Consider the following 124200-nt stretch of genomic DNA (forward strand, 5'->3'; position numbering starts at 1 on the left):
GTACCCTCACGTGCAGAGGTGGTCTCTGTCATGGCCATCCCTAAGATCCCTATATTCTTTCTTTTTCCAGAGTTGAGAGGACCAAACTCAGGGTCTTGTGCTTGCTAGGAAAGCTTTTACCCCTAAGCTAAATCCTCAGCTCTTCATCTACTCTTTGTAAATAGCCAGGAGCAAACACGGCCACTCACTGGCTCAAAGGCACACAGGAGATGGGGAGGGCACAGTAGGACCTGGAAGGGACAGGTGACACGGGATCCCAGGGGTCTGGGGAGGTCATGGGGCCCAATTCTGAGCCTATGGGCTCTATTATAGGTATTGCCCTGGGTGAGTCCCAGGGCAAGGTGAAGGGGAACAGTCTGGGTACAGAGGGTGAGGGATCCCCACACATCTGGCAGCAGATGGAACCTGTGAAGGTTGGGAAGAGAGGTTTTCTCCAGACAGGCTGGGGCGAAGCAGCCGTCAAGAAGACAGTGCTGAGCGGGGTGGGGTCTGGGTGGCGGCCCTCCTGTGTGCTGTCACCCTCTTGGAAAGAAGGCATCTTGGAAAGCATTCTTCCCACAAGAACAATCAGGGAAGGGCATCATGAAATCTGATTTTTCACTTACTGTGAATTTAGTGAATTTCTATGGTTTACCGGGCACTTGGGCCAGCCTGTAATTGCCTTAAACAGTAGAAATAGCCCTGGGAAGCTGCTGGAGGGAGGCTCAGGAGACTCTGCTATCCAGTTCTGGAGTACCACCATTCCTACCAGTACAAACCAGAAGATTGACATCAGGCCAGGCCCTCGGTCTTTGTCTTTTCATTTCGGAGACACAGAGGAGATGCAGAAAGTCCACTTAGGTGTTCAGTTCTGGTCCACACTTCCAGACAGAAAAGTCTGTGGAGGTTAAGGTTACATAGGACTAGCCTGTTCCAGAGTTAAGATTGGAATTCAGTGTCTGTGCTGGTCTGGGTCAAGTCTCCTTTCTTGTCACTCCAATCATAGAAGCAAGACATAGAGTGGCTGCCAAGGACCAGGAACCAAAGAGTGGGCAGCATCCCCTGTGCTGAGGGGAGGGGTAGCCTGCCTTTGGCTCCATAATGATATTCCTTTAAGCTGACAGAGAAGCAGATGACCTGGTGTCCCCTTGGTCCCTTGAGGAAGGGACAAGGGCCCTGCTGCACAGTTGAGGGCCCAGCTCCCAGATGACTGGAATGGTGGTTCTCTTCTCATTATTTGGGGAGCTGGGAAATTACTATTCATGACAGTAAACTTAAAAATGAAATAATAAGTCTGTCCTTTTAAGAAGCAAATTGCGATGTCGGAATATTCATGAGCTGTGACTTCACGGGAAAAGGCAGCCGCCGGGCGATTATCATTCGGTTAAGTCAGCAGCAGCAGAACTTAGGGAAATGTGCCTGTCAGTCTGAGGAGATGGTGATTAATACTTCCTGTTTGCGGCCCCTTAACGGGTGCATTTTAATGTAATAATTAATTAACCTTGGGGATCACTCACATTTCACAGCTTCTGATGCCGTGGCTCCAGGGGTGCGGAGGCAACCTCTTTCTGCCTGGTTCCTGTCCACCCAGGGCACTGGATCCTTGGAACTGACCTCCTGAGGAGCTGAAAGGTCACGGTTGAGCCCAAATCTCAGTGAGAGAGGGCCTTGTGTGTTCAGGATGGGGTGGCCATAGGCAGGACTGGGGACAGAAGCCCAATCCTGTGCTAGTAAACGCCCATGGCCTCTCCCTTAGTGCTGCAAGTTGAGGCTCCGCAAACTCATGTCCACTTGGAACCCTAGGATGTGGCTTTTCAGGAAAGGGTCTTTGTACTTACATTGGTTTAGGATCTCAGACGACCTTGCTCTAGAGTTTGGGTGGCACTAAATCCGACAATGGGTGTTCTTATAAGAGGAGAGAACAAAAAGAGTCGAGGGAATGGGCCAGTGATTTGAGCCAAGGTTAAGGACGCCTAGGACTGAGGGAGTCATGGGAAGCTGGGAGGGACCTGGGATGGCCAATCCTGCTGGGAACTTGATTTTGACTGCTGACCTCCAGCAGAGGTGAGAAGGCATTTCTGTTGTTGTAAGCCACAGACTCCCTCATGGAACTGTAGCTACCCCACGGCACTCTAACAATGGCTGGTCATGGTGGCCATTTGTTATTCAAATGCTAAATGGTCTTATTAATAAAAAAAACCCTGTACCAGATATTGGGGTAAAAGCTGAAAGATCAGAGAAGCAGAGCAAGCCACAGCCAACCTCACCTCACCAACTCCTCAGCCGATCCTGTTTCCATGAATTCTCAGACTGAAAGCCTCTGAGTCCTCACCTGAACAGCTCAGCCAAAAAGAGCCTTTAGTTCCTATCTCCTCATGCCTTATATACTTTTCTCTGCCCTGCCATATTACTTCCTGGGATTAAATAAAAGTATGTGTGCCAAACGGACAGTACATCATGAATGTAATAAATCAATGCAATTAATGTAATTAATAAATATCATAAATATAGTTATTGAAAGAATACTGCAAATGTAATCAATGAATACTGCAAATGTAATTAATATCATGAGTATAATTAATGAATATCATGAGTGGAATTAATATCTTGAATGTAATTCATGCCACTGAATTGTGAACTTGAAAATGGTTACAATTACAAATAGTATGTTCATTTAAAAAATAAGGTGGGATGTAATCACCATACATTATGTGTGTATATGAAATTGAAGACAGCGATGTTCTAAAATAGAAAGTGGTGATAGTATCATGAGCCTATGAGGATTGAGGATGCTGGACTAAAGTCTATCAAATTGTGCAAGCAGGCAAATTGTTTACTATGTGAATTGTTTGTCAATAAAGATTTTATAAAACGTAAGAGAAAAAAAAAAAAGGTGTGTGCTTCCCAAGCAAAGGCATGAGATCTCAAGTGCTGGGAATAAAGGAGTGTGCCACCACTGCCTGGCTCTGTTTTCTCTCTTAGACTGAGTCAATCTCATGTAGTCCAGGGTGGTCTTGAACTCACAGAGATCTAGACAGAATAGAAACTCTTTAGGAGTTGGATCAGAGGACCCGGTGCTGGCTTTTGTGGTGAACAGGACAAGTGACCAAAAGCTAGTTAGTTGTTTCCTCTCTCTAGGTATAAGAATCTTCCATTGTAAAGTGTTGGACCAGAGACACACTTCTCAAACTGGATCCCCTCAGCGTACCCTAAGAGAGCATGGAAGCTGAAAAGTTTGTCCTTCTATTTCCTTCATTTGTTGCCTAGGAAACATAGTCATCCTTCATAGCCCAGTCCCAGCACCCTCCTCTGGTGGTGCTGCTCCTCAGTGCTCTGAACATCCTGCTCCTGCAATGGGGTGCTCTTTCCAGACAGCTCCAGCTCTGGGCCCTGCAGAGTATCAGTAGATTAAAAGTGGCCATGCCAAGCATTAGGGTCCTGGGTCATACACACCCCTGCACACTTATGTGCACCACATACACACCTATGATGACCGGTATACAGACACAAACATGAGCACAGGCACCTTACCAAGTAAATTCATTCATACACATATGTGCACAGACATATACAGATGTATATATCCATATACATGCGTGCACAGTATGCACACTCAGGCCACACACCCAGCCAACTCACAAATACCTGCTCTGAGCTGGACAGCAGCTTACTTGCGCCCTCTAATGGCCTGTTCCAGGTACTGCAGTATCCCCCTTTTAGCAAAATCTGTATCCTGGGGACTCTGTCCTATTTATGGCTGGCAGGATCAAAGATTTGATACCTTTTTGCAGGGAGACCCTTCCCAGATTGTCAGCATAGATAATGCCAACATAATATGTAAACTGACACCAAACAGGGCTCAATGGGTTGGGGCAGTTCTCCCCAGGGTGCTTGCCAAGGTAGGGGATGAGGAGGTCATGGGAAGGAGGGCCATGTTCCTGTCAGCCACTATTCAGGGATGCCAACCTCCTCCAGTGAACTCTTGGTGTTTGGGCAGAAGCCAATACCTGGTTGTGGTAGCCATCTCACTACAGGTCTCTGGCCAGGGTTAGCTCTTTCTTATTCACAACCTTCTTTGGTTCCCAGCTGGGCCCTGGGACTTGCCACACTCAGACCAACTGAGGTGTGTGTGTGTGTGTGTGGGGGGTAGCTGGCAGGCTGTGAGAGTACCCATCTGGCTTGTTCTCTCCTTGAAAACTATATGGGTGGAAGGGTGTCCCTAAGGTGTAAGTAGTGTTGCAAGCTACCGGTACTCAGATCCTACTCATCAAGTTCTGGTCCGGGGTAAGGGGTCCAGTGTGAGTGAAGTTAGTGGTGGGTTTGCCCTAGGGAGCCCTGTATAGTGTGACTTCGGGACTTTGTCCTGGTCCTCTTGGCTAATGGAGGTTCTGAGAGAGCCCAGGGACCCCTCTGTAGATTCCTTTCCTCTCTGAAGTGGTTAAAGCTGATTTCAATAGCTTTAATTAAGTGGCTTTAATTCAGGGCCTTGTCTGGCCCACCCTAGGAACACAGGATCTACCAACCAGGGGCTCCACTACCTCCCCTTGTTGCACCACTGGTATAAACAACAGGCACTCAATAAACACTTGCCTTTCTATGGGCTGGCATCGAGGGGGCAGCATGTTCTCTGAAGGAGAGACTGAGATTGGGCAAGGTGCAGAAAGGCACCAGGTCAGGGAGGAGCTGAGTCTCCATGCAAGCCCCATGCATGAGCCAGGCTGGTGAGCAGGGGGAGAACCAAGTGGGTGCTCCCTTGAATACTACATGAGCATCTACATAGCTTAGCCATACCAAGAGGGTTGTGACCGCTAAGCTTCTGTCACAAGGCTGACCTGGGAAGCTGGACAGCTCATCCTTCCTCAGAGGGCTTTGAGTGAGTAGTGTCTCTGTGTCTACATGGAAGCCTGGGTCTGTTGGAGGAGGGGACTTGTCGCCTATTGGGAGGGACAACAAACATACATTGCAAACACCACTATCTCCACAATTTCTCCTGCTTAGCACCCCCTCCTGGGGATCCTGGAGAGCCAGATCTAGCACATGGAAGGGATTCATCCCATGTTCCTCAGGGCACTTCCTTCAGCATCTCCAATGACACAGGGTGCTCAGATTGACTTTTGGCTCTGTGGAAATACTTTGCCAACACTCTCAGTACACAAATACGTTGCCCAGGGGATGCAGCCATGACAGTCTTCCAGGAGAAAAGTGCTCTAAGGCCTGAAGAATGGGCTGAGTTGCTTAGGCTTTGGACAAAGAACAAGGGGTTGGTTGGGGAGAGGCTTGGGGTACTTGACCAGCTAGAGGGGCCTTAGATCCACTGCTCACAACTCCCATTGCTCAGTTCTGGAACCATCTGTGGCATGGCCTTTACCTGCATGGCCTGTGGACAGGATACCCCAGGGTGATGCAACATACCATGTATTGTACTCAGCTAGAAATGGGTCCTATGAACCCTTCTGGGCCCGTCTAAGGTCGGCAGAAATATGCTTATGACAGGATCTCATGTACCCAAAGATAACTATGAACTTGACCTTCTGATCCTTCTCCCCCTACTTCTACATCACCATTCCTGGCTCAATGATAGCTGTTCATTGTTTGTTTCTTAATAGTAAAAGATTTATTTTGTGAGTGTTTTGCTTGCAAATATGTATTAACATTACAGACAAGTCTTTGGAAATCAGAAGGGACATTCGATCTCCATGATAGTTGTGAGCCACCCTGTGGGTTCTGAGAACCAAACCTGGAACCTCTGCAAGAGTAGCAAGTGCTCTTAACCACTAAGCCATCTCTTCAGCTCGTGTGTGTGTGTGTGTGTGTGTGTGTGTGTGTGTGTGTGTGTGTGGTGTTTTGTATGTTGTTGTTGTTGTTTTTTTTTTCCAGAGCTGAGGACCGAACCCAGGGCCTTGTGCTTGCTAGGCAAGTGCTCTACCGCTGAGCTATATCCCCAACCCCTTGTATATATATTTTATGCAGGTGCTCTACCACTGAGCTAAATCCCCAACCCCTTGTATGTATTTTTATGCAGGCTTTCATATATTCCAGGGTGGCCCTGAACTCATTATCCTTTCTGGTCCTTCTGGTTCTGCCTAAATGCTAGGATTGTAAACACATGTTTATACCGTCCTGGGGATCAAACCCAGGACTTCCTGCATGCCAGACAAGTACTTACTATCTGTGACACATTCCTAGTGCCCTGACCGAGACGTTTTATATTTTTTCCTGCCAACTCTGAAGTCGTGTGTGCTTGACTTTGTAGCTAAGGCTGTTGGTGCTGAAGGAAAGAGGCGCATGGAAACCTGACTCCCTTCACACATTCCTTGTAAGAGGCCAGGAGCCCCCATGGGAACTACATCTCCCGGCATGCCTTGGCGCACTTACGTATTTCCGGCACGGCGGCTGCCGCGGAGCTCCTACCAAAAAAAGAAAAAAAAAAAAAACCACAACTCCCGGCATACTCACGGGCGCATATTACGCACTTCCGGCGCGGCTGCGACAGCGCGCCCCCGGCGGCTACTGCGACGGCAGCAGCGGCAGCGAGGGGACGGCTCCAGCCCCTTCAGTGACGGGCGGCTAAGCCGACTGGAGCCGGGGCGGGGCGGTGGCGGCCAGCGAAGGAGCGCGCGGCGGCCCGGCCCCGCCCCTGGTCCTCCTGCCAGCCCCGGTGACCTTCACGGGTTCGGGCAGCGGGCGCAGGCTCGGGCGGCAGCGCGATGTTCGTGCAGGAGGAAAAGATCTTCGCGGGCAAGGTGCTTCGGCTGCACATCTGCGCAGCCGACGGCGCCGAGTGGCTGGAAGAGGCGACCGAGGATACGTCGGTGGAGAAGCTCAAGGAGAGTTGCCTCAAGCACGTAAGGCCGAGCCCCTTACGACCCAGTTCCACCTCTGCCTCCTTCCTGAAAACCAGAAACCTGTCCAGGATTCTGCCCCAGAGTCCCACATAGGCACCAGACTTTCACTTCCACCTGGGACCCGACCCTGGGGTCCGCCGTGCAGTCTGCAGCTCCCAGCCGTCGCTCCTCCGGGTCGGGGTCAGCACCTCCCGCTCCTTTTCCGAGCGAGCTGCAAAACTAGGAGAGAGAGTCTGGCCCGGCTGATGAGCGAGCTTTCTTTAATTTCTGCAACATGCTGAGGTAGGAAAGGCAACGAGTGAAGGGAGACTGGGAGAGAGAAAGCAAGGACTCATGGTTTTCTAGTATTAGGGCTTTTTTGATGTTGGGGATGAGGTTTTTGTTTTACATTAGCTTTCCTCAGAAGCTGAGAAGTAACTAGATACCTTTATTAAGAGGGCTCGCTCCTTGCCTGAGAGCCAGCTGCTAGGAGCCCCTGGCCTGGGCTTGGCTCTTAGCCGTAGTCACTTAAAATAGTCCTACTCTGGGACAAGTCCCTGGGCTTCTGTTTTCTGCTGGGGCAACGGTTGATTGAGTGGGAAGATCCAGGACTAGGTCTCCTCACCAGCAAGTGACATTTGTAAAGTTTACTTACATGCCATGAGCATTGTACTGTAGTTAGCTTTTAGTTTTAGGTAGTTAAGTCTTGGGACTCATTTTTGAAGCCCTTCTGTCTCTAAACTGCTCTCAGTTAAAGGTGAGACAGATGCCTGTTAAATCCTGGTGGCCTATGGAAGCACTGTACCTGACCCAATTAGTGCCAGAATTTATGCTAAAGGTGGCCACAACTTTTTAGTGGAGATTCTGGAAAATTAGGGATCTACAATGGTAGGTTGTATTAAAATGCAGCATTGAGTTGCCTCTAAAGGCAGTCTTCAAATTTTTTAGCAGCTCCTTGGAAAGGATAGTTTAACATCTCTTTTGTGGAGTCAGTCTGTAATATCAGACAGGCAGCAGGAGATTTGGTTCAAGCCCCTTCTACATAGAGTAACCATGGGTCTTGGCTTCTGTGGTTCACCTCAGGGAGGCTCACATAGCCAAGGGCAAAATGTATTTAGACTGCTTTCTTGTTTTTCTTCTGAACAAGTCTCAGTGGTCTTGCTATCTAGAAAACTCACAGGCTTAGCACAAGCTAAAAGGTTGGGGACTCCTTGGGCATCTAGACTGTTACCTTGCATTTATCCTTGTCTGGTACTGTGCTGTGTACTCTACCACCTGGTTGGGTTCCTCAGGGCAAAGCTTGAAGTCACTCCAAAGCCAGTATAAGAATTGACAGAATCGGTGAAAATGTGTTGTCAACTCCAAACCACATCAACATGGATGTCCCCTCCATTGGTGTGGCGTTTTGCTTAACTCACTAATGGTGTGAATTTACCTAATCAGCATGGCAATATTTTATGAAAGGAATGGGAAATGATTCACAAATGCTTACTAATAAATTTCAGGAGTAGTGTGGTAAATTAGGCAGCTGATTTTGATATGATGCTAATTATTAGTGATATTTAATATTCCAGTTGGTATTGCAAGTTGTATCATTTTGGATTGGTTTGTTTGTCATTATCCTTCTTGAAATTGAGATTTTATTCTGCTCTGCATTCTCCAGGTGTAAGGACTGAAGCAGTAGGGGAGACAGCATAATTAAATAACAGGACTAGAGAGCTGAGGGATCAGAACTGACCCACCTCCAGGTCCCATTGTCTAGGAGTCACAGAGTATTCATTAGAAGAGAAGGTTTTCTAGTTGTACCTGACATTCTTCCTGGAAACCTGTTGGTGCACATCATATTGCTGTCTTGACCTGATTTCCTTTCCCCTCATTCTCTTGTGCATACTTGTACTAGGGTTGTTTTTACTGTTCTTTATTCTTCTTTCCTCTCTACCTGAGGGGTATGATACAGTCTTTTAAAAATCTTCTCGTACAGAGCACCTGGGAGTCTACTGTTGTATCAAGGAGGGGTGTGTTATTATAATTCTTAAGGAAATGGATTTGTTTTTTGCCTTTCTTTTTTTGTTTTGTCCAAAGTGACTTCACCATGGTATTCCTCTGTTTCCATTGACCATGTCTGGGAATGGGACACAGTAAACCATCTTTTCTAAAAGGGGTTAGTGGTGGTATGGTATGATGGAGCTGTAGTGTGGAGGGACCTTTTTGGGGTGCAAAGCACCTGGGTGAAGCACAGAACTTCTCCCAAGGCTTCACTGTCCTGTGAAGATTCGGGCCGGGTCATCGTTCTGTGATCTACAGTACCAGACATGAGCAGAAGCCAATGCCAGACACCTCTGGAATATGTATGTGTATGTGAACGTTTGTGGTAGTGTGATGACCTGTGCTTATGTCCTGTTCCTGGGTACTGTTGACATGCTTCAGAATACAGTTAGTTTATTTTTTAAATTGTACTTCAGACTGTATTCTGAACTTGAAAAATCCATTAGGATTAGCTACAGATTTTAGAATTTCAAAGCAGCCCCTTAGTATTTCTAGAAGCAGAATGGATGTTATACTCTTTTAGATGCTATGACCAGGTACCACATAAAAGCTCTTTAGGGGATGAGTTTATTTTGGTTCATGGTCTGAAGGGTTATCGTTCTTTATGGTGGGGAAGATGGCTCTGTGGCGTTGGGAGCTTGAGGTTGCTTGCTCTCATATCTTTGGATCAGGAAGCAGAGAGAGGGCAGTGCTGGCTCTCAGTTGGCTGTCTTCTTCTTCTTTTTTTTTTTTTTTTTTTTTTTTTTTTGGTTTTTTGAGACAGGGTTTCTCTGTGTAGCTTTGCACTTTTCCTGGAACTCACTTTGGAGACCAGGCTGGCCTCGAACTCATAGAGATCCACCTGCCTCTGCCTCCCGAGTGCTGGGATTAAAGGCGTGCGCCACCACCGCCCAGCCAAGCTGTTTTTTTAATTCAGTCTGGGACTTCAACCCATATGATGGTGCCATCACATTCAGGATTGGTTTTCTTCCCCCTCACCTAATTCTCTGTGGAAAAGCCCTCAAAGTCACCCAGAAGTGTACCTTATTAATGTCTTAGGTGTTTTTAACTATCAAACAGCCATTTCTAGATTCAAGGGGAGTTGGTATTCTCTGCTTTATCATAATGGTGAGTATGTAGGTTGCTGTAAGGGAGATTCTATCTTATATGCCCCTTGGTCTTAACAGCTTTGTGTGTGATGGTTCCCTCTTCAAAACTGTTTTCAATCTGAGACTGATGGAAGTGTCTAGTATTCTAAAATTCCAGGATCTAGAAGGAAACACATGCTTCAGTTTTTTTCTTCTTTTCTGCCTCTGCCTCCCGAGTGCTGGGATTAAAGGCGTGCGCCACTACCGCCCGGTGGCAGTATGTTCTTGGTCTTTGTCTATTTGACAGGTAGATGATAGTACGATCCAAAGGCAAGCAGGACTCTGTCGTTGGAAATGATGTGTTTGCATTCTGTGTGGGTGAATGCTGGAGCCTGGCTGAGATTGTGAGCTGTGTTTGCCAGGCCTCTGCTTACAGTCTGTGGAGAAAGATTGGAAGATTTGCACAAGCCTCCACTCAGAGTGTGCAGTCACTTGTCATGAGGTAGCTTCTCTGGTCACTGGCGGGGTCCTTTTGGAGAGGGTGTCCTCCTCAGTGCTTGGGATAGTCTGCCTTCCTACTCTGCCTGACACTCAGCTAGCTGTCTAGGGCCCTGGGACACAGACACAGCTGTGAGCCCTTGACCTCCTGTAAGCTGCATCTGGAGTGTGGTTATTGCTAGGGCCAAGGCAAAGCTGAGGCCAGTTGTGCACTGTGCTCTGCTGAAGACTTTGTGATATTCACTGGGCAGGTGTCACCTCCTTGCTGTCTTCTTTCTGTGCAGTTCCTCTGCCCTTCGTGGGTCTGCAGAAGAAGGAAAAGCGAATGAAGAAAACGAAGGGATCTTTAGATACTCAGGACCACAGACATTTTCACCTAAGTCATTTGCCAGAATCTTCCCAAACTAAAGTGATTTGGGATGCAAGTGCTCATCAGTAAGATCTTGTGTTCCCAAGCTCTTAGCCATCCCAAGAGTTTACTGTGGACTGGTGATAAGCTTGAAGGCCTAGAGGGGTCAACACTTGCTGACCTTTCACTCAGCTTTTTATCATGTGTGCAGATTCTTTAATGTCATTTATGCTTTAACATCTGGACTAGGAAAGAAACATGGGCTGGGTAGATGGTTCAGTAAACTGTCTGCCTTACAAGCATGAGGACTTGGGTTTGGATCCCCAGCACCAATGTAAAGGCCAGTGCCAGCAGCACATGTAATCCGGGCATTGAGGTGGGGCAGGGGTGGGGCAGAGACTAGAGTTTCTCCTGGAACTCATTGGCCAACTAGTCACCATAGATGAATTGATGAGCCAGGTTCAATGAGAGATGCTATCTCAAAAAATAAAGTGGAGAGTAGTCGAGGAAGACTCCCAACTTTAGTCTCTGGCTGTCATGCTTGTGGACACACATACAGACACCCACATGAAAATATATATACACTGCACATATATACTGTACACAGAGAGAAGGAAGGAGGGAGAGATACGGATAGACAGACAGGCAGACACAGACAGAAGAAGCCTCAGTAATTCCAGGTGTGACTTGAGGTGCTAGGCTCTATGTTACTCCTATAACAATTCAATTCCTATTTATAGATCTGTGCCTTGATTCTTCCTCCAGGGTGCTCATGGGAGCTTAGAAGACCCCAAGAATGTAACCCACCATAAGTTAATACATGCTGCTTCAGAGAGGGTGCTGAGTGACACCAAAACTATCTTGGAAGAAAACATCCAGGACCAAGGTAAGGAGGCCTTGAGAGGCAGCATCCACAGAGCATGGAGCCTCATCCCTGTGCCACCCACATGGTGCTTTCTGAATTTAGACAAGAGCAGGAGAGCCAGATTGACTCTGGTTTTGTTTGTTTATTTTTTTAAAACTTTTTTTTTATTAAAAGAAGTGTGGGTCTTAGTGTACTTGTGAAAAATAGCAGAAACCTAAACTGAACAACTAGCAGACATCTCAGAAGCCAAATGAGAGTGTTATGTTTAATCCTGTTTTAAAGCAAAGCCAGATTCTGGAGCTTCTGTGCCTTTCTTTTTGTGATGGAACTGCTCATCACAGTGGCTGTTTCAGGGTCTGAGTGAGACACCTCTGCTCTGCACATCCACTTCTTCATTCATACTTGGCTCTGGGAGAAAATGTGTTTTCTGTATGTCATTCAAATGAGGACTTCAGGCTGTCATCTTTTAGGATGAGCTATGACCAGAGCTCAAAATAGAGTAGGAGGTGATCCCCATCACCCCCCACTCTCACCCCCATGGTAAACTGTGGACTGGCTATGGTTCAGGTTGTTTGGGCTTTAGTTCAAGCTCTCTAGCCTCATAGATTTTTAGGACCAAGCTCTTGAAAATAAGGACATCATGTGAGATGTCCATCCACCAGTGCTCTGTATGGTTGTCACATGCTATGCTCACCTCTGAAGCCACAGGTCATCTATGATGACCCAATGGCCACTTCAAAACTAAGGAGGAAGAGCCGGCTTGGTTTAGGAGGGACCCAGAGGAAACTCCTGCTTTCTGACATCAAGCATCTAGCATTCTTGTGTGTTATGTGTATACATGTATGAATATTCATGTGGAAGTCTGGGGTTGACATCATTTTATTCATTGAGTCAGGTTCTCTTGCTGAACCTAGAGCTTGTCTGTATGGCTATTCTGGCTAGTCAATTTGCTTTGGGATTTTTCGTCTCCTCCTTCCAAGTACTGCAGTTATGGATAGGCTACCATGCCCACCTTTCGTTTATGTGATTCTGGGGATCTGAACTCCAGTCCTCACTCTTGTATAGAAAGCCCTTAAACCACTGAGCCACCCTCCACCCCCCACCTCCGTCCCCAACTGGTACCTTTTATGTCATTTATGGCTATGAAATGGTAACTGACTTCATATAAGTAATTGCTCAACTTTTTTCTAGATGTCTTGTTATTGATAAAAAAGCGTGCTCCTTCTCCACTTCCTAAGATGGCTGATGTCTCAGCAGAAGAAAAGGTAAGTTTCAGAGTTTGGAACTAGGGCACTTCATTGGTAGATGTCTCTTGTGCCTCAGACTTTAAAGTGCTTAATTTATTCCCTGGGCCTGTATAGTCCCTCCACACCATGTGTGCTGTAAGGGGTCTTCCTCATGGCCCAGCCTGGTGTCTAGTGACGGAAGAGCTGCCACTGGTCTGGAGGCAGCGGTGAGTGAGGACACCATCCTTAGTGGTGCTTCCTCCTGGGCTCCTTTGCAGTGTGACTCCTGTGCGCCTGTCTTCCCTTCTCCCAGAGGAGGGAAGTAGAAAACTGTAGCTAGGTATCTGCACACAAAGAGCAGGCGTGCAGAGAGGCGACAGGCAGCTGTGCGCCTGGGTTGGCCTGTGCATTCTTGCAGCTGTGTTGAGTCTGGTGTCCTGGAGTCCATGTTAGAGGACGGTCTGTGCTGCACCTTCCCTTTACCTGGGGCCCGAGGAAATCCACCCACTCTGATGCTTGTGTAGTGGCTGCTGCAGAGCCCATCCTTCAGCAAGGTCCTCTCACACAGTGCAGGATGCATCCTGTGAGTAGCCTGTCTCCACACCAGATCACACACCTGTGCCTGGTGGAGAGAAATGATATTTTGAAGATTTTTTTTTTTTTTTTTCTTTTTTGGTTTTTCCAGACAGGGTTTCTCTGTGTAGCTTTGCACCTTTCCTGGAACTCACTTTGTAGACCAGGCTGGCCTCGAACTCACAGAGATCTGCCTGCCTTTGCCTCCCGAGTGCTGGGATTAAAGGCGTGTGCCACCACCACCCGATTTTGAAGATTTTTAAAATGTTTTTATTTGTGTATTTGTGTTAGTCTGGGTTTCTTTACCTGCAGAGGCCAGAGAGGATGTCTGATCCCCTGGAGCTGGAGTTACAGATGGTTGTGAGCCTCCTGATGTGGGTGCTAGGAACTGAACTTAGGTCCTGTGGAGGAGCAGTGAACGCTCTTAACTCCTGAGCCATCTCTCCAGTCCCAGGATGAGCTCTTTTAATGGACCTTTGTTTAACACCTTTTCCTGTTTCAGGGGTCTGGACTTCCTTACATGTGCTCTGATGTCCAGGGAGAGTGTTAATGTCAGGGAAGGATCAGGCTAACTCTTGGGCTGGATCCATGGCCTGATAGCAGATGAGTTATTTTGGAGCCTCTTCTGAGGCCAAGGATATAGGAGAGTGCCTGGGCTTCACACCCTCCTTATCTTTGGCCACCTGGCCGTGGTGGTGTGGGTGTGGGTGTGGGTACAGTCAGGCAGCAAACAGGCAGGCTTCATCACACAGTTCCTGGGCCACCCCCTGCTTTCCTGAGCTGATGGCAGAACTCAGATTACAGTTGTGAGCATTTAGACTTTACAGTCCCTGTAACTATTAAGAACATAGTTCTGACCACAAACTGTGTGGCCTGCTTGCTTAAGATACTTGCTTAGGGTGAGTACCTAGCCAACAGTTTGCTAGAACTGTGTTGACATAGTACATAACTGCAAAGGGAACATCATGGCATTATTTAAAAGTCTAACAGTGCAGTTATTAAGAGTCAAAGAGTACTACAGATCTAATAAAAAATCATGCTGGACTCATGTCTCCTAAAGGAAGTCACTCATAACTGTAAGTGTTGGAGACAGACCCCACTGCCTTATGCTTGCCACTGAAACCCAACGTAGCCCACCTCTACTTCTTCCAGCTGTTATCCTGGGCAGTTCTCTTCCTGCTTTCTAGATACTCTGCATTCATTGTTCCTTCTGCCATTACCAACATTAGATTGTGGCTTCTTAGTGATAAGGATACAGCTCCCCTCCTAGCCTCCTTCCCTCCAGTGATAGTAGGCTATCACGAGGTTGGCTGAAGACTGTTTCTTATTTACTTACTGTCTTAGTTAGGGGTTTTTATTGCTGTAAAGAGACACCATGACCATAGCAACTCTTAGTCACTGGGGCGGCTTTCTTACAGTTTCAGAGATTCAGTCCATTATCATCATGATGGGGAGCATGGCAGCATGCAGGCAGATGTGCTGCTGAGCTGAGAGTGTTACATCTTGCAGGCAACAGGAAGTCAACTGACAGTCACACTAAGAAGCTTGAGCAAAAGAGACCTCAAAGTCTGCTCCCACAGTGACACACTTCCTCCAACAAGGCCACTCCCACTTCAATAAGCCACATTCTAATAGTGCCACTCTCTTTGGTGGCCATTTTCTTTCAAACCACTATACTTTTTGTATTGGTTTTTTGAGACAGGGTGTCTCTGTGTAGCTTTGCGCCTTTCCTGGAACTGGCTTTGTAGACCAGGCTGGCCTCGAACTCACAGAAATCCACATGCCTCTGCCTTCCGAGTGCTGGGATTAAAGGCGTGCGCCACCACCACCCGGCCCAAACCACTATACTTACTATTGTCATTGAAGTATTCTTTTCTGCCAGAAGCATCAGGTATCAAGATATTTTGGCCTGGTGCTGGTGTACACCTTTAATCTCAGCACTCAGGGAGACAGAGGCTGGCTGATGACTGAGTTTGAAGCCAGCCTAGTCTACAGTCAAGTTCTAGGACAGCCACAGCTAGGGAGAAAAAAAAAGGTTTTTTTTTTTTGTTTGTTTTTTGTTTTTGTCTTAGGGCTAGGGATGTGGCTTAGTGGTTGAGCACTTGTCTTGTGTGTCCAGGCCTTGTGTGTAGTGTGAATTGCTGCCCACTGTGCAGCCAGGTCTCTCCACTTTCTGTGCTATGTATACTGAGTTCCTGTTGCTTCCTCTTGTTGCCACAAACTCCCCTCCTGAACTTAGTACTAAGGCTTGTGAGGACAGAAGGCTCAGCTGACTCTTGTGTGTTTCTTTCTGAGATTGTGGAAGGAAATGCTTCCAGGTGTTTTCATGCAGTTAATAGGATTCTGTCACTGCTGTTAGCTGGGGGCTACTCTCAGTTCCTGGGGACAGTTTGCATGGCCTCCCATCTTCGCCAAAGAAGCAGAAATTTTTAGTGGTTGAACCCCCTTGCTGGAAAGAGTGATGTCCTTTGTAAGGGCTCTAGTAACTAGGCTGGAAAAACCATGTGCTTTTTCTGCATTCACCTATGCCTTGTGATGAAACCCAAGCCCAGGGCTGATCACTCTTGCTTACATCTTCGTATCCTGCAGACTTGGGAACTGTTAGCAGGAAGCATAGAGCTGTCTAGTTCTCTTCTGCAGAATTTTCTTCTTGTCCTCCTTTGGTGTGTCAGACTTGACCTCACTGTGACATAATACTAAGGAAACATGTTAGAGGAGGAAGAGTTTATTTGGGCTTAACTTTTCAGGAGTTTCAGTCAGGGTCAACTGGCTTCATTGCTTTAGGCTGTAACAGTTGCAAAACCATGGAGAAAGAGCATGGCAGACAGAAGCTCTTCACTGCATGGCAGTCAGGAAGCAAAGAGGGATGACAGGTTGGGGTCAGGACAAGATAATACTCTTTAAAAGACACATCTTCAGCTGGGCGGTGGTGGTGCACGCCTTTAATCCCAGCGCTCAGGAGGCAGAAGCAGGCAGATTTCTGAGTTTGAGGCCAGCATGGTCTACAGAGCAAGTTTCAGGACATCCAGGGCTACACAGAGAAACTTGTCCCAAAAAACAAAACAAAAAGATATGCCTTTCAGTACCCCCTTCCTCTAAGCAGGCCTTGCCTTCCACAGTTGTGCCAGCTCCCTATTTACACTTTGAAGCCATCAATGGATTAACTCACTGGTTAGGTCACAGCCCCGAAGAGCTAATTCTCTTTGGAAACATCCTCTCGGGCATACCACACGTGTGCTTTACTAACTTCTATGTGTCTCTCAATCCACAGTTGACAGTGAAGATTAACCATTTCACAGGGCTAGGTGGAACGTGACTGCATCTTGGTTTCCAGGCTTGGCATTCCACATCTGACCTGAACTGACAGTTTTACTCTTGGCCTTCTATGATCACCTCTTTTTCCCTGTTCTGTCTGTCTGTCTGAAGCTTGGCATCTGTGCCCTGAGGAATTGTGGAATTTGATTATGTACTTTGAAGCAGACTTTTCCCAGATTCTGGAGATTCAGGTGTTTGAATTCTAGAAATTTGCTTCTGGATCTTTTTTATATTTTGAGACAGGGCCTTGCTAGCTTGTACTTCTTATTTTTTTTCATAGACAGGGTTTCTTTGTGTAACAACAGTCCTGGCTGTCCTGGATCTCACTCTATAGGCCAGGCTACCTTGAACTCACTGAGATCTGTCTGTCTGTGCCCCCCAAGTAAGTACTGCCTTCTCCACCACCGCCTGGCTCTAGCTTATACTTCTATGTAGACTAGGCTGGCTTTGAACTATTGGAGATCTTCCTACTCCAGCCTCCCAAGTGGTATTACCAATGTGTGCCACCACACCTGTGTTTTCTGATTGTTCTTGGTAAATTATTTCTCTGCAGCTATTGTTGGCTGGCTTGGTGGGCTTGCATCCTGTGGATTTCCTTGACCATATCTTCTAACCATTCTGTAGCCCCTTTACCTGGCTTTTGTGGCTCTTGCTGGTGGCACCCTGGTGTGCACATGCTGGGTTGGTGTGGTTTTGGGTTGCTGGTAGCAAGATGCTCTCTTCTCTTACCTGCTCCTCCTCCTCACTACTTCTTATTCCCCTGACCTTGAGAGCCCTGGAAGCTTGTGGTGCTTTGTGCCTAGATGGTCTATGCCAGCTGCTGAATTCTCTGGGGCAGGACTTCTTGCACCCTTCCTGCTCCAGTCTCTCTTTGTGGTTGGCTTGCTGACTGTGAGAGTCGCTGGGATGAACAAGAAGCAAAGCAGTAGCAGGGTGCAGGAAGGTTCCCCCCTTCCCCTTTTCCCTCCCTCTCTGCAGTGCAGCTTTTCACACTAGGCTCTCAGGTTTCACCAGACTCTTGTTGGCCAAGGCCAGTGAGGTAGAAGTAGTGGTTCTTGGATTCCAGGCCTCCCTTTTTATCCCAATGCCCTTCAGTAGGTTGGTATGGCCTTGATCTTAGTAGGTTGTGTCCTGTGGGCTCTTGGCATTAACTACGGACCCAATCCACCCTTTGTGCGCCTTCCTATATCTTCTGAGCTTGCCGAGCGCTACCCTTCTGCTGGTTTGGTTCCTCTCCTGTCCTCCTTATCTGTGGGCTTCTGCCACCTTCATCCTTTACTTCCACTCATGGAGGCTTGGGAGGCCTCCGGGCTTCACGCGGCCATTGTTTTCTCCAGAGGACTCTGCCCTAGCCCACCAAAGTCCACAGGACCGCCACTCTCAGCACCAGCCTCTTTTTTTTTTTTTTAATATAAGATCTTTATTGACAGATAATTCACATAGTATACAATTTTCCTGTTTGCACAATTTGATAGACTTTAGTCCAGCATCCTCATAGGCCCATGACACCATCACTACTTCCTGTTTTAGGACATCACTGTCTTCAATCCCCCCCCCCTTATTTTTGAATGCTGAATGCCATTTATTGAAGGAGGGAGGAGGTCTTAAATACAGGCTTACAGCACAGTGGGAGAATCCGGGAGAGCAGAAGTTCGCTTCTGATGTTTTACAATCTTGCATCTAAGCTGTTAACGCCCAATATGCTGGATACACAGACAAGGAGCTTCCCTTAAGCATTCAGGTGGAATCTCGAAGGGAATTAGTGTAGGAAGGATATCAAGGTCAAGGTCAGCAAGCAAGACAACAGTTACCCAAACCGGGGGCCAGGGACCTACAGGTCCCCCCCCCTTTTACTAAAAAATGAGCTTCTGACTTAGGGTGCATGGAACGTCAGCAGGTCACCTTACCCATCATGGAGACACCTGTCCAGTCCACACAGGCGTTCTGTCTTAGGTTGGTGAGCATCCCCCAGGCATTACCCATCTCTAAATACTCATTATCATACAGGCTCAATCGTGTGAGAGTTGCAGAGTTAACTGTTGCCAAAGATCTCTAAGTGGCACTGGGCTTGCAATCTGTGTGTTCAACACAAAAGACCAACAGAAGTTTTAACCCACCCATAGCCTGTAGGATAAAGGCAACTGAGCCATTCCCTTCCTTAACGAGCCTTTCTGCAAATTGGAGTCCTTGTAAGATGAAAAGACTTTTTGGTTTTTCGAGACAGGGTTTCTCTGTGTGTAGCTCTGCGCCTTTCCGGGAACTTGCTTTGTAGACCAGGCTGGCCTCGAACTCACAGAGATCTGCCTGCCTCTGCCTCCCGAGTGCTGGGATTAAAGGCTTGCGCCACCACTGCCTGGCATCACCAGCCTCTTTGTCTTCACCTGCATATGGTTCATAGCAGGTGTGATCATACCCTAAGCATCTTGTTAGGCTTCTGCTTCCAATGCTGTGCCTAGAACTTTCCAGAATCTTCTAGCCTAAGGGGATCACAGCTAATACTTAGGTTACTGTTCTCCCTGTGGGCTGTTGGTCCAGGTTCATTGTTATACTCCTCATGTTCCTGGGTTCTTCTTTTCTGACTTGAATCATTTTCTCTGCAGAAGAAGCAAGAGCAAAAGGCTCCAGACAAAGATGCTATCCTCCGGGCAACAGCCAACCTGCCTGCCTGTAGCACGGACCGGACTGCAGTCCAGACCACCATGAGAGATGTGAGCACCTGCCTAGTGGGCTGGTGGTGTGTCCTCTGGGGCAACAAGAAGCTTAGGGTTGGTGTCCTGACTGGCATATGCCTATGGTCCTGGCACTTAGGAGACAGAGGCAGGAGGATGGCCTGAGCTCAGGTTTGAGCCTAGCTTGGATGTTATAGTTACCCCACCCCTCACCCTCCAAAAAAAGAGAAGACTCTGAAATAGAGTATTCAGGAACTCTTTACTACTTTTGAACTGTTCCATAAATTACAATTTTTTTTTTTTCAGCTACAAAGTTGACAAGATAACTGTAGCACTGGACAGACAGACAGCTATAGAGAAATGCAGTGGCTTTGCTCTAAATACAACAAAGCTTTCAGGGAGGAGTGTGAGTTCCCCAATTACTTTGGACAAGAAAACTAAGTTAAAGTCAAAAGCCTGCAGCATGCTTACGTGGGCTAGTTGATGATAAAATAGGCTTGTGTATGCAGGAGTCGGGGAAAGGGGCCAGCATTTAACTTTTACCAGTTCTGGATCCATATTGGCTCTGTTGGGGGCTAAACCTCTCTGGGGTCTTTTTTTGAAGTGTTATATTTGATAAGAGCTTTGTAATTCTTCTGCAGTGACTGCTACATGTGTCCATTCCTGGTTTCTGCGGGTCCAACCCTGGACAGGGTCTCAGGAGGCTTTAAGCTTGTGATATCCCATCTCCAGACCCAGTACCAGGCTGGAGGCATGGCGGAGAGAAGTGGGGGATGTCTCTGATCTCCCAGTCTAGGGTTTTTGTTTGTTATTGAGACAGAGTCTCACTGTGTAGATCAGGCTGACCTTGAATTCACATGTGTCTGTCTGCCTCTGCCTTCCCAGTGAGGGCCAAAGTGCCCTCATAGATTGGAGGGCCATGTCCGGGATAGGGTTGCAGATCTAATCAGGTTTGTTGGACCTTCACAGAAATGATCATTTTTTTCTTTTCTTTTTGAGGCAGGGTTTCACTGTATAGCTTAGGTTGGCCTCAAACTCCCAGCAATCTTCCTGCCTCAGCCTTGCTAGAGCAGGGATTACAGGTGTGCGTCACTTGCCAGGCACGATCTCCTTCTTCATTCTTCCGCAGTTCCAGACCGAACTCCGCAAGATCCTGGTGTCTCTCATTGAGGTTGCACAGAAGCTGTTAGCACTGAATCCCGATGCAGTTGAATTGTTTAAGAAGGCAAATGGTATGAGTGGGTCCTAGCCTGTACCCGCCAGCTGTCTGCCCAAGCCTCAGAATGTGTCCCCAGCCCCCGCACTCAAAACAGGTTCTGCTTTCGGGTGATGGGGGCCAGGGGGGAGAGGGGAGCTCTGGCCTGTTGTGCGGCCGTTCCCTGTGTGTGTGTAAGAGCTGATGTTAGGGCTCGAGTTTTCTGTGGCTTTAGTAATTGCTAGGAGCCTTTGCAGATGAGGCTGTGGGGCTTCAAAGGGCCTAGGAATCCCCTCATGGCAGGTCTTCTCTCTTTTTCTCAGCTATGCTGGATGAAGATGAGGATGAGCGAGTGGATGAGACTGCCTTGCGGCAGCTCACAGAAATGGGCTTTCCTGAGAGCAGAGCCTCAAAGGCCCTTCGGCTGAACCAGTATGCTTTCTTTCTTCCCTTTTTGGAGCTTGGCCTGGGCTTCCCTGTGATCTCTCCTCCCAAACTCTGGTGGAGTCATACTTTTTTTTTTAAAGATTTATTTTAAATTTTTTATGTATCTGTGTATATGCGTGTGTATGTGTGTGCATGCATACACCCTATGCATGCATGCCCATAGAAGCCAGAAGAGGGAGTTGCATCTCCTGGAGCTGGAGTTACAGACTGTTGTGAGCTGCCTGACATGGGTGCTGGGAACCAAACCCAGGTCCTCTGGAAGAGCAGTATGGGCTCTTCATCTTAAACTCCGAGCCGTCTCCAACCTGACTAAGTCATTTCTAATATGTGTGTTTTAAAAGACACACCTTATTGTTGCGCCTCAGAAGTAGTTTCATTCGTGTGTGTGTGTGTGTGTGTGTGTGTGTGTGTGTGTGTGTGTGTGTGTGTGTTTGAGGGTCTCTTGTTACCTATACTGGTCTTGAACTCCTGGACTCATGCAATCCTCCTGCCTCAGACTCTGAGTAGCTGGCACTGAAGGTGTGACCCACCGTTTACCTGGCTGTTGGGAGAGTTAAGCATCAGCCTGTAGATGTGCCCTGCATCCTCAAATTAGGAGAGCTCTAAGCCAGAGCTGCCCCCAGCGGGGGCAGGAGCCCTTTGATAGTCTGGTTTCAGTTACTTACTCAGATCCCATATGAAAACTGTAGACCAGAGCTGGTCAACGGCTGTTCTCTGTGCTGAGGACCTGGGGCCTAGACTCCTTTGTCCCTTCATGTTGGGCACATGTATGTGCGTGCCTTGTTGGGTCTTGGGAGTTTGAGGCAAGGGCTATATGGAGGTTTCCATCCCAAGAGATCATCTGCCGCTGTTGCTGCTGCTGTTCTTGCTGTCTCTGTTGAAACATGTTGGAGCACATGGGACAGGAAAGTCTCCAGTGACTGTTCTGGGGGAGCTGAGGAGAATCTCTTGTCCCCTTTCAGCATGTCAGTGCCTCAGGCCATGGAATGGTTAATTGAACACTCGGAAGATCCAGCAATTGACACACCTCTTCCAGGCCATGCCTCCCAAACAGGGGCGGGTGCTGCAACAACCACCTCCACCTCCCCTGAAGCTGCTGTGGGGACTAGTGCTGGAGATGAGGAGGCCCGAGATGAGCTCACAGAAATCTTCAAGAAGATCCGCAGGAAAAGGGAATTCCGAGCCGATGCTCGGGTATGTGATGGGGCCGCAGCAGCATGTGGTTGGCTTTGTGGTTGTGTTGTGCAAGGAAGCTGGGACACCTGGAGTCTGGGTGGGAGTTCCCATTTAGGTCTGGCAGATCCTCAAATATATATATATGTATCACACACATACACATTCTGTGCTTGGGTCCAGTTGGCTTTTTTCTGCTCAGTGACATCTCCTGAAAAGCTGAGTATGCCAGCTTCCACCTGCTACATGTATGCTGCTGCGCCTGTTGCCGTGATCTTTGGGCTGGGTGGGCAGTGTCCAGAGAGCTGGAGGAGCATTCTTTGGGCTGGCAGGGAGTGGGAATGCGTGATGCTGGTTGGCTACTGGATCAGGACCCAGGATCTAGGACACCTGTCTGCCTCCCATCAGCTGCCACAAATGCACACTTCTGGCCCCACCTCATCACCACAAGTTGACCTTTTTCACCTCTGTGATTTTATCCCTTGTCCTGTTCTTTGCTGCAGTTTTAACCCTCCTTGGCCTTCACTCTCTTCCAGGTTACAAATCTGCCCACTCAGCACATGCTACTTGCTCTCCAGATTTTGGTGTCATCTGTGGCTCATATTTTCCTTAGCAATCCTGTTAGTCAGGTTGAGAGATTTCTAAAGATAAACGGAGCTTTACTTCTGCAGGAATGAGGAAAACTGCCAGCTAGGGCCTGTGTTTAGTCAGTTGTCCTGGTGCAGTCCTGGGCAGTACCAGCTGCACGGCCAGGCTCTGACTTCTATCCTTGGCTGTAAAGAGGAAACATTTCCTGCCCAGTGCCCTTTCCTACCTCATGTGTGCCAAGTGCTATCCACTGCCTGTGACTGACAAACCCGTATTGCACTGTGGTATGCTCCTTGGTGGGCAGTGTCCCCTGGCGAAGTGCTGACCAGCTTGTTCTTCCTTCTTAGGCTGTCGTTTCACTGATGGAGATGGGCTTTGATGAGAAGGAAGTGATTGATGCACTCCGTGTGAACAACAACCAGCAGAATGCCGCTGTGAGTGCCAGCGGATTGCACTCTGCATGCACTGGGAATGTTCCTTGTCAGGATTTCCACACATAGTTGGTGACGACACTTTTTATGTGAAATAGTAGGGAAGATGTTTCAAACAGAAACTCAGAAAATCCTAGACCCACAATGATTTTTGTGTACATATTCTGTGGGTTATTAACTGTTAAGATTGAAGTCCATAGGATGGGTGTGGTGGCTCATGCCTTCAATCTCAGTACTTGGGTAGCAGAGGCAGGCAGATCTCTGAGTTTGAGGCCAGCCATGGCTACACAGAGAAACCTTGTCTTGAAGAAACAAAACAAACAGAAAAGATCAAATACCATGCCTTAAACACATAGCAGCTACTGACAGGCTCTGTCCAGGGAGGACTGTGTCATGGGCCTGTGACCTCCCAACTTGTGTGTGGAGTCGAGGCTCAGACAACTGAGCCACACACAGTTCTGGATCCGGACTTTCGAGGCTCATTGGCTGTGGTGAGATGCTGTCTTACTGGGGTTCTCTCAAGTAAAGTGGTGTGCCCAGGGCCATGTGAGTGATCACATTGAACTGCAGTGCCAGGTCTGCTAAGGAAGCCCATTGATACTTCCTTCTGTCTCTTTGCTGGCTGGATGTGGACCAGGTTTTTTTTTTTTTGTTCATGTTAGGGCCTCTTCCTGGCATCGCAGCCGTGGGAGCTTGTGGAGAACCACGCGAAAGGGACAGGTACCTTGAGAAGGGACTAACAGCTGCTCTGATATTCTTGGGTTTTTAGTGTGAATGGCTGCTAGGGGACCGGAAGCCATCCCCTGAGGAGTTGGACCAGGGCATCGATCCCAATAGCCCTCTCTTTCAGGCCATCTTGGACAACCCAGTGGTGCAGCTGGGTTTGACAAACCCTAAGACATTGCTAGGTATGTGTGTCTACTTAGGCCCGCTTGGGTAGGGGACAGATGGCGGGTGGGTTCCCTGCCCAAGACACAGGTACTAGAGAGATGGTTTGGGCACTAGTGTGCTCTGCAGGTTGGCTTCTACAAGGAAGTCGGGCTCTGTCTTGGTGGGATGGGCCTCTGCAGAGGGGGACTTGAGGAGAGCAGAGCAATGGCCTGCATGGGGAGAGGAGATGAGGAGATGGTGTGTTTCGGCTTTTACTTATTATAAGGCACTTCTTTGATCATTCTTTTTATTTGTGATATATATTTATATATTAAAAATCCACCAGTCTCAAAAAACTAAAAAAAAAAAAAAAGAGAGAGAGAGAGAGAAAATCCACATAATGGGACTAGTAAGATGGCTTAGTGGGTAAGAGCATTTGCTGCCAAGCCTGAGGTTGAGCCCTGGAAATCACACAGTGAAAGGTGAGAACTGACTTCTGCTTGCACAGATCTAAGTTTGTACCTTTAAAAAGTATAGAGCTAAATAGCTATGCATATGCCCTTCATTTGTAGACAGCACAGTTAGCCAGTTGTAGTGGCCATGCCTGTAGTCTTAGCACTTGGAAGGCAGAGGCAGGAGACTCGAGGGGCTAAGGCCTGCCTGGGTGTTAGACCCTGTTGCAACCTCTCCCCACTCAGCAGTCATCCTCAGTGTCCACAGTACGAGTTCCAGGGAGTGTGTGCAGACACTCAGGGCTCACAATGGGGCATAGACACTGATGTGGCTTACACCTGCACTCCCAGAGGAGGACAGTTCCAGAGAGTGTGTGCAGACACTCAGGGCTCACAATGGGGCATAGAAACTGATGTGGCTTACACCTGCACTCCCAGAGGAGGACAGTTCCAGAGAGTGTGTGCAGACACTCAGGGCTCACAATGGGGCATAGACACTGATGTGGCTTACACCTGCACTCCCAGAGGAGGACAGTTCCAGGGCAGCCTGAGCTAAGAGTGAGACTTCGTCTTAAAGAAACAACAGAAAAGGCACAACAGTATTGCTTCTGCTCTCCAGATTCCTTTTGACTTCAACGTGACATGAATGCCAGGAGAGTGGCTGGGATTCTGAATTGTTCGGGGATGACGACAAGATGAAAAGTCCATGTGTGTTTGCATACATGCATTTTTTTTCTTGAAGTTTTGTGTGCGTTTGCTCGTGTTTTAATTGGAGACAGGGTCTGGCTATGTAGCCTCCGGAATCAAGGTGGGCCTTTCCTCAGAGTGTTAGTCCTGTGAGTGCAGAGTTGACCCATCCAGCCCCTGCTTCCTCTGAGCCTTCATGTGCCATTCCCATAGATCTCCCATTTCCTTGATGCAAGAGTGGCCACGGCCCTGGGAACCTGTCCTTCCTTGGCTTTCCTCTAGGATTTAGCCACTCCTAGGCACATGGTCGGTCTCTCACTTGTCCCTGCCTTATAATGGGGCATCACTTTTCGGCCACGTCTGTGGCTTATTGTCATATCTCCTGTGAGGTGCACTACTCCATGGGCCAGAGGTGACTGTGCCCTGCTGTTCAGTGGTGCATGGGTCATTTTCTTACATGCAGAAGCTTGTGGCTGTCTCTCAGTGCACATGGGCTCCTGTGGGCGGGCCTTCCAGCGCTAGGGGCAAGCTCAGAGAAGGCATTGCCGCCTGGGCCCTAAGTGTGCCTGTGCTCTCTGGTCTCAGGTGGAATTCAGCAGCAGTGTGTGACATTACAAGGGCCTCTATGTCTCTCCCTTGTAGGTTCTTCTTTTCCTCTTGTGAACATTCTGAACACAGGCCCTTCCCAGCTTATGGTGTGTGTCTTCCCATTTCTGGTTTCCTATCAAGAGCTTTTGGGAACAGAAGTCCTCTCTGATCCTTGAACTTGAAAGGTGCCTGTTATCTGTTATGTTCAGAAAGACATTTCTCTAGGGTTGTTGGAGAGTTTTGAATTTTCTTTAAGTCCATCATTTAGCGGAGTGTGTGTGTGTGTGTGTGTGTGGCTGTAGCCTGCATGGTGTATGGTACAGAGGTTTCTCTTGTGTATTGAGACTATGTCTTTGGTGTTTTCACTGTCACTGGTTCTTTCACACTGAGAGCATCACTCTCCCAACCCTTGCCGGGTTGTTTGTAGATCTTAAGAAATTAATAGGTGCTGTCTTGGGATCTGACCAGAGGATTCTGTGTGTGTGTGTGGGGAGAGGGGGGTTCAGGGCCTGGCATGCTAAGACTGAGCTTTCTTTTCATGTCACTGTGGCTCTTACTGCATGGAGATTAGTGTTTTTTTTTTTTTTTTTTTTTTTTTTTAAAGGCTTATTTATTATGTATACAGTGAGTGTTCGGCCTACAGGTCAGAAGAGGGCACCAGATCTCACTGTAGATGGTTGTAAGCCACCATGTGGTTGCTGGGAATTGAACTCAGGACCTCTGGAAGAACAGCCAATGCTCTTAACCTCTCAGTCATCTCTCCAGCCCCGAGATTAGTGTGTTTTAAGATACATTTGGTCAGATAAAAGAAGCTGTCCCAGCCGGTTTAATTCCCAGCACTAGGGAGGTAGGCAGATCTGTGAGTTCAAGGCCAGCCTGGTTTACAGAGCGAGTTTCTAGACAGGCTCCAAAGCTGCACAAAGAAACCCTGTCTCGAAAAAGAAGGAGCTCTCCCTCATTTTAGGTACTAGGTGGTTAGTCTTGTCTTTTTAGATGATCACATATATTTAGCTGGTGTCACTCCTTTCTTCCTTTTCTGAAGTAAGCTACCCAGAGTGAGCACCCTTAGTCTGCACCTGGTGGGGTCTCCAGTAGGGCAGGACCCACCTACGTAGACTGCTCCTCACAGCAGCAGCCTGTTCACAGGCCTGAGGTGACTGCAGAGGTGGCACATGGCTCTCAGCCACGTCTGCATTGCACACTGGTGCCATCCATGCAGTACTCCTGTGGAGGTCCACAGCAGCCAGGGTGGCCTGCTTGAGCCATCCCCTGCAGGGATCACACACCTCTCTCAAACTCTAATTAGATATTTATGATAATATTTAATAGTAAAATTAAAACCACCTTGGGCTGGCAAGATGGCTCAGTGACTAAAGATACTTGCCACCAAATCTGACAGCTTGAGGTCAATCCCTGGAACTCAGCATAGGAGAAAACCAGCTTCTTCTTCCCTGCACACTGAGGCATGCCCTCCCAATAGATAAAGAAATTAATTTTATAAGTTAAGGAATCCCCAAACCTCTGACCTTTATGTTTTAGCAGAAATGTGTTAGTTTTAGAAAATCTGTAAGTAGAAGTCACCTTGACCCCTGTGGTGTGTGTCATTCTGGCTTCTGTTTTTCAGGTCTTGCTGGCCTGCTTGCTGTGACGCTTAGGCTGGCCCCAGAACTGTACTGTCCTTAGCCTTCCGTGTGCTAGGTGTGTGCCACTGGGCCTGGCTTCTGAGCATTTGGTGTCTGGCAGTGGGCCAGTGGTGCTGCAGTGGGACTCTTGCTAACACGCCACACTGTTCTTTGTTCTCCTTACCACTTGAGACGGTGTTGGTGAATGCATAGCAGTTGGTTCTCTGGATGCACTGTTATTTTGACAGTATGGTTCCCTGTTTCTGGTCACTTAAATTGCTTTCTGTCTGACTACAGTAGGGCCTGACTTTCTTGTGCAGCAAGCCTTTCTTGTGCCCTATCCTCTGGGTGCAACTCCTATTACCAAGAATGAGCAGCGTCGGATGACTAAGTCAGAGGCTGGGCATCTGGGCTCTTGCTTGTCTTGTCTGCCCACTTTCCCTTCAACATTGCCACCAACTGTGGAAACACCTACATCCTCCTTTGCCGAAGGCCTGATTGCTTAACCGCCTGAGAGCTGTCTTAGCATGGTGGAGGCTTGTGCTGGCTATCTGTATCCCTTCTTTTATGTGTTGCCCTTGAATATCTAGCATCTGTTCTTCAATTGTGACACTCATTTTAGACCAGTGTGTGCATGCAAAGAATTGCTGCCTAGTACAGACTTTCAGATGCCCCTTAATCCTGTAGGGTTACTGTGTGTCTGCATGTGTATATATTTCTGTGTGCACAGATGAACATGTGTCTGTGCCTGTGATGCTGGAGGTCAACCTTAGCTGTCATTCCTCAGCTGCCCATTAGATTTGTTATTTGTGTGTGTGCAGGCATGTGTGGGCATGTGGAGGTCAGAGGGCAGTTTTCAGAGTTGGTTTTTCTCTTCCACCTGTGCGTCCTTGGGATTGAACTCAGGTCATCAGACTTGGTGGCAAATTCCTTACCTGCTAAGCCATTTTGCCAGCTCCCATTTTGTTTTTTGAGACAAGGTCCTTCATTGATGTGGAAATTGCTGAGTAGGTTAGGCTGGCTAGCTAGTAAGCCCCAGGATCCTCCTGTTTCCACCTCCCCAGTACTGGGATTACAAGTGTGTGCTGTCATAGCCTGCTTTTTATATGGGTGCTGGCAATTAATCAGGTCCTCAATTGTACGTGGCAAAAATCCACTGAGCCATCTCCCCAGTCATAATTTTGTGAAACTGTAGACAATCAAAGTTTGTCAGGCAGTGGTGGCACACACTCTGGGAGGCAGAGGCAGGCCTAAACTGGAGGCTGGCCTGGTCTACAGGGTGAGTTCCAAGACACTAGGACTACACAGAAAACCCGTCTCAAAAAACCAGGAAAAAAACAAAAAAGAAAATCAAAGTTTTCATTTCAAAGAAATGCCTTGTTACATTTTTATTTTTATGGTTTAGTGATGGACCTGGGGCCTGTGTATACTGTTGAGCTGTACTCCAGCCTTCCATGACATGTTCACTGTGCTTGAACATGTAAGCTTTTCTAAGCTGATGGTGTTAAGTCTGCAGGAGCATATTAGTACAAAGGGTTATGCACATGGCCATTTCCTGTGGTGTCTGGAAAGGAGGGTTGCAGGCTGACTTTTGAGTCTTACTGGTGACTTTCCAGAGTTAAGGTGCTGTGAGCTCAGGTTGTTGACTTCCCACTGGTGGCCAATGAGCTGGGGCACTTAACACACATGGTCCATGGCTTTGTCAAAGGTGGAGGAAAGGGCAGCCACTGCCCTGCTGATGGGCCGTGGTTGGGAGTGCTGTGATCACATAGACAGTCTACCTCCCTGCCGATGGCTCCTGAGGTCTGTCTTCTATTCTCAGATCTGTTTGGTCAACAGCTCAGGTCCTGTGGTTGGCTGAGGGTGAGTGCCAGGGTCAGCGGTAAGCTCTTTGTGTCCCTGCCCCTTCACTACAGGGCCACTGAGAAAGGCTCAGTGTGCTTGTTGGTGTTTGGGTGCCGCCACTCAGCTCTGTTGTCTTCCCACAGCGTTTGAAGACATGCTGGAGAACCCACTTAACAGCACACAGTGGATGAACGACCCGGAGACGGGCCCTGTCATGCTGCAGATCTCTAGAATCTTCCAGACACTGAATCGCACGTAGGTGCTGCCCACTGTGCTCCTTGGTGTGCAGCCCCAGCAGCCTCCGAGGCAGTGGGCACAGGGCCCAGCTGGAACGTTGCCTGGATCACAGCTGCGGTGACTCGCCTTTCCTGACCTTACTGCTTCTCAGCGTCTGCCACGTGTTTGAAAGCTGCGGTCCTAGCCTCTGACAGGTGTTTACAGGAAGTGGCTGTCCACTGGGAAGGGCACCGACTGCTGCCCACCTTCCAGATGCTCTGCTGGGCTCCTGAAGCGCTACTTGAATTGACCCTTAGCTGTCTGCTTGTGGAGCCCACTGTATTTTAAAGAAGGCATGTTCTGATCCAAAGTGTTATGTCAAGTGTGCTAATTTAACCAGAGTGACTCACAGATGACTTTAATAAATAAACCCTTTTCCTATTTTCAGTTGTGTTACTCCATGGCAGCAAGGACATCACATGTGTCCCCTAGGCCTGTGCATCCGCCTCTGCCCAGAGTGGGTGTCAGTGCCATCCTAGAACTCACTCCGTAGCCCTGGCTGGCCTCGAACTCAGAGATCTTCTGCCTCTGCCTCCCAAGTGCTGGGATTAAAGGTCTGCGCCACCACCGCCTGGCAGCACTTTTTTTCTTAAATGTCTCTGACTCATCTTGGCCTGTGAAGGAGTCCCCTTCCTGTGACCCCTGCTCAGTGTTACTGTGTAAAACATTTAGTTCTCAAGTGTGTTTAAGTGTCTTTATGAAGCAGTCACACCTGCCTGACCTCTACCTCCAAGGTGAGCTGCAGACATAGCCACAGCCTTGGCACTCACCCTGTTGCAGAAACATCTAAGCATGTATTTCTAGGTGCTGGGGAAGTAACTCGGTGGGTTAAGTGCTTGCTGTATAAGTGTGAGGGCCTGAGTTCGAATTCCCAGCACCCTTGAGGGCATGGTGGCTCATGCCTGTAATCCCAGTGTTTGGTAAATGGAGTTTTGATCCTGGAGGCTAACAATGAGCAGGAAAGTGATAGAGGAAGATACACACAATAACACTGCACTGCTACAGTCCCATGCCAGGGCTCTGCCTGTCTGCCTCCTGAGTTGAAGAGGCAGGCATCAGAAGCTCTGAGGGAGGGCAGAGCGATGGCTCAGAGCCTAAGAGCACTTGTTGTTCTAGTTAATTCCCAGCATCCACATTGGGTGGCTCCTAGCCACCTGTCTGACTCCAACCCCAGGTCCAGATCTGGTTCCCTCTTTTTTTTTTTTTTTTTTTTTTGAGCTGAGGATTGACCCCAGGGCCTTGTGCTTGCTAGGCAAGCGCTCTACCACTGAGCTAAATCCCCAACCCTGGTTCCCTCTTCTAGCCCCTGCATACACATCCAAATAAAAATAAAGGGGTCTGGGTGCCATGGGAGTGTCCTATACTTGGGGATAGGTCCTGATGCTCTGGGCCTTTGTCCAGGATCTCTGTGTGTGTGTGTGTGTATGTGTGTGTGTGTGTGTGTGTGTGTGTGTGTGTGTGTGTGTGTGTGTGTGTGTGTTTTCTACAACACAAATGTCCTTGGAATGAACAAGTAGACAAGCAGCTGTGCCCATGTGACAGCTTGAGAAGCTAATACAAACTGGCTCTGAAAAAGGGTCTTCATTTGGAGAGAATGGAGTTCCTGTTACAGGTTTTTTTTTTTTTTTTGTTTTTTTTTTTTTTCTTTTTGGTTTTTCGAGACAGGGTTTCTCTGTGGCTTTGGAGGCTGTCCTGGAACTCGCTTTGTAGACCAGGCTGGCCTCGAACTCACAGAGATCCACCTGCCTCTGCCTCCTGAGTGCTGGGATTACAGGCATGAGCCACCACTGCCCGGCTTGTTTTTTTTCTTGAGACAAGGTTTCTCTGTGTAGCCCTGGATGTTCTGGATCTCACTCTGTAGACCAAGCTGGACTCAAACTCACAGAGATCAGCCTGCCTCTGCCTCCCGAGTACTGTGTGCACCATCTCCAACCCATGTGGATTTCCCCTTCTTGGCTGTTCTTACAGATATGTTTCCCCTGCTAGTGTGTGCCTTCCACGGCCCACTTTTAGCCTGAGGCCTGAGGTTGCAAATGCACTTTCTTTAATCCCATCCTCTGCTAAAAATGGAACAGTGTGTCTATTGGGTTGTAGTTTTTAGACATTAAAAAGAATCCTGAGTCGTTAATGGTGTGTGGGAGAGTGTGAGCCACCGTGCATGCATGAAGAAGGTCAGAGGAACCTTTGCGGGGTCCATTTTCTCCTTCACCTTTATGTGGGTTCCAGGTGTCCAACTCAGGTCATCAAGCTCACCTGCAAGCATTTTACTTGCTGAACCAAACCCCCAGCTCTGGATCCTAGTTTTAATACACTGTGGAGTTCTGGAAAGAACCACAGTGGTGGTAACCAGTGGCCTCAGAAAGTAACTACCCTAGTGCCAAATTTCCACTCCTGCTTTGGCCACTGGGGAGTGCCCAAGGCATCGTGCTGCCTGCTATTTGATACATAGCCTTTTGTGGAGCTATATGTAGACTTGACTTGAAAGCTGGGACCCAGAGAGAAGAAAAACATCTGTGTCTTGAGCTGGCTTTAAGCTTAGCTTATGTCCTAGCTGTTGATGGCTAAGTGACTTCAGCCAGTTGGGGTGGGTTTTGTGGCTCTGAGTTGTAGCTGCTGCTGCTGAGGTATGGACATAGGTCTAGTGACACCGAGGCCTGACACTTGCACAGTTGGCCTAGGCAGGGCAATCTTTCTATTGAAGACAGGGCAATTGTGTCATTTCAATTTCTGCACAGCCATGTCCCTTAGGGAACTTGTAGAATGGGTGTCTGTGCAGATCAGTGGGTGACACTTCTTAAGGGGGCCACAAGGTAACTCCGGTGCAGAAACTGGATATAGGGAAGGAAGGCCTTGTGGTTCAGGGCTTACAACCTTCTTAAGGGCGGGACCTGTGCTGAGACCCCAGGTTCAGACCTGGCAGGCTATGGTGGTGGTTTAAAAAAAAAAAAAAAAAAAACTTAATGGGATGGGTGGGAGGTAGCTTCAAGCATGTGGCCTCTCAGCCAGCTGTAGATCCTGTTCCCAGAATTTACTTGCCAAATTTCCACACTGGACTTGAAGCACTGCTGTGTTCAGATGGCTTAGGATAGGAAACCAGTGTTTTATTGTAAAATACTTGTATTAATGGCATGTTTCTCCTCCTTCCCCGTCCCCTCCCCATACACAGTGTTTCTCTGTGTAACAGCTCTGGCTGTCCTGGAACTCACTCTGTAGACCAGTCTGGCCTTGAACTCAGAGATCTGCCTGAATGGCATGTTTCTAACTATGGCCTTTAAGACTCCCAGGTACAGCTGGGCAATAGTGGTGCATACCTTTAATCCCAGTGCTCCGGAGGCAGAGGCAGGTGGATCTTTGTGAGTTCTAGGTCAGCCTGGTCTACAAAGTGAGTTCCAGGACAGCCAGGGCTACACAAAGAAACCCTGTCTCAGGAAAATAAAGACTACCAGGTATATTTGGGTTTGGACTCTGTACATCTAGACTAGAAACTATAGTCTGAGATGCTAGTCATGGGGCAGAGTAAGGAGTGGACATACTCGAGAGCTGGCCCAACATACAGGTTTCTCTGGGTAGCCGTGTGGATTGTGGACCAGTAATAATCAGTGGGTGGGAAGGTGTCCATGTTGTACTGAGGCAAGAGCATATGACCACTCCTTCGTCATCTATTGGCTTTCCTTCCTTGCTAGACCCTTGCCACCTTTCCGTGGGATGCCTTGTCCTCCATACATACCCTCTGACCCCAACATGGTGACGTTGAGACGGGTCCTTTGGGGTCTTATCCCCTGCTTTGTTGTATAAGGCCTGCAGAACCTATATGTTCCTGTCAGCAGGGTGCCATGGGAGCCCAAATGGGAGGTACCCACCAGCTGCAGAGCTGTGCAGGGAGATGGAGGCAGGGAGTGGGAGGTGGAGAACCTTGCAAGTTGTATAAGGTGAAGATCTTGAGTGGAGGATTGGATGGGGTGGGGGGGTTGCAGAAGAAGGGAATGGGGAGGGAGATGGACAGGAAGGTCATGGGGATAGAGTTCTATGCCAAAGAAAGGGGCTTGAAGGACAATAGCAGATGTAGGTCAGAGACAGGGAAGGGACCTTGAAGGTAGGTGAGGGTACTCTCTTCACTATCAGAAGGCTTGAGCTGCCAAGCATAGGATTGCCCTAGAGAGTGGTGCACCTCCACCCTGGCTGCTGCATGTTTTCCAAGCATAACCCCACCAGCAGCTGTCTATCAAAATACCAAATATAGACTGGTGCATGATCCAGCAATCCCAAGATTCCCTTAAGGAATGAAAGCAGCTCTCCAGCAGAAGCTGCCACATAGCCCAGAGGTGGGACAACCCAGTGTCTGTGGTCAGCAGCATGTGGGTCCATCCATCACGTGGGGCACTACTCAGCTATAACAGGAGAGAAACCCCCTCCTACAATGGGGATTGATCTGGAGGAATCAATTTTTTTGAGCTGAGGATTGAACCCTGGGCCTTGCTCTTGCTAGGCAAGCGCTCTACCACTGAGCTAAATCCCCAATCCTATTTGGGTTTTTTTTTGTTTTTGTTTTTGTTTTTGTTTTTGTTTTTTTGATACAAGAGTTTCTCTGTGTAGCCTGGACTGACCCAGAACTAGCTTTGTAGACCAGGCTGGCCTCGAACTCGCAGAGATCTACCTGCCTCTGCCTCCAGAGTGCTGGTATTAAAGTCATGTACCACCATTGCCCTGCCTCTTCACACCCATTTTAATGTGGGTCCCAAAAAAATGTGGATACATCTCCAGTGTGCAGAGACACAATTGCCGGAGGGCCAGACCAAGTCAAGCCTTGAGCACGTTCTTCAGCATTTACCGTGTCTTCAGAATTCAGAAGGTCCAAAGGTGACAATAGGTAAGCAGTACTTTTGTCCCAGAAGCAGTTGGGCTTGAGACGTATGAAGACCACTCAGGAGTGGTGTGGCCAGAGGCACTTGACTGTGGGCTTGGGATACCCTAGACTTGGACTTGAGGAAACAAGGCGTTTTTCTACTTGCCTCTGTCTAGACCAGTGCTGTCATTCACCACGTAGCTGGAATCCTGGGCAGGCATGGGTGAAAACACAGCCACATCCTTGGTTTGGGCTGTGTGGTCCACAGATACCTGACTAATAAGAGACAACATCCAGGCCACTTAGTCCATTGTGCAGTTGCTGGTAGCACAGTGCCTGCTGGGTGGGGGTGGTATGGGGAGAGATATATGTTCCAGGATGGCAGGCATACCAGGGGTGTTGTTGGTTGTTTTTACTCTTTGGGCTCTTTGGGGGCCTGCCACCCAGCTTCCAAATAAATCACACACTGAGGCTTATTATTTCTTATAAATGCCCAGCCTTAGCGTGGCTTGTTTCTAGCCAACTTTTCTTTTCTTTTTTCCTTTGATTTTTTTCAAGACAGAGTTTCTCTATGTAACAGTCCTAGCTGTCCTGGAACTCGATTTGTAAGACCAGGCAGGCCTTGAACTCACAGAGATCTGCCTGTCTCTGCCTCCCAAGTTCTGGGATTAAAGGCGTGCGCCACTACTGCCCAGCATCTAGCCAACTTTTCTTAATTTAAATTATCCCATCTCCCTTTGCCTCTGGGCTTTTCCTTTTCTTACTTCTGTAATCTTACTTTCACGCTTACTCCGTGGCTGACTGTGTGGCTGTGTGGCTGTGTGGCTGTGTGGCTGTGTGGCTGGGTGGCTGGCCCCTGGAGTCCTCCACCTTCTCTGGCTACTTCTTCCTTTCCCTAGATTTCTCCTTCTATTTATCCTTTCTGCTCGCCACCCCCACCTATCCTTTCTCCTGCCTTGCTGTTGGCCGTTCAGCTCTTTATTAACCCATCAGGTGTTTTAGACAGGCACAGTAACACAGCTTCACAGAGTTAAACAAAAGCAACATACACAAAAGTAACACAGCTTAAAATAATATTCTACATTTCCTTTTGTCTAAAGAAAGGTTTTAACTTTAACATAGTAAAACTGTATATAATAAGATCAATTATCAAGTAAAGATTACATTCACAATGTACTGAGTTTCAATTCATTTGTGTCTGGTACATTTAAAGAAAATACTCTATAATCTAGCCTATCTTAGTAAATCCAAAATTATATACCTACTTTACTTTCTATCATATCTAAGGAAAAATGCAACTATAACTATCTAGTCTTCAACTCCAAAGACCCCAGAAGGATATAATATTATTCAAGTAAACAAAAGGTGCATTGCAAACAACTTCCAAAACCTCTAGAAATGACAGAGACATCTGACTGCCTGGACAGTCACCCGCAGTTTCTCTGCAATGTTGGGGCATCCATCTTCAGTCTACAGGTCTGTAGTATTTGGCACACTTTTTTTTTTTTTAGCTGAGGATCAAACCCAGGGCCTTGCACTTGCTAGGCAAGCACTCTACCACTGAGCTAAGTCCCCAACCCCACACTTTTTGATAAAGCAGGAAATTTGAAAGACTGTACCACCTCTATTGGCAGTCTGTCAGTCATTTTCCTCTGTGGCCTGCAGAATGTCGGGCAGTTTCTTCTGTGAAGTGGGAACCCCAAAGGCCCATCCTGGCTTGATTTGGCAAAGTTCAGTGGTCACTTTCCTATGGGTCCTGCATGTCCAGTTTATACAACATACTGTCAAGCAGTCCAGGCATGAGCAGCTTCTTGCCCAAATGGCTAGCCTTGCCACATTGAAAGAAAACTCCATAAGGAGTTTCTTCAATGCCCATCATCTCTGAAGTAAATTGGTGCTGCCAGGAGCAGATGTGCCTCATTGTCACGAAAAATGCTAAGTTAACAAAACATTAAAAAAAATTTATTTATTTATTATGTACACTGAAGAGGGTGCCAGATCTCATTATAGATGGTCATGAGTCACCATGTGGTTGCTGGGAATTGAACTCAGGACCTCTGGAAGAGCATCAGTGCTCTTAACCTCTGAGCCATCACAAAAGCCATATTCTGTAGATCTTTGAAAGATTTGAAGACCATCTATCTATCTAAAATATATCACTGTGGGCTGGAGAGATGGCTCAGAGCACTTGACTGTTCTTCCAGAGGTCCTGAGTCCAATTCCCAGCACCCATAAGATGGCTCACAACCATCTGTAATGGGATCAGATTCCTTCTGGTGTGCATGAAGAAAGAGCTCTCATAAAGTACATAATAAATAAATCTTTAAAAAATATACATATTGCTGGGCGGTGGTGGCACATGCCTTTAATCCCAGCACTCGGGAGGCAGAGGCAGGCGGATCTCTGTGGGTTCGAGGCCAGCCTAGTCTACAAAGCAAGTTCCAGGACAGGCCCAAAGCTACACAGAGAAACCTTGTCTTGAAAAACCAAAAACAAAAAAAAACAAAAACAAAAACAAAAAAACAACATATGATCTGGAAAGCATACCTAACATATTTACAATTTTGATTGTTATAAATGACCAACCACTAATCTATGTTTCCTGATTATCCTATATAGTTTATAATAACAGCTTTCAAAAACTAGAACTTCACCCTACATTTCCTAATGAACTGCATAGGCACAATACCTCAAACAAAAATAGAAACATACACACAATATGTTGCAACAAAAATAACCTTAAATTTTTTATCAATATACAAAAATCCTTTAAACAAAAGTAGAAATATATATGCAGTGTAACAAAAATAACTTCAAATTTGTACCAGTATACCAAAATCCATGCCAATGCAAAATATCTGAGATTAATAGTTGTTTTTTTTATCCTATATTCCTATATTCCCCTAAATGATAACAAATGTCCATAATGTACCAAATAATTAAAGACCACCCACACCCCCAACTCTCTGGAATGTGGGTGTTGTTTTCTCTAGATTGCTCCCTGTTGTCTGTGGGTAAAGCATCTTTAGGGGTCCCTGTGAAAATTGAGATAATAGCCAAGTTCTGGGAAGACCAGCTATAGCCTTTGTTGATAGATATCACCTGTCAAGTTTCAGGAGGTCTCCCTTGATCAGACCTGATCCATATTAACCTGGACTGATCCACAGACTCTTGTTTCCTGTGGAAGCAGAAGCGCAACTGCCTCTCCAAAGCAATGCATCTTTTAAGTTCCATTTTACAAATATATTTTTTGATTTCCATTTTAAAGTTAAGGCATTCTTAAAATATCTAGGCTGGGGCTGGAGAGATGGCTCAGAGGCTAAGAGCACTGGCTAGTCTTCCAGAGGTCCTGAGTTCAATTCCCAACAACCACGTGGTGGCTCACAACCATCTGTAATGAGATCTGGTGCCCTCTTCTGGCCTGCAGGCATACATGCAGGCTGTATGCATAATAAATAAATACATCTTTAAAAAGAAAATTTAGGCTGGTGTATGTCATCAGTCCCTTTTTGAATCCCATGCCTCTCAGCAGCTGTTGTTTGCTTGTCAGCATTTGAAACATTCAAAATGGACACAATACTGTATGGGATCCAGACTCCCTGTGTATTTCCCATCTCTACATGGCTCTTTTCTTTTATATTACTTTAACTGTCTCTTTAAAGACTTAAAAAAATATTTCAGGGGTTGGGGATTTAGCTCAGTGGTTAGCAAGCGCAAGGCCCTGGGTTTGGTCCTCAGCTCAAAAAAAAAAAAAAAAAAAAAAGTCTTTCTGTGACTGCCTATACCCATTTTCTTTTCTTTCTTAAATCTACACACATTGTAAAACACACTGGAACCTTTTTAGAGGTTTTTCTACCTGGACCTCTTTTACTGTGTATCTTTTAGCCTTTTTTGACTGTGTGAGCAAACCTTTAAACTGCTAGCCTATACTTGGATCCTCTGTGAATGGCTCTCTGCTGGCTCTGCCTGCTTCTCGGGTCGTGAAAACCAGGCCTAAAACTCACAGCTGGGTCAGAGGTTCGTGACTGAGAACTGCGTTCAACCTTCCTAGAGCTCTAGAATGCCAATGCTCGTGCTGTGGCGGGTGTTTTTCCTTAGTTTTTTGTTTCTATTTAACCCAAAAAGGGCTGTTTAACTGCTCTGCTGTCAGCAGAGTTTCTTAAAGGAGCTGTATTATTATTATTATTTTCAAGTTTTCTCAGGCCCTACATAGAAATACAGACCCCACATTGGGCATCAAAATGTTGGTTGTTTTTACTCTTTGGGTTCTTTTGGGGGCCCGCTACCCTGCTCCCAAATAAATCACATATAGAGGCCTATTGTTACTTATAAATGCCCAGCCTTAGCTTGGCTTATTTCTAGCCAGTTTTTCTTAACTTAAATTATCCTGTCTACGTGGTTTTTTTTTCTTCTGTTTTTTCTCTGTGTAGCTTTGCGCCTTTCCTGGATCTCACTCGGTAGACCAGGCTGGCCTTGAACTCACAGAGATCCGCCTGGCTCTGCCTCCCAAGTGCTGGGGCGCGTGCCACTGCCGCCCGGCCTGTCTACGTGTCGCCTCTGTGCTTTTCCCTTTTTTGACTTCTGTAATCTTACTTTCACTCTTCTTTTAAAAAATTATTTATTTATTATTTATTTTGGGAGCTGAGGACCGAACCCAGGGCCTTGCGCTTGCTAGGCAAGCGCTCTACCACTGAGCGAAATCCCCTTATTTCACTCTTACCCCGTGGCTGGCTGTGTGGCTGGGTGGCTGGCCCCTAACGTCCTCTTCACCTTATTCTCTTGCTCCTTGCTCATCCTTTCTCTCCTATTTATTCTCTCTGCCTGCCAGCCCTGCTGTCCTTTCTCCTGCCTTGCTGTGGGCCACTCACCTCTTTATTAGACCAATCAGGTGTTTTAGACAGGCACAGTAACACAGCTTCACAGAGTGAAACAAATGCAACATAAAAGAATACAACACATCTTTGCATCATTAAAACAAATGTTCCACAGCATAAACAAATGTAACATATCTTAAAATAATATTCCACAACACAGGAGCTTCACAGTAGGTGCAGAGTTGGGATAGGGCCTGCTATCTGAGGAGCTCAGGAACTATAAACCCCAACTGCACAAAAGCCTGGGCAGGCTTGCTTGTCTCCAGAGGCCTAATGGCCATACCAGGAGCTTTAGTCAGTAAGTGTATAGCAGACATCTAAGCAGAGGACAAGTGGGCATCCCTGGAGCTTGTGGGATGCATCCTGCAGGATTTAGGAACATATGGCTACTCTTAAGGAAGGTTAGGCTGGGAACAAGCTGGGACTCAAGTTTGGGACTCAAGTTTGGGACTCCTGGGTGGCTCAGAAATTTTAGCTGCTACTGTGGTTTATGACTATTAAGTGCTTAGCCCTACCCAACTAACAGGTACTCCTACTGTTGAGTCTCTGAGAAGGATAACGAATTTAATCAGTTCACTGAGTTTAAATAGCAGTTTCTGTTTGGGGGAGCAGAGAGGCAGCCTTGTGCCTGTGCTCAGTGGGCTCTGCTGGTGCTCTGTGCTGAGTGAGAGGCTGGGGTAGAGATGCTCTGGCCCCTTCCATAAACGCTCCACTGTGAAGTCCCTTTAGTGCCTCAATAAAGCATTCCCTAATCACCCGATGAGACTCCACACATCACGTGAGGCTCTGGGGGATGGTGCTGATTTTCAGGGTTTTGTTTTTACTCATAGCTCTTCTTTTATTTGGATAGCAGTTTCATCACTATGGTCAAGAACATTCAAATATGAACCCAAATAAATCCAGATGTTAAATATTGGTCTTCAAACATAGCCAATGATGCCATGTTTGCCTATCATCTTTCCGACATAACCACAGCCACACTTCAGTGACCACCAAACTATTCAGCATATCTGCCTTAACTGTTAACTGTTGAAGCTACCAGTTTTAGCACTTGGAATTTTTTTTTCAAGCTCTGCATAGCTATAGGGAACTCAGCAGGAGTTGGGGAATCAGGGCAACCTTGGTGTACTACCAAAATGTGGCCAGTCATGGCTTTGAGTTTTACCAGTGCAGGGGCCTTCTCTGAGAGGTTACTGATGAACTGAGCCATGGTCTAAGGTAGAAGGTCCATCACCTTGAACCACCAGCTGAATGCAACCTCTGGAAGCTTGTTTGCTGCTTTGTGTTTAAGTCTGTCATCTTGGCACTGCAGCTTACAGGAGATCAAAGCTAATATGGGATATATGGTGAGGTCCAGTCTCAAAGAGCAAAAAAAACAAAAACAAGCCGGGCGGTGGTGGCACATGCCTTTAATCCCAGCACTCGGAAGGCAGAGCTAGGCGGATCTCTGTGAGTTTGAGGCCAGCCTGGTCTACAGCGCGAGATCCAGGACAGGCACCAAAACAACACAGAGAAACCCTGTCTTGAAAAACCAAAAACCAAAAACCAAAAACAAAAACTTTGAATTTTTAAAATGTTTGTGTTGAGGAATTTATTCCCTTAACTTCTAAGGATATTTAAGATCCAGTTCCTCTTTTTCTTTTTTTGGAAGTACATACAAAAGTGGCCTGTGTTGAGTAAACAGTTGATGGGTTTTGTGTGTGTCTGGGCCCTTTCCTGCTGAGAAATGACATTCTGGTATTTGCCTTAGTTGTCCCCTCAAGCTGGGTCGAGGATACCAGGACTATAAGCAGGACCAACTCCATCTCTTCCCCCAACAGTGAATAAACACAAAGGAATCGACTTAGTGAAAATCACTGAACTCCCATAGGGAATGAAGCACTGGCCTGCTCCCCAGTCTGGTGCTAAGTGAAAGAAGCCAGAGCGGAAAATGTACTTTGAATCAGCAGATCCAGAGTAGCTGAAGCGCTGCAGCCTGATGTGCATGGAGTGGGAATGAGGTTGAGTTAGATAGATGTACGAAACGTGCTAAAAAACCACCACATCACACACTTCAAAAGAGCGAATTGTGTGACACAATATTAATCTCAAGCATGTTTTTTTTTTTAATTTTGTGTATGAGGATGAACATGAACCATAGTGCTCTTAACCACTAAGCCATCTCTCCAGCCCATGTATGTTTTCTAAAAAGAACTTTGAAATAGGGCCAGCAAGACGGCTCAGTGGGTACAGGTGCTTGCACTAAGCCTGATGACCTGAGTTCAATCCCCAGACCTCACAGGGTGGAAGGAGGAAATGACTCCTGCAAGTTGTCTTCCAACCTCCACATGTGCACTGTGGTACATGTACATCCTCATACACAAAATCACCGCATTCCCACTCCATGCACATCAGGCTACTCTGGATCTGCTGATTCAAAGTACACTTTCTGCTCTGGCTTCTTTCACTTAGCACCAGACTGGCCAGTGCTTCATTCCCTATGGGAGTTCAGTGATTTTCACTAAGCCGATTCCTTTGTATTTATCCTTCATCCACTGATGGACACCTGACTGTATTGTTGCTTGGCTGCAGGGAATAATGCTGCTGGTGTGTGGGTGTCCATTTTTGTTTGATGTCCCTTCCACATTTCTACTGGACACAGGTGACCACACCTATTCCTTTCTGTGCTATGTACCTACCCTTTGGGTAATAAATACCCAGAGCTCTTCTGACAGAATGCCCATCCCGTTTTGATACAGGCTCATGCTATATGGCACAGGATGGCCTTAAACTCTCAATCCTCCACCCTCAGTCCGTCCAGTAGTCCTGGAACTACAGGTGTGAGTGACCACATTTAGCAAATTAAAAGTTAGTTCACTGTTTTAAATTTCTTTTTCTCTTCCTTTGCCATGATAGAGATGGAATTCAGGGCCTTACACATGCTAGGCAAGGGTGCTACACTGAGTCATATCCCTAGCCCTGCTTTTCTTTTTCTTATTTATTTAAAATTTTAAAGATTTATTATGTATACAGTGTTCTGCCTGCATGTGTCCCTGCAGGCCAGAAGAGGGCACCAGAGGCTATTACAGGTGGTTGTGAGCCACCATGTGGGTGCTGGGAATTGAACTCAGGATCTCTGGAAGAGTAGTCAGTGGTCTTAACTGCTGAGCCATCTCTCCAGTCCTATTAATTAATTAATCAATCAATTAATTAATTAATTTTTGGTTTTTTTAGAGACAGGGTTTCTCTATGTATTCCTGGCTGTCCTAGAACTTGCTCTGTAGATCAGGCTGGCCTCGAACTCACAGAGATCCATTGGCCTCTGTATCTGGAGTGCTAGGAATAAAGGCGTGCACCACCACCGCCTGGCCAGCCCTGTTTTCTAAGGATTTAGTTTGTGTGTCTGTGTGTCTGTCTATCTGTGTGAGTGTCTGTCTGTGCAGGAGACTGAAGCAGTTGCATCTCCTAGAACTGGAGTTAGAGATGGTTTTGAACTGTTATGTGGGTTCTGGGAACTGACCTGGGATTTCTGCAGGAGCAGTAAGTGCTTTTAACCACTGACCCATCTTTCTAGCCTGTGCCAGCCTCATGTTTAAAACAACAACTGTCAAAATAGGGCCTGGCATGGTGGTGAGGACCTTTAATCTCAGTACTTGGGAGGCAGGGGCAGGTGGATCTCGGTGAGTTTAAGGTCAGTCAGAGCTACATAATAGAGAGACCCTGCCTCAAAACAAAACAAAACAAAATGTCAAAATAGCACATAAAAATGTGCTACTGTCTCATTTTTTGTTAATGTATGTATATAAGCACAAGGCCAGAAGTCAATGTTGGGTGTCTTCCTTAATCATTCACTTTATTTTTTAAAAACTATTTATTAATTTTTCATTTCATATGTGTATGGGTGTTTTTCATGTATGAGTGTGGACATGTATGTGTTCCTGGTGCCTGTGGAAACCAGAAGAGGGCACTGGATCCCCTGGAACTGGAGTTAAAGACAGTTGTGAGCTGCCATGTGGGTGCTGGGAATTGAACCCAGGTCACTTAAGCCATTGCTCTTGTCTTAGGGTTACTGTTGCTGTGACTTGACCAAAAGCAGCTTGGGGAGGAAAGGGTTTACTTGGCTTACGCTTCCACATCACTGTTCATCACTGAAGGAAGTCAGGACAGGAACTCAAGCAGGGCAGGAACCTAGAGGCAGGAGCTGATGCAGAGGCCATGGAGGGGTGCTGCTTACTGGCTTCCTCCCCTGGCTTGCTCAGCCTGCTTTCTTACTCAGGACCACCAGCCCAGGGATGGCACCACCCACATGGGCTGGGCCCTCCCCCACTGATCACTAATTGAGAAAATGCCTTACAGGAGAAAATGGAGGCATTTTCTCAATTGAGGTTCCCTTCTCTCAGATGACTCTAGCTTGGGTCAAGTTGACCTAAAACTAGGCCAGTGTAGCTCTTAACCACTGAGTCATCTCTCTAGCCCTTCCACCTTAGTTTTTGAGACAGGGTCTCTCATTGAACCCAGCTTGCCAGTTTAACCCAGGAAATAAATGGCTGTATAAATTCAGTGATGTTCAAATTCTATCCAGTAAGTACTTGCGAACAGTAAATAGTCCTCAGAACAGGTGACAGGATGCATTTCTGAGTTCTGTGTCCAAGCTGGTGTCTGCCTGATCTTTTGTTTTTTCTTCCCGTGTAGCAGAAGCTAGCCTTGAACTTACCACCCTCCTGCCTCGGTCTAAGTGCTGAGATCACAGGTTTGCACCACCACACCCAGCTTCTGTCTAGTTTTGCACACAGAAGTGTCATGAAGGAACAATGTTTTGGTTGAAGACCTGAAGGGTCTGCACTGGGGTCTGGGGCAGCCTCCCTCAATTCACCTCTCAGCTCTGCCCAGATTTCTCAGGGATGAGCCCAGGAAGGGGTGGGGGGGGAGCTACTCTTAATGGGCCGCACAGCATCTTACTAGCTGGAGCTCCTACTGTGCTCCCAACTGGGTGCTGCTAGAGCTGTGAGTTTCTGAGGAGGACTCCTGAGAACACCTTAGACTCCTAGCTCCTGGGATGAGGACAGACAGCTGTCCTAGGTTACAGGTAAACTGTTACAAAGGTCTCCCTGCTCAGTGCCCTCAGGTGGAAGACCCCCAGGTGGCCTCTTCCCAGCTTCCTGTGGTGCAATCTTAACACTCTTTCAGAGCTTCCTGTTGACCAGGGTGGTATGGTCAGGGGTCTTCCCATTCCACATGCTGGGGGCCAGGATGCTTCAGATTTCTCTGCTGTCTGCACACGAAGTGTAGGAATTCCGATGCAAGGGCCAGGAAGAGAGGAGTAAATACCATGTTTGAGCAGGTCATGCACATCAAGCCTTCTGTGGCTATATTCCCTTTAGGGACATGGGCCATACTCACTATTGCCACAGACAGGATGTGGGCCTCAGAGCCATGCTGCACCACTTTCTCCTGGGCATCTGTGATGAGCCTGTGTCCAGCAGTGATGACTTATGGCATACTGGCTCATACCTGTTGTGTATCTGGGTAGGGGTGGAGGACCAGCTTGAACCTTTGTGAGAAGACAGGTCAGGGGAGTGGGGCCCTGGCTGGCCAGGTAGACTGTTGCCCTCCTCTGGGAGACACTGGAGGATGCAGGACAAAGTTGTTTCCTCTTGCTCTGGTTGCAAGCTGGTGTGTGTGGGGGGGGGGGGGGGGGAAGGGAGGTAAGCTACTGCCAACTGTTTGATTGGCATGTTCATTGTATCCTGACTGAGGATTCAAGGGTGGCCAGAGAGAGAAGCTGTTCCTCCTGCCTCCTCAGAGCCTGCTAGCTTCTCTGATAAGCCACCCCTCTTATCTCCTGGAGTGAGTTGTTCGAGGTACTGGGACAGACCTACCTTCAGGTGGGGCCAAAGCCTCTCATTCCCATGTTAGACATGAGCACTGTGCAGAAGCCTGGGCAAATGGCTTTGAGGGAAGATCCCTCAAAATGAAAACAAGCCCAGTGCCTAGACAAGGGCTGATCTCGCCAGCTGATCTCTCAGAAGTCAGCTTAAACACACAGCTCTAAGCAGTCCAGGGTGGCTTCTGTCCCTCTAGGCTCAAGTCCATTCTTCCTTTGGACAGTCTGCTGCTGGAGCTCAAGGGACCTCAGGCTGTTCCTTGAGCCTAGGGCACTTTGTGTTGCTGGGTCCTCCATCTGCTTGTCAGCCATGTGACCTAGTGTCTCCAATGACGCCAGCGCATGCTTTGATGGCTCTATCCGGATCAAACTCAGTGGCTCTGCATAAGCCTTTACCCACGTTCTAGCCTCCTGTCCACTTGTAGGATGTCTCCCAAGGCAGCGGGGAATGCAGCAGGCATCATGTTCTGTCCCAGGCCTTTTCTTGTCCAATCCATAATACTTCTGCTCTGCCACCAGTACAGAACTAGCTGGTGCCCACTCCAGTCAGCCTTCTGCCCCCACACCTCCTGCTTTCTCTCCTGCTGCTAAAGGAGGAAGAAGGAAGGCCCTTCCTGCTAGGCTTCGGCCCAAATGTATGATGCCAGCACTCTGCCGACCTACCCAGCATTAGACCTTCCTACTACTGCAGTATGCCAGTGGGCATCCCAATGATGTAATCTTGCCAATCTTAAAACAGACTTGGTCTACTGTACCTTCTGCAGCCCCTCAGTCCTAGCTCCCCACCTGAGACTGCACCTATTGTGAGAATTCTTTCCCTGGGGAGACAAAAACCAATCCTTTCCTCATAAAGATAAGGCCTCAAAGACAAACCAAGGTTCACTGTGGGGAACCAGTGAATTTATTGGGCTTACCTACAGAACATGGGTGAGGTGCTACTCATAAAAGTGTGGGACCCAGCTGGGTGTTGTTGTTGTTGGTGGTGGTGGCGCACGCCTTAAATCCCAACACTCGGGAGGCAGAGGCAGGCGGATCTCTGTGAGTTCAATGCTAGCCTGGTCTGCAGAGCGAGTTCCAGGACAGCCAGTCTACACAGTAAAACCCTGTCTCAACCTCCAACCCCCCCAAAGCAGCTGCAGCAGAAAGTATTTTTTCTTTTTCTTTTTTTGTAGTACTGGCTGTCCTGGAATCTGCTATGTAGACCAGGCTTGGGATTAAAGGCATGAGACACCACACCTGACTTTGCACCAGAAAGTCTTTACCCTTCACAGATGGCTTTCTATTAGCTGCAGAGATGGAGGTCTCCAACTTCATTTAACCTTCTCCAGTCCATATACTTTAGGCCACAAGCAATTAGGGTGCTGTGGAATAATCCTTTTGTACACTGTAAAGATTTGTCACTCGAATTGGTTTAATAAAACACTGATTGGCCAGTAGCCAGACAGGAAGTATAGATGGGGTGACCAAACTAAGAATGCTGGGAAGAGGAAGGGCATAGAGGGCAGTTGCCAGCCAGATACAGAGGAAGCAAGACGAGAATGTCATACTGAGAAAAGGTACCAAGCCATGTGTCTAAACATAGGTAAGAATTATGGGTTAATTTAAGTGTAAGAGCTAGTTAGTAATAAGCCTGAGCTATCAGCTGAGCATTTATAAGCAATATTAATTAAGCCTCTGATTCAATTATTTGGGAAGCAGCTGCTGGGTATTTGGGAGTTGCTGGCGGGACAGAAATGTCCACTGCAACCCGGCAGCTGTTCTGCTCAGAGTACAGCATTATATGACAGCAGCCCATGCCCATTTTCTCTTATGGCACTGTATGCTATGACTCCTGGGGCCTGGTCTCTCTGTTATAGTAACTGCATTCTGTGCTTCCTGGGGCCTCTGTTCTCCTATATAGAAACAGCAACCTGTCTTCCCTACTCTTCTGTTCACCTTTACCTCAACATTCCTAACAAGGGTTGATTTTGGTTGTCAACTTGAGGGGATTTAGAATCTAGGAAACAAACTCAACATGCCAATGAGGGCATTTCCAGAGAGGTTTAACTGAGGTGACATGACCTGCCCTGAATGTGTGTGGCACCATCCTATGGGGTGGTGATCCAGACTGAATAAAAATGAGGACACAGCTGAGCCCTGTCATTCATTTCAGCCATCTCCCACCCCTCCTGCCATGTCTTCCCTGCCATGTTGGATTCCACCTTCAAACTGTGAGCCCCTAAGTTGCTACTTGTTAGTATTTGGTCATAGCATTAGAAAAAAGTAATTAATACAGGATGTGAATACTCATTGTGAGAATGTCTGTCCCCTTCAGTCTTTGTGTCACCAAAGTGACTGCCAGGGATAGTAAGACACCACCCAAACTGAAAGTCACTCTCCAGATTGCTGAACGAACTTCCCTCTCCTCCCTTGCTTCTCCCATCTTGGTTGAAGACAATGCTTAGGCCCAAATGGACTTAGAAAAATGGACAAATTCCTAGAAAGACACAAAGCATGGAACCTGACTGAAGAAACAGGTAATCTGAGTAGACCTACAGCAAGGAAGAAAGTCTGTCATGAAAAGCCATCTATTGGCCGGCAGGCTTGCTACACCTGCTGACCTGAGTTCGGTCCCTGGAATCCACTGTGGAAGAGGAGAGCTGATTCTGAAAGTCATCCTTTGACTACCACAAGTGCACTGCGGCACATGCATTAGCGTGACCCTCCTCACCACAAGCCACTCATTAGGACAAGACCAAGGTAGGTCTAAGAGATACTTAGAGAGTTCGTACCAACTCTTCCCAAAGCTATAAGGGGGACCAGGTGTAGTGGCTCACATCCATAATCTTCACACTTTGGGAGGCTGAGCAGGATTACCATGAGTAGGAGTATGGCCTACAAAATGAGTTTCAGACCAGCATGGCCAGTAAGGTCTTGCCTCAATAATTAAACCAAAATGAAACAAGAGCATAAAAGGAACACTTCCAACTTACTTTATTTGGCCAGCAGCAATCTGCTACTAAAACTGCCACAGGCATCACAAGCAAACTGAACACTCTGCCATGAACACTCAAGAGATAGCAGTAAACAAAGGTGTGTACATATAAAAAGGATTATGCTCCATGTCAAGTGGAATCTCTTCCAGAATACAGAGGTGGATCAGTATCTGAAAACCAGTCAACCTTATACACCACAGACAGAACAAAAACCTTCATGTGACCAGGAGGTGCAAAACAAAGCCCTAGACAAAAACCCCAGTTTCTGAACTGAACACCTTTAATCCCAGCACTCAGGAGGCAGAGGCAGGCAGATCTCTGTGAGTTCTAGTCCAGCCTGGTCTACAGAGTGAGAGCGAGTTCCAGGACAGGTACCAACACAACACAGAGAAACCCTGTCTCGAAAAACCAACCAACCAACCAACTAAACAAACAAATAAACAAACCAAACCAACCAAACAAACAACAAAAACCCCAAAACCCAGTTTCGTGAGGAAAAACACTGAGATGACTCGGAACAGATGGATTTCCTGAGCTTGATAAGGAACACCTACCAAAACCCCACACTCATAGTGCAAGCTGCTTCTTCCAGATCAGAATAGGACAAGGAACCTGCTTTTCTCTGCTACGCCACAGGGCGCTGAGGGCTCTCGACCAGACAGAAAGGCAAGAATGAAAAGGCACCCAGGTGGGAAAGGAGGAGTAAGGTTGGATCTCCATCCACAGAGGACATGTCTGTATTTAGGACATCTAGAGAACCCACCAAGAGACCATCTAAACTAGCAATGGGCTCCTCAGAGCTGCAGAATACAGGGCCAGCACACCAGATCACTATCCCTGATCCCTTTCCACCCCTCTCCCATTTGTCAGCTTTGCCCTGCTACCTGCCTGGCATGACCCCACATCCCAGCTGTTCCAACCCCTTTGGTCCTACACTCTTTTGCTCCTGGGGCTCTGGATCAGTGACTTGGCTGTTTCTTACACACTGGGGTTTACATCAGCCTACTATAGCAATCCAGTTTACTGCTTCCTGGGCAGACCCACACCAAGCTTACTTCTTGCCCCTTTCTGCCCAAATGTCCCCATCTCTTTTCTCTCTCTCTGGCTACCCAGTCCTAATAATTCTTTTCTTTTCTTTTATTTTTGAGACAGGGTCCTACTATGTAGTTTTGGCTGACTTGGAACTCGATTAGAACCAGATGGCCCTTAAGTCACAGAGATCCACTTGCCTTGGCCTCCCAAGTGCTAGGATTCAAGGTGTGTGCCACCCCAGGCCTCTATCCATTTTTTATTTTGTTTTTTGAGACAGGGTCTCGTCTCCAGTATGAAGCCGGCCTTGAATTTCATCTAGATCTTCCTGCCTCCACCTGGGATTACAAGCACCAGATACCATGCCCAGCCTCATCCACCTCTTTCTGATTGCATGCACTCTCTCCTCCGCATCTGAGGTACAGCATCCGCTCTACCCACTGCCTTTTGGCGGCGCGGGGGGGGGGGGGGCGTTAGGGAGGCTCTGACAGTGATAGAGGTTAAGCACTCTGAAGCTTACAGATGAGGGCCAGTACGGCCACCCACACCCGAGGCGCTGTGTTCCTGCTGCTCCCCAGGGGCTGGGACATACACTGTCGGCTCTCCAGTGACATCTTCCGCATTGCGCACCCAGGTTTCACAAAAATACTCTTGCTCCTTTCAAGCACTAAGATGCAGGCCACACGCGTGCATTAAGTGTGTCTTAAGCATTGGTCTTAAGCATTCATTCCCCCTAGGCGCCGAACCTGAACGAGAGATCATGCCAATGCCCATCTGGGGTGAGGGGTTCGCGGTTGCTCCGGACTCCGAGCGCTGCTAGGGTTGTTCTCGATCTGGTCAGGTACTCTTCCCGAGCCGTGCGCACTCTGCCTGCCCCAGTGGCGACGTCTCGGAATCTCCGTCGGCAGGCGCAGCGCCGGTGAAGACCTTAAGGGCGCTCAGTTCTCAGAGAGCCGGCCTTGTCAGAGGTAGAAACGCAGGAGTGAAGCTCTGTCAAGCCTCGTTGCCCGATGATGCTCCCCAAATCGCAGGAAAAGAGGAGTCCCCAGGAGAGTATACTGCGCCTGCGCAGGACCCGGGCTGGGGGCGGGTCAGGGGCGTGTCTACTGTGGCAGAAGAAGGGGGCGAGGCTTGGTAGACGGGCGTGGTTACTGCGCTTGAGGATGAAGTAGAGGCGGGGCCGAGGGCGTGTCCACGACGACTGAGGACCGGGACTGGGCTAGGCTAGGGGGGCGTACCCACTGCGGAGGAGGCGGGGCGGGGGCGGGGCCGAGGGTGTGTCTAGAGCGCCTGAAGAAGGGGGACAGGTACGGAGCTTGCGGAAGGAGGGCGGGGCGAGCGGGGATACAGGGCGGTGCCTACTGCGCCTGCGGAGAAAGGTGGGGCTGCGGGAGGCCCTAAGTGCGCCTGCGTGACGCGGCGGCGGCGCGTTAGCTTCTACCCGTTGGCCGCTGCCTCAGCTGCCGCTTCTCCGGGGCCGCGCACGCGCCGCCGTCGCCGCCGCCCCCGGCCCGTCCCCGCATCGCGCCTGCCCCGCGCCTGCCTTGGCCGGCGCTTGCCCGCCGCCGCCTCCCCGGCCCGCTCGGCGCCTTCTCGGCCTCGGCTCGGCGCCCGCAGCATGCAGCAACAGCCTGGGTGGCGGCGGCGGCCGTGAAGCAAGGGCCGTGCGCCCGAGCGGGCGGCGCGGGAGGGCGGCGGCGTCTTTGTTGCGGCCGGGCCGCCGCGGCCTTTGTCTGCAGATGGACGCGGGCGGCCGCTCCGCCGCCGAAGGCTGGAGGAGGATGGAGGCGCCGCCGGAGGGCGCCGACCTGGTGCCGCTGGACCGCTACGACGCGGCGCGGGCCAAGATCGCAGCCAACCTGCAGTGGATCTGTGCGAAGGCCTATGGCCTAGGTGGGCGGGCGCGGCTGGGTCCGGGTCCGGGGGATGGGATTACAGGGGGACGAACGGGGAACGAATAGGGCTCTGGGATGGTACTAGAGGGGAACCGACGGAGCAGGGACTGGTGTCGGACGCGACCGGGAGATGTCGGGCGGATGCGGGAACCGGGGGATGGGACCAGCGGGAGACCGACTGGGGTCGGACTGGGACGGGGGATGGGACCAAAGGGGAATGCGATAGCTGTAGGATGGGATCAGAGGGAGAGAGACGGGGAACGTATTGGACCAGGTTTGACACCAGAGGGGTCAGAAAGGGGACTGACATGCGGGGAGATGAGACCAAAGAGGGTGGGAAGCTGGATGAACCGGGCAGGGAGGTAGGACCAAAGAGGGAGGACCCGACGGATCTGGGGGATGGGACACTGGGTAAGGTCTGGGGACAAGGAATGGGAGACGGAGCCAAGGTTGGGAATGAGGCCGGTGACAGGGCCGGGGCGCGCCTTCGCGTGGTGTCGGTTCAAGACTTTGCTGTCCTGGCGGCGGCCCAGGTGAGCGAGCGCTGAGGTCGCCCGGGGTCTGTCCTGGCACGGGACTGCGCTCGAGTGTCATCCATACTCTGAGTCTCGGGTGGGGTGGAGGGTGCCTGTCTGGTGCAGTGTTATTCTCTAGCGACTGGACTGGCCCTCTGAGTCCAAGAAAGACTCTTGTCTGAATAACCACTGCCTAGGCATCTCCTGCTGCCACAGTGACCCGAAAGGCTTAGTAGTTTGAGTAGGTTTGAGGCTTAGTCCAAAGGGACAAATCCAGAGTCCCGGCTATTCTGGTTTAGGTATTAGGAATTTTGATACTTACCAGGACATGAGCTATTGGAAACTCCAAAGATATATTTTGTGGTACACAGATTGTGCAGAAACCGTCATGATCCCCCTTGGTTAATTCCTATTGTGAAGAACAAGGTAACCTTGTGATGAAACCCCATTTATGAGGCCTAATATGCTTAGTGGATTAAGACGCTCAGGTTTGGTGCTCTGGGCACCTTGCAGTCCAAATAGTGCTGGTAATGAATTGACGGGGGCTCTAGTATCAGTGACGAGGGCTTTGTTTCAGGCTCAAAATGAAGGGTTAAGAACTTGTGAATCCCCCTCATTTGAAGCATAAATTGCCTTTGTTCAGGGAAAACCATTACAGACAGGCTGGGTTGCTGAGATAACCCTTTCAGGAGAGGGTTAGGTGACCACTTTAGAAAACTTGCTAAGCAGGTGTTCTCTGTGACAGTGGACTGTGTCATTGAACCTCCCACTAGTCATAAGGACAAACATGTTTAGTGAGTTTGGGGAGTAAACAAACTGCTTTATTTTAAACTTAATGCTGTGGTGTAAAGCTAGCTGTGAGGAAGTAGTTCTTTCTTTTACAGTTTTCAGTTTTATAATTCTTGGTCACTGTTTCTGTTGGGTTTCAGGTTTTGCTTGGTGGCGGAGAAACACGGCTCTGTGTAACTGGCTTTACCTGACTTTAAAAAGAACAATTGAAGCCGGGCGTTGGTGGCGCACACCTTTAATCCCGGCACTCGGGAGGCAGAGGCAGGTGGATCTCTGTGAGTTCGAGGCCAGCCTGGGCTACAGAGTGAGCTCCAGGACAGGTTCCAAAGCTACACAGAGAAACCTTGTCTCGGAAAACAAAACAAACAAACAAAGTACAATTGAAGAAGCTGGGTGGTGATGGTTCATGCCTTTAATCATAGCACTCTGGAGGCAACACAGAGAAACCCTATCTTGAAACTCGCCCCCCCCCCCCCACAACCCAAAACCAAACCAATCCAAAACACTGAATAACCACTGTAATTGATAAAAAAGGTGTGTGATATTTAACTAGAGCAGATAGTGAGTGTCTAGCCATTGGTCACATCTACCATCGCCAGCTCTGCTCCACAGACCCCTTCTTACCTTGTGGGTGCCCTCCCCCCCCATAAACCTTTGCTGTCTGAGCTATATCATTCAGTTTTTTGAGACAGGGTTTCTTTGTGCAGTCCTGACGGTCTGGAACTTGCTCTGTAGACCAGGCTGGCCTCAAATTCAGAGATCTGCCTGCCTCTGCCTCACCAGGGCTGGGATCAAAGCTTTGGGCCACCACTGCCCAGCATCATTCAGTTTTGCATAATTTTTTTTTTTTTAAACAGTATCTGGCTTGGAATTTCTTATTTAGATCATTCTGACCTTGAACTCAAGAGATCCACCTACCACTGTCTCCTGAGTGCTGGCATTAAAAGTGTGTGCAGACATGCCGGGCTAGTTTTTCGTATTTTCTAACCTTTCTAGTGTTAAATTTTGAGGCTTTCTTTCTTTCTATAGTATGTTCTCAAGTTCAGCTTAGCTCCCAGCATCTTTTGCTGTTTAGTATTTAAGCAAGGCTAGCCTACCACATGCCATGGTCCTACTCACAGGTGCTGGCTCATTTCAGATTTTTGCTTTTAAACATGGTGCATCCTTGTGTACCAGTTTTCACTTCTGTTTCAACCTTTGTGCTGGGCATGGAACTGAAGGCTTTGCTAGGCAAGTACTCTTGCTGAACTGCCTTTTGTGTTTTTAAGATTGGCCATGTGAAAATAGTTTACTTAGACTATTTATTTATAATAAATATAAATTTATTTACTTTCTAGTTTCTTTAACAGGGTGTGTTTAGTTATGTGTAGCCTTAACATTCAGCTTGGGGTTTGTAGTATTGAGATAAATTTTCCTCTCTCGTTGTTGGCACCTGGTTTAGTTTAGTTTTATTCTAGCACTAGATTACTCATGAGATCTTGTTGCCTCATCAAATAATGGAGCAAATGAGCTTTATGGTTTTAGATTTGGGTTTTTTGAGACAGGGTTTCCATATGTAACAACCCTGGCTGTCCTGGAACTGGATTTGTAGACCAGGCTGGCTTGGAACTCCGTGATCTGCCTGCCTGTGAGTGCCACCATGCCCAGTGGTTTTAGAATTATTAAGAGTGCTCATATGAGAACTTGGGAGGAAGAGCAGGACTGAGGACCAGCATGGGGCCTGAGCCTAGGTGACCTCATGACCTGAGACAGGCCTTTGCTAGCAGAATGCACTTCATGTGGATGTTAGGAGGTCTAGTTCCCTTCTATTAATTGCAAATGAAGTTTCCATTCTATACCCAGAATTTGGGAGGTGCCAATTTATATGACCAAGCTGGCTCAGCTGGAGAGGTACTAAAGGTGTTTGTAGCCTGGTATGAATTTACTTCTACCAGCCAGGAGTTGTGTCTTCCTGGAATCAGGGTGGGGAGGGAGTTTTGGCAAGATACATAGGGGACCCCTTGCCCCCATAAAACTCTGATCCTATTCCAGGGGTGAATCTTTTATCTTTGGCAACCTCCATGTGCCTCTCAGCTTAGGCTACTGTTCATGCTGCTTTCCATTTGGATGCATCAGTGACAACGTAGTTTGAGTGGGTGGTCATAGGGAAGGGGTCTTGTATGCTTTATGTGTTATGCGCTTTTTGGTTAAGTCACGAAGTGAAACCAGTTTTCGTTCTGTGTAGGAGTTGAAATGTGGAACTGTGGGGCTAGCTGCTGGAGACTCCATTGTCACTTGCCCCTGGGAGTTTATGTCCCTGTACCAGGCTGCTGTCCGTAGTGAGTGACAAGCTCTGGAGCTCACCCTAGGCCTTGGGCTTATGGTCATGAAGAAACATTTTCTCCAGAAATGATTCTGCTCTCGTGCCACAACCAAGATTTGGGGGATGTCCTGTACTTCTATTTTTAGGTTCCTTCTCTTCTTTTTTTGGCAACTCTTGCATTACATTGACAGTCTTTTAGCTATTTTTTAGGAGTAACTTATTAGGCATGCTGAAAATTGTTCACTTAAATGTGTGTGCCAAGAGGAACAAAGTCTGCTTAGCTGCAAGAGTGTGGTAGTGTTGGTTGTTTGATAGAGAAATTGCAAGGGGGGAATGAAGGACCATTTATTTTACAGGGTAGTGTGCTAGACTAGGGCTGCAGCAGTCCTGGCTTTGCTTCTGGTCCATTTGCATTGTGTTTGTGCCCTTAGCAAGCTCAGAGTATCTAGGCTTTGGTTTCAGGGGACCGTGGGGGAATACGAGTTTTTATCTCTCAAGGACAGTGGAACACACAGGGACCGGATGAGAAGGCTCTCAACTGTTTGCAAGGAGATTGCTCTGTGGCTCAGCAGAAACTGATTTGTCCTTCTGCCCCAGAGCTGTGCTGTCCTGAATCCTAGGCCCAGTCAGGAACTCATCCTTCTCATTTTACCAGCAGCAACAGACTGAATTAGAGAGGGGTGGTGACCTGGCTGGAGGGTTAGGTCTACTAACCAGGAATGCTGCTCCCCATCCTCTTTTCTACCCCCCTGATCTCCCATGCTCACCAGAGTCCTCAGACTACAAATTTGAAAAGCACACTGTAGAGGAAGAAGTTATAAGCAGGTCTGTGGCCCCGTGCAGCCCAGTTCCTAGGAAATTTGTGCTAGAGCCGCTGCTGGTAACTAAGTGCTTTTAAGCTGATTGGTCTACCCAGTGTTAGGAGCAGAGCCCTTTCCTAACTCTAGGAGTTACCACATTGCCCAGAGTCATGGTATTGTTTGGTTTAGAGGCATTTGGTCAAAAGGAGTTCACTACTTGGAACCCCTTTCCATAGCTCCAGAGCTGGCTGGCACTGCTCACTGTCCCTTTCTTTTCCTGGACTGGGCAGGTTTCCTTGGAAGCAGTCTGCTGCCTGGGCCAGTTTAGAAGTGTGTTACCAAGTTGTTCTAGGTCACAATTATGTTCAGCTACTGGTTCATGAGTTTAGATTGTAGTTTTATTTATTTTTAAGTGTCTGGGTACATTGTCTGCATGTATGTCTGTGCACCATATCTGTACCTGGTGCCCACAGAGGCTAGAAGAGGCCATCAGGTCCCCTGGAACTGGATGTACATATGGTTGTGAACTCCTTGTAGGTGGTGGGAATTGAACCTGGGTCCTCTGGAAGAACAGCCAGTGCTCTTAAGCACTGAGCAATCTCTCAGCCCTAGACTATTGTTTTTAAACATCCCCCCCCCCCCCCCCCCCAGACAGGGTTTCTCTGTTGTAGCTTTGCGCCCTTTCCTGGAACTCACTTGGTAGCCTAGGCTGGCCTCGAATTTACGGAGATCCACCTGGCTCTGCCTCCTGAGTGCTGGGATTAAAGGTGTGCGCCACCACTGCCCGGCTAAACAGCCTTTTGTTATTCTTGGCAAGTGAATTGGGTGTTTCTGGGTGGAAGGATCCTCAAGTGTTTGCTGACCATGAGAAGAGAAGCTTGATGCTGTAGGAGCTGGTGGCTGGCAGTGGTTGCCATGACCCTTTCTCTACAGGGTGTCTGCAGAAGCTCTGGTCTTCTGCTTTTGGTAGGTCTGCTCTCACATGCACTCTTGTGCCCACCTGCAGAATACTCATGTGCTTGTTATGTTCTGTGGGAGGAGTTTATGTTTTTAGGGTTGTGCTTATACATGTTCTCCTTCTTGGCCTGATGCCAGGAGTTAAATACTAATCAGAGAATGAAAATCTGTCTTTAATCTCTTAGCTAATCCTTTGACCCTCCGAAGGGTTAGCTGCTATTGTGTTTCAGAATGTTAATTTTGGCTATACATTCAAATGGCTTTTAATGTGTTCTTTCTTTTTTCTTTTCTTTTCTTTTCTTTTCTTTTTTTCCTTCCTTCCTTCCTTCCTTCCTTTCTTTCTTTTTCTTTCTTTTTTAAAGAGTGACGGGGTCTCACTCTGTAGCCAAGGCTATCCTGGAACAAACTTACTGCTGCCATGTTTCTTGTGTTGATTTTTGTTTCAGGATAGCCCTGTCAACTTTAGGTATGCAAATGCCCCTCTACCTCAAAGTTGCACTGTTTAATAACCTGGATGGCTGTCAATTGTCATCTTGTTTGAGGATGACCAGCCTGGAGCCAAGCTTACTTTCTTCCAATAGCTATTGTGTGCATAACTATTTTTGCAGTATAGGAAATATAGAGGGAGAAGGCACATGGTGCTGTCTACTTTATTGATCAAAATCCTTGGGAAATATGGACATTGATGGAGGAACTAGGATTGATGGAAGGGCTGGAGATGACTACATAGGTCTGGGAAAGCAGCTCAGACACTAAAGTGCTTGCTAGGTGTGGGGCTGGGGAGATGGCTCAGATTGGTAAAGTGCTTGTTAAACAAGCATGAAGACCTGAGAGTCCCAGGATCCATAGTGAAAAAAAGCCAGGGATGCTGGCGAGATGGCTCAGCAGCCTGATGAAACCTGACTTTGATCCCTGGAACCTACGTCATAGGAAGAGAACCGACTACTACAAGTTATCTTCTGACCCGTACACACATGCTGTGGCATGCACAGGTATACACGCATACAGTCAAATGAATAAATATTATTATTATTATTATTATTATTATTATTAATTTTTTGGGGTTTTTTTGAGACAGGGTTTCTCTGTGTAGCTTTGGAGCCTGTCCTGTAACTCACTCTGTAGCCCAGGCTGGCCTCGAACTCACAGAGATCCGCCTGCCTCTGCCTCTCGAGTGCTGGGATTAAAGGCGTGTGCCACCACTGCCCGGCTGTTGTTTTTTGAGACAGGGTTTCTCTGTGTAGCCCTGGCTGTTCTGGAACTCACTTTGTAGACCAGGCTGGCCTTGAACTCTAAAGGTCCACCTGCCTCTGCCCCCTGAGTGCTGGGATTAAAGATGTGCTTCACCACTGCTTGGCATAAGGTAACTTACAAATATTAAAAAAGTCGGGCATGGTGGTGTATGCTTGTAATCCCATGCTGGGGAGGTAGAAATGGGTTATTTGACCAGCCAGCCTGGCCTACTCTTAGGCTCCAGGTCAGTGAGAGACCATGTGTCAAAGAACAAAAGTGAATCACTCTGAAGGTTGGTGAAGGCCTGGGCAGCCCGAGAGCAGAGGGTGGGTATCTGGCTGCACCATTGTGTAGCAGCCAAGTGATCTTGTGCATTGAGTAGATTAATTGTGCTGAGGTAGAGGCGTAAGGACTGACATAGTAGGTGATTAATTTGGAAATAGTTTGGGGCCAGGTTGTTTACAGTGTCCCTGGTGCCATTGGGGATTTCTTCGATGTATGTGCCTAGGAACACTTTTGAATAGGAGATGGTTTGCTGAGAGCCTGGGAATGTGCTTTGAGCAGATATTCCCCAGTTGCTACAGTTTCAACCAGTCAAAATTAGAGGTGTATCAGTCTAGGTGAACATTGTCTTATGACCTGTGGGAACTGAAATGGAGCTTTGAACGCCACACACACAAAGACCAATAAGGAGAATCCTGGGTGGTGCCTTGTTTACACAGGAGCCGATGCCACTGGCAGGTCAGGTGAGGAAGAAGAGGGACTCTTTGGAGGGATCTGGAATGCCCATACAGAGAAGGGGAATGGAGGCAGGTGTGGGTGCAGCTTGCTCAAGCACAAGCCCAGACAAGTGGAATTAGAAGCTGAGATTAGCTTGGACAAAAGGCTGAGTTTCAGCTCTTGGGATGTCTTAGATAACAAATTGGTAAATCCTTGCAGGGGTTTACTTATGGACTACTTATGGACAGTTTCTGAGGAGGAAAGAGATCTGGGCTTTTTAGCAGGGCACAATGAGTACTGCTCAATATTTACCAAGTAGATACTTGTTTTGGACCTTTATTGGTGTACAATTTATATTCAGTAAAGCACATGAAAGCATATGGTTAGATAAAGTTTTGGTGGTGTGCCTCCTCCAGATCTCTAAGTCTCATACTGGCCTTCCTATACCTGCTTCCTGCCTAGAGTTTCCTATCATTTGTAACACAAATTGTTAGATGGTGGGTGCCAGATGTAGCACAATTCTTAAAAGGTCTTATTAATAAGAGCCAGGTATTGGAGTGAACGCTGAAAGATCAGAGAAACAGAACAAGCCATATCCAACCAAGGTGAGGCCTTGCTAACTTCATCTGATCCTGTTTCCTGAGACTGAAAGCCTCTGAGTCCTCATCTGAATGGATTTCAGCCGAATTGCTAAAGCCTAAAAGCTTAAAAGACTCTAGTTCCTGGTCCTCACGCTTTATATACCTTTCTGCTTCCTGCTATCACTTCGTGGGATTAAAGGCGTGTATCCCCATGCCTAGCTGTTTCCAGTGTGGCTTTGAACTCACAGAGATGCGCATGGATCTCTGCCTCTGGAATGCTAGAATTAAAGGTGTATGTGCCACCGTTTTCTGGCCTCTGTGTCTATCTAGTGGCTGTTCTGTTCTCTGACTTCAGATAAGTTTTTTAGGGTGCACAGTATATTGGGGGACACAGTATCACCACAATCATTTAAGCACATCAAAGTCTTGCACCTAGCTTCCTTTACACAGTATCTTTGAGATTCATCCATATATCTCATGGTGTACAGGTCTTTGCTTAATAATAGTATTCCACTGTATGATTAGCTCATTTGTCTGTCGATGAATATTGTTAGGGTGGTTTCTAGTTTTGGGGTATTATGAAAAAAGCTATGAGCATTCATTTGTGTGGGCAGATTTTTGGTGTTTCAAGACAGGGTTTCTCTGTGTAACAGCTCTGCCTGTCCTGGAACTTGCTTTGTAGACCAGGCTGGCCTTGAATTTAACAGAGATCCACCTGCCTCTGCTTCCCAAGTGCTGGGATTAAAGGCATGTGTCACCATGCCCAGCAATGGCAGATATTTTTATTCATCTTAAGTAAGTGTAGGATTAGTAGGTCATGAGATAATGCATGTGTAATTCATAAGGAAGAATGAAGTTTTCTAGAGTGCCTGAGTCATTATTTCCCATGAGCACTGTATGAGAATTCCAGTTGCTATGCCTTTCATGTCAGCACTTGGTGGTATTGGTCTTTATACTTTTAGCCAGTCAAGTGGGTGGATTGCGCCTTCCTACTGTGGTTTAGTGTGCATTTCCCTGATGACTAATGAAGAGGAGTCCTTTAAAATATGCCTCTTGTCCATTTTAATGTCTTGCAATGTAATAATAGCTTTTAGGATTTTGGATAATATAAGAAAAGTTAAATTATTTTGAGGTTTGTTAACATGTAGTTATAAGACATTCTGCAAAGGTCCTGGGTGTTTTTACTCGGTTCCCCAATGGTAACTTCATTTTTTTTTTTTCATTTATTTATTTTTATTTTATGTGCATTTGTGTTTTGCCTGCATGTATGTCTGTGTGAAGGTGTCAGGATCCCCTGGAACTGGAGTTACAGACAGGTGTGAGCTGCCATGTGGGTGCTGGGAATTGAACCTGGGTCCTCTGGAAGAGCAGCCAGTGCTCATAACTGCTGAGCCATCTTGCCAGTCCCCCCAGTGGTAACTTCTTGTAAATCTATTAGAAAGTTAGAACCAGATGTGGGACTCTCCCTCCCTCAGAACCTCCTGTTACCCTTCCATGGCCGTGCCTGCCTGCCTTGCGTGCTCTGGCTCCTGTTGCTCTTCCCTTCTCGCTGTTGACTAGGCAGCCTGCTGACTTCACTGCTTCACAACAAGCAGGTAGTGCGGCAGTGCCGCCTTCCCTGTAGCTTACATGGGTTAATAGTTCATAGTTTGTTGTTTTGTTTCTTTGGTTGTTTTGAGATGAAGCTTATGTAGGCCAGGCTCAACTAAAGTATGTGGCTAGGGATGACCTCGAACTCCCAATCTTCCTGCCTCTACCTCCTCAAAGTGCCGAGATTACAGGTGTGTGTCATCATGCTGGACTTACGTTTTCACCCATTTCTGTGTATGAAAAGTTTCCTTTGATGCTTACTTTTGTTTCATTTAGATTGCTATGAAAAATACCATAGCCGAGGTAATTCATAAATGATGGAGATGTGTTGCTTACAGTTCTAGGGGCTTGGAAGTCCAAGTTGAATGCAACAGTAGATCCTACATGTGATAAGGCTCTGGTCCTTGTTCCATACCCAGCACCCATAAAACTGGGTATTGTGGTACATGCCTGTGATTCTAGTACTTGGGAAGTAGAGGCAGGAAGATCAGGAGTTCAAGATCATCCTTATATACAGTAAATTGAAGGCCAACCAGAACTACATGAAATCCTGTCTCTACCCACCCTACATCGAAACACTCTAAAACAATACAATCCGAATATACCAGTTTGATACTTACATGCTGAGGAATGATGATGGGAAATATTTTTGTGTATTAAGTTGTTATGTTTCTGTAGGGGCAGAAAACGTTGTGTGTGCAGTAAAAACACATTTCTGTTCATGACATAGAGTAGCCTTGAATCTGAGGTATTTGAGGTTGTATTTGTTGGTATTGTGTGGGGTAATAGCATGTACAGTGTGCATGCTGTGTGTTCAGAACCATGGCTGCAGTGAAGCTTCTTGGTGAGACATGAGTGAGCACTGCCAGAAACATCTTGGATCATTGATTGTGAATTGGTTTCTGGTTGTTGTGTATTTGGAAACCTTTTACTATTATTTAATTCTCCAGCTCCCACATTCAGTTATGTAGCCCCATATGGGCTCAAGATCTACAGTGTAAGAAGAACCTGGGGCCTAAAATCTAATTTATTTTGGTGAATGTTTGGGCATGTAGCAGAGATCATTTAAGACAGCTTCTTGCTCCCCTCCCTTGCCTTCCACTCCTCTTGTTTCTTTTGGCTAAGTCGACCTTTCTTTAAGGCTCTGCTGACCAGATGCAGGAGGTCCAGGTCCACGTGCAGTTCCCGTCTGGACCCTCATAGATTACATTATGGCACCATCTTCCATTTCAAAATCCCCGGCCCCTGGGGATAGAATGGTACGGGTGGAAATGCTGTTCATAGCTTGAGCATGAACGGGTAGAAGAATGTCAGAGTAAGAAACTAAGCTGGGTGGTTTGGGGGAAGAGAACTGGAGTATGAGGTGATGAATTGGGACCTTTAGTTTTCTTTCTAATCCTTTCTCTAATCTCTGAACATTAATCTTTTTCAGCGGTACTTCCCTCCTCTCCCTGTGTTCATATTAACTGACTTGTTTAAGAATAAAATGCCCAGGAGTTCCCAGATCCAGATGACTTTCAGGAAGAGGGGGAGGAAAAACTTCTCCAGCCTGGGGATTTCTACCTGTTGTCTCTCTGTAATCCCTCATGTTTCTATAGTCTCTATAGCGAGCTTCTTTCCACCAGCTTGGCTTCTGTAGACTGGAGTCTTATGGACCCAGAGTCCGGCAGTAGGCTTTGTCAGTAGGTAGCAGCCTGGGCTTTGTGCACAGTAGAGCCTGCTGGCTGGTGGTATCCTTGCTGGCTATGTCTAATAGCCTTGTCAGTTGCTGATGAACAAGTGCCAGAGTTTTCATGCTCGTGGATTTGTCTGTTTTATTAGCTCTATCAGCTGTTTCGTGTATTTTGAGTCTAGTTAGTACTACTAACACTAAGGATTTTACTGTTTGTCTTTAGGAATTTCCTTTTTTTAAAGACGGGTTTCTCTGTAGCCCTGGCTATCCTGGAACTCACTCTGTAGACCAGGCTGGCCTCGAACTCACAGAGATCCTCCTGCCTCTGCCTCCTGAGTGCTGGGATTAAAGGTGTGCACCACTACTACCTGGCTTCCTTCCTACCTTTTATCAGCCTGTTGTCCCTACTTAGCTGTTTTTCACTTTGTGCAGTCTGCTACTGTGGTCAACTGCAGTCTGAAAAATATTTCATGGAAAATCCCCAGAAATGATTCCTAAGTTTTAAATATCATGGCATTTTGACTAGCACAGTGGTTCTCAACTTTTCTAGTGCTCTGGCCCTTTAATGCAGTTCCTCAGGTTGTGGTGACCTTCAACCATAAAATTACATGGGTTGCTACTTCATAACTGTAATTTTGCTACTGTTGTAGATCATAATATAAATATCTGATATGCAGGATATGTGATATGTGACCCTTGTGAAAGGGTCGTTCAATCCCCAGAGGGGTCTCAGCCCACAGGTTGAGAACCACTGGAGTGGCATGAAAATCACACACTGTCCTTCCTAGTATCTTATAATTGCTTTATTGTAAGTTGAACTTCATCAGATATGTCTGTATAGGGAACAGCGATAGGGTTTGGTACTACTCCAGTTTAGATGTCCATGGGTGTCTAGAAACAAGTCCCGGCAGAAGAGAATAGAGGGCACTGTAATCCTTTCTGATAATGTAACAGTTACTTAAAGAATTTAAAGATTTCTCCAGGAAATCCCATGCCAGGGGAGGAATTGCTGGAGGAGGAAGGTGTCCTGGAGAGGGTTAATCTCACAGCTCTGATAACTTACCTGATACTTATTACCTGATGCAGTGCCTAGTTCTAGTTCCTGGCTTTTCCTTCCTTTTTTTTTTTTTTTTTTTTAAATAAACTGTAATGTAGCTAAAGGGAAGAAAGAGATCTTTCCTTTCCCCAGTTCAGTCTAAAACTTAATTTCCATGGACTGATTCCTATCTCTCAGTAAAAGAGATAGGAATCTCTTCTTTTGGTAGAAGCCAGCAGTGGACTTCTGATTTTGCTAACACCATTTTCATCTTTTTTTCAATGTAATTTTTTCATTTTATTTTATGTGTGTGGGTGTTTTGCCTGGATGCATCTCTCTGCATCCATGTGTGCTTGCAGAGGCCAGAAGAGGCAATGAGTTCCCTAGAACTAGAGTGACAGATGATTGTGAGCTGCTATGTGGGTGCTGGGAATTGAACTCGGGTCCTCTGGAAGAGCAGCCAGTGCTCTTAACCACCGAGCCATCTCTCCAGCCCCTTCTTACTGAATACTGTTTGCGTGTGTGTATGTATATATATATGTTTTTTTTTCTCCCTCTGCTCTGCCTTTGGGCTATATCCCTAGTCATGGTGTATCTGTTCCTATTTTTATTTTTAAATTTGTTTTTCCATCCTTTATCCCCTCTGTCCCTTCCTCATTTCTTTTTGAGACTAGGTCTTGCAGTGTTAAACCAACCCAGGCTTGCTGCAAACGGGTTTATCTTACTGAATTAGAAGTGAATTTCTTGTGCTGCTTTTGTTGGTGTTGCTTGAGACAGGGACTCTGTTATGTAGCCTTGGCTGACCTGGAACAAATTATGTAGATCAGGCTGGCCTCGACCTCACAGATCTGCCTGCCTCTGCCTCCCAAGTGCTGGGATTAAAGGTGTGCGCCACCAGGCCTAGTTCTGGTGTGGTAGTGTTGTTTGTACCGTGTGTCTGAGAACTCCAAAGGACAGGCTGCTGTAGTTATCACATTACTCATTTCTTCTGCCTTTTCTTGATGCTTCATTTTCTTCTACCATTCTCTTTCTCTTTGGAGAACTTACTTTAGCCATTCTCAAGTTATTTTTATTTTACTTATTTATCTTTAAAAATTATTTTATTATGGGAGGTAAAAGCAGGTGGATCTCTGAGTTCAAGGCAGCCTGGCCTACAAAGTGAATTCTAGGACAGCCAGGACTGTTACACAGAGAAACCCTGTCTCGAAAAACCTATTTGTCTGTCTGTCTGTCTATCTATCTATCTATCTATCTATCTATCTATCTATGCATTGCATATATATTATCTATATATATGCATATAGACGTTTTTTGCTTGCATGTATGTCTGTGCACCACTCCCCTACTTTGTGTACAGGGAAGCCAGAAGAAGGTGTCAGATCTTCTGGAACCAGAGTTACAGACAGTTGTGAGCCGCCATGTGACTGCTGGGACTCAGGTACTCTGCAAGAATATCCAGTGCTCTTAACTACTGAGCCATCTCTCCAGTCCCTAGCTATTTGTGTGTGTGAAAGATGTGAAATGTGTGTGTGTGTGTGTGTGTGTGTGTGTGCGGGGGGGGGGGGGGGGGGGGTGGGTTTGTATTTGTGTGGCAGTCAGAGACAACTTACCAGGGTCAGTTCTCTCCTTTTATTGTGGTGGGTTCTGAGGATGGAGCTTAAGTCATCAGGCTTGGCTGTATTGATACCACAGCTTCAGATGAGAGTCCCACTGTCACTGGGATGGGAATTCCTTCCACAAGTATGCCTTTCTTCTGCTTTGGAATTTTCTTTTTAGCTTTAGAAGTTTGAATATATGTCTTGGCTCAGATTCCTTTGGGTTTTCTTGAGTCATGATTTGCTCATTGTCTTAAAATCAGTAGGTTGGTGTCTTTCACTGTATTTGGAAAGTTTTCAGCCATTAATTTGCTCTGTACTCTCCTTGCCACCTTCTTCCCTGGGACTCTGGTGGACAGTACCTCTCCCCTAGGTCTGTTTTCTTCTTGCCCAGTTCTGGTCTCCACCTTCTGCCTGTGGTTCAGATTGGATGGATGCTGCTGATTTAACCCTAAAGTTCACAGTTCAGTCCTCTGTCATTGTTACCCTGCTGCTGTTAAGTCTGTCCAGTGAGTTTCTAAATGTCTATTGCTCTGCTTTTCATTTCTATATTTAGTGCTTTAAAAACTATTTGCCGGACTTTTCTAGTTGCTTCAGAGTTGTAACTCCTGCAATCATTCTGTGCTGGCTGCTTTCAGATGTCGGAAGTGTTTCAACACTTGATGCCCTTGGTGTGTGTCAGCTGGTCCTCTTGAGTGGCCATTCCAGGTGATTCCCGATCTCTAAGTTATTCCATGAGGAGCCAGGGCTCCCAGACTCTTATTTTAGTAGCTGCTCTCCTGTGGGGTTGCCTGCACCTTGAGCTTCATTGATGGCCGTGGTTCCAGGAGGTGCTGTGCCCCAGGCCTGTGCTCCTGGTTCAGTCTACTCCGGGCTCCCTGCTGCTGTTGCTTAAGGGCAAGAGGAACTTTCCAGGCCGGGTAGGTGGGACTCTGCCTACAAGACTGTTGCTTATGGTTAGCCATCTCTGCTTTCCCAGGAGGAGATTGTACAGTTCTGACAATTTATCAACCCATTTTATAGGGCAGAACTGTGATTGGCCAGTGATGGGCAAGACCACCCCTTGACCAGAACTTCCCTTTCTTTAAGACTAAATTTCATGTCAGTACCCTAAAGATGGACTTAAGGGGGCTTTGGACCCCTTTATTTGTTCTTGCCAATGTGATCACAGTGAATAAATTGCTTTTTTTCTGTGTCTCACTATCACTTTTCTCATTAATTGATGTACCGAGGACACGTGGCCAAGCCTAGCTTGCTGGGGATGCCAGGGACCAGAATTATACCCCCAAACCTCTGGTAACAGCTGCATGGGGAAAGAATTTCATGACCAGCGGGGAGGGAGAGTATCTTCTCTGCCAGGTGCTTTTGGTGAGACCTTGTTTGTTGTGTTCCCTGGTCCATGGTGGCTCTCTCTGGCTTTAGGGAAAGGTATCTGGGGCTGAATATGGTAGCAGAGCACCTTTGCCCCACTGTGTCCCCATGTCCCCTGCTGCTTTATTGTTAGTGGGGCCTCCTGTTGATCCCCCCTCTTCCATGGCCCAGAAACTAGTTGCCTTGCCTGTTTTGCCTGCTGTACTGGGAGTGAGCAGGCATCAGGCCTGCCCCTTTGGGGGTGCCTTACAGTGTGAGGTCCAAGCCGGCATCCTTCTCTCCGCTTTCTAGTTCCCCTCTGCTTGTCCTTGATGTGTTTTAGGGTTTGTAGCTGCCTTCTACACAAAGGGGCAAGCAGGGATGGTCTGCTGGCCGGGCCTGACAGGAGCTCCCTGTGGCATATTAAAAAGTTATTTTTTTCCTTTGGATTCTGATGATGTGACTGTAGTGCTTTTTGGATGTGGATTTCCTTTGTGAGTCTCACTGGTATTTTTAGTTGTTTTATAAATTCTACAAGTATTGGAAAACTTTCTGCAGTGTCTGCTTGAACACCCTTCTGCCATGTTCCTTCTCCTTTCTGTGTTCTGACAGGCATTGCCACTTGCCCTCCCTGCCTGTCTCACTGTTCTTCATGTGGATACTTACTGTCTACTCATCTGCATCACGCCAGTGTCCACTCTTAATCTGCCTTCCCATTTCATGAAGCTGCTCAGTCACTGTGTATGTATTGATTGATGTTCTAGAATTTCTGGTTTGTTCTTTCTCTAGTCTCTCTCTCTGTCTCTCTCTGTCTCTGTCTCTGTCTCTCTCTCTCTCTTTCCCTCTATTAAAAATACTTTTGCTTTCCTGGCTTGGGTGTCATCCACAGTCAGCTAGTCTGTGGCTAATCAGTTCTGTGGCTTTCTGTGAGTGCCTAAGCCTGACTTTCTTTGAATTTGTTTATTTTAGGGTTTGCTTGGCTTCCTGGGCTTCCTGGGCTGGCTTTGAACTCACCATGATCCTCTTGTCTCAGCCTCTCTAGTGCAGATAACAAACACATGTCATACACTTGGTGTGGCACCACTGGTTGACACTACCACCTGCTGCTGTGTTAGAGCTTTCACAGTTGTGGCCATTCTGGTTGCAGTGGATTATAGTACATGGGTCTCTTGAGGTGGCCAGGACATTTAGATACACACTTGACTGTAGCAGCATGAGACAGAGACTTACTAGTTATGAATGCTTGGCCTTATCTTAAGCTTGTCCCACTAGCTTTTATAACTTAATTTAACCTGTTTCTCTTCATTTGTGTTTTGCCTCGGGGCTTTTTACCTTTCATACTGTATGTTCTACTTTTCACTGCTTCCTCCATGTCTGTCTGTCTGGTGGCTGCCTGACTGGCTGGCTCCAGGCATCTTCCTCTCTTTCTCCCTCCTTCTCTCTCTTTCTCTCTTCTCCTACTTATTCTCTCTGCCCACTAGCCCTACCTATCATTCTAATGCCTAGCTATTGGCCGTTCAGCTTTTTATTAGACCAAGCAAATGCCTTAGGTGGGCAAGGTGAAACAGAGACACATCTTTACATAATTAAATGCAGCATAAACAAAAGCAACACATCTTTACATAATTAAAAAAAACAGCATAAACAAATGTAACACATCTTCGTATACTTAAAGTAATAGTCCACAAACCTGACATCCCTTCCCTTCTGTTTTGGAATCCTTCCCCACTCTGAGGTCCCCTTCCTAGCCTCTGACTAGAAGCCCAGCCTGCACACCTGAGGCTACACTATACAGAGAGGCTGTGTAACCTTCTTTCCCTTGTTGTGTCTGTCCCTGATGCTGCTGAGGCATGTTGGTTTGGGTGGAATAGAGGTGGCCTTATAATTACCAATCTCTCCTGACCACCAATTAGTTCCTTTGGCTTGTCTTCCGTGCCTGTCTAGCACAGGGTGATCCACCAGTCTGCCGAGCTTCCATTCTCACTGTGCCCTCTTTCTGGGTGACTTGGATACTTGTCTTTTTGTGTTCGTACATATCATATATAAATGCTATATTTTTAGTTTGTGCTTGTGGTCCCCACATGTCAGCTTCTTCAGAATGCCCACTCCCTAAACCCCCCTTTGCCATATGTCCGTTATGGAGCTCCTCTTTCTGTCATGGTCATCTTCTGGACCATAGTTCCTAGTTTAGTAATAGGTCCTGTCCTGTGCTTGGCTGGTGTCCAGGCCTGTCTTCTACTCTGTGTAGGAAACAGCAGTAAATGTTATTTCTTTGTCTTCTTTCTATTATTTCCTAATACAGCCTGTTCTAGTGTATCCTTTTCTGTGCTTCCAGAGTATATGAGCCTACTTAGTGCCTCGGCAGTCCCACTGAAGGCACAGAATCCTCCCACGCTATCTGAACTGTGTTGTCAGATGAGAGTCATTGTCTTTTTTCTTTCTTGTTTTCCTAAGCTGGACTCTGCACACTCAAGTGTGATGCTCTTTGTCATGGAAGTTGCCTACTGTTTTTTTTGTCCTCTTCAGAGCCTTGGAGCATTTGTTGAGGGTGATGGCCTTCTATTTCCTTTTGGTGGCCCAGCGTGTTCATGCATTTCCCAGTTCCTGTAGGTGCTTAATAATTGTTGAATGAATGTTTGTAAACTACTGTCTTTGTCTTTAATAGAGAAACAAGTCACCCAAAACACTCAGAAGGCATTTTATAATGCCTTTGTATTATTTTTAAAATATCATCATTTTAAAATTATGTGTGTGTGTGTGTATGTGTGTGTCTAGGGGGGTGGGTTATGCATGTGAGTATATTGCCACAGAGGCCAGAAAGGGTATTGGAACTTAGCAGGCAAGTAGTTACAAGCTACCCTGAAAAAAGGTCTGGGAATCTTGGGTCCTCTGCAAGAGCTATCTGTGTATTTAACCATTGAACCATCTTTCTAGCCCTATGTTGCTTTAAGCATAGTTATTGACTGCTAGATATTAGAAGAATAGGTGTGTGCAAACATAGCTTCTGACATGGACTGAACTGAGTATTTTCTAGGAATAGTCACTGCCCTGGTAGACTGGGAAGAATGGGGCTCCCTTTCTGAGCTAGAGACAGTTTCTGCCCTGAAGGGCCAGGAAGAGGAAGTTCAGTTGCTGAGTGGGCTGTAGCACCCTATGGCTGGATTGGAGGGAACTCAGGTTGTGGATTCTACTGATCTGGGATTGCTACATAATTGCCTACATAATTGTTCTGGTTCCCTGTCATGAATCTCAAGTGTTTAGGAATGATTATGTTTGTACAGGATCCAATGTGATGCTGACATGAACCACTTCAGACTGATTGTTTGCAAATGACCCAGGGAAACATTTCTACTTGGACGTTTGGCTTGGCTGCTTTTTTCTGTCTTGCTTGTTTCCAAGTTCAGGCTGCTTGTCTTTATACTGTGACTGTGAGCTTCAGATCCTCCCTAGGTCTTCCTGTGTCTGTCCAAGGCCAGCTCTTGGTTGTGCTTCTGTGGTGTCCTATCATCTCCTTCCCTGTAGCAGAGTGAGACTCTGGGGTTGCTCCTGAAATAGCTGTGCTATTTCTCCTTTCAGAGAGGAACCTTACCTAGGCTAACCAGGTGAGCAGGGAGAGTGCCTTAGACCAGCCAGTATGGCTTGAGATATTCTAGACATCATCACATGGATGTCATGTAGGTGGTTCAGAGGATGTGCCTGGGGCTGGTATACGTTGTTGGACAGATACACATCCATGGCATTTTGAGTCTCAAGGTGGGCAAAGTCTCCCAGGGGTGAAGCAGATGTGTTCTTGGAATTTTTGAACATGCAGGAAGGACTTGGACAGAGCTTGAGGTATGGGCTGGAAGTTAGGCAAGGAGTAGCTCTTGCTGGGAGCTCTGGTGGCGAGGTGCTGCTCCTAGGCACTTAAAGAAGGTGTAGGCGCCTAAGGTGACTCTTGTCTCTTTTTCTTGGCAGCTGCACAGACTTAGGATTTGGGCTCCCTAGCTCAGGCCCTTGCTTGATTTTACCAGTTCAGAGCCAGATCCCACAGTTTCTGTTGGTGTGGTCTGTGCCTCTCAGCTCTGTCCCATGGGACTTCTCACTCTTGAGTGTGGTGTGGCTCCTCCCCTCTTTTTGTGCTATTCACATGGCACTACAGCTCTTTCCTCAACCATCTGACAAGGCAAGCAGAGGCCTTCCCATGTGGAATACCCAGGGCTTGTTCTTTTATTACCACCACATTCTATTTAGTGTTAGAACTGTAGATGGCTTCAAAATAGGAGGCTACCCAATGTGGTCATCAGGTATGGGACTTGACATCCACTAAGCCTGGGCAGAGTGCTTATAGCCTTCCATGTTGGCACTGGTGCTCAGCCTTATTCACTGGTTTAGTTGCTGTAGTGACCAAATCCTATATGCACAACAGTGCTTCAGAACTAAAGTGCTGTGTAAACTCTGGCCATGTTGTTAAGAAATAAGAATAAAAAATGAAGTCTGGGGATTGTGGGGCAGGGCTGGCAAGATTGCTCAGTGGGTAAAGGTGCTTGTCATATAAGCCTAAACAACACAAGTTCCAGCCATGGAACCCATGTAAAGATGGGAGGAGAGAACCAACTCCACAAGTCTGTCCTGTCTTTCACACTCATGTAGTGGCATATATGCACCCCTCATATGTATATATAATAATAAATAATTAAAAATGATTGTAGGACAATAACAAGGATCCAGAGACTCATAATTAGACCTGGGCCTCAGAAAATTGTACATATCAGAAACAGAGAAGGGAGCAGAGAAAGAGGACGCTGGGGCAGGGGGAGGTAGTCCCTGAAGAGCTGACCTTCTTTCACTGTGGTGTCTAGACCTGGCACAGGGCTAGAGGAGTTTGGATGTCTTCCTAGTTAGGATTGCTATTGCTCTGATGAAACACCGTGACCAAAAGCAAGTTAGGGAGGAAGGGGTTTATTTGGCTTACACTTGCATGCCATTGTTCATCATTGAAGGAAGTCAGGCCAGAAACTCAAAAAGGGCAGGGGCCATGGAGGGGTGCTGTTTCCTGGTTCTCTCCCCATGGCTTGTTCAGCCTGCTTTCTTATAGCCCAGGACCACCTGCTTATGGGTGACACCACCCACAAAGTGCTAATCAATCACTAATTAAGAAAATGGGCCTGGCAGTGTGGCGCACGCCTGTAATCCCAGCACTTGGGAGGCAAAGGCAGGTGGATCTCTGTGAGTTTGAGTCCAGCCTGGACTACAGAGCTAATCCAGGACAGGCTCTAAAGCTACAGAGAAACCCTGTCTCGAAAAACCAAAAAAAAAAAAAAAAAAAAAAAGAAAAGAAAATGGGCTGGGCATAGTGCCACATACTTTTAATCCCAGCACTTGGGAGGCAGAGGCAAGCGGATCTCTGTGAGTTTGAGGCCAGCCTGGTCTACATAGTGAGTTACAGGACAACCAGGGCAATATAATGAGACCTAATCTCAAAAGAGAAAGAAAAAAAGACTATACCCTAGAGGCTTGTCTGCAGCCTGATCTATGGAGACATTTTCTCAGTTGAGGTGCCTCCTCGCAGATGACTCTAGCTTGTGTCAGTTGACATAGAACTGGCCAGCACACATGTCCACTGATTGTGGGGTGATTGTTTCTAGTGTATTTCTACCAATTTATTTGAATACCTATTGGTGATGGCAGCTTTCTAAACTCTGCTGGAGGTAGGGATGTTTGAGAAGACTGAACTCTCCATTCTCTGCAGTTGTGGATACAGAGACACCAAAGGTCTGGGGCCCTGGGTAAAGGAATGGGATTCTTCTTTAGGACTTTGTGCTTTCTACAAAGGATAGCTATTGATATCTTAACAAGGCCAGGGTGGTGCAAAGAGGGTACAGAATCAGTGGTAACACATTTGGCCCCCTGTGTCTGTTGTAGGCAGTGAGTGCATGAGAGACCAGATAGCAATTGGTTCCTGTCTCTTTTGACATTGGACTTGTGGAATCTTTTTTTCTGTGCCTCAGTTTTCTTGTCTGTAATGTGAGCACATTATTCATTAGTCTTGATCAGTAGAATTGTGATTAAATAGTGTGCTGCCTGAAACAAAGATGAGTGAAAGCTGATTGTCTTTGTTCTGTTGTGGTTATAGTGGCACCAGATTTGGCTCATTTCTTAAAGAGGAGGCTGTTGTTCTTAAAGAGGAGGCTGTTGAGTCTTTGCTGTTACCTTGATCTTGACTTTGGTTGGAAAGAAGACACACAGAGCTCCCTCCCAATAACTAATGCCACTGTGCTCACACCCCCCATTTGGGGTCACCAGATGCTGCATCATCCTAGCCCCATGGCATCTTGGTTTCCTTTGAGCCCCTTGAGACCCCAAGACTTCTGTGCTTCTGTCCCATTCAGGAGATGGTGGCAGTTGAAAATGCCTAATTTTGCCTCTGTCGTGCAGATGCTAATGAGGCTGTCTGTTATCCTTGGACCTTTGAATGTTGATTGTCATCTGGTCAGTGGGCTGTACCTTGGTTGACATTGTTCTGGAAGGTTCTCCTCTGTGTGTCCTCATCCATCTGGTGATGCTCCAGACTGGATTGTGCATGTCCACTCACCCAGTGCTCTCTTTGTCATAGACAACATCCCTGAGGACCTCAGAGACCCTTTTTACATCGACCAGTATGAGCAGGAGCACATTAAGCCACCCGTCATCAAGCTTCTCCTGTCAAGTGAGCTGTATTGCCGTGTTTGCAGCCTTATCCTAAAAGGGGACCAGGTGGCTACCTTACAAGGACACCAATCTGTCATCCAGGCCCTGTCCCGGAAGGGTATTTACGTGATGGAGAGTGATGACACCCCTGTGACAGATGCTGACCTCAGCCAGGCACCTATTAAGATGGTAAGTATCTGACAGGCATTCCTTCTGCTCCCTTGGCTGAGCAGGCAAGACTCAGTGCCCTGCTGATAGGGGACAGATGGTGAGGTCTGTCCATGTGCATTGGTGGTCGTTAATGACATGCCTGTATTTTAAAGACTCATCATTCTGGAAAGAGCAGCTTGCTTTTGGTTCTTCTCACTGTGATGCAGTGAAGTGTAAAGATGTAAGTGTGGTGGGGCACACCACTGCAGAACCTTCCCATGGATGGCTGCACTAGCCAGAATCAGTTGCCCTGTCCTCAGAGGCTGTGCCTCTTCAGATCAGCCTTGCATTGCTTTTGTTAACTTGTTCCCTGACATTTTGCATGCCATGCCTTTTTTCACTCAGTTTAAGGGTGACATGTTGTGGGTGAAGAGAAAGTTCTGAAGAGAATGAAGGTAGGGTGTGATACAGAGGAGGGTCCTGTTGGCATTTCAGTGCCTTAGGAGGCAGAGGAAGGGTGCAGCCTCTTGCCACAGCTTTTCCAGGTCTAAAAGAGGAAGCTTATAGTCTACTGGTAAGAGATGAGGACCCTGGACCACTACTGCAGTCTGGAACAGTGCCCAGCCAGTGTTATCCTTTGCGGGGAAGCTAAGGCAGAAAGTTTTCTTGCATTGGGACCCATAAGAGGTTTAGGGTACTGACTGCTGCCTCTGTCCCCAGAGTGCCCACATGGCAATGGTGGATGCCCTGATGATGGCCTATACTGTGGAGATGATCAGCATTGAGAAGGTGGTGGCCAGTGTCAAGCGATTCTCTACATTCAGCGCCTCAAAAGAACTTCCATATGACCTCGAGGATGCCATGGTATTCTGGATCAATAAGGTAAATGCCTGTCTAGCTCTCTTCTTGATCGAGAGCTGCCTGATTTTTGTTTCCCATGCTGGAACCTAGCCACTAGAGCTTGTTGTTTAGGACTGCATGATACTGTATCCAGCTAGGTGTCCAGTAGATTAGCAGACAGTCCTTACTCCTGGGCATAGAGAGTAGAGCAAAAAAATAGGTTTGTGTGTGGAAATGCACATGTGTGGTTAAAGTAATGAGGTTTCGTTTTTATCTGAGATACTTGTATATAGTGCTTGTTCACGATCTTTGCCAATAATTATTGGGGAGGAGTCAAGTTCCTTGTGTATTCCTGTGTTTGAGTGCTTGGTTGATTTTATCAGTGTGTACATGTGTATACATATGTATTCGTGTGGGAGTACAGATGTGCACATGCCATGACATGCCTGTGGAAAAAACCTCAGGGGTTGGTTCTTGTTTTCCACCTTGTTTGAGATAAAGTCTTTGGAGCTCTACCTCCCATTTTGCTGTAGGAACACTGAAATTTCAAACGCTTGCTACTGTGTTTGGGGTTACATGCTGTGCTGGCTAGTTTTAGGATATCTTGGCACAAGCTAGAGTCATTTTGGAAGAGGGGATCTCACTTGAAAAAATACCCCCACTAGATTGGCCTGTGGACAGGCTTCTAGTGCATTTTCTTGATTGATGATTAATGTGGGAGGGACCACCTGTGCTGGTGGTCTTGGTGCTATAAGAAAGCAGGCTGAGGAAGCCAAGGAGAGCCAGCCAGTAGGTAGCCTTCCTCCAGTGGCCTCTGCTTTGTTCTTGCCTCCAGGTTCTTGCCTTCACTTCCTTCAGTGATGTACTATTACCTGGAAGTGTAAGATGAAATAAATACTCTCCTCCCCAAGTTGCTTTTGATCATGGTGTTTTATCACAGCAGTAGAAACTGTAACTAAAACACATGGTTTGGGGGGATCTGATTTGGTTCTTCATGCTTACTTAGCAAGTACTTTACCTACCTACTGAGCCCCTTGTCTTAGTTAGCCTTACTATTGCTGGGAAGAAACACCATGATCATAGCAACTCTTTTTTTTGTTTGTTTTTGTTTTATAAAATCTTTATTGACAGATAATTCACATAGTATACAATTTTCCTGTTGGCACAATTTGAAAGACTTTAGTTCAGCATCCTCTTAGGCCCATGACACCATCACCACTTCCTATTTTAGAACATCGCACAGCAACTCTTATAAGGAAAACATTTAATTGGGGTGGCTTATAGTTTCAAAGGTTTAGAACCATTATTATCATGGTGCAACATGGTGGCATGTAGGTAGACATAGTGCTGGAGAAGGAGATGAGTGTTGTACACCTTGACTTGCAGGCAACAGGAAGTAGTTTGTCTCATTGGGCGTATCTTGAGCATATATAAGACCTCAAAGCTCACCTCCACAGAGATACCTTAATAAGGCCATACCTTATTCCAACAAAGCCACACCTCCTAATAGTGCCACTCCCTATGAGCTTATGGGGGCAAATTACTTTCCAAACTATTCCCTGCCAACCCTCCATTTTAAAACAAAACAAAACAAAAACAAACAAACAAACAAACAAAAAAACCATAACCCAGGTTGGCCTATAACTTGTTATGTAGCTGAGGATGACTGTGAGCTCTAATTCTCTTGCCTCCCAAGTCTTGGGGCAGACATACAAACATATACCATCATGCCAGACTACATCCATATTTCAAATAGACACTGTATTTTTGTCTTCTGATTTGTCCCTGGTAGACATATGTGCTGATTTGAGATTATGAAAATTATGCACACTGCCACATAGCCCTCCATCCCTGACCCTTGTTCTTGGGTCACAGACACATTGGCACTCCACTGTTAGACTTTAAATTACTGTGTCTTGGTATCTGCTTATCAGCCATATTCCCACTCTAGGACACTTTGTTTTTCTTGCTTCAGTTTTCATAAACATCTCCTTCTTTCTTACTTAATATTTCTATTTGTATTTCATGGTTTTCTGTTTCTTTAGTATTTCCATGGCAACTTAACAATCCTTATTTACTTTTTTCCCCCAGTGTGGCTTTTCTGGTTGTTGCTAGATTGTAGGCTTTTTCCTTGGTCAGAGTCATCAGATGCAGTGTGTGCTTCTGGCTAAATGTTCTCCCCACTCTGCATCCAGGGTGAATTGCCTAGCATCCAGCAAGATGGAGCTCTCTTGCAGCCTTCACTACATTTGTGTATTCTTAGAGTTCTCTATACAACTTCACAGGGTCCTCACAAGCTTCAGCATTGAGGTCTATATAGCATATTGAGTTTCTTTCCTTGTGGCGTCCCTCTGGGACCCTATGTTCCACTAGCTTAGATAGTAGAAGCCTAGTCTGCCTGCATTTCTACCACCCTAAACTCCTTTTCTCTTCCTAACTTGAGATATAGTCAATACATCCTTTCTGCAGAGCCCCACCCTGATCTGATTGAGCACCCTGGGTGGAAAGTCTGTCTGACGTAGGACTACAGCTGAGCAAGTGGTTTCATTCTGATTCTCTGTGCTGAAAGTGACCTGAATCATCACTGGTGGTCACTTAGGGTCTCCTTATTTCCTAGGTGCTCTGGGTTGTACCATGGCCCATCTTTCTGGGGCTCATTTAACTTTTTGGTGTTTGTGATATGCATATGTGTGTTTGCATGTGTATACATGTGTAATACATGTATTGGCATGAGGACATGTGGAAGCAAGAGTTCAAAAGTTGTAAATATCGAGGTTCCTAGAAATCCACAATGATGCATCCTCTGTAGACTGCTGGCAGTGGTCAAGAGAAAGCCTGATCTGACCTAGTCTGGTGATCAGATGGCTAAACACCCTAACAGTCATGCTGGAACTCTCGTCCAATAACTGATGGAAGTGGATGCAGAGATCCTTAGCCAGGCCCCAGGTGGAGCTCCCGGTGTCCAGCTGTCGAGAAAGAGGAGGGACTGTAAGAGCGTGAATTGTTGAGACCAAGATTGCAAAAAGCACAGGGACAAATAGCCAATCAAATGGAAGCACATGAATTATGAACCAACGGCTGTGGAGCCCCCAGCTGGATCAGGCCCTCTGGATAAGTGAGACAGTTGAATAGCTTGAACTGTTTGGGAGGCATCCAGGCAGTTGGACTGGGACCTGTCCTTAGTGCATGAGCTGGCTGTTTGGAGCCTTGGGCTTACACAGGGACACTTTGCTCAGCCTGGAAGGAGGGGACGCGACCTGCCTGTACTGAATCCACCAGGTTGAGCTGAATCCCCAGGGGTGTCTTGGCCCTGGGGAGGTGGGAATGGAGGGAAGGGGATGGGGAGAAGGTGAGGGTGGGGGTGGGAGGGGGCAGGACAGGGGAACCCATGGCTGATGTGTAAAATTAAAACACACACACACACACACACACACACACACACACACACGTTGTAAATATCTTGCCATCCAGGTTTTTTTAAGTAGGGGCTCACACTGAATGTACTGCTCCCTAATTGGCTAGAGTGCATGGCCATTAGTCCTAGGTCATCCTATTTCCATCTCAAGTGTTGAGATTTATTTATTTATTTATTGGTTGGTTGGTACTTGGGGATCTGAACTCAGGGCTTCATGCTTGCTCAGCTAGCACTTTACCTCTTGAGTCTGTCTCCAAGATTTTACTGATGCCTGTGGTTTAAAACTCACACTACTGAAACATAACTTACATGCCACAAGGGCATGGTTCCTTGCATTTTAACAAGTGATGTTATCCTTTAAATAGCCACCACAGTCAAGGCAGCTTTTCTGTCATTCTCAGAATGCTGCATTGGGCTCCTTTGCAGTTAGCCCTTTCCCCAGGCCCAGGCTCATAACCATCTCCTTTTGTCTGTCTGTCTGTCTGTCTATCTATATTTTATGTGCATTGTGTTTTGTCTGCATGTATGTCTGTGAGGGTGTTGGATTTCCTGGAACTGAAGTTACAGACAGTTATGAGCTGCCATGTAGGTGCTGGGAATTGAACCCAGGTCCTCTGGAAGAGCAGTCAGTACTCTTAACCACTGAGCCATCTCTCCACCACCACCCCCCCCATCTGTTTTCTTAATGGGATTAGTTTTGCTTCATCCAGGTTTTGCTTAAAATGTTCTTGCACTTGACTTCTTTTACTGCACCAAATGTATCTATAAATATTTGGTTCTGTTCATGCCTTGTAGGATTTCTTTATATGACTGTGTCATGATTTGTTGTCATTCTTCTGCTGAGGGACATCTCGGTGCTTTCCAGTTTTTGAATAAAGATGCTGGGGCATTTGGATGTATGTCCCTAGATGCTGCTACTCTTTCTTTGAGTGAGTGCTTAGTATCATTGCTGGGTCAGATGAATGGTGTTTGTTGTTTTTTTTTTTTTTTTTTTTTTTTGTTTGTTTTGTTTTGTTTTGTTTTTCGAGACAGGGTTTCTCTGTAGCTTTGGAGGCTGTCCTGGAACTCACTTTGTAGACCAGGCTGGCCTTGAACTCACAGAGATCCACCTGCCTCTGCCTCCCGAGTGCTGGGATTACAGGCGTGCGCCACCACTGCCCGGCAAGATGAGTGTATTTTAACATACTTGGTTAAGTTGTTTTGTTTTTGACATGGTCTTACTATGTAGACCAGGCTGCCCTCAGTCTCACCAACTGCCTGTGACCCCAAGTGCAGAGACTAAAGACCTATTCCACACCCAGTATTTAGTTAAGTCTTAAGAAAAAGCTGCTAGAATATTTTCTAAGTGGACACCTTTTTAAATTCAGGAACAGGGTAGGAATCTTTTGGCTTTGACTGTTAATCAGTTCTAGATCAGTTGGTCTTTGATTTAGGCCACTTGTGTGGCTGTGTAGTAGAATCTCTTGTGTTTCCAGATGTTTATATTTTTGCAAGTTCTTGTTTGAATATTTTACACAACTTTTATTAATTTGTTTTTGTTGGTTTTTTTTTTTTTTTTTTTTTTTTTTGTATGTTTGAGATAGGGTCTTACTTTGTAGCTGACGCTGGCTTGGAACTCTGTGACTCCTAAGCTGGTCTTGAACTTTTGATCTTCCTGCCTTAGTCTCTTGAATGTTGTGATTACAAGTGAGTGATACCATTCTTGGTTTAACCCAGTTTTTAATTGGGGTCTTTGTCTTAATCTAGTTGCACGAATATGTGTACCTCGTTAGGAATGTATGTTGTGACTTTCTTCTCTTTTACCATATCTTAGTTAGTAATTGCTGTCCCAAAGCGAAGGTTTCTGGGATTTTGAAGCCTAGTTTACATTCTTCTTGCTAAGTGATTTCTGCCCTGCCCCAAGATTCAAGAATTTGCTCCCTTGCTTCTTCCTAGTGGTTTGGTGGTCCTTGCTCTTTCCTTGAGCTTTCTGATGTACCTTGAGGTTATTCACTGTGCAAGAAGCAGGGAAGGGATGAAATCTGCCTGCTTTGTGCACAGAGAACAGTTAGAGACTCCCCATAGCAGAGATTTTTCTTTCCTCTGCATGTTACCATGGTAGTGGCTCTGTTGGGTCCCATTTGAGCTGCACATGTGAGTCTGTCTCTAGATGTTCCTTCTCCATTGAACTATGTGACTAGTTCCATGGTAACTTGAGGTAAGTGTAGCTTATACAGACAATAGTCTGTAACAATAACTTGAATTTAGATAATACATGTCTTTGAACTGGCTCCTTTTTATTAAAGAAAGAATTGTTTTAGCTCTAGTAGGTTGCCTGCATGTCCTCATGAGTTTTTAGAATCAACTTGTTGGTTTCTACTAAAAGCACTTGTAGGGATTTTGATTGGAATACATTGAATCTAGATCAGTTTGAGGGGCATGGATGTGGTATCCTGTTGGGGAATGCAGTCCACTGGCATACTTTTGTTCATGAAATTTATTCACAGCATTTCAGTGTTTTGAGTTGTGTTTCTTAGTTCCATTTCCAGTTGCTTGTTGCTAGTCTGCAGAAACACAGTTAAGTTGAAAAAAACCCTTTCCCTTGTGGAATTGGTTAGGACCTCTAGTAGAATATGGAGTAGAAGTGGGAGAAGAAAGCATTTTGTTTGTCCCTAATCCTCAGGACCCAGATAGTGGTCTGCTGTTTTTACTCTGATGCATTCCCCACCCCCCTTGTTTTAATATTAGGACGATGCAGGCTCAAAAAAGATACTGGGATGTTTTCCTTTTTCTGTTCAGTGCAGTAACTTGAATATGATTGCTTTCATTTCCATTCTGAAACCTTTGGACTTGCTGGTGAAGCCATCTGGGCCTGGAGTTGTATATGGGTTTAGTTGTGAAAACTTTTATATATACTTTAAGTTATTTAGATTTTTTTTTGTCTAATTTTGTGTCTGTTTTGGTATTTGTAGCTTTCACAGAGTTCATTTTAAGTTGTTGATCTTATTAGCATAAACTTTATTGATTTTTTTTTTTTTTTTAACTTTTTGGATAAATGTATCTGCAGTCTGTAGCGACCCTGTCTTCATTTTCTGATGCTGATCATCCTTTCTTCCTTGTTTTTTTTTTTTTTTTTTTTTTTTTTTTTCCCTGGTTTACCAACTTTATTATCTTCAGAACATTACATGTCTCTCCTATTTAATATTTATTTTTTCTTTACCTTTATTGCTTTTTTAACATTTATTTTTACTCTCCTTTTGTTTTTATTTCATCTTAAATCAATTAATTAAGTCATTTATTTATTTATTTATTTATTTATTTATTTATTTATTTATTTATTTATTTATTTATTTATTTATGAGACAGGATTTCTCTCTGTTACAGCCCTAGCTGTCCTGGAACTTGCTTTGTAGACTAGGCTGGCCTCCAACTCATAGAGATCTACCTGTTTCCTGAGCATTGGGATCAAAGGCACATACCACCTTGCCTGTCTTTTGCACAACCATGCCTGGCTTACCTTAAATTTATTTATTTAGAGACAGGTTCTAATTCTTTAGTCCAAGCTGCCCTTTGAGTTCCCAGCATTTCTCCTGTCTTAGCCTCAGTGTTCACCTCTTGAATGTTATTACTGGCACATAGCTACTGAGCATGTTTGTGCATATCCCTCATCTCAAGCATTTTTATCTTGTTTATGGTGAGAGCCTTGTTTCTAGGGGCTGGGCAAGCAGCACAGTGGCAGAATGCTTGTCTAGTGTGCAGGAAGCCTTGGGTTCTAGTCTTAGCATTAAAACAAAAGCAAAATAAAATGTTTCAGCTATTGGAAGCATTGCACACTGTCTTCATACATTGTTAAGGGAGAAAGCTAGTTCATTCAAACTTCCCTTGCTTCTGGTCTGTGAGGCTTGAGGCAGTGCCTTCCCTCTGAGCAGCACTTTGCTTTGTCTCATGTACTTGAGTGTGTTGCAGTTCATCACTCCCTTTAAAGTATTTTGTTTCACTTGTGGTTTCTTGTTTTATCAGTGGATTATCTGAAAGACATGCTTGATTTTTAATATTTGGAGTGAAGTCATTCCAGAGACAGCTTTGTATTTGGTGTTTTATTTTTTTAAGATTTATTTTTATTGTTTTTATTGTGTGTATGCTGGGGGTGGGAAGTGGGGCTTGTGCATGTGAATGCAGGTACCTACTGAGGCCAGAGGTGTAGGATCCCCTGGAGCTGGCATTACAGGTGGTTGTGAGCCACCCTAAGTGGGTGCTAGGAACCAAACTCAGATTCTTTGAAGAGCAGTGTGTGCTGTGAACTGGAGAGCCATCTCTCCAGCCCCTGCTTTTTGATTTCTGGTTGAATTTGGTGGTATAGTTTGAATCCTGGGGTGACTGAGTCCCATTGGCAGCTGGTGGAACCTGCATGTGTTGCATTCTTCCTGCTCCTGGGCCTGAGGGTTGTTCTCTAGGGAAACAGGTGCTGCAGCACTGTCTGTCTTATGCTTCCTTCTGTCTCTTATCAGGGTTTGTGTATTTTTAATGATTAACCCCTAGTCTTTAAGCTGTGTCTATCACCAGTGATAAATAGCTCTTGTCCCCAGAGGTTTCTGCCTTTAGAACCTAGTATTTTTCCAGCTGCTTGTGAGCAGTATTGGCGTGCCTATGCTGTACCTCTTTAATTCTTTGTACTTGTTCTGTGTGTGTGTGTGTGTGTGTGTGTGTGTGTGTGTGTGTCTGTCTGTCTGTCTGTCTGTCTGTCTCACTATATAGCCTGGCTTGCCTAGTCTCATTATGTAGACCAGTCTGGCCCCAAACTCACAGTACCTGCCAGACTCTGCCTCATGAATGCTGGTATTAAATGTGTGCACAGCATACCCAGCCCTTTTACTCTGCTGTCTTCTTCCTGTTTAAGTGGATTCTTGAGCACACTGTAGTTTGCCATCCTCATTTATTCATTTGATAGCCTCCACTTTATCATTAGAGTCTAGACCAGTAAGAGTGGTGTGATTGTCCATGTGGCTGAATTCTACCGTCTGATGTCCGGCTATCTCATCTTTTTTTTTTTTTTTTTTTTCAACTTTCTGTCCTTTTTTTCTTTGGGTTACTTGAAGTTCTCCAATATTTCATAGGGGTTGCTGTAGGTTATGACGTGCATTGTTAGGTTGCCCGGGGCTACTGTGACCAGAGTGATGTGTTCTTGGTCATGGAGACATATTTTTCTCCTAGGACTTTTGTCCTTGTCGAATTCATTTTGTGGCAGCCCCACCCAGTTAGTTCTTTCTACTTTCAACAGTCATTTGTTTATTTTGTTTTTTGTTATTTTGTATTAGTTGTGGTTGTTGCTGTGGAGGCTGGTGCTGACCAATGCTTTCTGGTCCTTGTGCCCTCCTTGATTGTGAAGGACTAGCAGTTCACAGTAACCATGCGGTGTCCACACTGCAAAAAGATAAGAGATTCTTGATATATTAAGGACATATTATTTAAAAGACATTTTTGTGTATGTGTGGGGCTGGGTGGGGGGAACATGCATGTATTTTAAGTGCAGGTACACAATGAGACCAGAGGAAGATGTCTGTTTCTTTTCTTCTCTTCTTTCCTTATCCCCATGACACAGGGTTTCTCACTGACCCTGAAATTCACCATTTTTTTGGCTAGACGGGTTGGCCTGCAGGTGCACATATTCATGCTCAGCTTTAAAAAAATTACATTTTGTCTGTCTGTGTATACAAATATGTGTGCTTATGGTGTCATGTGAGGTCAGAGGACAACTTGTGGAAGTTGATTCTCTAATTCTACTATGTGGGTCCCAGGGATTGAACTCAGATTATCAGGCTTTGTAGCAAGTGCCTTTACTCACTGAGTCTTCTTGCCAATCAGCTTCCACCTCCCCCTCTTTTAACACTGGGACTCACTGGACCAGCTCCTCAGCATGCATATATATGTATGTATCACATATGTACTTTTGGTTTGTTTGATTGACAAAATCTCTCTCTATAACCCTGGCTGTCCTGGAACTCACTCTGTAGACCAGGCAAATCTCAAACTCACAGAGATCTGCCTGCCTTTGCCTCCTAAGTGCTTGGATTAAAGGTGTGTACCTCCTCACCTGGCCTGTATTTATATTTTGAATGGGGTATCACATATTCCAGGCTAGTCTCATACTGGTTATTGCTATGTAGTTGCAGTTGAATCTGAACCACTAATCCTCTTGCCTCTACACTCCAAGGGTTACACCTAGTTTTATGTGGTGCTGAGAATTGAACCTAGGGCCTTGTGAATATTAGACACTCTACAGACTGAGTTATACCAACCCCTTCCCTTTTTTTAAGAGACAGGATTTTGCTATATATTCTAGGCTGGCCTGGAGCTCACTATATAGCTCAGACTGGGCCTCAAGCTTTAAGCGGTCTTACCTCAGACTCCCAATGTTATTTATTTGTCGGCATTATTTACCAGGCTTAAGAAAGCATGAGGTACAACGGAACCTACCTATAAGAGTTTTTATTAGGGAAGAGAAAGAGTGGAGGTGGGTAGGCCTACCGTAAAGAAAGGTGCTAGGGGTGGGGGGATGTGTGCTACCTCTGGTGAGAGGGAGAGAGCCTGCTTTTATAGGTCACCTTGTGCATGCGTATATGGCTTATGTGGCTATGCCACGCATGCACATAGATTACATGATCACACTGCATGCAGATTATGTGACCACGCATGCACAGATTATGTAGGACATAAGGCCCTGGGGTGATTAAGCATTTTGCCTGACTGCTGACAGCACATGCAAGTCATGTGACTACAGAAGTGGCTAGGAATAATAATACCAAGTGCTGGGATAAGCTTTGTGCACTACCTTGCCTAGCTTAGCTTTGCTCTTGTGTAATCCTTAGCAGTATCTCAGGTTTCTAGGTGTCCCTGGATCCCATTTGGAGCTGACTGCACTTGCACATGGCCAGCTGCGTTTTCCCACCCACCTGTTAACTCTTGTAGTGATTTTTATAGACTGGGTGTGAATTCACTGAGCCTTGGCTTCCTGGAAAACACTTAATAGACATTTTTTTTCCAGGTCCTACAGCTGGATATAGACAGTGGTTGGCAGTCTCTGTCTTTGGATGAAGATGTTGCTTCTTGATTGCAGGGTGGGCATTGGGGGCTGAGGTGACAGTTTTTGTCCCAATTATGTTTTTAAAAAGTTAGTACTGACTCTTATGGTCAGCCCTACTTTCCCCTCAGAAGATGGGTGTGTGTGTCTTGTATCCTCCCAACCCCCTTCCTGTCTGTCTCTCAAGCCCACTCCTCGGCTAGCTGGTGTGCCCACTCCTGGGCTAGCTGGTGTGCTCTCCCCTGGGCTAGCTGGTGTGCCCACCCCTGGGCTAGCTGGTGTGCCCACCCCTGGGCTAGCTGGTGTGCCCACCCCTGGGCTAGCTGGTGTGCCCACCCCTGGGCTAGCTGGTGTGCCCACCCCTGGGCTAGCTGGTGTGCTCTCCCCTGGGCTAGCTGGTGTGCTCTCCCCTGGGCTAGCTGGTGTGCTCTCCCCTGGGCTAGCTGGTGTGCTCACTCCTGGGCTAGCTGGTGTGCTCTCCCCTGGGCTAGCTGGTGTGCTCTCCCCTGGGCTAGCTGGTGTGCTCTCCCCTGGGCTAGCTGGTGTGCCCACCCCTGGGCTAGCTGGTGTGCTTCCCTGGGCTAGCTGGTGTGCCCACCACTGGGCTAGCTGGTGTGCTCTCCCCTGGGCTAGTTGGTGTGCTCTCCCCTGGGCTAGCTGGTGTGCTCTCCCCTGGGCTAGCTGGTGTGCTCACTCCTGGGCTAGCTGGTGTGCTCTCCCCTGGGCTAGCTGGTGTGCTCTCCCCTGGGCTAGCTGGTATGCTCTCCCCTGGGCTAGCTGGTGTGCTCACTCCTGGGCTAGCTGGTGTGCCCACCCCTGGGCTAGCTGGTGTGCTCTCCCCTGGGCTAGCTGGTGTGCTCTCCCCTGGGCTAGCTGGTGTGCCCACCCCTGGGCTAGCTGGTGTGCCCACCCCTGGGCTAGCTGGTGTGCTTCCCTGGGCTAGCTGGTGTGCCCACCACTGGGCTAGCTGGTGTGCTCTCCCCTGGGCTAGCTGGTGTGCTCACTCCTGGGCTAGCTGGTGTGCCCACCCCTGGGCTAGCTGGTGTGCTCTCCCCTGTGCTTTCTGGGCCACATGACTCACAGTAGATGCTTGGTTTGCTTTACCATGGTTATTCTCCTTGATTTTGAAAAATATTTATATTTTCCTTTAAAATGCCCATTCTATCAAAAATTTGAAAATAATTTACATTTTAGGAATAAAGATAGGATTTTATGTAGTACTTTTTAAATGGTTTTGCTTTCCTTTTTTTCTTTTTCTTTTTCTTTTAAGAAAGGGTCTCATATATCCAAGACTGGTTTGGAACTCACTGTGTAGCTGAGGAGGACCTTAAACTTCTGATCTTTCTGCCTGCACCTCCCAAGTTCGGAAACTACAGGCATGAGCCACTTCATCCAGGTTTTGTTAGTGGCTTTACTCTCCTTCAAAAATCTGACTATTGGGTTGGTGAGATGGCTTAGCAGATAAGGATTCTTGCTGCCAAGCCCGTCCGACTGGAGTGTGGTCCTTATCTGCATGGTGGAAGGAGAGAACTGCTTCCTGCAAATTGTCTTCTGACCTCCACATGTGTACTGTGGCACTGTGAGCACAAGTACATGCACACACATGGAGACTGACAGGCAGGCAGATAGACAACCCAACTACTATGCGCACCTGTGGCCTTGCCTTGGGTGGGGCAGAGGTAAGCAGTTGTGAGCTGCCACGTGAGTGCTGGAAATCAAGCCCAGGTCCTCGGTAAAAACAAGCGCTTTTAACCACTGAGCTGTCTCTCCAGACCCTTTATCTTAGTTTTAAAGAGATTTTCCACCTTCTTGATGTTATGCCATTCACATACTGTATTTTTGTTTGGTGATGAGCCACTCAGGACTGCACATTTTCACCTGACTGTCACTCTGGCCTCTCCTCTAATTATTAATGTGGATTTTTACAAAGTCTGCTATTACACAAATTAAGAAATTATATTGTGTCTGTGCATGATGGGTGTGTGGGTACACATGTTGGCATGCTGTTGTCAGAGAACAACTCTGTGGAACTTGTTCTCTCCTTCTGTCTTTACATGGGTTCCAGGGATACAACTCCAGACACTAGACTAGAGTGCTGAACTATCTCACTGACCCCATATAAACAGAAATTGGATACTGTCTTAATTTCAAGAGAGATTACTTAAATCTGTGGTTTTAAGGGATTTACAGCTTGGATTTTATAACTGAATTTTATTTGGTGTTGACTTTCTGTGGTCAGAGGAGGTGTGACCCAAGATTAGGTAGATTGTTATGGGTTTGTCTGCAGACAACTGTGTTCACAGTGTGCGTGGGGTCTGGCCTTCATGATTCCACAGTGGTGAGGGAAGAGCCTTACTGGTATTTGGAGGCACAGTGGTTTCTTTGCAGGAGCAGGCTGACCCTGTGACTAATGGCAAGTTTTGGGCCACATAGAATCCAACTGTTTTGCATCTTTGTAATTGGCCCGAGGGCACCTGTGTCTTAAGAGTTAACAGCAGGTGCTGTGGGATCTCCTGGTGATGAAATGGAGATATAGGGGATAACATGGGGGAGCAGTGGCCTTCCTAATGCATTTTTCTTCTGCCTTAGGTAAATCTTAAAATGAGAGAGATAACAGAGAAAGAAGTTAAATTAAAACAGCAGCCACTGGAAAGTCCCGCTCATCAAAAGGTAAAGAGTAAATTTAATTTCTTCAAAACACATTAAGTTAATATTAGTTTTAAAGAATTATGTCTGTTTCTACTTGATCATTCTGTATTTTTATCATCCCAAGCAAGCTAGCCTCTTAGATTATCCTGGTGGCTGATTCTCAATGCCTCAATTAGGAGTTACCATGGGCAGCCTGTCTTCTATCCCTCACCCCCCAAAAAGGGCTCATGGTTTGTTGAACAGGGGTATTCTGGGAGGACTTGGGAGGTTCAGTAATGGAAGTAATGTAGCCTGAGCTGGGAGTGAACTTCTGAAGGTAAGAGATTGAGCAGAAAATGCCCTGTAGAAGCTGTGCCCTGCAGATTCTTGAGATGGCCTGATAGGTGCCATGAGGCCGGCAGGAGTCTGAAGCCCAGTGCCTGGAGCCATTGGAAAGTGTGTACCTTAGGACGGGTGCAGATGGGTGCGTTCATTCCACATTCTGGCTTTGGCCTCATCCCTGGCCATTTTCTCTTTTGTCAAGGCCATGTGTCACAGTCAGTGGTGTGTACACAGGAGTGCCTGACTGTTGACACAGTTTTACCTCTGAGAGCAACATGTCTTCTCCCCTTGTGGTTTTCTCTCTATACTGGCCAACTCTAGTCAGTCGGGTCGAATGCCTCCTTAATCCTTGGATGGGACAGACACACATGGGCATAGATAAAGGAGCAGACCTTTAGCCTGGTCCCCTGACTTTCTCAAGTTTGGAACTATTCTCTGCCATTATGAAGGATAGAGTTGTGAAGGGGACAAGTTATCTTCCAATTGAATTGCCTGGTATTGTGATCAGCTGAGGTCATACACACTGGAAAGCCTTTGCTTCCCAGAGGCTATCTCCACCTCTTGCGTGTGAGTGTGTGTGTCCTGGCCACACCTGAACCTGCAGTGCTGATATTCCTCTCCACCTTCCTTCCTGCTTCCTGAGCAGTCTCCCTCCAAGTGGTATTGGAAGTTAGTACCCGTAAGTGACTCAGGCCACCAGCCGCAATCTGCAAAGCCATCTTGTTGCCATCATGCGCTTCCATTAAAATTGCTCGCACCCAAGACTGGGTTTTTGTTTGTTTGTTTAAATGTCCACTTGGGGGTTGTGTTACATCTTCTCTAGCATGAGCCCTGCTGGCCACGCTGATGGGCATTGTTATGTGGCACTTTGGAATGCCATGTCCATTTACCCCAGGTTCTAAGTGATCTCTAAGTGACCAGTGTAGCATAGCTGACAGGACACTGTCTTTCCTAGTAGACACCAAGAGGACTGATAGTGACCTAGTGGCTGGCATCAATCCTTAATCTTTTTCCGTGCTCTTACTTTGCCTGAGGGGTGGTATCTCCCATGGCCTTCCCTAGTCCCGTCTTCAAGGCTGTCAGGTTGGGAAGGTGTTCTCCTACTGAGGGCACAGGCAGACTGCAGAGAGGATTCCTGCTGGTGTGTCTTGATATGCTCTCCTTTTGCTGTGCCTTAGCCTGTATGGAAGTCAACTCAGGTTCTGCAGGCTGAGTTAAGTCAGTTCAAATGCAGGGCTTCTGAAATAATGCATTTTCACACAAATTTTAGAAACCAGGATTTGGTTTAGTAATTCTAGCAGTACCTGACTGGTGCCCAATTCTGGAAGTGGACCAGTTTGTCACTGCCTTTATAGGAAATGCCTGGTGACAAGTGGTACCTTTTCATGTGAACTTTTGGGCACAGATCTCTTTGTAGATGGTTTGAATGTGCCCTTTGATTGCTTGGGTCCTGTAGCTTCATTATTTGGCCCAGATTGTCTTTTGAGTTTCCACCTGAAGATCCCATGTCAACTTAGGTTGTATTTCCTGATGGTATGTTAGTGAGAAGGAGGAGGAAGGCATGCTTAATGAGTATTGAGTCCTGGGTTTTACCAAGTCAAGGGCTCACTCACACACTCAGGCATCAGAGGTTTGGTTTCAGATAAGTTTCATGAAAAAAGAGAAATATAACCAAAAGCAATCTCCTTTAACTTTCCTTTGTTAGAGAGGCTATGGGTGTCCTGTAGTGGTGTTCAGTAACTAGACCAACAAGAAACCATGTGGTAAAGATTGACAGGTTATGGGTCTTATCTAAACATTTTACAGCTAGAAGTTTGAAGATGTGAGTGAGCAAAGCAGTCATGTGAGCCTCCTGGGCCCCTGTAGTTCAGTTTCAGCCTAATTTTTACCCATGCCATCCATCTTTACTCAAGAAACCATTTGCTTTACTGCATGCCTGCTCACTCCCTGTCTGCTCTCTCTGTGAAAGCCTGGCCTGGAGCATGCTGTGATGCACTGCATGCTGGAACCTGTGGACTTTGCACGTGTGGTACAGTATGAGGCGGGTTCCCTGTGATAGTACGTGTCCTGGGCTCTGAGAAACAAGTTAAAATGTGTGTTGGAACATATAGTCAACACAAAACAAGCCTTGTTGCCAAATCTAAGGGAATCGGTTCCAAGTGTTCTGATGAGCATCACTACTGGTTATGAGTATCTATAGAGGCATCAGCTTGCAGCCTAGATTCCAAGATGATTTTTTGATTTGGACTCACCTGCAGAACTCTCAGAAACCAACAGTTCTTGTTATAGGCAGGTGCTGGCTTTCTTCTTTCTAGTTTCTGTTGTGTATGTGCCCCCTCTGGAGAAAATGTGGCTGGTGGGTCTCCTGCCCTGGGCACTGATACAGGCAAGAACAGTACACTGCAACTCTTGGGGAGTTTTCTCTGCACTGAGCAGTCCCCTCTCAGCTAAGTTCTCTCTGAACCTGGGCAGAGAGGCATGGACTGTGGTTCTTAGAATACCGGCAGGTAGCTTCCTCGGGTGTGCACTTACGGGAGCCTTGGCCTAGCATTTGCTTGATGATCTTGTGAGTTTTAGTACTGATGTTTCACTTGTAGTTCTTGGTAGCTGGTGTAATAGTGTGAGAAATTTTGTTTAACCTGGTTTCTGAAATTTCTCAAACTATCAATTAATGCTATTTTGTAATTCTTAATGACCAATGTTAATATTGATAATACTTAGGAAAGTGCCTGTAGCTTGGGTCTTTCAAGCTCTGAATGCTCACTGTTTAACTTGTTTCTCATTAGTTTGTAATGCATTGGCTTATGATAGTATAGATGTGTGTTTTGTCTCCTTCCCATGTGTACCCACTGCCAGAGTCAGTTTAGAGTTAGACTGACCCTGGTGGTATTAGCAGTGGATCTCTGCCATCCAGTGTACTCATGGGCCCCAGTCCCTGGATCTGACTTGTTTGTTCTGGACAGAGGGTATCATCCACACAGTCTGAACTTTTCCAGGCAATAACAGTTGGTCTTCATGTGGCTCTAGGCTTGGTGTACATCTTGCTCTAGCAGTGTGCCTGTAACATACACAGGGTGAAGCGATCTCACACGCAGAGACCATTTTCCTTTTATCAACTGCAGGTCCGCTATCGGCGAGAGCATCTTTCTGCTAGGCAGTCACCCTACTTCCCGTTGTTGGAGGACTTGATGAGAGACGGCAGTGATGGCGCTGCTCTCTTAGCGGTGGTTCACTATTATTGCCCAGAGCAGATGAAACTGGATGGTGAGTGGAGAACGAACGCTTCCCCTGAGTAGACCTGGAAGGGAACAGTGTGCATTTCACATGCAGGAGAAACCCAAGGAATTAGCATGGAGTCCCTGCGTCAGTTGGGATACCACCACTTACCTAGAAATACCCAGAGACCAAATACTAATTCATAATCTGCATCTTACGTGATGTGGAAAGTGCCCACTGTGTATTTGGATAATATGCCATTGTATTTTGTGACTTTACCTCTGTTTCAGAGTGAGTGAGATTTAAAATCCTTCCTTATTTAGAACCTAAGCCAGATAGGGTGGCACTCACCTTTAGTTCCGGCATTTGGTAGGCTATTAGGACCAAGATCAGCCTGGGCTGCATAAATGAGACCCCTGTCAGAAACCAAGGACAAATAACTCTGTAGAACTTTCTGAAGACATGAGAATGAATGGTAGATTCAGTCTGTCTCCTGCCGTGGCCTGATGCCAGAAAAACCTCTTTCTGGGTGCTTGTGACCAGCAGGGGAGGAGGAAAAGTGAACAGTTGTGAAGGGCATGGCACAGGGCTGCCAAGGTGCTGTGGAGCACGAGCTGTCAATGTCCTAAGTCTGGAGTGGGCAGGTAGAAAGCCAGGGGCCCGACCAGTGCCTATGCTGGGACATTGTCTCAGACTTTAGCCCTGGACAGCTTAGGCTGTTGTTATGCTTACTCTAGGCATGGAAGTGCAGATAATAAATTTTTTACAGACACAGAGGTGACTTGAAGGACAGGGAAAGGGGCTGGAGAGAGAGAGATGCTTCAGCGGTTAAGAGCACTGGTTGCTTCTCCAGAGGACCTGGGTTCAATTCCCAGCACCCACATGGCAGCTCACAACTGTCTGTAACTCTAGTTCCAGGGGATCTGAGACCATCATACCAATGCTCATAAAATAGATTTTAAAATTATTAGAAAAAATAAATGGGGGTTGGGGATTTAGCTCAGTGTTAGAGTGCTTGCCTAGCAAGCGCAATGCCCTGGGTTTGGTCCTCAGCTCCAGAAAATAAAAATAAAAATAAAATAAATGTCTAGACAAACAGATGTGGACTAGGTATCGAACAAGTGAACAACTACCGGAACCATAGGACACAGCCTGAAGTGTTCTGTAAGGAAGGCAGATGCCTTACATGTGTATGTCTGAAAGCAAGGAGCTTAGTAATTAGTGAACTAGGTCATTTCAGCGGCTTAAAAAACCTGACACAATCCCAGAGAAAAGTAAAGGGAAGAAAAATGAAGTTTTGTGACTGTAGATTGAACAACTTAATTGTAAGTTCCAGGCTCTAAGGAGCTGGCTAGCCAGAGAAGCAAGACAGTTCACCAGCTAGAATTCTGGAGATGCTTCAGGAAGGTGGAAAGACTTTGGCTAGCAGCCATGCCTGGGGGTGTCTTTGAAAGTCAGTCTGAAGAACAGTGAGAGCCTGGGTCCCCTTTGCTTCCAGCAACACCTCCCATGTCCAAGGCCTGGGGACATGAACACACTTGGGGGAGACCAAGCCTGTAAGTCATGGTCTCAGACTCCAGCTTGGGGCAGGCAGGGGTGAGGTGACCGGAATTCAAGGCTTTTGTGTGAGCTTCTTCCAGTCACCGGTACCAGTAAGCCTTACTTCCTTGCTGGGTTCCACAGGCTTATTTGCGCCACATGCAACTCAGGGAAGAGTCTGCTTGCAGAAACTGGTCTTAAGGACAAGACCCATGGTGGCTGAGGTTTGCCATCAGCTGGCTTCTTGCTTTGCTCACCTATAGCAAAGCCCACTTCCTGCTACTTCCCTCTACACAGTGAAGGGGTGCCCTGACATTTGAGGAAATCCCATGACTGCAGCTATAGTTCAGAATATACAGCAGTAAGAGGCTGGGGACCTAGTTGCCAAGAATGAGTACTGGGAAGGGGCATCTAGAAGACTGCCATACAGTGAGTGTGTCCACATTAGGTTCCATAGAGCTCGGAGGAAGTGTGCATTTTGGTGTCTGAAGTCTAAGAGTCTATTAAAGAGTTAGATGGCCGGGCGGTGGTGGCGCATGCCTGTAATCCCTGCACTTGGGAGGCAGAGGCAGGTGGATCTCTGTGAGTTCGAGGCCAGCCTGGTCTACAGAGTTAATCCAGGACAGGCTCCAAAGCTACAGAGAAACCCTGTCTCGAAAAACAAAACAAAAAACAAAACAAAACAACAAAAAAAGAGTTAGATGGCCGTGTAGGAAAAAAGAATCTCCCAGAAAATAGGGATTAGGGGGTGGGGAGCAAAGGCATGGAAGTAAAGGAGAAACTAGAAAAATGAGATCTATGTAGGAGGAACTAACAGAATAGAGAGGAATTAGCCAAGGGAAGTGTAGATGCCCATGGATGAACATAGGCAAATTTCCAGAATCCACTGGATGTGTCTAGTTGAAGGACTGCGGTGTTAGACACACTAGGAAATAACTGTGGGAAGACAAAGCAGGGAACAAAGTAGGGAACTGTATGACAGCAGCAGATCCCTCAGCCAAGTCCTGGAAGCAGCACAGCCTGCTCTTTCTAACCCTCCTGCCTCTGCACTCCAGGTGAGAGTCCAGCAGAGAGGCTACATAGAACACTTCATTATCTTTGTAGAGTTTAAAAGACATTGTATCTTGTTGAAATAAAAATGAAAAAGTAAGCTAGGCAGTGGTGGTGCAGGCAATCCCAGCAATCGGGAGACAGAGACAGGCGGATCTCTGAGTTCGAAGCCAGACTGGTCTACAGATTGAGTTCCAGGACAGCCAGTGCTGTTACACACACACACACACACACACACACACACACACACACACGCACACATACACACCTGTCTCAAAAAAGCAAAACAACAACAAAAAAATTAAAAAGTAAATTTAGCAGTAAAATAACAAAGTAGAAACATTTTAAATGTTTTGAAGAGAAACTAAAACTAAAAGCTGTTCTTTTGACAGATCAATAAAATAGATCGTTTTCTGGACTGATGAGTCAATAAAACAGGGCAAAATAAAGAATACAGAAAACAAAATGACATAAATTCAGGTCTAGTAGACATCAAATACAAATATGAAGAGTATTTCTATGCTGTGTATGTTCACAGTGTTATGTGACACAGACAGTTCTGTATTGGAGGAAAAGGAATGGGAGAGCTAGAGACTTATAACTACAAGACAGATGGACTCAGACATGAAGAAGTACATACATCCTTGTGGGATGACTTTTTGTGAGAACTTTTTACTGGGGCATTTACCAGACTTTTAAGGAATTGACAGTTTCTATGGTTTATAAATTGTGTCAAAGAATAAGGAAGATGGGATGCTCCTGGTCTTTGTATAAGAGGATTATCCCTGACACACTGGGAAGAGACCCCCAGAAGACAGTTAAGGCCGTTTGAAACCTTGTGTAAAATGTTGGAAGACAAGACTTTTGGACCTACTTTTACCCAACTGGCTTAGTAGGTGCAGTTCCTGGCCTGCCAGTTATGTTATTTTACCTGGTAGTGGCTGTGGTCTCTAGGCTGCCACAGCTGGGGACCAAAGTATGGGCAGGAATAGTCCTTTGTGTCCTGTAGGTTGACTGGGACAGAAGGCCTGGAGGACGAACCCTGTTGATAGCCCAGGAAGTCCTAAACTTTTCTGTAGTTCTTGGAAGAGGCTTCACATTCTTAGATGTGGAGAGAGTGTATCCCAAAAATGACAATTTCTTAACTGTTCTCTAAATATATTGCCAGTCCAGTAAATACTTTTGTTTTTTACTAAGATTGGCAGACAACGTGGGCAAAGTTGTCGCATTTTATTTTGGCATAAATTTAATATGTAACAGACAGCTCAAGGAATTTGTTTTTTAAATCTAACCTTCCCAGGGTACTAGTTCTCACGTTTCTGTTTGGAGTAGATTAGGGAACAGAGGCTTTCCTGGCAGTGCTGGTGTGTTTATGCTCAGGGATGTCCTGAGGCACACTATTTGAGACCTTGTCCAGGCTGGCCACTTGTCCCAGCAAGGTCCTGTCACCCTGCACCACTGTTTTCAGTTGTCAGGCCTTGAAGTCTCCTGAAGCCACAGGGTAGCCTTTGCCTTCTTCATTTTCAGGCTCTTGAGTTGGTCCATTGGCCTTTGGTTGGTTGGTTGGTTGGTTGGTTTGGTGTTTCCTTATGATGTGTCTGCCTCAGACTACAGTGTACATCCTGGCATCCATGCCCACTGTGCTCTTGGTCAAGATGGTGTGTGCTGGCCTCTAATCTGGATCCCTCAGGAGAAGTGGTTTATGCTTCATGAGTAGCTGACTGCTTTGTGGGGAGGCCTTTGGATTCTGGGCCTTCATTCATCATCTCCCTCCTCATTCGATTTTCACCACTGGAGTTTCTAACCTCATTTCCTGTTTCTGTTTCTTAGCTGGCATTCTGCAGTGTCTTCTCCCTGCCAGCACATTTGTCTGTTGATTCATGGATTGAACTCTCATTACAATCTTATCACCTTAATAGCTTATGTTAGATTCCATTTCTCTCATCATACTTATTGCTTAAATTTTCACAGATTTTAGTTGCATTAATTTTGAAGAATAAGAACATGGGGTCCTTGTTCTACAGCTGTTAGATTTTGTTTGATTTCCCACTGTCTGGAACTGTGGCTTTGGCCCAGGACAGTCACTTGGAGTACATAACAGCACACAAACTATAGAAAAGAGACGTTCAGTAGAGAGCTGTGTATTGAGGGTCCACATACCTTAGAGGGCAGGGAGGACTGGGCAATCAGGATATTGTGCCAAATAGTATTTCATGACCAGGTGACACTACTTCACTTGATGTTGACACACCCTGTTCTTGGACTAATGACCTAGACTGGAAAACAGCATTTGAGATCTTTGAAAAAGATTTTGTCTTATTTTTGTACTTGAGTATGCTGGATGAGTACTCTCTGCCTGCCTGCCCTGCCCCCCTTTTCTTTTTTCTTTTTCTTTTTCTTTCTTTCTTTTTTTTTTTAAGGTGGCACATATTCAGAGGTTCGTATTGTCTCATGATCCTATAACTGCTGTGTACTGGCTCCTACTAAGGAGCACCTGGACAAACACTGGAGGCCCTTTCTCAGGGGTCCTTATTTACTGCCTGTACCGCATTTCCCAGCAGAGGGTCTGCTCCTAAATTTTCAACCTGAGAGGTTGGAAGGGTCCTCACCTTTTCATAGAGGAGGCATGTACTATGTGTCGTCTTGATTTGGAGAATTAGAAACCTCACTTGACAACTGTAATTTTGTGCATATCCTGGCCCCTACCCTTTGCAAATATGAAATTAACCTCAGGCAGAGTTTCTGCTTGCTAAAGGAAGTCCAAACATTTCCTTAAAATCATTTTAATATTATTGATATATGTGGGTGTTGGTGTGGTGGTGTAGATGTGGAGGTGAAAGGACGTCTTTGTGGACTTGGTTTTTTCTACCTTTCTGTGAGTCCTGGGGAGTGAACTCAGGCTGTTGGGATCACAGGGCAAGAGCCTTTACCTGTCGAGCCATCTTGTGGACCCAGAAACACTCTCTAGAAGGTGATGTCCACTGTTCATCTTTTGCCTGCCCTCGTGCTGGGGATGAAGCCCAGTGCCTCGCACACGCCAGGCAAGCGCTCTGCTACTAAACTCCAGCTGCAGCCTGCCACGATCATTTTAGGAATCCAGTCTCGAACTCTCATAGGATTCATTTTATAAATACGGGTTCTGGAGATTTTCCATATTTTCTTTCTGTGTTTAATGTCACCTGTGAAACGTACTGTCTTTTAAAATCCCGTAATGTTGCTTACTTTATCACCACCCCTTCCACGTAGAGTATCAGTTCAGAATTGTGTATCTACACACACTCTTGTGAGCAGAATATGCCTATTGTAACACAGTCTACCTGACTGATTCTACTAGATATTTGCCTGAAGGAGGTGCCGTCAATGGCCGACAGCCTGTATAACATCCGGCTTCTGAGGGAGTTTTCTAATGAGCATCTGAACAAGTGTTTCTATCTCACCCTGGAGGATATGCTGTACGCTCCCCTCGTGCTGAAGGTAAAGCTGCCATCAGACATGTACTTAAAGCCAGCTGCCTATGAGCAGGTACTTACTGTGCCTGGGTTGTCGTGTGTTTCGTTTTAGCCGAACGTTATGGTTTTTATTGCTGAGCTCTTCTGGTGGTTTGAGAACGTCAAACCAGATTTCGTTCAGCCCCGAGATATTCAAGAGCTGAAGGATGGTGAGTAGCAACTGAATGGTCATAGTCCTTTTCTTGAAAGCCCAAAGGATTGAGGCAGCCCATATATCTGTAAAGGCCAAGGTGTCCTGTCTGCCAATGCTTGGGCAGGCCAAAAGCCCAAGCTTGCCTTTTTTGTCTGTTCATGTTCTAGTCTGTGCTGTTTTTCAATTTGATATTTGTAACAGTCTTTGAGGGTCAGCCGATGGCCTCACCTGTTAAAACCGATTTTGAGAAGTTTGGTTTCAAGTAAAAGCTGAGTTGTTTTCATGGTTATAAAAGCTATAGGTTCTCTGTTTCTGGCTGATACTGTCATTATAAATAATAGATATATTTCTGTAAAATTGCTGTTTCTGTAGCTAAAACAGTGTTACAGCAGAAGAGCAGCCGACCTCCTGTCCCGATTTCCAACGCAACCAAACGCAGTTTCCTGGGTAGTCCCGCTGACCTGGCACCACCCACTCAACCTCTCCCTGAAGGCAGCCATCGGTACCACCTCCACTCAGAAGAGCCTGAGTGTCTGTGAGTCTGTCGTATAGCTTTGGGGCCAGCTGACCATCCTGTTTCCTTTTTACGTAGTAGCCTGAGCAATCAAAACTCTCTCTTAATATAGGGAATGCAGAAAGTACCGCTCCTGCAGCTGTCTGTCCTCCGGACTGTTCCTTGTCACTTAGTCTTCTCTCTGGAGGCCAGGAGTCTGGAAGCCTCTTAGTTGCAAGGTTTTTAAATAAGAGTATTTATGTAATATAATAATCAATACAATTTAAATACATCAAACTGTAGTATAGAAAGGAGATTTCTCCATCACCTCGTCACAGTGAATTACAGCTTCACAAGTGGTCTCTTGGGGAAGAGACTGAGGAATAGTCCAGATTTGCTCTGAAATGTAGTCTGATAGAATTTAAGAATGAAGGATGCTCATCTGTAAGCAATACTCGTTCATTTGCTTCAGTGAGCAATGGATTTGACAATGGGACAGTAAATGGAACTCTTGAGTGTTTTTTGAGAACTGATTTTTGTCATTAAGACCTAGAATTCAGCTGACTGGATCCAGATGGATTGGCTACAACCAGGTCCTTGGACATGTGGGATGAAGATGAGAGAGCTCGTCTTGGAGGGGTTTTGAGCTTTTTGTGTGGGAGGAGGCCTGTGTCTGGCTTAGCTGAGAGAATATTTTAAAATAAAAACATAGTTTTGAAATATGGAGAGCGAATTGAGATTTAAGGTTAAAACAATACTCAGAAGTGATTTTGAATGGCACATGCAGCTGAATGGCTGGTTAGATGCATGTTGGAAAGGACCTCAGCTTTCTCAGGTCGACACTAAGCATGCTAGAGGGTTGAGCCAGGAAGGGGGTGTTCAGAAGGCCACAAAGCATGTCAGGTGGTTGCTGGGAGTGTTTAAGGGCTGAGACTCACTGACAGGATCAGATCCTTGGAGCAGAAATGGAACGCTGTGTGTGGCTCAGAGCCCATGGATAAAGATGGTAGCATCTCAAGGGCAGAGCTTCACAGCCACATGGCTCCTTCTGTGGGTACCTGAGCATTCTTGCCACAGTCTTTGCATCCAATCCCTGTACTGGATCTTTGTGGTCAGATCTAGTACATGTAATATGTATGTGTGCATGGAAGTTGGTTAAAGCAGCATTGATAGCCCATGTGTAACAGTGGCTGTGAAGGCTTTCTCATTCATCAGACTCTTCCCTTGAATAGCTGTGCACTGTTGCACATCCTGGCTCTGTTCTATTTGGGTTTCACTGGTCCTTGTGCTGTGAGTGGCTATAGGTTTTGTAACCTTTACTCTGCCAGGGCTGGTGGGAGTCTCTCCCTGCCCTCTGCTGGGCTCCTCTGGCTTCACTGTGCCTTCCACCTTTTCTGTGTGGTTTCCCCCTTTGTCTCCTCTGTCTCTGAAGGACCTTTCCCTGTCTTTGTCCCTTTGGGCTTAACCAGAGTAGCTATAGCCCAGGGTGTTGAATGCCCCTGTTCCTGCCCACACTTTCTTACTGTCCCTTGGCCAAGTTCTTCTCCAAAGTGCAATGGCAAACTAGCTGCCCTGCAGGGTAAGTGTGCTTCCTGTTGGGCAGTAATGCCAGCCCCCAGGGATGTCAGGCTGCTGCAGCTGCACTGAGCAGTGCTCACTTGGTCCGCACCTGCGCTGCACCTGTTGGTCTCACGTGAGTGAGTGTCCTTCCGGCCACAGCCGTGAGTCTTCTTTTGCTCACGCTGTCACAGAAGAAGTAGAAAAGGTGTGAATGATTATGGGTTTTTTGTGGCTGTTTCCATATTGGCCTGTAAAATGTGTGAGTGCCCTTCTAGTCCATGTAGGGCTCATGTTCAGGTTGTTCTCAGCATTTTCAGTCAGTTTGATATAGTGGAATCATCTTTGTGGTCCTTTAAACTTCTTATGTTTGTGTTTTTGAGCTAGGGTCTCACTATATAGCCTGGGATGGCTTGGAACTTGCTGTGTAGACCAGGCTGGCCTTGAATTCAGAGATCCCACTGTCTCTGTCTCCCAAGTGCTGGGATTAAAGTTGTGTGCCACCACCTTCTTGCTTGTGAGTATGACATTTCCATACTTACATATCGTGCATTGTTCTTGCCCCACCCCACCCCCTTGCCAGTCCCTTTTGTATTGGCCCCTTGGGTTTTTTTGTGTCATATGCTACAAGCAGAAGTTGTACAATCTCTGTTTGCAGCTTTGGGATTTGTGAACGCTTGTGTTTGTGCACATGTGTGCACCTGTATGTGGATGCCAGAGGTGGATGTTGGCGTCTTCTTGGTCACACTCCACCTTACCTTTTGAGATAGCCCAGAGCTCACTGATTTGGCTAGACTAGATGGTGAGCAGTCCTTTCCAGTGCAAGGATTGCAGATACATGTTGCTCAGCCTGGCTTCCTTATGTTGGTGCTGGCAGGTGAGCTCAGGTCCTCCTTATTTATGTTTGCATGGCAAACACTTTACCAACTGAGCTGTCTCTCCAGTCCAATTTTGAGATTTTTATCTCAAATTCAAAACTTTGTTGGTTTTTTTTCAGTTTAGTTTTATGGAAAATATTTCCCTAGAGAAGCCTGCTGATTGCTCCCAGCTTGGTACAAGTTTATAATGCTTTCTGTTACTTATATGCCTTTGCTTTTTACTTTTACATTGATTGATTGGTTGGTTGGCTGTGTGTGCTGCATACATGTGTGTGTTTGTGCATGTGTGTATTTATGGTTACACATATACCATGGTATCCATGTGGAAGTCAGAACTTGTAGGAGTAAGTTCTCCATCTACTATGTAGAACCTAGCCATAGAATTTAGGCTGTCAGGTTTTCTCTGCCAGTGCCCCTCTCTGCTGAGCCATCTCACCATCCTCTGCCTTTGCTTTTGAACTTGAAGTTTGGCAAACTCATTATTTTCTCTGAATTATTTTTATTTAGTGGGAAAGGAGCTTCCACATTTAGTCCATCGCATCCTTTGTTGCCACTGAGGCAGAAACAGCAAAAGGTGTCACAGGCAGAGGACATCCCTGGTGAGAGCATGATTCTCTTCTATTTTTCCTTTTGTTACTTTTCTTTGTTACTGTAGTAAAATAACATTCCTCAATATTGAATGATCTTAATCTAATGTACCTTTTTTAGTTAATAACAGCAGGATAATATTTTTTCTGGTTTTTTTTTTTTTTAAAGGTTTATTTTTGTATGTATGAGTGCTCTGCCTTCATTTATACCTGCATGCTGGAAAAGAGCATCATGTCCCATTATAGATGGTTGTGAGCCACCATGTGGTTGCGGGGCATTGAACTCAGGACCTTTGGAAGAGCAGCCAGTGCTCTTAACCACTAACCATCTCTCCAGCCCTAGCAAGATAAATTTTAATTTGTACTGATAGAGCTTAGAATTTATAGTCTTGTGGTATAAATGTCATTTCAAATCTGGTAAGTTCTGTGCAGCATGGCAGGTGTCCCAAGCGTTCTGCACCAACTACACTGTACTTCACTTATTGGAGCTGCTGGAAGTTGTACTCTTCTGGTTATCTGCTTTCCTGAGTAGTGTTGTGGGTTGAGTTAGGATTCATTACCCAGAGAAATGGCTATTACACTAAAAGAACTTCAAGTGGTACAGAGTTGGTTACTTAACATTGAATGTGCTTATACCCTCCAAACTACAGATCAGCGACACAGATCGAATTCTTTAACTCGGGTTGATGGTCAGCCCCGAGGTGCAGCAGTAGCATGGCCAGATAAAAAAAACAGGTGAGTAACTTGGAACTGTTTCTATTTAGGTGCTCATTAGACTAAGCAATGGGTCTCCAGATGTGTTCCAGGGACCCGTAAAGACTGGCCAGGCTGTTCGGGGAGCTGGCAGCCAGTGTTTGCATAGCAGTTCCAGCATCAGCTTGCTCTCCTCTATGCTCGTCCTCCCCTATGAGCCACTGAGTACTTGCCAAGTGACTGTGTGGTTTGTGGTGTCCAGCAGAGGTGATGTCAGGGTCTACAGGTGTCAGGTCTCTAATAGCAGCAGTACCACCTACGCTGTATATGTCCTTCTTGTCATTTGTAGTGTGCTAAATACAGCAAATCAAGGCTTAAAGGACATATGAAGGTGTGCTGGGAGCAAAATGTTTTTGAGTCATTCACTTGAAGTTCCCTCTGGCGCTCTTTTGCCCAGAACATTTATGCAACATTTCTACATGGAAGATTGGCCCTCTCTCTCTCCAGACCTTGAGCTCCTCTCTGACTTTTGAACAGTGGGTTTCTCCTCTTGTTTCAGGCCTGTGTCCCAGCCAACACCCTTTGCTCTCCATCACACTGCCAGTTGTGATGTGGACCCCAGCTCTGGTGACAGTGTCAGCTTGGCCCGCTCTATCAGTAAAGATAGCTTGGCATCCAACATTATCCACCTGACCCCACAGAACCAACCCCATCCTTCAGCTGGAAAGACCAATGGGAAAAGCCTCCTGAGCAATGTCAACATTGAGGATGAGGAGGAAGAACTTGTGGCTATCATCAGGACAGATGTGTCTCCCCATTCCCCAGAAGTCTCCAGGACCTCACCTCAGGCCCCAGGCCTGGTGGCAAGTGTCAGGTCTCCCCAGAGACAGATTGACACTTTGGAGAGTAAGCCTGACAGTTTTTACTTAGAGCCCCTGATGCCAGCAGTACTTCGGCCAGCCAAAGAGAAGCAGATCATCACTAAGGAAGATGAGCGTGGAGAAGGGAGGCCAAGGACCATCATGGCGAAGAGGCCCAGTGAGGGCTCCCAGCCTCTGGTACGGAAGAAAGTGACTGGTAGCCATGGCAGTCGTGACCTGAACAGGACTTTCACCCCAATTCCTTGTTCAGAATTTGCTGCAAGTATTGATCCTACAGAGGTAGGACCAGAGTCAGCAGAAGCTGCAGGAGAAGGGCAACCTCTAGCCATGGGTAGATTTGATCCATTACCTCAGGGGCAGGCTGCTGATGGCTTCTTCCTCCATGTAGGCAGGCCTGAGGAAGATGAGGGGAGGTGGTATGTTGGTTCACAGAGTCCCAGCTCCCACGACTCAGAACCCTGGACTATCCTGAGGCAGGACTCTGACTCCGATGTGGTAGATGTAGAGGATGCAGAGCAGGATTTCATTGGTGAGGGCCATCCTATGGTTATCCCCAGATACGCTGGTGAGGAGGAATCGGCTAAACTACAAGAGGATATGAAGGTAAAGGAACACGAAGACAAGGATGATGCCAGTGGCCGCTCAAGCCCATGTCTGAGCACGACCTCTCAGCTCAGCAGCATGTCCATGGCAAGTGGAAGTGTGAAGATGACCAGCTTTGCCGAAAGGAAGCTCCAGCGGCTCAACAGCTGTGAGACCAAGTCCAGCACCAGCAGCTCCCAGAAGACCACCCCAGATGCATCTGAAAGCTGCCCGGCCCCTCTGACGACATGGCGCCAGAAGAGGGAGCAGAGCCCTGGCAGGCACAGCAAGGACCCTGCCAGTCTTCTGGCTTCTGAGCTGGTGCAGCTGCACATGCAGCTGGAGGAGAAGCGCAGGGCCATTGAAGCCCAGAAGAAAAAGATGGAGGCGCTGTCTGCACGGCAGCGGCTGAAACTGGGCAAGGCAGCCTTTCTGCATGTGGTGAAGAAGGGGAAGGCTGATGGTGCCCCACAGCCTCTGAGGCCCGAACACTTCACTAAGGAGTTCACACAGCACAACGGGGAGGACTTGGATGATGGCACTTGTAAAGCTGAAGGGTTCCTTGTCAAAGAAGATCAGAGAGATCTCAGTGAGTCTCAGGATGTGGCGTTTGTACAGCTACATAAATCCAGGGACCCGGCTTCTCTGCATGATGGAGAGAAGCACAGAGTGATTTCTGCTGCTCTCTTAGAGGACAGTGTTGGCGAGGTAGATGTGAATGAGTGTGACCTGTCTATTGAAAAGCTGAATGAGACCATCAGTACGCTGCAACAGGCTATACTGAAGATCTCCCAGCAGCAGGAGCAACTTCTCATGAAGTCCCCCACAGTGCCAACCCCAGGCGCTAAAAATAACTGCCAGGACCAAAAGGTAAAGGCCCCAGTCCACTTTGTTGAGCCACTCTCTCCAACTGGTGTGCCTGGCCACCGCAAACCCCCACGGCTTGGCCAGGGCCGGAACTCCCGTCCGGGAAGGCCAGCTGAACTGAAGGTTCCAAAAGACAGGCAGCAGGGTTGTTCCCGGAGCAAAACACCAACACCCAGTATGGAGACACTTTCACATCCTCGGTCTTTGCCCCCAAACACCCATCCACGGTCACCCTGCGACCCAGGTGGGGAACCCCCTGAGAAGAGTCTCTTTGACAGTTATAGGCTCCATGATGAGAGCAACCATCGGACATTTGTCCCATCCTCTTGCAAAGATGCAAACATTGTATCAGAACAGATGAACTTTAAGGAGGGTCTGGAGACAAGTGTCAAAGAGGCAGGGCTGAGCTCCTCTGCCATCGCAGGCAAAGAACACGCACTTATGGAAGAGCCGCTGAGGAGCAAGGCCAGCCTCATTGAGGTGGACCTCTCTGACCTGAAGGCCCCGGATGAGGATGGAGAGGTGGTTGGCCATGAAAGCTCGGTGGAGCTTGGCGGAGATGGCGACCAGAAACCTGGGGTTGGTTTCTTCTTCAAGGTGAGTGGGGTGGTAGTGTGTGAAATGGTCATGAGGTGTGCTCACATCACTTTGGGTATGAGGATGTCTCAAGAACTTCTGTTCTACACCAGTTCCATAAAAAACCAGGGAAGAAACATGCTTGACTTCATGGGCTACAGAAACCTCCATCCTCAGGGTGGAGGGTGGACCCAGTCTGATGTAGTCACAGGCAGCACATCCTAGAACCTGATAATTTTCATGAATCATGAAGTACTTGATTCTCAGATGACTTTTTGGTCTTTTAAAATTGTAAAAAGTGCTCAGAACTTGAAGACTGTACAAAGATATCCAGGCCAGACATGACCTGCATGCTGCAGTTTTCCCATCCCAATACAGAAACCTGGCCACAGAGAAGCTTTAGAAATATCTCTGTTTCTCCATCCTGCACTTTCTCAGAGAAAAGTATGGATCTGGGGTGTCTCTTCTGTTCTGACCATTTCTGTTTCCTCCTGACTACCACATGGCATAGTCTCAGCCTTATAAGATGCACATTTTATTGACATGTGTGGTGTGTGTGTGTGTGTGTGTGTGTGTGTGTGTGTGTGTGTGTGAGAGAGAGAGAGAGAGACAGACAGACAGACAGACAGACAGACACAGAGAGAGAAAGCGCAAGAGAGTGAGCGAGCACCAGAGCCTGAGGTTGGCATTGGGTGTCTTCCTTGCTTGCTCTCCACCTTATGTATTAGATGAGACTGATGTGTTCAGGGTGATATGGCCATAGACCCTTATATATTGGGGCAAGGTGTCTTTTGGTTTTTTCGAGACAGGGTTTCTCTGTGTAGCTTTGCACCTTTCCTGAAACTCGCTTTGTAGCCCAGGCTGGCCTCGAACTCACAGAGATCCACCTTCCTCTGCCTCCCAAGTGCTGGAATTAAAGGCGTGCGCCACCACCGCCCGGCAAGGTATCTTACAGAGCCCCAGAGCTTACCATTTCAGTTAGCCTAGCTGGCTAGTTGCTCCACAGATTCCTTATCTCTACTTCTCACGTACTGGGATTATAGGCAGACTGTCTTTCCTGCCTAACTTTTTTGTGGCTTCTGAGGATCTGAACTCAGGTCCTCATGCTTGCCCAGCAAACATTTTCTCTGCTGAGCCATCTCCTCATTCCCATTTGAACTTTGTATGGTATGAGTGCAGTCACATTGGTGTTAGCTCAGTTTGTGGAGAAATGTATGGTTTTGCAGGGAAACCGAATTTGTTGCAGGGCATGTGGAAGGTCATCTAACCGAGGCTATTTTGATGGCTTGGACTTTTTTCTACTGTGTCACAGTGTATGATCAGCTCATTCGTTACTTAAAGAGTCAGGGCCTGGTGGTGCATGGCTTTGGCAAGCAGAGCAGACAGATCGCTGAGTCTGAGGCCAGCTTGGTCCGCATAGGGAGTTCTAGGACATTCAGGGTTACATGGACCCTGTCTCACCCTCTTTCCCAAAAATGCCAGGTTGTCTAAGTGTATGTTGAAGTTCATACTTGATCAAGGTACGGCTAGGTTGGGTAGTTTACAGAGTTTCTTGTACTGTCACTGACTACAAAGTGATGGGGTTTTGTAGGATGAACAGAAGGCAGAAGATGAGCTTGCTAAGAAGAGGGCAGCCTTCCTTCTGAAACAGCAGCGCAAGGCCGAAGAGGCTCGTGCACGCAAGCAGCAGCTGGAGGCCGAAGTGGAACTCAAGCGAGATGAAGCCCGGTAACCTCTTCCTCAGCAGCCTCCAGCTCTGTCTAGTGGAAGAGCAGAGCTGTCCATCCAGATGGCGGGCAGGGCCAGGCTGACACACCCCAATTGGGGGTGGCATCTCACCGCCACTTCACCGATTCCTCACCCCTGCTGATAGCACTTTAGCATTTCCTGGCCACCACAGTACTCATCTGTGCAGGTCTCATGTCAGACCCTTCCTTGGGTGATCCTTCGTTTCCATAGCACCCTGGGAGTCCTGTGCTTTCCTTCCCCATGGCAATGATGAGGCTAGCAGTATGTAGCACAGGAAGTGAGTTGCCTTGGTCCCAGCACTCTCCAGAGTTTCCCAGGGGACTCAGTCCCACCCTGCTCCTTTCACCAGTGCCTTTTGCTCCTAACTCCCACAACTCTAGTAGTCTGCAGAGAAGCACCCTGGGGAGGGCTGCAGGGGGTGGGGCTGGTAGACTTGTCCCTAGGAAGAGTGCCTCTGACCCAGTCCTTTGTGAATCCATTTTGTTCTCAGGCGTAAGGCTGAAGAGGATCGGCTACGGAAGGAGGAGGAGAAGGCTCGGCGAGAGCTTATTAAACAAGAATACTTACGGAGGAAGCAGCAGCAGGCCTTGGAGGAGCAAGGACTTGGCAAGCCTAAATCGAAGCCTAAAAAGCCTCGGCCAAAGTCAGTTCACCGAGAAGAGTCCTGCAGTGACTCTGGAACCAAGTGTTCTTCCACCCGTAAGCAGCCTCATCCAGCCCCCATGCTGCACTTGGTGTTTAGTGCTGGGCTTGTTTAGCTCACTGTAATTTCTCAGGACTTGTGTGAAGTGGGCAGGGTAAACAGGCTTGAGAAATTGAGACTGAATGTGATGATGCTTTGAGATGGCAAGGGGCGTCCAGGGTTTGGGCCAGAGAGTTGGCTGGGTTTGGCAGAGGGAAGCTCCTTGTCACAGTGAGTTTCGGCATTAGGGAAGGGCCTGGTAAAGCTCTTCATAGTTTGCTGGTTTCTTGTCCCTGCAGCTGATAACTTGAGCCGCACTCACTCTGGCTCCAGCTTATCCTTGGCGTCTGCAGCAACAACAGAGCCTGAGAGCATTCATTCAGGGGGGACACCTTCTCACCGGTAAGGAAGCTATGGGCATCTCAGTGCACTTTCCAAGAGGGAGAGACCCTTCCAGATCAAAGCTGAAGGAGAGGTCTTTTATAACCAATTCTGCAGTGTTTAGGGGAAACTCAGCCTACCCCTACCAGAGCTCATCAGCTTCTGTGACATCTTCCCTCAGTCTTTACCCTTGACCTCTTGTCAGATGCACACATTTTTGTTGCACACATTTGTAAGTGTAGGGTGACACCTAGCCCCATCGCCCACATACTTCAGTGTGTATCTCAACATCATACTTGTCAAACAATCATTTTTTCTGATCCCCAATCTGTCTAGTCATCTGTTATCTGTTCCCCCATAACTAACACCCTGACAACTGTTGCCTACCCTGGATCTGTTGAAATGCTGTTAATTCAAGACTGTCCTCCATCTTTTCTGATCTTGACAGTTTTGCAGCGCCGCCCCCCCACTCCGTCCCTCCCCCATCCCCCCCTTGATGGAGTCACTTGCTCTCAGCTGGGACAACCTGAAGTGTGAATATCTTCTTAGCCTGTGAGTCAGGCAGGGGCCAATGCTTATTATTTGGATCATTTAAAGTGATGTTTCCCATTTTCGACCAGCTGTTACAACTTCCCCTTTGTGTTACAAAGTCATTTTGCAGGTGCTGGGGGTACCTGTCCAGTGAATTTTCACTGCAGGTTTAGGAACTCCTGCATGTTTCTGACTTCTTGTTGTAGCTGGGGTTCATGTGAGTGGTATTATGTATGGGCATCATATGAATGTTGTCTGTGAAGAAGCATTTTCCTGCCTCCTCGGTGTCTAGTGGCTTTTGTATCCCAGACTTTGTGGAGGACTCCTGGGGAACTTAAAATGGTGCTCCAGTTTTGTTCTGGAAGTTGCTTACCCAGCTATATTCTACTCTCAGCCCTGTCAGCCTGTCTAGAGAGTATCAGCCTACCTTCTGAGCAGTTTTCTCAGTCTTTAGGCTTAGGATTTACTGTTCATGATACAGCATCTCTGCATGTGTAGCCCAGCCCTGCCAGGAACCAGAGTATGGGTTTTCAGACTAGCCTCTGTGGTCCCTCCTCCTTCTTGGGTCTCCTCACTTGTTTGACAGCTGTTAGTCACCTGTGCTTGGCCCTCTGTTGCTGAGCCTGCATCACTCACTCCCTGAAGTCCTGGTGGGTCCTGGTGGCACCCTCTGGCAGTGGCTAGTAAAAGCTTAGCAAGTCCTCCACCTTCACAGGAAAGTCCTGTTGCTGCAGTGGGCATGCTTCTTGCCCTGATGGTACGGGTGGCCATGGTAGTGGGAGAGAAGTGCAACCGTACCTTGTCTTTTTCTCCTGCAGAGTTGAATCACTGGAAGCCTTACCCATCCTGAGCCGCAACCCCAGTAGGAGCACAGACCGAGACTGGGAGACTGCATCGGCAGCTTCCTCTTTGGCCTCTGTGGCTGAGTACACAGGTAACAGCCACCATCCTCTTTAGGGTATATTGCCCACAGGGGCACCCGGGTGTAACACTCCTTAAACTACATCTTTATTTTGGTCAAAAGGTCTTTTTTTAATTAAGTACTTATCCCGTGTCAGAGCTGTATCTAACTGCTGGGTGTCCACAGCAGGGGCACAGTAGAGGCCCTGACCTGTCCTCACATTTGCCCCACTCCCTGCTGCCTTGAGAGCAGAGCTAAAGTGGATCACACATCCTGTGCACTTGGAACCTTAGGTTTTCAGGTTTCTGGGTTTGTAATTCATACACTAAAGAGACTCAAGTCAGAAAATAGCTACAATTACTTTGATCTGTGGTGTTTATATATATATATATATATATATATATATATATATATATATATGTATGTATGTATATATATATATATATATATATATAACTGCAAAATCTTTTAAGTAGATTTGAAGAGGCCCTTATGGTCTGTTTTCAAAATTGCATAATTGTCCATCGTCACAACTTTCTGTATTTTACAGAGAAAAGTGTTGCTCTTTTGTGTGTGTTTGACCTTGTTACTAATTTTGCAAGTCTTGATCTGATTTTTTTAGGTCCTAAACTCTTTAAGGAGCCCAGTAGCAAATCAAACAAACCAATTATTCACAATGCCATCTCCCACTGCTGTCTGGCTGGAAAAGTGAATGAACCTCACAAGAATTCAATATTGGAGGCAAGTGTCAAATTTCATCATGGTTATATGTAGAATAAAAGGTGCTTGTAGATTACAAATTCTCTTAGCCTTTGGTGTTTACATAGAGGTATCTTCTCATTCTGTTATTTTAAGCTACCTTAAGCTACCCTGTTACTCAATAGACATGGAGTCATTTTCTCCTGATTACAAGGGAGTAGGGCTTGGGCCCCTACAGAAGAAAGGAATTTTGAAAGGTAGAGAAGGATGGAGCTTTGATTCATTAAAAAGTCTATTAATGGTTTCATGTGGGACAAACCTAAACATAAGGCTTTCCAGCTGGGAAAGAAGACACTTCTGTTTGTGGCATCCATGGTGTGTGGGCAATGAGAGGACCAGGACCCTGGTCCAGTGGCCCATATTTCTTTCTGTGGGGGAATATATGGTATGTTGTTTTGGTGTTGGGGGTATTGTTGTCCTGGCAGTGGAACCCAGAGCATTATGCTTGCATAGTAGACAGGTACCCTGCTATCAACCACACCCCTTCCCCAAGAGTAGATTAGATATTTTTAAAATGAAGAACAAGTATAGTTTGGTCCCTGAGGACAGTGCACTTGAGACAGAAAGCAGGCAGGTGATGCTGCAGTCCTGCTAGTGAGTGTCCATGGTTGGAGGCAGGAGTTTTAGTGCAGGGTAGGCCTCGGGGGCACTTTGGGCACCTTAGTCACCAAGAACTTAAAAGTTGTGTCAGGTGAACTATGGCTTGTCTTTACTGTGTTGGTTGTCAGCTTCCCTGAGGCTGTCTGTGTCTGCGCTATAGCCAGGTCTGGGTATAGTAGTTCATGCCTGTAATCTTAGCACTTAGAGAATGAGGCAGGAGGATTACTGTGAGTTTGAGGCTAGCCTGGACTGTAGTATGAGACTTTGTCTCAACAAAAGAACAAGAAAAGATGTTAATAGCCTTATCAGATACAAGGACCCAGAAGGCAGTGAGAAAGTGAGGGTCATAGTTAGGGTTTGCCATGCTCTGTACAGTTGCGAGATTTCAGTCTGGGTGGTAAGGAGGGAGGCCCACATCTGCACAGTGAATCCTTACAGAGTGCAGATATTGGTGAACAGTGTGCAGTGGCCCAGGGTGGACAGGTACATTGAGTGGGCCACTCTCCAGGGAGGAATCATGATGATGGAATCCATGATGGTTCTGTGAGTCATGCATGAAGACAGCCACAGACTTGAAAAGTTAGTGTGAATGTCTGATTCCCATCAGATGTGGAGTCACAGGGTATGGGCTTCAGATAGGAAACAAGGGAATTGAAAAAGTACACAGCAGCAGCCTTGGGTAGAGCTTCAGGCTGGGCCCTGTGGGTCTTCAGAACAGCTGACACTCAAGCAGTTGCAAGAAAGACAGGGCATGCAGTTTCAGGAGCAGGTGAGAGAGGGACTCTGGGCTCAGGGTCTGGTCAGAAGTCCCAGGGCACTGGGCCTCTATGGGCCAAGGCAAGACCAAGACTGGCCTTACCCCGAGTAAAATGGATATGAGCAGAGGAAGACAAGAACTGATTTACCTTTCAGGGGGTCAGAGGGAGCAGGTGAGTGAGGAGCAGGGCCTTTGGAGGGAGCTCTAGGGGAGGAGTGTCTAGGAGAGGAGCCTGGAAAGTACCCTGATTTCATAGGGAGCAAATGAGACCTGAGTTAGGAGTGACTTTGGGTCCTGTCTGGAACAGAAGAGGCACAGTTAGGGGAGGGGAAAGTTAGAATTCTCTGAACAATGTGCTGACCTTGGGCAAGATGCATACCCAGAAGGTCTCTGGATGTGGACACCTGAAATTTAGGGATGAGCTCTAGCATGGTTCCTTAACTTGGCAGGATGGAATTCTGGTAAAAGAAAGCTATGAAAGCAAATGCCCATATTTCAGGGGGGTTTGTGAATGTGTTGCTGGCCTTGGGGTATAAGACAAATACACAACACTGCTCTGTCTTTCATCAGAAATTATGTTTTCGTAATTACAATCAAGCCCTCTTCCTTATTTGCTTGTTTTTAGTAGTAAAATTGGTACCTCCAGAAGAGCTTTTCCTCCTGCCTACCCATCCCCCATCTCTCTTCCATTCCCCTTCTCTCCTCCTCTTCTCCTTTTGTCTTTTATTTTTTTTCATATATATTTTTAAAATGTATTCTTTGAGAATTTCATGCATGTATACAGTGTATTTTGATTATACCCACCACCCCCCATTCCATCCCAATTCCATCTCTTCCTCTTTGAATAACCCACAGAGTCTAATTAGTGCTTCCCATATGTGCATGGCACAACCATCTGTAACTGATTCCATGGGATCCAGTATTCTCTTTTGGCCTCCTTGGATACCAGACATACATGTGGTATGCATACATACATACGAGCAAAACACTCATACACATTAAAAAAAAATTATTAGAACAACACATGACAGTAGTTGTGTAGTCTTATATCTGGGTCTTCTCTTCTCCTCTGATGGTATTCATGTCTATGTTGGTGTTACACCATGACCAGAATTTGGCTCTGGAGTGTGTTTTGAAGTTAGGTTTGGGGCACCACTCTTCTTTTTGCTCAGGATTGCTTTTCTACCTAGGGTCTTTGGTACTTCCATATGAATTTTAAGGTGTGTTTTTTTTTTTTTTTCTTTTCTGTGAAGAATGTCACTGGGATTTTGGTAGGACTGCATTGAATCTGTAGATTACCTTTGATAGGTATATTAATCCTACTGATCCATGAGCAAAGGAAGCCTTTCATCTTCTAGCATTTTTCTGTTTCTTTCTTTGGTGTCTTAAAGTTTTCATTTATAGAGGTCTTGTTTTTTGTTTGTTTGTTTTGTTTTCTTGAGACAGGGTTTCTCTGTGTAGCCCTGGCTGTCCTGGAACTTGCTCTGTAGACTAGGCTGGCCTCGAACTCACAGAGATCCTCCTGCTTCTGCTTCCTGAATGCTGGAATTAAAGGTGTGTGCCACCAGGCCAGGCTTAGAGGTCTTTTACATCCTTGGTTAGTGTCATTCCAAGGTTGCTTGTTTACAGGCTTTTGGCAGGGGGGTGGTTCTTTTAGAAGGGTGTGTGTGTGTGTGTGTGTGATTTTTTTGGGGGGGGGCAATTTTCAAGGCAGGGTTTCTCTGTGTATCCCAGGCTGTCCTGGAACTTGTTGTGTGGAGCAGACTGGCTTTGAACTTTTGAGATCTGCCTGCCGCTGCTTCCCAAGGTGCTTGGACTAAAGGTGTGCGCCACAGTATTCAGCTGGTTTTCTTTTTATGAAGACGGTTGTGAATGGGATTATTTACTTTTCAGTTTGTTTGCCACTGGTATATAGGAAGGCTACTGATTTTTGTATGTTAATTTTGTTTCCTGTCGCTGTGATGGAAGGGTTCATCAGATCTAAGAGTTTTCTGGTGCAGTCTTTAGGATTTCTTGTATAGGACCCTATCACCATGAATAGAGATACTCAACTTCATCCTTTCCAGTTTGTATCCCTTTTATTTGCTTATCTTACTGCTTGAGCTAAGATTTCCAGGATTGTACTGAATAAGGGTAGAGATAGTGGGTAAGAGGTCTTTTTCCTAACTTTAGGGGAACTGCTTTCTGATTTTGTCCCCATGTAAAATAATGTTGACTGTAGACTGGAAATATACAGCTATCTTAGTTAGGGTTTCTATTGCTGTGAAAACACACCATAACCATGGAAACTCTTATAAAGAAAACATTAAGTGGGGTGGCTTGCTTACAGTTCAGAGGTTCAGTCCATTGTCATCATTGTGGGACATGATATGCAGACATGACGCAGCTACATCTTGATCAGAAGGCAAAAGGAAGTGGACTGTGTCATGGGCGGTATCTTGAGCATAGGAAACCTCAAAGCCTGCCCTCACAGTGACACACTTCCTCTCACAAGGCCACACCTCCTAGTAGTGCCACTCCTTGTGAGCTTATGGGGGCCAATTACATTCAAACCACCACAACAGTCTTTACCATGCTGAGTTACCATTTCTTCTGTTCTTGGTTTCTTCAGGATTCTTCCTTCCCCCCCCTTCCCTTCCCCTCCCCTCCCTTCCCTTTCCTTCCCCTCCCCTCCCCTCCCTTCCCTTCTCTTCCCTTCCCTTCCCCTCCCTTCCCTTCCCTCCTTTCCCTTCCCTTCCCCTCCCTTCCCCTCCCCTCCTCTCCCCTCCCTTCCCCTCCCTTCCCTTCTCTTCCCTTCCCTTCCCTTCACTTCCCTCCCTTCCCTTCCCTTCCCCTCCCTTCCCCTCCCCTCCTCTCCCCTCCCTTCCCCTCCCTTCACTTCCCTCCCTTCCCTTCCCTTCCCTTCCCCTCCCTTCCCTTCTTCCCTTCCCTTCCCTTCACTTCCCTCCCTTCCCTTCTTCCCTTCCCTTCCCTTCCCTTCCCTTCCCCTCCCTTCCCTTCCCTTCCCTTCCCCTCCCCTCCCCTCCCTTCCCCTCCCCTCCCTTCCCCTCCCTACTATCCCCGTCCTCTCCCTCCCTTCCCCTCCCCTCCCTTCCCCTCCCTTCCCCTCCCCTCCCTTGCCTTCCCTTCCCTTCCCCTCCCTTCCCCTCCCTACCCCTCCCTACTATCCCCCTCCCCTCCCTTCCCCTCCCTTCCCTTCCCCTCCCCTTCCCTCCCCTCCCTTCCCTTCCTTTCCCTTCCCCTCCCCTTCCCTCCCCTCCCCTCCCTTCCTTCCCCTTCCCTTCCCCTTCCCTCCCCTCCCTTCCCTTCCTTTCCCTTCCCCTCCCCTTCCCTCCCCTCCCTCCCCTTCCTTCCCCTTCCCCTCCCCTCCCCTCCCTTCCTTTCCCTTCCCCTTCCCTCCCCTCCCTTCCCTTTCCTTCTCTTCCCTTCTTCTCCCCTCCACTCCTCTTCTCTCCCCTCTCTTCCCTTCCTCAGGGACACAATTCCCTTCCAAAGACACAAATAAGGCCCCTCCCTTATTTATTTTAAGTGTATATATGTGTATCACATGCATTCCTGGTGCCTGTGGAGGTAGGAGAGGGCATTGGATCCCCTGTAACTAGAATTAGAGATGTTTGTGTAGGTGCTGGGAACCAAACCTAGGTCCTCTGCTAGAGCAACCAGTGCTCTCAACCACTGAGCCATTTCCAGACCTTTTTCAGCACTTTTAACATGCAGGGATGCTAGATTTCATCAAAAGTCTTTTCTATGCCTATCAATGTGACCTTGTGATTTTTGTCCTTGAGACCACTTACATAATTTAAAACATTTATTAATTTATGTATATTGAATAATTCCTGTATCTCTGGAATAAAGCCATCTTGATCATGATGAATGATCTTTTTGATGTGTTCTTAAATTTAGTTTGCAAGTGATTTGTTGAGAACTTTTCATCTGTTCATGAGGGAACACATGTGTCTCTGTGAGGAGGTCTGTTCGGAGTCTGGTTTTGGGTGTGGGATTGAGAGAGTTACTATTCAGCATCAGTACTGAAAGTTGTGTGTTGACTTTTGCCATTCTGTGGATCTTGTATTTGAGTCACCTCCTTTCTCTAGTTGAGTGAGTGAGTGTGCTGTCGTTGCACAGTGATGGTGTCTAGCAGTTTGCAGTTGTTCTACTATTCACATCACACTCAGAGAATACACTAGGTACCGTGAGCTGCTGAACTGCATGCTCAGCGCTGCTGTGCCTCCTAAAGGGCATTCATGTTCAGGTGCATTCATGTTTATTACGACATGATGAAGAAGGACTATTTGGTGTCCCAAATGCCTCCTGTGTGTGGATTCTCTTTTCCTAACTCTGGGAAACTTACTGTTTGTAATCTTTGGAAAATGTCTTGTATGCCTTTGGAATGAGATTTTTCTACACCTGTACATATAGGTTTTGTCCTTTTCAGAGTGCCTGTATGTCTTGGAAGTCTCATTGGCCCACTATTCTGTTTTTGTCCTTGTTTGATTGTTTCAGTTTCTTCAGGGGCACACATTCCATCCTGATGCTTTTTATTCCTAGTACTTCAGACAGGCTTTTCTGCAGTGTCTCTCTTTGTTGGATTTCTCTATCAGATCATCCATGGCCTCATTTGTGTCTTTGGAAAGACTTTTAATTATTATTTTGAATTCTCTGGAATTTCATGTAACTCTCATTTTAGGACTTGATTAGTTTTTGGTGGGGTTATGTTGTCTTGGTTTTATATATTTATATACACATGTGTAGATAGGTTTATATAATATACACATATAACATAGAATGTATATATTTGGTTATATAGTATATATAATATGTATATATTATCTTTTTTAAATGTTTATTTTTATTTTATATATATGTGTGTTTTGCCTCTGTGTCAGTCTGTGTACCATATGGTGCCCAAGTTGGCCAGAAGATCGTGACAGATTCTCTAGAACTGGAGTTATGGGTAGTTGTGAGGCACCATGTGGGTTCTGGGAATCGAACTCCCATCCTCTGGAAAATCAGGAAGTACTTTTAACTACTGAACCATCTTTACACCTCCCATTTTTTTATGTTTCCTGTTACTGTATTGGGACTGATGGATCTTATGTTTTATTGCTTGGTTTATTGTTCTTTAAGTCAGCTGTAGTCTTTCAGCGGAAGTACACAGTGTTCAGTTGGGATGTGGTAGTGTTGAGTGTGCAGTTCAGAAGATGGATCCTCCCTGAAGGAGCTCAGTACCTGGTCTAAAATCTTATTCCCTGAATGTGGTGTTAAATGCTAGAGCAGCTGCCCACAGCTGCTTATTATCACTGCATATGGATTAGCCAATTAACAACTGCCCCCTTTGACTTCAGTAACTGCTGGAGGATAAACGTCCAAGGACAGTATGAAGTGTACGCACATCTTAGTTAAGATTAGTAGTGAGAGGGAGGTAGGGTGGATAAGGTAAGATTAACTATTAGATAGACTTTGAAAAGGAAAGAACCCTCAATGTGGGTAAAATTGGACTACTCCAGTTTTACAGATTTTAGAGATTGTTAGAGCTATGGAAGGTGACAGTTACGAATTAAAAAGAGTGGGCCAAGGGTGAAGGTGCTTGTCACTAAATCTTAAAACCTGAGTTTTGAGATCCCCAGGACTCACATGGTGGAAGGAGAGAGTTAACTCCTGCAGGTTGTCCTCTGGCCTCCACATGTGTGCTCCCCAGCACACATGATTCAAAATGCAACCTTTTTTTTCAGAAAGGAGGGGATAAGAATGAGAGAAAGAATAAAATGGTGGAGTAAGAAGTCATGTGATGTGGCCATAGAGTACAGAAGGCTTCATAGTGAACCAGTGAACCAGGTGAAGAAGCGGGAACAGCGACGCTGTCATCCGCGTGGACAGTGACAAACAGAGTTATCAAGAGACTCGTGTGGGAGGGTGGAATTTAAAGAATAGAAAATAAGGAATAAAGGAGAAGGTTATGGAGTGAGTCACTGCCATAGCGACACAGATTGGAGAGGTGGGACTCTCCGCTCTCCGGCTCTAGCAGGCTCCACTGGTGCTCTGGTGAAGAGGGATGAACGGGCACTGCGGGCCTCTGCCCGCTTGGTGCAGGGGGCTCTGGCATGGCAGGGAGGGAAGAGAGGAGGGAGGTTTGAGTGCTTTCTTGGCGCTTCTCTCGGCCCGTTCACTTCACCACGGCCTCTTGTGGTCCTGAGGGCCGGGGCACGTCCACTTTGTAAAAGAGCATGTAAGCTGTTTAGACTAAGCACATGTCTCCTCCCACTCGTCCAGTCTCGGATGTGATTAGGGACAGAGTGGCCTGTGATCAGACTTCTCTCCTCATGAAGATTTTCATACAGAGAGGCTGTCTGTACTGGCATCATGGCCCTGAGAACACCTTCCCTTCAGACATGCAAAAGAACTCCTGGCTCAGTTCTATTACCACCTGTGCCAAGAAGATGGAGGCATGGGATGTACCTCTATGTGCAGGTGGTCCCTTGGCTTGCCTCCCCTAAGGGCATGCAGCACAACTGGGTGTCATTTTCTGCATAGGAAAACCCATTTTGAGAATTTTTATCTAGGGTTGGTCATAGGGTACCCAATCTGCCATGTAAGACAAACTCTAAAGGGAAGGCAGAGTTAATATGATGATCAGTAGGTTAGGTACAGGGAGCCTTCCTGTCAGCCAGTGATTTGGATACCCAGGAAGTTGAAATTCCAGCTTCCTCACAGTGCTATACACCAGCTGCTGAGTTAGACTGGTCATGGCCCAGGAACTGTACTATACGTTCTTTATTGCTCAGGAACCTAATGTCCACCATTCCTAGAGATGGTACTCCTCTTCCTAACCGGCTCATTCTGGTCATATTTCAACACTTTTAGAGTTGAGATCAGTGTTATGTATACAGACTTAGATTTTCTTTTTCCACTTAATCTTTTAAAAATTTGTAAATTCATGATGGCTGGAGAGATGGCTCAGTGGTTAAGAGTACTGGCTGCTCTTCTAGAAGCCGGGGTTTGGTTCCTAGCACTCTCCTGGAAGCTCACAACTGTTCACAATTCCAACACTAGGGGATCTAATGTCCTCTTCTGGCGTTCATAGGCATTATTAACACATATGTGGTACACAGACATACATGCAGGCAAAACACTGGGCCAGTGGGGTGACTCAGTGAGTGACAGTGTCTGCAATACAGGCCTGACAATACGAGTTGGATCCCCAAGAGCACATGTATAGATGAAAGGAGAGGACCAGCTGCAAATAGCTGTCCTTTCACCTCCTCCACACATGTACACTTCCTTACATCATACACATGGACAGACACACCACTACTGTGAAGTAACTAGCCACAAGAAATCCTTTACACTGGCAAAATCACATGTATTCATGAAAATTGTCTTTTCTGAAGCCAGGAATCATAAGGCATTGTTTTTGCAGTCTCCCAGTAAGGGGTGCCTGGAGAGTTGAGGAGCCCAGCCACTGTGGAACCGCTGGCAGAGCAGTTTAACTGGAGGAGTGCACCATGTCCACCGGTGCATGTCTACTCTCACACCTCAGCAAGCCTGGTGGCAACACCATCACTTGTTGTTTTAGCCTCAGGGTCTTTTGCTGTATTAGGATCTGGTTCCATGCCAGTGGTAGTGCACACCTTTAATACCAGCACTTGGGAGGCAGGCTGAGTTCAAAGCCAGGCTGGTCTATAGAGCAATTTCCAGTACAGTCAGGGACACACAGAGAAACCCTGTCTTTGGGGGTGGGAAGGGGGAGATCCAGGTTCCAGACCACAAAATCCACCTTTTGAAAGCCATAACTCAGTGGATTTTAGTATATTCAATAGGACAGTGTAGCCACTGATCTGCATCCTGTCTCCTTGGATTTCCCTCTTTTGGACTTTGCATGTAGATAGAGTCCTAGAATACATGGCTTTGGGGGACTAGTGAAATGGCTCAGTGGGAAAAAGCACTTGCTGTGCAAACCCAGTGGGCTGAGTCTGATTTGCAGATACCGTGGTCAAAGGAAAGAACAGACTCCCGAAAGGTGTACTCTGACCGTCACATGTGCAACACACACACACACACACACACACACACACACACACACACACACACATGTAGCCTTTGGGTCTGTCTTTTTTATTTGGCTCCCTGCTTTTGAAGTTTAGAAATGTGGTTATGTGTGCCTAAATATTCATTTTCATGTTTAATTATAGACCTCTGTATATGTAGGTCTTTCATCATTGGATGGATATGTGGGATGTGTAAACATTCATCTATAGATAGTGAGCATCTGAGTTTTGGCATCGATCTGTTTCTCTCTCTCTCTCTCTCTCTGTGTGTGTGTGTGTGTGTGAGAGAGAGAAAGAGAGAGAGGGAGGGAGGGAGGGAGAGAGAGAGAAATAGGAATTGCTGGGCCACATAAAAACTCTGTGTCCACAGTGTGTAGAATAGCTAGAATCCTTTCATGGTGACTACACAGTCTTTTTTATTTTAGCCGTCTGGAGGGCGTGAAGCGATGCTCACTTGGTTTTGATTTGTGTTTCTCTAAAGTGTAATGCTGTGAAACATACTCTATTGTGATTCTTCAGTTTGTCTCGGCATCCTTTTTCCTTGCTTGCCTAGACTAGTGAAATCTTGTTGGCACCTGATGCTCTATCAAGTGGCCAACCATACTTTTTAAAGTAGGGGGAGGCTGTGCTGGACCCATTTTACCTTTTCTTAGAAGTGGGTGCTATTGGACCCTTACTACCTTGGAATAACACCTGCCTATGGGGCAGCTATGGTGACCTAGGGTGTAAGAGTATCATTTAGTGTTTCCATCTCTTCCCATTCCCTAGGAGCTGGAGAAGTGTGATGCCAACCACTACATCATTCTGTTCCGAGATGCAGGGTGCCAGTTCAGGGCGCTTTACTGCTACCAACCTGACACTGAAGAAATCTACAAACTCACTGGCACGGGGCCAAAGAGCATCACCAAGAAGATGATTGACAAACTGTATAAATACAGCTCAGACCGAAAGCAGTTTAACCTGATCCCAGCCAAGACCATGTCCGTCAGTGTGGATGCACTCACAATCCATAACCACTTGTGGCAGCCCAAGCGGCCCACAGTGCCAAAGAAAACCCAGACTCGTAAGTGACCATGGCAACCAGGACTGAGAGGATGCACTGGTGGGAATCCCTATTTATTATTTTCATCCATTTGGTACGAAGTGTGAGGAGCCACGGACAGTTTTTTACAGAGGTTCCTACAGAACAGAAAAGATCCTCTCACCCTTGCACACATGGATGCTGGGCATGGAGTATCCAGGAGTGAGTGCTGTGCTTTCATGGGCACGGCTGCTGTGGCCCTGCTGACCACTGAGATCCCCAGAATAAGGGACATCATGGAGTGAGGTCCTGGGCTGTGGACCCCTCACTTGAAGTTCTTCAGGATAAGTTAAATGTGATCTGCTCCCTGGCCTCCCCTCACTCACCCACCCCTTTGCACATTGCCTGATGCCCCACGTTGGCCAGCTGTAATCGTGCGTGATTATAGGGCTGAGGCTCGCTCTCGGGTCAGGGTGTTTGAATGTCTTCATAAAAGGAGTTCGTATGGGAAATCTTTTTCATTTTAGAAATTGTATGATATTTATTGACTGTGTCTACTGCCAACCTTTATATCCAGTTCTAAGATTTCTGAAAAAAAAAAAAAAAAATCCTGTTCCTTGCTGCTCAGAAAAAGTTTACTGAAAATGCCAGTTCACTAAAAGCACTGAAATCAGCAAAGTTTGTCTTCTGCTAAAATGACGTTTACATATTTGGAGTGATTATTTCTGCCGCACAGTCGGGAGGGTTATGGGTACTGCTGGCTGACGCTGGCCTCGTTGGGAGCAGGCAGCCTAAGCTGACTTCAGCCCCCACTGGTTAGGTCTGGGGCATGTGCTGATTTGTTCACTTTAATAAAGGCAGATTTTGGTATAGCAGTGTGCTTTCCACCTGCGGCGGCCGCCGGTTCCTTCATGGTATTGTGACGTCCTGGCTTGCCTACCGTAGTTCTTGCTTCTGGAGGAGCAGCATGCTCAGTGGGGTGTGCAGTCTCAGGTGAGGTTGGTAATTATTCTTTGTTGCCTCTTTAAAAACTTGGTGGTTATTTGCAGTTATTTCAGAATGATGTAGCTGCTTCGGGTCCTTTTCTCCTGGTCCCTGTGCTGGCCGACTCCATCAGAGCAGACATTCCTGGGGAGCAGAGGTGCCCAGCGATGGATCAGCTGTGGAAGACCCTGGAGTCTTAGTTTTGCACATTTCTTTTTGAGCGTGTTACTTGAATCTGTTTGAATTGCAGGAGAGAATTGAGGTCATAGAGGAGACTTGACAGGTGTCACCATGGGCAGTGCTGGGTAGACAGGGAAGGAGCATGGGGCAGAAATGAGGTGGTCACCCTCCTCTTCCCTTGCGACTGTGTATCCAGTCGGGGTGGCACTGTGCTGTGTGAGCATTAAAGTCTGTGACCGCCTGTCACCAGCTGTCCCGGTGTGTCTTCATTTCTCACTGTGCACTTGATGTTACCCTATTTATTTTAAGGAAGCACTAAAATGTAATAAAGTAACGAGCTGGCTTTCTGTTACCCGTGTGCGTGTTGTCACAACTCCTTCTGCTGACACTGTCCCCAGCTCCTGGCTTCCAGGCAGCTGCACATGACTTTTGTGTTGCCTTCGAATTTGAGTATTTTTCATGAAGAGTTGGAAGACCTGGTGTAGAGCCAGGAAGTTGCATTTCTTCACAACTTCTGATCCCATCTCTGAACACAGGGTCTGAACAAGAAGTACAGCACCTGGTATGTCAGGCAGCGGCTTGATGGCTGAGATGCACCCCTGCCTGTGTGCCATGGCATAGCAGCGGATCTTGTTAGGATGTGGTGGTGATCTGGGGCCTTCTGGCCAGAGCATGCTGTGCTTACTGCGCTGCACTTCCTGCATCCCCCAGTGTGTGGGTGCCGTGCCTTGACCAGCTGTGCTGGGAAGGCCACTCATCTCGCACTGCCTTCCAGGCCTCCAGCGGCATTCAGACAAGGTGCTCTGCTGGGTGATGGTGGGACTTGGTACAGAAAGCATCAAGTGACTCATATACATGATGACTCGTGGAGCATTCCACAGGATGGTTGGTATTAAAAAAGCTTCTCAGAAATAGACGTGCAGACACATGGAGAGGTGAGGGGCCTGTGCAGGTGTACATGTGCGCACACAAGTGTGGCAGGCATACATGTGTGTAGACATGGGATGTACCTATATGTGGATATGGGAGTATGTGCACATGGGTGTGTGTAGTTGGCCTGTGTACACACGTGTGCATGTGTGTATGCATGCCAAAGATAATATTTCTAGTGTGACCTTTTGACCTAGTGGTCTAAGTGTGTTCGTGCAATGCAATCCCGTCAGATTTTTCAGGCCCAGACTATTTCAGGCAATATTGAAAAGTGAAATAATATAAAATTTACTTCTAGACTGTTTGAAACTGTGATTATTATTTGGAAGAAGAAAGTATTGAAATAAATGTTTCTGTTGAAAGTTAATCAACTCAGATAAACCTTTACAGATTGATTCTGGTATTTTAGTGAAATGGTTTTGGTCTTGGTGACCTGAGCCTGTTCATGGTTCGTTTTATGGTGTCCAGTGCCACATGTGGGAAGCTAGTGCTGTCTCCGGTGTTGTGTCTGTGGCCAAGCCACCAGCCCGAGCTGGGAAGCAGCCATGTCCAGCACCCTCTCGTTCCTCACTGATTCCTTTGTGATAAGCTTGTACCTTGCAGGCTCAGGGTCTTTCCTGGTGTCTGAGGTGCACTCTGGGGGCATTCTGGTATCTGGTATCATTGGTGTTCTATGCTTTGTGCCGTGATAAATGAAAGTCATGATAAATAAAAACCATGACCAGATGCAGCTTGGGAAGAAAGGGTTTATTTGGCTTATAGATTACAGTCCACCATTGAGGGACCACTGCCAGCTGTTCGGGACATCTCTGTCAATCCATGTGTAGATGTGTAGAGCTGGATGCTCGCTCCCACTTGGAGGAAAGGCAGGCCCTAGGCCAGGGAAACACTAAGATGTATGTGGTTGCAAAGTATAGGGGTGGGGCTTGCTCTGTATACAAACTGCCCACTCCTGGCAGGCACCTTTTAGGGATACCCAGAGTTGCCCATACAGAGCTCCATGGGCATGGACAGTGACCTCCCCTAGGGCTCTAGGCCAGAGTTGAGGCTGTTTGTCTAGATAGGCAGATATTACCCCCAGCTCAAGGCTAGAGCATTGTGGGTTCCCTATGTGAGATGCAGTTGCTTTGGGGAGCTACATTACAGGGCCTGGGGCAGACAGGCACCCTCTTCTGCAGACAGAGGCCCAGGCAGGAAGGTTTGCTCTGGGATATAAGCGATCTTTGCTTAGAACCTCCAAGCCCAGGGCTGCAAAACTTCTAATGCCACGATGGATGTGGCCAACACTCAAGGGAGTTTGAGTCTAGACTGCTGTTGTGTCGCGCCCGCCTCGACCAGCAAGGAAGACGCAACACCGGGATCCTTCTCATCACAGTTTATTCAGACCTTTGATTAATTGCATTGTCTCTCTCCCCTGGGGCAAGCCTCTCCCAGCACCTAAGTAGGGCTGGGCAACCAACCCCAAGCAGCCACGTGGGCACTGTCCACAGGTTCACGCATATGCCAGCACCACACGAATCCAGCCACAGCCAAATAAGGAGCTGTTTACCATAAAGAGTGTTTGCCATCAGGAAGGCAGAGGGTAGAAGCCAGAGCCATCTTTGGGGTGCGGCTACACGCGGCTCTCTACAGTTTCCCCCTTTTTGTTTTACAAAGCAACAGGCAAGAGTAGAGGTCTGATCTCTGCTAAAATGGAACATGTTCTCGTCCACCCAGAGAACACTAGACCCGTCCGATACCCTTTTCACAGAGGTGGGAGTTAGGGCACCAACCCACATGCAATCAGACTTGCTCTTCTTGAGGTCAGCGTATCATAACCTCAAGTGCAGTGCGCAGGCCTCGCATCCTGTGCCTAAATATCTTTTAAAGTAGCCAACCAGGCTTGGGGAGACTGTCCTGCATCAATGGCCATAAAGGTTTGGACAATCATGGCTGCATGGCGACGCTGTGAGATCCTAATGCGACAAATGCACCACAAGCATACTAGGGAGGTGAGCACCAGTAAACCTACTAGGGCTCCTATTCCTGCCCACTCCTTCTTGTGGCCCATGGCTGTAGCAATCCAGTCCGGTATCCACTCGAGTCGAATTCACCGTGACAATAGCCACTCTCAGCTGGTCCATCAGGTTATCAAACTCTCCAGTCCAATTACCTAAAAGATAACTAGACAACTTTTTAGATAAATTTGCAGCAGAACAATTGGAAGCATCCAAATTCAAAAAATTCAGAGTAAATAATGCAAGAGAGAGTCTGTCCTTAGGGGTACGGCCATAGCCTATTCCCCCTTTTTGTTTTTGAAGCAACTCTTTCAAGGAGCGATGAGCATGCTCCACAATGCCTTGACCTTGTAGATTATATGGTAGGCCATGTACAAGTTGCACATTCATCTGTTGACAGAAGGAAGTGAACTTCTGTCCAGTATATGCAGGACCATTGTCTGTCTTTAACTGTTGAGGCTTACCCCATGCTGCCCAAGCTTCTAAGCAATGAGCAATGACATGAGAGGCTTTTTCTCCTGTCATTGGGGTGGCATGAATGATTCCAGAACAGGTATCAACAGATACATGTACATATTTGACACGTCCAAATTCAGAGATATGTGTAACATCCATTTGCCATATTTTTAGGGGGAGCAAACCACGAGGGTTAACTCCTAATCTAGAAGGATGATGAAAAATGACACATTGGGGACAATCTAGTATCATCTTTTGTGTCTCTGTACGTGAGATAGAAAACTTTTGTTGTAATGTCCTTGCATTAACATGAAATTCTTTGTGGAAAGCATGTGCTCGTTGTATGGCAGAAGCCACAAAC

At 46.7% G+C, this 124200-nt stretch overlaps 2 protein-coding genes and 1 pseudogene across 4 annotated transcripts; 2 read left to right on the forward strand and 1 right to left on the reverse strand.

Moving 5' to 3' along the window:
• Positions 1-6469: 6469 nt before the first annotated feature.
• On the forward strand, positions 6470-29972 carry Ubac1 (UBA domain containing 1). Its single transcript, XM_036184108.1, has 10 exons — positions 6470-6824; positions 11529-11649; positions 12820-12893; positions 19343-19450; positions 20541-20643; positions 20930-21038; positions 22016-22247; positions 23162-23248; positions 24015-24153; positions 29453-29972. The coding sequence occupies exons 1-10, from the start codon at positions 6687-6689 to the stop codon at positions 29566-29568; spliced, it is 1227 nt and encodes a 408-aa protein (XP_036040001.1). The 5' UTR covers positions 6470-6686; the 3' UTR covers positions 29569-29972.
• A 9446-nt stretch (positions 29973-39418) lies between these two features.
• Positions 39419-40705, reverse strand: LOC118581681 (annotated as a pseudogene).
• A 10011-nt stretch (positions 40706-50716) lies between these two features.
• Camsap1 (calmodulin regulated spectrin associated protein 1) lies at positions 50717-120808 on the forward strand. 3 transcript variants are annotated; one of them, XM_036183924.1, is made up of 18 exons: positions 50717-51062; positions 72800-73062; positions 73744-73905; positions 86925-87005; positions 87952-87984; positions 90428-90569; positions 96445-96584; positions 96672-96768; positions 97125-97287; positions 100188-100279; positions 100918-101002; positions 101520-103887; positions 105458-105594; positions 106106-106314; positions 106597-106699; positions 108028-108143; positions 108733-108851; positions 119040-120808. In XM_036183924.1, the coding sequence occupies exons 1-18, from the start codon at positions 50909-50911 to the stop codon at positions 119340-119342; spliced, it is 4767 nt and encodes a 1588-aa protein (XP_036039817.1). In that variant the 5' UTR covers positions 50717-50908; the 3' UTR covers positions 119343-120808. The 3 variants fall into 3 exon arrangements, with proteins under 3 accessions (XP_036039817.1, XP_036039818.1, XP_036039819.1); XM_036183925.1 differs by lacking the exon at positions 87952-87984; XM_036183926.1 differs by lacking the exons at positions 50717-51062; positions 72800-73062; positions 73744-73905; positions 87952-87984; positions 90428-90569 and having other exon boundaries at positions 86954-87005.
• The last annotated feature ends 3392 nt before the right edge of the window (positions 120809-124200 follow it).

Source organism: Onychomys torridus, chromosome 4 (genome assembly GCF_903995425.1).
Source record: "Onychomys torridus chromosome 4, mOncTor1.1, whole genome shotgun sequence".
In the NCBI taxonomy this organism is placed as follows: Eukaryota; Metazoa; Chordata; class Mammalia; order Rodentia; family Cricetidae; genus Onychomys; species Onychomys torridus.

Excerpts from the sequence above, each read along its gene's own strand:
- Ubac1 (XM_036184108.1), top strand. The coding sequence starts at position 6,687 with ATGTTCGTGCAGGAGGAAAAGATCTTCGCGGGCAAGGTGCTTCGGCTG. Across the intron at positions 12,894-19,342 it reads ATGTCTCAGCAGAAGAAAAG|AAGAAGCAAGAGCAAAAGGC; the intron begins GTAAGTTTCAGA and ends TTTTCTCTGCAG. Across the intron at positions 19,451-20,540 it reads TCCAGACCACCATGAGAGAT|TTCCAGACCGAACTCCGCAA; the intron begins GTGAGCACCTGC and ends ATTCTTCCGCAG.
- Camsap1 (XM_036183924.1), top strand. The coding sequence starts at position 50,909 with ATGGACGCGGGCGGCCGCTCCGCCGCCGAAGGCTGGAGGAGGATGGAG. Across the intron at positions 96,585-96,671 it reads ACGCTCCCCTCGTGCTGAAG|CCGAACGTTATGGTTTTTAT; the intron begins GTAAAGCTGCCA and ends GTTTCGTTTTAG. Across the intron at positions 108,852-119,039 it reads ACAAGAATTCAATATTGGAG|GAGCTGGAGAAGTGTGATGC; the intron begins GCAAGTGTCAAA and ends CCCATTCCCTAG.